The sequence below is a fragment of the Lethenteron reissneri genome, chromosome 69, assembly GCF_015708825.2.
Source record: "Lethenteron reissneri isolate LAM-NWPU_2019-01 chromosome 69, ASM1570882v1, whole genome shotgun sequence".
NCBI lineage: Eukaryota > Metazoa > Chordata > Hyperoartia > Petromyzontiformes > Petromyzontidae > Lethenteron > Lethenteron reissneri.
In genome coordinates this window covers 6369035-6493613 of record NC_083847.1, presented here as the reverse complement: position 1 = coordinate 6493613, position 124579 = coordinate 6369035, and the positions used below count along the sequence as shown (strand labels likewise).

General features: G+C 53.5%; 7 protein-coding genes across 17 annotated transcripts; 1 reads left to right on the top strand and 6 right to left on the bottom strand.

Moving 5' to 3' along the window:
- Positions 1-8532: 8532 nt before the first annotated feature.
- Positions 8533-15196, bottom strand: LOC133360548 (uncharacterized). The gene is made up of 3 exons (XM_061579338.1): positions 15021-15196; positions 13044-13144; positions 8533-11001 (listed from the first exon to the last, which is right to left on the bottom strand). Exons 1-3 carry the CDS (start codon positions 15181-15183, stop codon positions 10261-10263), a joined length of 1005 nt encoding a protein of 334 aa, XP_061435322.1. The 5' UTR covers positions 15184-15196; the 3' UTR covers positions 8533-10260.
- Positions 15197-26456: 11260 nt separating this feature from the next.
- LOC133360518 (zinc finger protein 497-like) lies at positions 26457-37744 on the bottom strand. The gene is made up of 4 exons (XM_061579299.1): positions 37565-37744; positions 33024-33196; positions 32029-32145; positions 26457-28970 (listed from the first exon to the last, which is right to left on the bottom strand). The coding sequence occupies exons 2-4, from the start codon at positions 33154-33156 to the stop codon at positions 27892-27894; spliced, it is 1329 nt and encodes a 442-aa protein (XP_061435283.1). The 5' UTR covers positions 33157-33196; positions 37565-37744; the 3' UTR covers positions 26457-27891.
- A 4059-nt stretch (positions 37745-41803) lies between these two features.
- On the top strand, positions 41804-55804 carry LOC133360473 (uncharacterized). Of its 2 annotated transcripts, none has more exons than XM_061579216.1 (6): positions 41804-41876; positions 45573-46208; positions 48942-49082; positions 49756-50169; positions 51406-51897; positions 52657-55803. In XM_061579216.1, the coding sequence occupies exons 2-6, from the start codon at positions 45692-45694 to the stop codon at positions 53154-53156; spliced, it is 2064 nt and encodes a 687-aa protein (XP_061435200.1). In that variant the 5' UTR covers positions 41804-41876; positions 45573-45691; the 3' UTR covers positions 53157-55803. The 2 variants fall into 2 exon arrangements, with proteins under 2 accessions (XP_061435200.1, XP_061435201.1); XM_061579217.1 differs by having other exon boundaries at positions 41812-41876; positions 45580-46208; positions 52657-55804.
- An 11185-nt stretch (positions 55805-66989) lies between these two features.
- On the bottom strand, positions 66990-70327 carry LOC133360662 (zinc finger protein 91-like). The gene is made up of 3 exons (XM_061579456.1): positions 69797-70327; positions 67797-69764; positions 66990-67436 (listed from the first exon to the last, which is right to left on the bottom strand). Exons 1-3 carry the CDS (start codon positions 70325-70327, stop codon positions 66990-66992), a joined length of 2946 nt encoding a protein of 981 aa, XP_061435440.1.
- A 597-nt stretch (positions 70328-70924) lies between these two features.
- LOC133360498 (protein qua-1-like) lies at positions 70925-75602 on the bottom strand. 2 transcript variants are annotated; one of them, XM_061579262.1, is made up of 7 exons: positions 75397-75602; positions 74666-75166; positions 74314-74448; positions 73286-73507; positions 72389-72517; positions 72131-72262; positions 70925-71525 (listed from the first exon to the last, which is right to left on the bottom strand). In XM_061579262.1, the coding sequence occupies exons 1-7, from the start codon at positions 75458-75460 to the stop codon at positions 71185-71187; spliced, it is 1524 nt and encodes a 507-aa protein (XP_061435246.1). In that variant the 5' UTR covers positions 75461-75602; the 3' UTR covers positions 70925-71184. The 2 variants fall into 2 exon arrangements, with proteins under 2 accessions (XP_061435246.1, XP_061435247.1); XM_061579263.1 differs by having other exon boundaries at positions 73286-73504.
- A 14439-nt stretch (positions 75603-90041) lies between these two features.
- LOC133360469 (zinc finger protein 497-like) lies at positions 90042-106637 on the bottom strand. Of its 5 annotated transcripts, none has more exons than XM_061579201.1 (9): positions 105707-106637; positions 103482-103686; positions 101924-102090; positions 100796-100933; positions 99386-99607; positions 97376-97468; positions 95600-95884; positions 93324-93494; positions 90042-91271 (listed from the first exon to the last, which is right to left on the bottom strand). In XM_061579201.1, the coding sequence occupies exons 2-9, from the start codon at positions 103607-103609 to the stop codon at positions 90082-90084; spliced, it is 2394 nt and encodes a 797-aa protein (XP_061435185.1). In that variant the 5' UTR covers positions 103610-103686; positions 105707-106637; the 3' UTR covers positions 90042-90081. The 5 variants fall into 5 exon arrangements, with proteins under 5 accessions (XP_061435185.1, XP_061435187.1, XP_061435188.1 ...); XM_061579203.1 differs by having other exon boundaries at positions 93360-93494; XM_061579204.1 differs by having other exon boundaries at positions 100832-100933.
- A 5586-nt stretch (positions 106638-112223) lies between these two features.
- LOC133360459 (zinc finger protein 721-like) lies at positions 112224-120670 on the bottom strand. 5 transcript variants are annotated; one of them, XM_061579181.1, is made up of 5 exons: positions 120615-120670; positions 120321-120533; positions 117869-118073; positions 117323-117475; positions 112224-117038 (listed from the first exon to the last, which is right to left on the bottom strand). In XM_061579181.1, the coding sequence occupies exons 3-5, from the start codon at positions 118029-118031 to the stop codon at positions 113083-113085; spliced, it is 4272 nt and encodes a 1423-aa protein (XP_061435165.1). In that variant the 5' UTR covers positions 118032-118073; positions 120321-120533; positions 120615-120670; the 3' UTR covers positions 112224-113082. The 5 variants fall into 5 exon arrangements, with proteins under 5 accessions (XP_061435165.1, XP_061435164.1, XP_061435163.1 ...); XM_061579180.1 differs by adding an exon at positions 119825-119936 and having other exon boundaries at positions 120321-120664; XM_061579179.1 differs by having other exon boundaries at positions 120321-120664.
- Positions 120671-124579: the final 3909 nt, after the last annotated feature.

Sequence of the window (124579 nt, the reverse complement as noted above, 5' to 3'; positions counted from 1 at the left end):
GATTTTGTCCTGCATTGCGTTCGTCATCTAGAAACGTTGGGTGCTGCGTTCCCCCGGTACGCGCCTCGCTGGCGTGATTTTTAACTAGTGCTGCGCAGTAGGTTGTCCTTCAATTGTTTGTAATGTAGAGGCATTAATCGGCACTCCCCATGCTGTTAGCGGGTAGCTTCCCCTTCGCGTCACCAGGGAACGGAAGTGCGATTACGCTAATGTAAAGGACTATGGCCAAAGGGGCCAACGGTAATCCCTGGGATAATGGATCCTGGGACACAATCCCCAAACCCCGGGAGGGGGGACTGGGGGATGATGTCACCTTCCAGAAGGTTCTGGAAGGGAGGCGTGGCTAGGGCGGAGCAAGCCACGGACCTGTATATAAGCCGGACCTCTGAAGGGTCCGGCTCGGTCATCTCCAAGCCGAAGACCGAAAACGGGGCTGAAGATAGGACCCTGGACCCCAAGCTCCATTGTCCTTCTAAGGGCCGGAGCTGAGTGAGGCCAGTGGTCAGGACCCGGAGACCTTGGCACGGTCGGGTCAGCGTAGCCTCCCCTAGGACTCTAGCCGGAGGGCTAAGAATTAGAGTGGTCCCAGTGTTAGTCGGCAGTGTAGCCCGGAGGCATACCCCTCCTCAGGTATCGGGTGAATGGCGCCGTTACCCCTTTGTGTTAGGGACCCTGTATTCAGAGCAGTTAAATAAATATTGTGTTGCCTCACAGAAGTTTTCCTCTGATTATTGACCCACTACAACTGGTGTCAGAAGTGGCCAAGCATGGAAACCAGGAGGAAAGATCGTACCCGGAGCCCGGGCGAAGACGTGGACGATACGGCTGCATGGACAGCGAGCCCTGCTGATGACGGCGATAAATTTGGATTCAGATTAATTCCACTTGCTAGAATGTTTATTCCGGCGAATGATACAGCGAGACTGACGTGACATGTTGCTTGCGAAGGAATGTTGGCGCATTTTAAGTTGCGGCCAAATGTCTCTCTGTCTCTCTCTCGGCCATGGGTGCTCCACGACACCGCCACGCCGGGCGTGTAGGCTGCACCAGCATCGAGCTGTGATGTTTAGCGCGGCACGAGGGGTAGTTTTTGGACGACCCCCGCCAACCACAAGGGCGTTGCTCTGTCCACTGTAGTTTGAATCGTTGCATCCCTTTTAAACAAATCGGACACCGCCGGGTTCCCTTCGCCGAGCGCTGTGACCTACGAACCAACTAAAGACCATGTGACTTTACCGAAAAAACCTAAGAGTATAAAGACCATGGGCCTGTCTTGAGGTGAAGCAGAGAAAGCTGCTAAAGACTGCCTGGCGACGCACAGTTCGAGACCAACTAAAGACCATGGGCCCCGTCTTGGGGTGAAGCAGAGACAGCTGCTAAAGACCGTCCGGCATGGCGTGGACTTGTGTTGCCGACTTACGCTCCACAGGCAGCGAAGAGGAGTAAGTAAGTGACCCATGAACGGCTTTCGTTCCCATCGGCTTGAGTCGTGTTACCAGGGGGACCGCTGTGACAGCTACAGGCTGAGAGCGGCTTTGAAGCGTGTTATTAAGTAATACGTCTTACAACTGCCATTACCTTATAGAGAAAACGTGCTAATTAACCGATTACTAATCTATTATATGATTACAATACCCCCCCCTCCTCCACCTCTGATCTCTGCATCTGATGGGTTCAGTGATGACGTCATCTTGCTCTATCTAGGACCGGAAGCAGGTGGATTGCTTCACTATTCTGGCAAAACGCCTCATGATGCTGGTTGATGTAATTGTAATGTGAGGATATATCCGGCTCACTGACATATCACAACTCGTCATGATGATTGGCTCTGCCGGTCCTGGTTTATAGCCAATGGGGGGAAGCCTAGGGGCGTGGCCCTGACGTAATGGAAAGGTGACAGCTGTAAGTAGAGGATTGGTTCTGCTGGCTTTGGCTACAGCCAATGCGGAGATGAGTCAGGGGCGTGGTCCTGGGAGTCTACGAGGGAGCCTGGAATATTCCATGGAGGCTAACCAGGATTGGTGGAAACGTACCACGTGACCCGGGTATTAAATAGGGGTGGAGACGAACGACACGTGGTCAGAACGGGAACGAATGGAGGAAGGGGGCCACGCGTGAGCGGAGCTCCGGATTGCCACGTGGTGGCGTCTCTCTATCTATCCCTCTCACGCTGCCTGTCAGCAGCGTGAAGGAAAGCTGTAATGCAAGTTGAATTAAAGACCGGATTCCAGAAGTCGCCTCAACGACCTTTATTACATAATTACCAGCGAATCGTTGTATTATTCAAATAAAAAATGTTGTGGAATTACTCCGACACAACGGTGGGCTGAAGTAGTAATGAATTGGCGCGTTGTTTACGTGACAAACCTTACTGGCTGTGTCGGGTGGTGGAGGGTTACGACAACATGTATAATTACAGCGATCTAACCCAAACACCTTTATTACGACTAATATTGGTCGCGCAAACTGCCTAATACGTGTTAAACGTACACCATTTAGCCCGTCATTGCTACCACTCGGGTGAAATTCTGCGGTCTCGTGGTTTAAGTGTTCTCCTTCACACTGCTGAGCTGCAGATTTAGCTTCAGACTCTGACCCGATAACCGCGGTGCCGTTTCTTCCCGTGCGATCACCGGATGCACCGTAGCCCTCTTCGATTGAATTTGTGATGAGATGGAGATTGTTGGTCTCTTCGCCGCATCAAGCGCGTACATTGTATGGTTCTAGAACAGGGGTGGGGAACGTCCGGCCCACGGGCCGTATAAGGCCCGCGAAATCATTTGGTGTGTGGCCCTGCCAAAGCAACCGCAGGCTGGGACTCGAAATTCAATAAATCTAGGAGCAAACCTGGAAAAGCAGTTTGCGAGTAGCAGCAACATCGTCAACACCAGCTAACAACATCACACGCCTCGCCAAAGAGAAGCAGTTCCAGCCATCGCATTCGGGGCGGGTTAATTAAATGTTTGACCAAATATAACGGGCTAATTTTTAAGTTGATCATTTTGTATGGCCCCGCGAATGATGTTATATAAATATCCAAATGGCCCTTGGCAGACAAAAGTGTAACCATAGAGGAGGGTGGAGGGGGGGGGACTGTTATTCGATCTTCCTCCCGAGGTTAGCAACTTGGGCGTTATGTTAGACCCCGTTTAACATGTTGGAGGCTCGTTTAGTTTTATTTTTTTTCTCCTCCGCTTGTTCAATGCGGCTTGGCCGAGACCTGTACCGCTATCCCACCACCGAGAGGGCGATTTTCATTTCATCGTGTTGATTGGGTCACTGCAAAAATGAATCGAACGACTGGAGTGTGGTTTTTGTAAACGATCTACAATTCGAGGAGGGCTGTAAATGGGGGTTGGGGGGGAATCAGCTGGTGGCTGGGTGGAGGCAGTGGCCATGCGGATCGGCTCTGTCGTCATGGCGTGGCTAGCGGTGATCTACCTGCGGTGCTCTTGCGCGTTCTCTCCGGGTGTTCTGTGGTCTGTTGTTGTTGCTGCCTCACAAACGCCTTAGACTGGTGTCTACTTCCCCAGCAGGAGTTTACCTTAAGTCCATTTTGAAGATTGAAGACTGAAGAGGCTTTCCCGGGTACGTAGCCAACCGTGCTAATCTGTGGGTGTCTTTTTGGGTGTCTGTAGGTGTCTGGGTCGGTGTGTGTTGAACTTCCTTCGCGCCGTACGTAGTCAACCGTGCATTGCAGGAGGTCGTGGGATCGATCCCAACCCTGACGCCTGCTACTGTATATTTGGAGCCTGTTTCTCTCTCTCTCATCATCACGGTGGCTAGGTAGATGTTAACTACCTCTCGCCATATCTGGCGGGGGTGGGGTTCAAAGGTGACGTTCCCCCAACGGTGAAATATTAAAAACTAGCTGATATACCCGGCGTTGCCCGGGCCAAAAAATATATAAAAAACTACTCTTAAAAATCTAACAGCAGTGCGTACTGACTGGTAGTACCTGCTATGATTACAGCAGTGCATACTGGTGATACCTATGATTACAGCAGTGCATACTGTGGTACCTGCTATTACAGCAGTGCATACCGACTGTGGTGGTACCTACTATCACTACAGTAGTACATGCTGACTCTATAGCAGTATGTATCGACTCTATAGCACAAAGTACTCACCTGACAGAGTGGCGTGGTGAGGCCTAGTCCCGTGCAGAGCCTCCGGTCTCGCCTAGATTGTCCAGCCGGCCGAGGTGGCACCTTGGCAGGCTGGGGCTGGGCTGCTATCCCCCCCCCTCCCCCCCGCAGCCATGATCTCCCCGGCCGCTCTGCAGTAATATCTATGGCCTATAGTGGTAGCATCTATCGACTGTATAGTAGTAACTGCACGCATCGGGGTGGGGGGGACATCACACAGTGAAGAATTTACCTGAGCATTTAGTGTACAGTAAAACCTTGGATTGTGAGCATAATTCGTTCCGGAAACGTGTTTGTAATCCAAAGCACTCGTATATCAGTTGTGATCACGTGACACTCGGCAGACAAAGCGTATGCACGTACTACTCGTATTGCAAGACCTCGCTCGTTTATCAAATTCATATTTATTTTATAAATGTGCTCGTCTTGCAAAACACTCGCAGACCAAGTTACTCACAATCCAAGGTTTTACTGTATTTTTTATAGCATTTTTAACGTGAAAGAAAATGTCCCCCTCACTCCCACCAAAGGTGCGCGAGTTGGTATGGCCGTGCACGTGTCATAAATAAATAATCGTTAATTAAACGAATTAAAAGTTGACGGAGATGAAAAAGGAAATAGCGCTTGCTCACGGCGGGGCTTACGGAGTGGTACCTGGCTATTTTTATTTAACCTAAACCCCACCGTTGGAGAGGCAACTCCTTCGTAAGCGTGCGAACACACAAACCCACAAACCCCGCCACAAACCCACACGCAAACAACTTTAGACTTTTTTATATATATAGAAGAAAGAAGATAGAAGAAGAAGATAGAAAGATTGATTCTACCGATCGACACAAGAGCACTCCGTTTGAACAAAAGAACAACCGTTGGTTTCGTCAACTCGGTCGATGGGCGTCGATCAGAGGTCGCAACCGGGTACCCGATACCCGTACCCTACCCAATTCCCGGCTACCCGTACCCGGCTGGGTTTGTGACCCTGGTGCGGCCGGGTACGGGTACGGGTAGACCGTGAGTCACTGGTGAGTAACCATTTGTCACTCATTTCCCAACGTCTTGTCTCTTCTCACAATTCAAGTTCCTAGAATCAACCCACCTGCGCCTGCAACATGGCTTCATCCCAGAGGTCGCAATCAGGTACCTGATACCCGTACCCTACCCAATACCCGGCCGGGTACGGGTAGGGTACGGGTACGGCCGGGTACGGGTACCCGTTTGCGACCCTGGTGCGGCCGGGTACGGCCGGGTACGGGTAAGGAATCAAAACCCTGTTTGCGACCTCTGGCGTCGATCGACTACCACAAGCTTTGTAGTTGTTGCAGCGGGCTGCCCTCATTGACGCGTAGCAGTCGGTCTTTCGCGACCAAATATTATTCATTTGGGGTTGCATGCCCGTGTCAACCCACACGGTTTAACTCGTATTCTTGTACAGGTGAAATTGAGTTTTCAGGTCCATATGGCATGAAGCCGTTTCAATATGCGCAAACACAATTAATGTGTCCTGTGTGTTTGTGTTTCTCTCCTTGTGATGGAACTTCGTAGGATGAACGTTGAGATTTGTAAGGGACATGGGGTGACCAACAAGGTCTGAATTGGTTTGTAATAAGGTAGGGTGCTGGTAAGGGGTTGACAGGCATGATATAGACAGAGACCCACAGAGAAAGAGAGACCCGCAGAGATACATAGACCCGCAGAAATACATAGAGATACACAGAGACCCATAGAGATACACAGAGACCCATAGAGATACAGAGATACCCACAGAGATACCCACAGAGATACAGAGATACCCACAGAGATACACAGAGACCCACAGAGATACACAGAGACCCACAGAGATACATAGAGACCCACAGAGATAGAGATACCCACAGAGATACATAGAGATCCACATGGATGCATAGATATAGCAAACCTGTTAACCCAAATGGTTTCCTCCGTATTCTTGTGCAGGGAAATTTCGTTTTGAGGTCCATACGGTGTCCAGCCGTTTAAATTCTGGCAAAATTAAAAAAATGTTGCGTTTCTCTCCTTGTGATGGGACTGTAGGATGAAAGTTGAGATTTGTAAGGGACACGGGGTGATCAATACGTTCTGAATTGGTCTGTAATAAGGTGGTGAGGCACTGATAAGGGGTTGACAGCGGTGGTGGTTGCATTGCAGAATCGCCCAGATGACGCTGGCTGATATAATCGCCAGCGGAAGGTCACTTATATATATTCTAAATTACGCTAATTAGGAAGGTGTAGTTGTATTTAGTTATGCGAGTGTATGTAATTATTTACAACCGTGTGATGTATATATTCGGTCTTGAAAAGTGAAAAATTAGCATTTTCCCGAAATTATGCTAATTAAGCGTTATGCTAATTAGGAAGGTGTACTCGTTTTAAGTTATGTAAGTGTATGTAGACAACGAAGCCGAGCCTAATTATCATAATAAATTATCATAATTACACACACTTACATAACTTAAACATTTTTTCAAGACCGAAGATATACAACGTCACACGCCACTCGAGTTTAAAATGTTCCAGCGGTTTTTTGCTCTCCAACACACAACCGGTTAGTGCTGAACTCGTAACAAATTTTAGAACTTTCGTGACTGCAGTAAATGATTATTTGGTTCTTTCGGTTAAGTCACGTCTAAAGATAAAATAATAAATTAAATTAAATAATAGCATACGACGTTTCGATTGCAACACAAGCAATCATCATCAGGTATAATGAAATAGCGACATAAAATCTAACCAGAAAACTATAGACAGACATATTAGCAGACAGATATCACCAAGATACATAGAGGGAGCAACACAGGAACCAGAGAGGGGTGATCATCTCTGTGGGGTGGCCTTAAATAGACAGAGGGGGGAGGAGGCAGAGAGAGGGAGGGGGTTGGAGAAAACATTTGCATATCAATGAGTGGTCCAAAAAACAAGGTTCTGCAAGTGCGATGACACGGCAAGCAAGTCTGAAAATCAGAAGGACAAACTAAAATTCAATAACCTAGCAAAATATCGAAATGTAATGTAATACAACACAGAGGGTCGGTCAACACACAATTAACGCATAGCCTGGTTGATTACGTATTTCAAAGATTGCTAAGTTAGAATTTAAGTGTGAATGTTCAAAGATTGCTAAGTTAGAATTTAAGTGTGAATGTTCACACTTAAATTCTAACTTAGCAATCTTTGAAATACGTAATCAACCAGGCTATGCGTTAATTGTGTGTTGACCGACCCTCTGTGTTGTATTACATTACATTTCGATATTTTGCTAGGTTATTGAATTTTAGTTTGTCCTTCTGATTTTCAGACTTGCTTGCCGTGTCATCGCACTTGCAGAACCTTGTTTTTTGGACCACTCATTGATATGCAAATGTTTTCTCCAACCCCCTCCCTCTCTCTGCCTCCTCCCCCCTCTGTCTATTTAAGGCCACCCCACAGAGATGATCACCCCTCTCTGGTTCCTGTGTTGCTCCCTCTATGTATCTTGGTGATATCTGTCTGCTAATATGTCTGTCTATAGTTTTCTGGTTAGATTTTATGTCGCTATTTCATTATAAAGATTGCTTGTGTTGCAATCGAAACGTCGTATGCTATTATTTAATTTAATTTATTATTTTATCTTTAGACGTGACTTAACCGAAAGAACCAAATAATCGTAACGAATTGGCCACGTTTTGAGTAAAAACAGGTGGTGTTCAGATGTTCAAGCACCAAACAGAAACCTTTTGCAAGGAATCTGCATTAACCACGCACCGTATTTGCTGTGAACATGCAAACAAAAGTCGTGTTTAAGACAACTCCTGTTTTATTATGCCCTGAAAGGCTAAAACCTATTCTTATTTTTCCACACTTCAGATACCGACAAAAAAATAGGGCCCCACGTCTTTGCGTGGCACAAACCCACACCGAGTGGGCTCTGGCGGGTTTAACCGACAGGTTTGTACTTCACGCGGATTCTAACCCTCGAACAAGAACATATTTAAAATGGACAACTTTTTGTTGTTGAGATACCATCACGTTTGGGGCCGTCCATAAATGACGTCACGCGATTTTGGACGATTTTTAACCCCCCCCCCCTCTCGTCACACGGCGTCACAAAAAGTCAGACCCCCCCCCCTCAAATATGACGTCACAAAGCTCTGCCCCCCTCCCCCCCCCAAAATGCTTCAAATCGCTTTAAACTATTGTCATTGTTGTGCGTATTTATTGTGGCGCTGCACTCTGATGTTGCAGGAGAAAACATTAGAAAGTCAATTTAATTAAGTAGAACGTGTTGTCTATATTTATTTAAAATTGCGCATTTTGATATGACGTCACATTTCTCAAACCCCCCCCCCCCCCCCCCGTCGTCACACATCGTCACAAATGTCTGACCCCCCCCAGGTGCGTGACGTCATTTATAAACGGCCCCTTACTCAGGCCCCTGTAAAAACAAAATGGCGGCCGCCCCTACGCACCACCCAACCCCTCCCAACCAGACAAGCCACGACGCGGCTGATGATGGCGATGCTGGTCGCGAAGCCCCGGCCATCACCTCCCTTCCAGAGGCACACACACGAGAGAGAACAGCGGCGAGCCCATGCCAACGATCATCGCGCTCCTCCCACATTCGGTCGGGCAATTGAAGCGATGGTCGGTCGAGTGAACGGTTTCGTACGCACTCTACTTCTTTCGCACCACCGTATGTGGCACAAACGCGCTAACCTGTGGGTCTCTGTGGGTCTCTGTGGGTCTCTGTGGGTCTGGGTGTCTATGGGTCTCTGTCTGAGTGGACTTGACGATGACCGGTACCAGCGGTGTCAAGATCGGCCTCTGTGGAGGAAGCTCGTGAAGGACGCTACTGGGCAGTTGGAGGCAGTCGGCCTCCAACAACAACGGAGGGTGGAGGAGCGACGCTCACAACAATGAGCGGAGCGCCGTGTGGCTAAAGCACAGCAAGTTGGCACAGTAGGCGGCACAGGTGGTGCATCAGCCAGTCATCTCGGTCATCTCAGTCAGTCGACCCGTGGCACCTGCTGGGTCTGCCCCGTGACCTCCTGCCAGCGGGCGTTCGACACTTCACGTGGCCTCAAGGTGCACATAGCCTGGCACAAGCGTCGTGGTGACGTCAACGCCACTTAGTGGCAAATGGCGGTTGTTTGTTGAACTTCTTTCGCACTGCCTTACGTGTGCCAACCGCTCTAATCTGTGCCTCTCTGTGGGTCTCTATGGGTTTGGGTGTCTGGGTATCTGTATGTACGTTGAAATTCTTTGGAACTGTATGTAGACAACCGTGCTAATCTGTGGGTCTCTATGGGTCTCTATAGATGTCTCTGTGGGTGTCTGTGGGTCTGTGGATATATGTTTCTGTGGGTCTCTGTGTATGTTGTATGTTGTGGGGAGCGGTAGCGTAGCGGTTAGCGCTACGCTGCGCTACGAACCTGGCGACCCGGGTTCGATTCCAGCTCACAGCAAACACCAGTGGCGATTATCTGAACCGGTCCTGGGCCTCCCCTAGATCGACTCAGCCTCAAATTAGTACCTGGTGCGCTGTGTAAACATCGCCACTAGGGAGTCAAAGGCGGCCAGACGTGGTGTTGGCCACCCCCTCGTGTGCCGTGCCGGCCTTCATAGGTGTCTGTGGGTCTCTGTGTGTGTATGTGCGTTGATCTTCTTGCACACTGTACGTAGCCAACCGTGCTAACCTGTGGGTCTCTGTGGGTCTCTGTGGGTTTCTATGGGTCTGGGTGTCTGTGGGTCTCTGTGTGTGTCTGTATGTTGAACTTCTTTTGCACACTGTACGTAGCCAACCGTGCTAACCTGTGGGTCTCTATGGGTCTGGGTGTCTGTGGGTCTCTGTGTATGTATGTGCGTTGAACTTCTTTCGCACCGTACGTAACCGACCATGCTCATCGGAGGTGCGCGGGGGGGGGGGAGGAAAGGTGGACAACAAACCAAACGCAAAAAAAATCATTTCTAAAGAAACGAGTTTGTCAACTTAGACGACAATGCCGACGACGACGACGTCAAAGTGCATCGCAGCTCCCGGAGCGGGAGAGAGCGTTCCGGACGGCCGCGCCGGACGCAGCTCGCCGTGGTGACGGCGCCGCGACGATCCGCGGGGAGCGTCAGGGCCGCTGCTCCCTCGGCTGACTCTTGAAACCGGCGGCGGCAGTCTCAGCCGCGGCCCGGAAGCGAAGAATTTCGGCGAGGGCTCGCGGACGGCCCTTGCGTAGGCCCCGGCGGTCGCGTGGCAGCGGCGACGTCACCGCGGTCGCCGCCGCCGCCGCCGTCACCGCCGCCGTCACCGCCGCCGCCGTCGCCGCCGCCGCCGCGGGCGCCTCTCCCCTCGCCACCATCTTCTTCTTCTTGGACACGAGCACGTCGATGCGGCCGCGCGATATCCCGTAGATGCTCGCGAACGCCTTCTTGCACACCTGCACGTCGCCTCCTCCTCCGCCCCCCCCTCCGCCCGCCGGCGTGGCGACGTGGTAGGCGACGCTGCACGAGCGCTTGTCCCGGGCGCTCTTGGAATAGCGCCGCTTCACGTCCTGCACCAGGATCCTGCCGAAGAGGTACGCCGTCTGTGCGTCGTAGCCGCCGCGGCCCAGCTCCCGCCAGAAGTGGGAGCAGATCTCCCGGCGGTAGTCCTCGTCCACCTTGGCGAAGCACTCGCGCTTGCAGCCGCAGTCAGGCCCCACGGCCACCACGGAGGGACGCGTCTCGCGCCGCGCCGCCCCGCCGCCGGGCCGGGCCGGGCAGGCGCCCGCCGCCATCCGGCGCACCGCCGCCTCGATCGTCTTCTTCTCCCTGGGCCTCCTGCGCTTGCGGGGGGCCGCCACGTCTCGGGGGGCGGCCGCGGCGTCGGCCTGGCGGGGTTCGAGGCGAGAATGTGGCAAGGTCAGGGTTCACATCCCGAGCCTGACGACGCCTGCTGCTGTAGATTTGAAGTCTGTGTCTCTCTCTCTCTCATCGTCATCACGGTGGCTAGGAGATGTTAACTACCTCGCCTGGTGTGCAGGATGTCGTGGGTTCTATCCCAACCCTGACGACGTCTGCTGCTGTAGATTTGGAGTTTGCGTCTCTCATCATCATCATCATCACGGTGGCTAGGAGATGTTGACTACCTCGCCTAGTACGCAGGAGGTTGTGGGTTCTATCTCGACCCTGACGATGCCTGCTGCTGTAGATTTGGAGTCTGCGTGTCTCTCATCACCACGGTGGCTAGGAGATGTTGACTACCTCGCCTGGTACGCAGGAGGTCGTGGGTTCGATCCCGACCCTGACGATGCCTGCTGCTGTAGATTTGGAGTCTGCGTGTCTCTCATCACCACGGTGGCTAGGAGATGTTGACTACCTCGCCTGGTACGCAGGAGGTCGTGGGTTCGATCTCGACCCTGACGACGCCTGCTGCTGTAGATTTGGAGTCTGCGTGTCTCTCATCACCACGGTGGCTAGGAGATGTTGACTACCTCGCCTGGTACGCAGGAGGTCGTGGGTTCGATCCCGACCCTGACGATGCCTGCTGCTGTAGATTTGGAGTCTGCGTGTCTCTCATCACCACGGTGGCTAGGAGATGTTGACTACCTCGCCTGGTACGCAGGAGGTCGTGGGTTCGATCTCGACCCTGACGACGCCTGCTGCTGTAGATTTGGAGTCTGCGTCTCTCTCTCTCTGTGGTCGCGTGGGAGGTTTTTCTCCAGAGTCCCAGAGTTTTTCCCTCCACATTTAGGATCGTCGTGCGTTCAGACTCTATTATTTAGGGTATTTGGCCGCGGCTATGAATTTCCACACGATGATGATGATGACGATGAGCTACTTTGTTGAGTGATAATTTGTAATAGGAAGAGTCGCTTCTGGAAAATATGCTAATAGCTCAGTGGACTTTAACCTGGTAACATTAACAAAAAATGTTTAGTTTTATTTGCATCTATTTTTAAGTGATCCGTTTACCTTTCCTACACTTTGAACTCCGATCGTGCGTTTGCATCGTTTGTTGTTGTTAACGGTCTGACCCCGTGTCACCTAACTGGACATCTGTGAGCAAAGAGCTGTAGTCGCGTAGAAGGGAAATAATAAAAATATTAAACAATAAAATTCTCACGACGTTTCGATTGCAACCCATGACGATTGCTTGTGTTGCAATCGAAACGTCGTGAGAATTTTATTATGTAAAATTTTTATTCTTTTATTATTTCCCTTCTACGTGACTTTACCGAAAGAACTAAGAATATAGCTTTAGCGCACTTTAAAATAAAACCGTTGTTTTTTTAAAAGTTTTCTTAACTTTTTTTTTTACTTTTTTCAAGGAGTTTAATCTGAAGTGACCCTGGCCTTCACTTAATGATCGCAGCTCAACCGCGTGGCTTACCATCCACCATCACGTGGGAATGCGCAGCAGCAGCATGATCCAATTCATCTGAATGCGAGGTTACCGAGCCTGTGGTTAAGTTGGCTCAAGACGCTCAACAGCTGTTGAAAGTTTGACAGATCAGGGGAATGCCATGATGAGCCTCAGAGAAACCGGCTGTGATCAGAGGTCGCAACCGGGTACCCGATACCCGGCTACCTGTACCCGGCCGGGTACGGGTACCCGTTTGCGACCCTGGTACGGGTACGGGTAGGCCGTGAGTCACTGGTGAGTCACCGTTTGTCACTCATTTCCCAACGTCTCGTCTCTTCTCACAATTCAAGTTCCTAGAATTAACCCACCCGCGCCTGCAACATGGCTTCATCCCAGAGGTCGCAATCGGGTACCCGTACCCGGACCCTACCCGTACCCAGCCGGGTATGGGTAGCCTGGTATCGGGTAGGGTACGGGTACCCATTTGAGACCCTGGTGCGGCCGGGTACGGGTAAGGAATCAAAACCCGTTTGCGACCTCTGGCTGTGATGCAATGAGGAGACTCACTTCAATCGATGAAAAGTCCCTCAGCCCCTCATCCGGATTCTCCGTGTGGCCGCGAGCCCAGCCTCCTCCATCGCCGTCATCGCCATCAACATCGTCGCCACCTTCACCGTCACCACGTTCATCGACGCCATCGTCGCCACAGCACCATCATCATCATCGCCGCCATCGTCACCACCACCACCATCATCATCATCGCCATCATCAACATCGTCGCCACCTTCACCGTCACCACGTTCATCGACGCCATCGTCGCCACCACCACCATGATTATCGGCATCATCATCATCATCGCCACCTTTACCGTCACCACAATCATCGTTGCCACCACCACCATCATCATCATCATCGCTGTCATCATCATTGCCACCTTCACCATCACCACCGCCACCATCATCACCGCCACCATCATCATCGCCACCATCACCATCGCCACCGCCACCACCATCATCGCCATCTTTCACCCCCCCCCCCCCACACACTCATTTATTTGAGCCTACGCACCTGGACCCACGTTCAGCACACAAAGACAAAGATCCCCCGTGTAGCCTCAACAGACTGTAGGGGCAAGTGCTGTTAGCGAGCACCTATGAAGGCCGGCACGGCACACGAGGGGGTGGGTGGCCAGCACCACGCCCGACCGCCTTTGTCTCCCCAGTGGCGATGTTCACTACACACTGCACCAGGTACTCATTTGAGGCTGAGTCGTCCTAGGGGAGGCCCAGGACCGGTTCAGATCATCGTCACTGGGTGGTGCTGGTGGCCCTGAGCTGGAATCGAATTCGGGTCGCTGGGTTCGTCGTGCAGCGTAGCGCTAACCGCTGCACCACCGCTCCCCACACTCACAGAGACCCACAGATTATACACGGTTGGCTATGTATGGTGCAAAAGAAGTTCAACGTACATACATACAGAGACCCACAGACACCCAAACTCAGAGACCCGCAGATTATGACGGTTGCCTATGTATGGTGTGTTTCAATATGCACACATAGGCAGAGACACACAGACACCCAGACCCACAGAGACACCCACAGAGACCCACAGATGATTACGGTTTGCTACGTATGGTGCGAAAGAAGTTCAAGATACACACGTACACAGAGATCCACAGACACCCAGACCAATAGAGACACCCACAGAGACTCACAGAGACACCCACAGAGGCCCGCAGAGACTCACAGAGACCCACAGAGACCCGCACAGACACCCAGACCCATAGAGACACCAATAGAGACACCCACAGAGACCCGCAGATCATCACAGTTGGCTACGTACGCCGCGGTTCAACACGCACACACGTACACAGAGACACCTATAGAGACCCACAGAGACCCACAGAGACCCACACAGTCACCCAGACCCACAGAGACACCTATAGAGGCTCACAGAGACCCACAGAGACCCACAGAGACCCACAGAGACCCGCACAGACACCCAGACCCACAGAGACAACTATAGAGACTCACAGAGACTCACAGAGACCCACAGAGACCCACAGAGGCTCACAGAGACCCACAGAGACCCACAGAGACCCGCACAGACACCCAGACCCACAGAGACACCTATAGAGACACCCACAGAGACCCACGGAGACACCCACAGAGACCCGCACAGACACCCAGACCCACAGAGACACCTATAGAGACTCGCAGAGACACCCACAGAGGCCCGCAGAGACTCACAGAGACCCACAGAGCCCCACAGAGACCCACAGAGACCCGCACAGACACCCAGACCCACAGAGACACCTATAGAGGCTCACAGAGACCCACAGAGACCCACAGAGACCCGCACAGACACCTGTAGAGGCTCACAGAGACCCGCTGAGACCCACGGAGACACCCGCGGAGACCCACAGAGACACCCACGGAGACACCCACAGAGACCCGCAGAGACCCGCTGAGACCCGCTGAGACACCAACGGACCACCACGGACGCGGCTCCGTCCTCACGGCAGCGAGAGAGCGCCTCTCTCACCTTCACGCTTCACGACGAGGCCCGGCCAGGCGCCGCCGCCATCACCGCATGGCGGCGGTGGCGGCGACGATGGCGGTGGCGGTGACGATGGCCCCTCCTCGTCCTCGCGCTCCTGCTTGATCAGCAGCCTCCCGCCGGGCATGAGGGCAGCAGCAGAGGCCATCGGTGGGGGCCGCCGCCCCCCCCCCCCAACCCCCCTCAACACCCCCCCCCCGACCCCCCCCCACCTCCTCCTCCTCGTGACCGACCGACTGCCACAGAGGCGAGCGGAGCGGCCGCCCCCCGCCGCCCCGCGCACGGCAACGGGAAAGGTGCCCGGCAAGGCCCGGCAAGGCCCGGTGGTTGGGACGCGCCGATTGTTTCCCCGCGGCTTTGGCGGTGCCGTCGCTTGGTTCTCTTTCGCGGTTGCCGCCGGACGGCGCTGCACCGCGTGGCTGCTGGGGGGGGGAGGAGAGGGGGAGAAGGGGGGGGGGGACAGCAAATGAGACGAGTTGTGGAGTTGCGCTTGTCAGTAGCGGAGAAGAGAAACGTCCGGGGGCGATCGTGAAGATTGTCTGCATCCCACAATCGCGGATGCCCAGAGCCACAGAGACCCACAGACACCCACATCGTCAGGGTCGGGATGGAACCCACGACCTCCTTTGTACCAGGCGAGGTAGTCAACATCTCCTAGCCACCGTGATGATGATGATGAGAGAGAGACGCAGACTCCAAATCTACAGCAGCAGCAGGCGTCATCAGGGTCGGGATGGAACCCACGACCTCCTGTAGACCAGGCGAGGTAGTCAACATCTCATAGCCACCGTGATGATGATGAGAGAGATACAAACTCCAAATCTACAGCAGCAGGCGTAGTCAGGGTTGGGATGGAACCCACGACCTCCTGCGTACCAGGCGAGGTAGTCAACATCTCCTAGCCACCGTGATGATGATGAGAGAGATACAAACTCCAAATCTACAGCAGCAGGCGTAGTCAGGGTCGGGATGGAACCCACGACCTCCTGCGTACCAGGCGAGGTAGTCAACATCTCCTAGCCACCGTGATGATGATGAGAGAGATACAAACTCCAAATCTACAGCAGCAGGCGTAGTCAGGGTCGGGATGGAACCCACGACCTCCTGCGTACCAGGCGAGGTAGTTAACATCTCCTAGCCACTGTGATGATGATGATGATGAGAGAGAGACGCAGACTCCAAATCTACAGCAGCAGCAGGTGTCGTCAGGGTCGGGATGGAACCCACGACCTCCTGCGTACCAGGCGAGGTAGTCACGGCTGCCTGGGTTTGGGGGGCTGTCACGTGGTGGTTAAATGAATGACGTCACTCGCTAGAGACGTCTAAGCCACGCGCTCACGAACAACGTGGACGTAACGGGCCGGCCTATACAACATCAACATCAACAACATCAACACCAACACCACCACTCCACCACCACCACTCCACCACCACCACTCCACCACCACCACTCCACCAACAACAACATCAACACCACCACCACTCCACCAACAACATCAAAAACACAACCACCACCACTCCACCAACAACAACACCACCACTCCACCAACAACAACATCAACAACCAACAACATCAACACCACCAACAACAATATTAACAACACCACCACTCCACCAACAACAACACCATCACCACTCCACCAACATCAACAACACCAACACCACCACTCCACCACCACCACCACTCCACCACTCCAGCAACAACATCAACAACAACACCATCACCACTCCACCACCACCAACAACAACACTACCACCACTCCACCACCACCACCACTCCACCCCCAACACACCACCACCACTCCAGCAACAACACCACCACCAACACCATCACTCCACCACCAACACCACTCCACCAACAACAACAGCACCACCACCACTCCACCACCAACAACACCACCACCAACACCACCACCACTTCAGCAACAACATCAACAACACCACCACCACCACTCCACCAACACCACCACTACCACCACTTCACCACCACCACCACTCCACCACCACCACCACTCCACCACCACTCCACCACCACCACCAACACCACTCCACCAACACCACCAACACCACCACCAACACCACCACTCCACCAACAACATCAACAACAACACCACCACTCCACCAACACCACCAACAACACCACCACCACCACTCCACATACAACACCACCACCACCACCACTCCACCACCACTCACACCACCACCACCACTCACTCCACTAACTCCACCACCACTCACACCACCAACAACATCACCACCACCACCACTACCACTCCACCACCACCACTCCACAACCACCACTAACAACACCACCACCACTCCACCACCACCAACACCACCACCACCACTCCACCACCACCACCACTCCACTACCACCACTCCACCACTACCAACACCACCACCACTCCACCACCACCACTCCACCACCACCAACACCACCACTCCACTACCACCACTCCACCACCACCAACACCACCACTCCACCACCACCACTCCACCACCACCAACACCACCACTCCACTACCACCACTCCACCACCACCAACACCACCACTCCACCACCACCAACACCACCACTCCACCACCACCACCACGACGCATCACGAGTACAGAGTGGTTGTGATTAGTCGCCAGCGCTATCTCACGCGTGGTGGAGTCAGCGTGCTGGCAGCACCTTCACGGCGATGTCGCTGCCACAGGAGCCACGGGGAGTCGCGCGGAGCCACCAGGAGCCACTAGGAGCAACAGAGAGCTACCAGGAGCCACAGGGAGCCACCAGGAGCCACAGGGAGCCACCAGGAGCCACTAGGAGCCACAGAGAGCTACCAGGAGCCACAGGGAGCCACCAGGAGTCGCAGGGAGCCGCGTGGAGCCACCAGGAGCCACAGGGAGCCACCAGGAGCCACAGAGACACAGAGAGCCGCGTGGAGCCACCAGGAGCCGCGTGGAGCCACCAGGAGCCACCAGGAGCCACAGGGAGCCACCAGGAGCCACAGAGACACAGAGAGCCGCGTGGAGCCACCAGGAGTCGCGTGGAGCCACCAGGAGCCGCGTGGAGCCACCAGGAGCCACCAGGAACCGCGTGGAGCCACCAGGAGCCGCAGGGAGCCGCAGAGAGCTACCAGGAGCAGCAGGGAGCCACTAGGAGCCACCAGGAGTCGCGTGGAGCCACAGGGAGCCACAGAGAGCCACCAGGAGCCACGGGGAGCCACCAGGAGCCGGAGGGAGTCTCTACGGGGCTCCCCGTCCAAAGCGAGGCGACCTCGCGGTGACGTCACCTGCCCTACGTCACAGCCGCCATCATCTGGCGCGTCATCGGTGTCGTCACAGCCGCGGCGGGCTGTGAGTGGTTGGTGCGTCTTGTGGGGGGGGGGGTGGGGCCCTGAACGTGAATGGGGGGGGGGGGGCGGCTGTGTGCTGGCCAAGGCGACTCACTTGCAGTGAGAAGAGTCACGCGAGAGGGGGGGGGGGGGGCCCTGAACATGAATGTGGGAGGGCTGTGTGTGGGCCAAGGCGACTCACCTACAACGCGGGGAGCTACGAGAGGGAGGTGGGGGCCCTGAACGTGAATGTGTGTGGGGGGGGGGGCTGTGTGTGGGCCAAGACGACTCACTTGCAGTGAGGGGAGTCACGAGGGGGGGGCCCTGAACGTGAATGTGTGTGGGGGGGGGCTGTGTGCTGGCCAAGGCGACTCACTTGCAGTGTGCGGAGTCACGAGGGGGGGGGCCCTGAACGTGAATGTGGGGGGCGGCTGTGTGCTGGCCAAGGCGACTCACTTGCAGTGAGGAGAGTCACGAGGGGGGGGGGGGGGGTGGCAACGCAGCTGCATCAAAATCGGGGCCCTTTAAATCGTTGATTTGAAGCTTTCGTGACTGCAGGAATCCACTCTCTTTGGTTCTTTCGGTAAAGTCCGCGTAGTTCGACGTTTCGATCGCAGTCCTCATCAGGTGGAACACCCGCAGATGGTGTTGCGATCGAAACGTCGCGATTTGTTTGAACACATTTCTCCTGCTGCGGAGGGGAGGGAGCTGGTGTAGGAACACGTTGTTGGGTTGCTCGGTCAATGGCCTGCAGGGTCAACGGCGGCGTGGTGTATTCCGCAAATATGCCCGACTGTGAGGGCGGGCACAAGCCGGCGTGAGTAGGTTAAACGTTGAGTTTTATAAGGGCACCACGGGGTGACCAGCCCCTCCACACCCCTCCCCACCCAGCCCCACCCCTCCCACCCAGCCCCACCCCTCCCTACCCCTCCCCACCCAGCCCCACCCCCCACCCTCCCCACCCCACCCAGCCCCACCCCTCCCCACCCCACCCAGCCCCACCCCTCCCCACCCCACCCCTCCCCACCCAGCCCCACCCCTCCCCACCCAGCCCCACCCCGCCCCTCCCAGCCCCACCCCTCCCCACCCAGCCCCACCCCTCTCCACCCCTCCCCACCCAGCCCCACCCCTCCCCACCCAGCCCCACCCCTCCCCACCCAGCCCCACCCCTCTCCACCCCTCCCCACCCAGCCCCACCCCTCCCCACCCAGCCCCACCCCTCCCCACCCAGCCCCACCCCTCCCGTTACGCAACCGATGAAAAGATAATGCCGCTCGACTGATTCGGAGTGAGACCTCTGCTGTTAAACTGGAGCTGGTCATGAGCACACTGCCCAGGTATGGGAAACTCTCCACTCTCTCCACAACTGCCCCATCACCCATTGGGAGTTGTGGGGGTGGAGTGTCCGATGGTACAAAATACCCAGGCAGGTGCTTAGTTTTGGTGGGGCTGATGGTAAGGCCCCACCTCTTAGTGGCACACTCCAGTCTCAGCAGCAGCGTCTCCAACTCCTCCTCTGAATGAGCAGCTATTACCAAATCATCGGCATACATAACGTGGTTGACCAATAGGGAGCCATCCCTTGACAATCGGCACCACATCCAAGGCACCCACTCATGTGGCTCGGGGCATCGTTGCTGTTGTTGTTCTGGTGGAGCCAGCAGACCCACATGGCACCGTAATTCTAGTTTTGAAGTTTTCGTGACTGCAAGGATTCTTACGTGGGTAACCTACGTGACTTCACCGAAAGAACTAAGAGTACACATGGCACCGGTGTAGGATCGCGTGGCGTGGCACGGCTCGGCATCTAGTGTGCTGATCTTAAAGGTGCATCGAAAAATGTTGATACTCCGACTGATGCTCCTGCTGTTGTGGAGTAGGCCTCGGCAAGGTAAGGTAAAAGTGTAAAAACAACGAGCCTACCTTTACCCTACCTTTTACCTTACACAATACAATCACTCTACCCTACCTTGTACCCTTTAGCAGGTAAGGTAAAAGGTAAAAATTAATCCGTAAAAACAAAGTTTTTCACTATAAATCCTTTATATGCGTGGCGGCTAGAGTCCTCTCGTCCTCTGGCTTGAGATGGCTGCCACCTATGGGTCAGATGATTGCCTGGCACCATTAAGCAATTGGTAATTAAATATAAAAAAAAAATCCTAAATAGTGTAAAGTTATGGAAAAAATTTACGAAAATTAATTGTCACGCACAACGAGTCTGTGTGCAAAATGTCAGCTCGATTGGATCACGGGAAGTGGGTTAAAACACGACCGAAAGATTTGCACGGTCGTAAGCGCGCAAGCAAGCAAGCAAGTGAACTTAATAAAGGATTTAATAAGTATAACCCGTAAAAACAAAGTTTTTCACTCTAAATCCTTTATATGCGTGGCGGCTAGAGTCCTCTCGTCCTCTGGCTTGAGATGGCTGCCACCTATGGGTCAGATGATTGTCTGCAGTATTAAGCAATTGGTAATTAAATATTTAATTTGTTTTCCCTAAACAGTGTAAAATTTTGGAATTATTTTTTTTCACGAACATTAATTGTCACACACAACGAGTCAGTGTGCAAAATGTCAGCTCGATTGGATCACGGGAAGTGGGTTAAAAAACGACCGAAAGGTTTGCACGGTCGTAAGCAAGCAAGCAAGCACGCAAGCAAGCGAACTTAATATAAAGGATTTAAAAAGCAACGAGCCTACCCTTTACCCTTACCCCGGTAAAAAGGGTACAATTACCTTACCTTGCGGAGGCCTATCAGTGGAGTGACTCATGCAGCCAGCTATGGCTGCAGAGTTTGGTGGTAGTACATGTTATGTCGTTTATTGTGAAAATTCGGTCACAGTTCCTATGATCACTGTTTCGTTGCTTTTATGGCTTTATTTTCGTAAATTAAAAAAAGTTTTTTTGGTTTGGCCATGTTTGTTTGTTGTAGTACAGAGTTAGACTGATGGCCTTAATCTAAGTTGTCTTGTTGTTGTTGTTTTACTTGCATCCCACTGGGATTTTTGCACACAGCGTTGGTGTACGGTGCTTTTCCTGCAATATTTTATTGGATTTTCTGTTTGCACTCAGTCACATAGTCACGTTTTCTTGTTCATGTTTTTTCTTTCTGTTTGTTGCGGTTGCACCCGATTCAAGAGCCGAATGGCTCACAGGGCTACACCTAATACATGAATCTTCTTGGTTCTTTCGGTAAAGTCACGTAGAAGGGAAGTAATAAAATAATAAAACATAATAAAACAATTCTCACGACGTTTCGGCCACAACGCAAGCAGCCGTCCTCAGGTGTGCCGTTTCATTCAGACGCTGTCGCCTCGATAGACCTGGTTTCACCTGAGGACGGCTGCTTGCGTTGTGGCCGAAACATCGTGAGAATTGTATTTTATTATGTTTTATTTTTATTATTTTATTACTTCCCTTCTACGTGATGACTTTACCGAAAGAACCAAGAAGATGAATCCCTGCTGCAGTCACGAAAGCTTTACATCGAAATCTAATAAATGAACTTGAAATTAACTTGAACGGCTCCGAGGTTGTTTTTTGTGTCGGCACACAAGGAGGAGGAGGAACGCGTTTCGACAAAGGCCGAGAATTGCCGCACGGACAGAGTTCCGAGGGCTCCACAGGCCTCGTCGTGTTTACAAAATAGCCGGGGCAGGTTTTTAGTTTTGTTAGACAACACCCACCCCCACCCCACCCAGTTCCGTGACCAACCACCAGAGGTCGCAAACGGGTTTTGATTCCTTACCCGTACCCGGCCGCACTAGGGTCGCAAACGGGTACCCGTACCCGGCCGGGTACGGGTAGCCGGGTGTCGGGTAGGGTACGGGTATCGGGTACCCCGGTTGCGACCTCTGCCAACCACCGATTTGTTAAAAGAACATTTTTTTAACCAAAAACGCCCCCAAACAAAACACGAAAAACACCGATCGGGAGTTGTGGTTGCTGTTTGTTTCCCTGTCAAAAGATCAATTTTTATTGGTGACTTCGAGTTTTAACAGGAGGAGGAGGAGGAGGTTTTTGGGGGGGCCGTGCGGCACCACAAGCTGTGGTACCACCGTCAGTTCGTCTCGTGATATTCACACCGCGACGAAGCGACTAACACTGGTCAACAAAAAAAAACGTGTTTTTCTGGCCTGGACTTTTGCAGCTGTTCTAGACTCATTTCAGGGTGCCGATTCCAAATCTGATCTCAGATTTGTTCTATCGCATCTCATTTTTATGCTATCGGCATACCCCGTTTTCATTGATTTTACCCGATAATTAACTCTGTCACTTATGATTGCAAGTTGTTGCGAGTCGGTGATTGCTTTAGTGTTAAAATATGGTGCTGGTATTTTTAGGATAGTGTGTTTACAATATTATTTCATGTAGATATCCATATTTATTTAATATTTTTCTTCTGCAGTTTTTTATTCAAAATGCAATATTTTATATCTCAAAAACCTGATATGATAGACAAAAACTGATGCCAGATTTTGAATCAGCACCCCAAAATTACCTTTAAAACGTTGGAAAACTTTATGCCAAAAAAAGTGTGTTGACCAGTGTTATTCACGTTTTCCCGTATCGCGCAGGCGATGCCATTTGTTTTGTCGCTGGAAAACGAATTCGTTTGCAAATGTCCCGCGGTCGACACCCACCACCCCACTACCCCCCCACTACCACCTCACTACCACATCACCACCACATTACCCCATCACCACCCCAAAATCTTTCCCGCGGATATTCGCCACGACATTGAGAGGAGAAATCCTGAATGGAATTGCAAAGCACCACCACCAACAACAACACCAACAACAACAAAATGACCAAAAAACACCACCACCACCGCCCCCCCTAAACCTGACTTTTAACAACGCATCGAATCACATGGGGGGGGGAGGGGGTAAGAAGGCTGGGCGACAATCGTTCGTGACGCGCCAAACTTCTTCACGCCACTGGATCAAAAGTGGCTCCCTGGTGGAACGAGCCCAAAAACCAGCAAAACAAAAAAAGACAAAACCGACAACGTCCCACGAAAACCCCGGCCGTGTGGCCCACGCCGCTGGTTCGTGCACGAGCAGAGGCCTCCAGACAGAGGCCTCCAGACAGAGGCCTCCAGACAGAGGCCTCCAGACAGAGGCCTCCAGACAGAGGCCTCCAGACAGAGGCCTCCAGACAGAGGCCTCCAGACAGAGGCCTCCAGACAGAGGCCTCCAGACAGAGGCCTCCAGACAGAGGCCTCCAGACAGAGGCCTCCAGACAGAGGCCTCCAGACAGAGGCCTCCAGACAGAGGCCTCCAGACAGAGGCCTCCAGACAGAGGCCTCCAGACGGAGGCGTCCAGACGGAGGCGTCCAGACGGAGGCGTCCAGACGGAGGCCTCCAGACGGAGGCCTCCAGTCGTAGGCCTCCAGGCGGAGGCCTCCAGGCGGAGGCCTCCAGGCGGAGGCGTCCAGGCGGAGGCGTCCAGGCGGAGGCGTCCAGGCGGAGGCCTCCAGGCGGAGGCCTCCAGGCGGAGGCCTCCAGGCAGAGGCCTCCAGGCAGAGGCCTCCAGGCAGAGGCCTCCAGGCAGAGGCCTCCAGGCAGAGGCCTCCAGACAGAGGCCTCCAGACAGAGGCGTCCAGACAGAGGCGTCCAGACAGAGGCGTCCAGACAGAGGCGTCCAGACAGAGGCGTCCAGACAGAGGCGTCCAGACAGAGGCCTCCAGACAGAGGCGTCCAGACAGAGGCCTCCAGACAGAGGCCTCCAGACAGAGGCCTCCAGACAGAAGCCTCCAGACAGAAGCCTCCAGACAGAGGCGTCCAGACAGAGGCCTCCAGACAGAGGCGTCCAGACAGAGGCGTCCAGGCAGAGGCGTCCAGGCAGAGGCCTCCAGGCAGAGGCGTCCAGACAGAGGCCTCCAGACAGAGGCCTCCAGACAGAGGCCTCCAGACAGAGGCCTCCAGACAGAGGCCTCCAGACAGAGGCCTCCAGACAGAAGCCTCCAGACAGAGGCCTCCAGACAGAGGAGTCCAGACAGAGACCTCCAGACAGAGGCCTCCAGACAGAGGCCTCCAGACAGAGGCCTCCAGACAGAAGCCTCCAGACAGAAGCCTCCAGACAGAAGCCTCCAGACAGAAGCCTCCAGACAGAGGCCTCCAGACAGAGGCGTCCAGACAGAGGCGTCCAGACAGAGGCGTCCAGACAGAGGCCTCCAGGCAGAGGCATCCAGACAGAGGCCTCCAGACAGAGGCCTCCAGACCAACGCAGAGGTCGCAAACGGGTTTTGATTCCCGTACCCGGCCGCACCAGGGTCGCAAACGGGTACCCGTACCCGGCCGTACCCGTACCCTACCCGTACCCGGCCGGGTACGGGTATCGGGTACCCGGTTGCGACCTCTGGACCAACGCCTTTGGGTCACGGCGAACGGCAGCGGAGGTCGCAACATTTCGGAGCCGCAAAAAAAAACGTTGCGGGTAGCGGGCGGCACCACCACCACCGTCGTCGGCAGGGTCGGGCCGGGTCGATCGGGCGTCGAACTTCTCCCGCCACCGTGCGGAAGCCACCAGCCGGGAACAAATCGCGAGTCTCGCTCGATAAAACCACCCCATCGGCAAATTGAAACTGGGGTGGTCGGAGAACAACCGGCCGCTTGCGAGGAGAGACGAGAAATCCTCCCCCCCCCCCCCCCACCGCCCCCCCCCAAACTGGGAGAGCACTTGGAAAGACCGTGGACGTAATGCGATCTTCTTCTTCTTCCATATTTCCGACAAATCCGACGTCCCACCACCATTAAATTACTCTACAATCGGACACACACACATCGCCGCCGCCGCCGCCAGATACAGCAGATATGCCACCAGACACAGACAAAGGTCGCCTCCATCGTCCCACCCGCCCGTGTAGCCTCAACAGGCTGTTGGGGCAAGTGCTGCTAGCGAGTAGCACCTACGAAGGCCGGCACGGCCGCACGAGTGGGACGGGCGGCCAACGCACCAGGTACGCACAGAGCCTCTGTCTCACCTCGTGGCGATGTTTACACAGCGCACCGCACACGCACAGAGCCGGGCGCATCGCACGCGCACAGCAGCTAATGCTATTTATACAAAAAATAAAGGCAACAGCGAAGCCGCAAAACGAAACTTGCCCTTAAATCTCCCACGTTCAGATTCCCCGACGACAAGTTGACGAGAACGACAGCCCAACACAGTCCACGGACACCCGGTTCGTGGATTAGAAAGCCGGAGAGGGCGGAATGCCGATATCACTTGTATCCTCTCGGTTTGCACCGTCAGCCTCGGAGGAACATTTCCGTCAAGGCGAATCGAAGTGTCGATCCCCCACACAAAAACAAAGATCACCCCCCCCTCCCGTGTAGCCTCTAACAGACTGTTGGGGCAAGTGCTGTTAGCGAGCACCTCCGAAGGCCGCCGCTGCGGCACACGAGGGGGGTGAGTGGCCATCACCGCACCGGGTACTCATTTTGAGGCCGAGTCGACCTAGGGGAGGCCCGGGACCGGTTCAGATAACCGTCACCGGTGGCGTTGGCCGTGAGCGGGAATCGAACCCGGGTCGCCGGGTTCGTAGCGCGGCGTGGCGCTAACCGTTATGCCACCGCTCCCCACGCACCGCACGCACCACACCGCACGCACCACACGCACAAGCGCACAAGCGCACGCGCGATTTTAACCGCATAAACCCCGCGAGTCAAACGACCGCCTGTTAATCTAAGAGTCGATTCGCGAGGCGCCCGCCCCCACCGGCGGACTCGAGAGGCCGGGAGCCAGAGGTCGCAACCGGGTACCCCATACCCGTACCCTACCCTATACCCGTACCCTACCCGATACCCGTACCCTACCCGATACCCGTACCCTACCCGATACCCGTACCCTACCCGATACCCGTACCCTACCCCATACCCGTACCCTACCCCATACCCGTACCCTACCCCATACCCGGCTACCCGTACCCGATACCCGTACCCTACCCGATACCCGGCTACCCGTACCCGTACCCTACCCCATACCCGTACCCTACCCGATACCCGTACCCTACCCCATACCCGGCTACCCGTACCCGATACCCGTACCCTACCCCATACCCGTACCCGTACCCGATACCCGTACCCTACCCCATACCCGTACCCTACCCCATACCCGTACCCTACCCCATACCCCATACCCGTCTGTGTCGTTTTATTGTTGTCTTGCCCCAGGGCACACGTGGCCCGCCCACTTCCTTCTGACACCGAGACGTTTTGTGGCACGGCATGTTCAGTGCTTCATATTGGTGCTCTCTGACCCCAGGGCAGAGGTCGCAACCGGGTACCCGATACCCGTACCCTACCCGTTTGCGACCCTGGTGTGGCCGGGTACGGGTACGGGTAGGCCGTGAGTCACTGGTGAGTAACCGTGATTGTCACTCATTTCGGGTAGGGTACGGGTAGGGAACGGGTACCCGTAACCCGGCCGGGTGCGGGTACAGGTACCCATTTGCGACCCTGGTGCAGCCGGGTACGGGTAAGGAATCAAAACCCGTTTGCGACCTCTGCCAGGAGCACAAATCATCACGAGGGTAGCCGGGGAGGGGGGGAGGGGGGGAGGGGGGGGGCGGGGGGGGCTACTCGGCGCTGGCCGCGTGTTCGCGAAGACGAGCGTGGCGTTGACGGGGTGGAGGGTCCGGGGCGAGGTACTCGGGTGGGAATGTGGCCACGCGGCGGTCCGGTTCACGATGAAACTAAAACAACGACGACGACAACGACGACGTCGCCGCGGGGAAAATAAAGACAAAGATCCCCTCCCCCGCCGCTACCTCCCGCCCGTGTAGCCTGTCACAGACTGTAATGGCAAGTTCTGTTAGCGCGCAGCAGCAGCAGCTGTGAAAGACGGTTCGGATAATCGTCACCGGTGTTGGCCTTGAGAGCAGGAATCGAACCTGGGTAGCCGGGTTCATAGCGCGGCGTGCTAACCGCTACACCACCGCTCCCCTACACACTACACACACACGTACCACATACAGACACACACTACACGTACACACACCACACATACTACACGCACACTACACACACACACACACACACACACTACACACTCCACACACACGTACACACACCACACACACACACACGACGCACACGAAACACCCCACAATGCCACCGAATTAACCAGATCGCAAACTCAGCGGCGTGCGAGGTGACGGCGGCGGTGGGGGGGGGCGGGTTCACAGCGAGCCCGAGTCCGATCCCCGTTCCTCGGGGTGACGTCGGCAGAAGGCGACGATGCCCTCGGCGCAGTCCTTTCGGGATCGATTCCCTCCCCTGCGTCAACGGCAATCCGCGGGGTGCGGAGCGGCCGACGCTTTTCACGACGGGGAAATAAAAAAAAGGAAACGCAGCCGCGCAAACGTAGCACGAGACGCCGTCGACGGCCTTGCCCGCGAGCCCACGGACACAACGGGCGGTCCGTGCGCGCGGGGGGGGCCCGCAGACCGAACCGTTTCAACACGAGTAAAAGTTAAGACGAAAAGGAAAAAAGACGCTAAAGTATAAACCTCCCCCCACGCCGCCCGCTCAATTCTCCGTCTCCTTCATTTCGTGCTCCTCTTTCTGGTGCCTCTTCATGAAGTAGCGGTTCTGGAAGGCGGTGCCGCACACTTTGCACGCGTACGGCTTCTCCCCGCGGTGCGTGCCCCTGTGCAGCTTGAGGTCGTGCACTCGCGAAAACCCCTTGCCGCACTCCTTGCACACGTGCGGGCGCTCCCCGGTGTGCACGCGCTGGTGGATCTTGAGGTCGGTGACGCTGGCGAACATCTTCTCGCACGCCGTGCACACGTACGGCCTCTCGCCCGTGTGCGTCATGCGGTGCTTCTTGAGGTTGGTGACCCGCGAGAAACCCTTGCCGCACTCGTCGCACACGTGCGACCACTCGCCCGTGTGCATCTCCAGGTGCTCGCGCAGAGTCGACGTCTGCGAGAAGCGCTTGCCGCACTCGCCGCACGCGTGCGGACGCTCCCCCGTGTGGGTGCGACGGTGCTTCTTGAGGTTGGAGACGCTGGAGAAGCCCTTGCCGCAGTCGTCGCAGGAGTGGGGCCTCTCCCCCGTGTGCGTCCGCCTGTGCTCCTTGAGCGTCGACGCCTGCGAGAACGCCCGCCCGCACTCGTCGCAGGCGTGCGGGCGCTCCCCCGAGTGAGTGCGCCGGTGCGTCTTGAGGCTCGAAACGCTCGCGAAGCCTCGCCCGCACTCGTCGCACGCGTGCGGTCGCTCGCCGGCGTGCGTGCCCACGTGCCGCTTGAGGCTCGACAGCTGCGCGAAGCCCTTGCCGCAGTGGGGGCACGCGTGCGGACGCTCGCCCGTGTGGGTCATGCGGTGCTTGCGGAGCTTCTGGACGCGCGCGAAGCCCTTGCCGCACTCGTCGCACACGTGCGGCCACTCGCCAGTGTGCGTCGCCTGGTGGTCGCGCAGCGTCGACAGCAGCGGGAAGCTCTTGCCGCAGTCGCCGCACGCGTACGGCCGCTCGCCCGAGTGCGTGCGGCGGTGGCGCTGCAGCGTGCGCTCGTTGGCGAACAGCTTGCCGCATTCGGGGCACTCGGGCTGCTGCTGCTGCTGCTGCTGGTGCTGCTGGTGCAGCTGATCGTGATCGTCGAGAAGGTCTGCAGGGCGGACAAGGAAGACGTCACGGACACTGAACCGCGGCGAGCCACCCCAGCGGGTTCGACCGCGACGTTTAAACGCGCGCGCGAGGGGGCAGCAGCAGCAGCAGCGGCAACAGCAAATGTTTTGCTAGAAAGCAGCTGGGCTAGGGGAAATTGGCGTGTTTTTTTTTGATCGGCCGCGTAATTTTTTTTTATTTATCAAGCCGACGAGAGCGATTTGCTCACCTGACCTGCGCTTTGCACCGCTATCGTGCCGCTGTGCTGTTTGGTGTGTCCACGTTCTGACCCCCGTGCCCCCCTAACCGGCTGTGCGTTGGAGAGCAAGGCCACAACATTTACAATCCGGGCGCAACGTTTCGCCAGTGACTACAACCAGCTTCATCAGGCGACGGGCAGATTGGGCTGTGCGAGTTACGAATTGGCCACGTTCTGTTTAGCTGACAAAGCTTTACTATAATAATAATAAGGTTTTTTTTTCCTTTTTTTCTGGCAACATAACTGAAACTGACCTCTCACCCCGTCTCTAAGAGACCCAAACTGCCCGTGACCTCTCCCCAGTCTCTAAGAAACCCAAACTCCCACCGTGACCTCTCACCCCGTCTCAAAGAGACCCAAACTGCCCGTGACCTCTCCCCAGTCTCTAAGAGACCCAAACTCCCACCGTGACCTCTCACCCCGTCTCTAAGAGACCCAAACTCCCCGTGACCTCTCCCTCGTCTCTAAGAGACCTCAAACTCCCCGTGACCTCTCCCCCGTCTCTAAGAGACACAAACTCCCACCGTGACCTCTACCCCGTCTCTAAGAGAACCAAACTCCCACCGTGACCTCTACCCCGTCTCTAAGAGACCCAAACTCTCACCGTGACCTCTCACCCCGTCTCTAAGAGACCCAAATTCTCACCGTGACCTCTACCCCCGTCTCTAAGAGACCCAAACTCCCCGTGACCTCTCCCTCGTCTCTAAGAGACCCAAACTCCCCGTGACCTCTCACCCGTCTCTAAGAGACCCAAACTCCCCGTGATCTCTCCCTCGTCTCTAAGAGACCCAAACTCCCCGTGACCTCTCACCCGTCTCTAAGAGACCCAGACTCCCACCGTGACCTCTCCCTCGTCTCTAAGAGACCCAAACTCTCACCGTGACCTCTCCCTCGTCTCTAAGAGACTCAAACTCCCACCGTGACCTCTCCCCCGTCTCTAAGAGACCCAAACTCCCACCGTGACCTCTCCCTCGTCTCTAAGAGACCCAAACTCTCCCCGTGACCTCTCCCCCGTCTCTAAGAGACCCAAACTCCCACCGTGACCTCTCCCCCGTCTCTAAGAGACCCAAACTCCCACCGTGACCTCTCACCCCGTCTCTAAGAGACCCAAACTCTCACCGTGACCTCTCACCCCGTCTCTAAGAGACCCAAACTCTCACCGTGACCTCTCACCCCGTCTCTAAGAGACCCAAACTCTCACCGTGACCTCTCCCTCGTCTCTAAGAGACCCAAACTCCCACCGTGACCTCTCACCCCGTCTCTAAGAGACCCAAACTCTCACCGTGACCTCTCACCCCGTCTCTAAGAGACCCAAACTCTCACCGTGACCTCTCCCTCGTCTCTAAGAGACCCAAACTCTCACCGTGACCTCTCACCCCGTCTCTAAGAGACCCAAACGCTCACCGTGACCTCTCACCCCGTCTCTAAGAGACCCAAACTCTCACCCGTGACCTCTCCCCCGTCTCTAAGAGACCCAAACTCCCACCGTGACCTCTCCCCCGTCTATAAGAGACCCAAACTCCCCGTGACCTCTCCCCTGTCTCTAAGAGACCCAAACTCCCACCGTGACCTTTCACCCCGTCTCTAAGAGACCCAAACTCTCACCGTGACCTCTCACCCGTCTCTAAGAGACCCAAACTCTCACCGTGACCTCTCACCCCGTCTCTAAGAGACTCAAACTCCCACCGTGACCTCTCACCCGTCTCTAAGAGACCCAAACTCTCAACGTGACCTCTCACCCCGTCTCTAAGAGACCCAAACTCCCACCGTGACCTCTCACCCCGTCTCTAAGAGACCCAAACTCTCCGTGACCTCTCCCTCGTCTCTAAGAGACCCAAACTCCCACCGTCACCTCTCCCTTGTCTCTAAGAGACCCAAACTCCCCGTGACCTCTCACTCATCTCTAAGAGACCCAAACTCCCACCGTGACCTCTCACCCCGTCTCTAAGAGACCCAAACTGCCCGTGACCTCTCCCTCGTCTCTAAGAGACCCAAACTCTCACCGTGACCTCTCACCCATCTATAAGAGACCCAAACTCCCCGTGACCAATCAAGATTGCAGGTGATCCCACCCACCCATCTCACAGCCTCTTCAGTCTGCTGCCGTCAGGGAGGAGACTGCGGAGTCTTCCAGCCAGGACCAGCAGGCTCAAAGACAGTTTCTTTCACCAGGCTGTCAGGAGACTCAACTCCCTCCCTGCTCTACCATCACTCCCCCCCTCTGCCCACCCACCCCCCTTTGCCCCCTGACCCCATCCCCCACACACACATTCACTCGTACATCCTGATCTCTGGACTGCACATTGCACTACATCACACTACCACACTGGTTTAAATATCTTATTTCTTTAAATACTTTATTTAAATAATATTTTACATTTTAAAAATTCTTGACTGTTGTTTATTTTAAGTTTATTACATTTTTGATTATTTATCTTGTGTTGATCGCCGATTGTTTATTGTTTATTTATGTCTGTTAATTGTGATTAATTTTTTAATTGCTTGGTTGCACCGTGGGACCAAGAGAGAGGACTGTAATTTCATCTGTGTTGTATGTCATGCATGTAACACACTTGACAATAAAGTGACTTTAAGACTTTTTTAAGACCTCTCACCCGTCTCTAAGAGACCCAAACTCCCACCGTGACCTCTCACCCCGTCTCTAAGAGACCCAAACTCTCACCGTGACCTCTCACCCGTCTCTAAGAGACCCAAACTCCCACCGTGACCTCTCACCCCGTCTCTAAGAGACCCAAACTCTCACCGTGACCTCTCCCCCGTCTCCCTCCGAGCTACTCACCGTCACCGTCACCGCTCTCCTCCACCTCCGCCGGGCTCCACGAGGAGTCCGTGGCCTCGTCCCTCGGCGAGTCTCCTCCAGACTTGGGCTTCGTGTCATACTCGTCGACTCCGATGACTGAAAAATGTCACATTCAGGCGAGGACGTTTTGGCTTTTTTTGTTTTAATAATATAATAATAATAGTTCAATTTGTAACGCGCGCAAATTTGCAGACGTAGTGGCCGCAACTCGGAGGCGCGGAGCCAAGCTCAGAGTCGCTCGAAAGCACGTGGTTGTAGAGGTGAGTGTTTAAGTCTCTCTTGAAGGAGGCGATTGAGGTGATGCTACGAATGTGCAGAGGGATATCGTTCCAGACTGTTGGGGCTGCCACCGAGAAGCGGCGCATAACGACGTTTCGATTGAAACACAAGCAATCATCATCGGGTATAAAAGAAATAGCAACACAAATCTAACCAGAAAACTATAGACGGACATATAAGCAGACAGACATCATAAAGATACACAGAGAGAGAGAACACGTATTGGCACAAAGAACCAAAGGGTATCTCCTATATTCTTAGGTTTTTTCGGTAAAGTCACGTAGGTAAAACATTAAAATTAATAAAAATAAAATAAAAATCACGACGTTTCGGAGGCAACACAAGCTTCCGTCTTCAGGTGGAACCGTCACAGCCACGACAGCCGTATCAAGTATCTCCTAAATTTCGATTTAAAGCTTTCGTGACTGCAGGGATTCATCTTCTTGGTTCTTTCGGTAAAGTCACGTAGTAGGGAAGTAATAAAATAATAAAAATAAAACATAATAAAATCATATAATAAAATAATATAATAATATTTTACTATGTTTTATTTTTATTATTTTATTACTTCCCGACTACGTGACTTTACCGAAAGAACCAAGAAGATGTATCTCCTAGCCACCACGACGCCCCCCCCGCCACCGTCACCTTCGCCCAGCGCACCGGCTCGGCAAATTGGCAACGCCATCCCTCACCCGTGGGTTCTTCCTCGCCGGCGCCGACCGGCGCCAGCGGAGCTCCGTGCGGCTCCCGCCACAGCGCGGGGCCCCTGGCGCCGGCCGGGCCGTGCGGGGCCGCCCGGCCCCGAGACATCCCGGCGGCGTCCATGCGAGCGGGGCCGTCCCCCCCACCTCAGCCGCTTCACAATCTGTCAGGTGGGAGACAGGGGGGGGGGGAGTGGGGGGGGGAGGGGGGGAGTGGGGGGAGGGGAGCGGGGGGGGGAGCAGGGGGGTGGGAGTGGGGGGAGGGGGGGGAGCAGGGGGGTGGGAGCGGGGGGGGGGAGCAGGGGGGAGGGGGGGGGAGTGGGGGGGAGCAGGGGGGAGGGGAGCGGAGGGAGGTTAGGTGGAGGTCCAGCAAAGCCATCATGGGCTCACAGTGAAGACTGAAACAGGAGAGAGGATTCATCTTCTTGGTTCTTTCGGTAAAGTCACATAGAAGGGAAGTAATAAAATAATAAAAATAAAATATTATTAAATAATTCTCACGACGTTTCGGCCACAACGCAAGCAGCCGTCCTCAGGTGGAGAACAGGTCTACCTACGTGACTTTACCGCACACAGACCTGTTCTTCACCTGAAGACGGCTGCTTGCGTTGTGGCCGAAACGTCGTGAGAATTATTTAATGTTTTATTTTTATTATTTTATTACTTCCCTTCTACGTGACTTTACCGAAAGAACCAAGAAGATGAATCCCTGCAGTCACGAAAGCTTTAAATCGAAAAGGAGAGAGGATGACATGGAGAGAGAGAGAGGGGGGGGGCGGGCGACTTGGAAAGAGAGATTGGACGACTCGGAGGAGGAACCACAGTCGAGCGAGAAGGCAGCAGCAGCAGCAGCAGCAGCAACCACGTGGTGAGTAGCCGGTGGTGAGTGTACTGGCAGTCGATAATGTCGACTTCTTCTTGGTTCTTTCAGGAATAAAAAATTACAATACTTTGCAAGCCCACTGGCTATCAACAAAGATTTGTTCGTCTTCTTGGTTCTTTCGGTAAAGTCACGTAGAAGGGAAATAATAAAAATAAAACATAATAAAATAATTCTCAGAGAATTAAAATAAAACATAATAAAATAATTGTCAGATAATTATTGTATTATGTTTTATTTTTATTATTTTATTATTTCCCTTCTACGCGACTTTACAGAAAGAACCAAGAAGATGTATCCCTGCAGTCACGAAAGCTTTAAATCGAAATGTTTGTCGCTCATTTCCCAACGTCTTGTCTCTTCTCACAATTCAAGTTCCTAGAATCAACCCACCCGCGCCTGCAACATGGCTTCATCCCAGAGGTCGCAATCAGGTACCCGATACCCGTACCCTTCCCGTACCCGGCTGGGTACGGGTAGGGTACGGCCGGGTACGGGTACCCGTTTGCGACCCTGGTGCGGCCGGGTACGGGTAAGGAATCAAAACCCGTTTGCGACCTCTGACCCCAGGGCAGACATGCCCCTCCCACTTCGTTGCGCCCGCAGAGGCTTTTTCTCTTGTGCCACACCAATTTTTGAGACCTTGAAAAAATTAACCCGTAAAAACAAAGTTTTTCACTATAAATCCTTTATATGCGTGGCATCGGTTTTATTTTATTATTCATTTCTGTTTTTCTTCAGTAAGAGTTTCATTTTTATCACATTGGTATTTTAAATTAAATATGAATTTTTTTTTTCCTAAAAAGTGGAACATTTTGGAAAAAAATTTTCACGAAAAGAAATTGTCACGCACAACGAGTCTGTGTGCAAAATGTCAGCTCGATTGGATTACGGGAAGTGGGTTAAAAAACGACCGAAAGATTTGCACGGTCGTAAGCGCGCAAGCAAGTGAACTTAATATAAAGGATTTAATAAGTATAACCCGTAAAAACCAAGTTTTTCACTATAAATCATTTATATGCGTGGCGGCTAGAGTCCTCTCGTCCTCTGGCTTGAGATGGCTGCCACCTATAGGTCAGATGATTGCATTGCACCATTAAGCAATTGGTAATTAAATATAATATTTTTGTCCTAAAAAGTGTAAAATTTTGGAAAAAAATTTTCACGAACATTAATTGTCACGCACAACGAGTCTGTGTGCAAAATGTCAGCTCGATTGGATCACGGGAAGTGGGTTAAAAAACGACCAAAAGATTTGCACGGTCCTAAGCAAGCAAGTGAACTTAATATAAAGGATTTAAAAATGGTTGCCTTAGGTGTCCGTCTCCCTCTTTCCTCCTGAAGACGCTCGCTTGTGTTGTGGTCGAAACGTCGTGGTTTTTGTTTTAAAATGTAGTATTTATTTTATTATTATTTTTATTATATCTTGTATTACTGAAAGAACCAAGAACAAGTAAACCCGTAAAAACAAAGTTTTTCAATCTAAATCCTTTATATGCGTGGCGGCTAGAGAGTTCTCGTCCTCTGGCTTGCGATGGCTGCCACCTATGGGTCAGATGATTGTCTGCCAGTATTAAGCAATTGGTAATTAAATATGTAATTTGTTTTCCCTAAAAAGTGTAAAATTTTGGGATTTTTTTTCACGAAAATTAATTGTCACGCACAACGAGTCTGTGTGGAAAATGTCAGCTCGATTGGATCACGGGAAGTGGGTTAAAAAACGACCGAAAGATTTGCACGGTCGTAAGCAAGCAAGCACGCAAGCAAGCGAACTTAATATAAAGGATTTAATAAGTCTACATTATAGACTGTCAGTACACTCACTCAGATTAAGAACCAGGCTACAGTCTACATTATAGGCTGCCAATACGCTCACCAAACTTAATACCCAGGCTACAGTCTACATTATAGACTGCCAGTACACTCGCTCCGATTAAGAACCAGGCTACAGTCTTTATTATAGACTAGCAGTACGGTCACTGTTTAATAACCATTGCTACAGTCTACATTAAAGACTGCCAATACACTCACTCCGATTAACAACCAGGCTACAGTCTATACCAATGTTTTTTTGCTATTTTGTATTTTATTGTCATCATTTTTTTATTAACTAATTTTTTTTTTCTATCTACGTGACTTTACCGAAAGAACCAAAAAATATGAATTCCTGCAGTCACGAAAGTTAAGTAAAAGTGTAGTAGCTCTGTTTCAGAATCGACCTGGTTATCACAAATGATAGGTCAATCAAGTGATGACTTATCATCATCATATCATGGAAATATACAGCAGCCAAATACTGTGAACGCGTGACGTTGATTTAAATGTGGAGGGAAAAAAATTAACCCCTAAAAACAAAGTTTTTCACTATAAATCCTTTATATGCGTGGCGGCTAGAGTCCTCTCGTCCTCTGGCTTGAGATGGCTGCCACCTATGGGTCAGATGATTGCCTGCCACCATTAAGCAATTGGTAATTAAATATAATTAATGTTTTCCTAAAAAGTGTAAAATGTAGGAAAAAATTTTTCACGAAAATAAATTGTCACGCACAACGAGTTTGTGTGCAAAATGTCAGCTCGATTGGATCACGGGAAGTGGGTTAAAAACGACCGAAAGATTTGCACGGTCGTAAGCGCGCAAGCAAGCAAGTGAACTTAATATAAAGTATTTAAAAACCGGAGGACTCGGAGAAAAATCCAAGCGACCACATGCAGAGAGAGAGATAAGCAAACTCCAAATTTCCAGATCTATGGGACCTTTTTCCAGCAGAAAAATGATGAAAAATCAAATAGAGGTCTTTACCGTGCCTTGCAAAAGGCATCCATTTGGTGCGTGAACATCTCAACACCTATTTTATTGCCAGAAAGGATTAAACTTATTCTCATGTTTTCCAAATCTACAGCAGCAGGCATCGTCAGGGTCGGGATCGAACCCACGACGACCTCCTGCACACCAGGCGAGGTAGTCAACATCTCCTAGTCACCGTGGCGCCCCCTGGGTGGGTGATTGGGTGGGTGGGTGGCTGGGTGACTGACTGGGTGACTGGGTGGGTGGGTGACTGACTGGGTGACTGGGTGGGTGGGTGACTGACTGGGTGACTGGGTGGGTGGGTGGGTGACTGACTGGGTGACTGGGTGGGTGGGTGGCTGGCTGACTGGCTGGGTGAGTGGCTGGGTGAGTGGGTGGGTGGCTGACTGGGTGGCTGGCTGGGTGGGTGGGTGGCTGAGTGGCTAGGTGGGTGGGGTGGCTGGGTGAGTGGGTGAGTGGGTGGGTGGCTGGGTGACTGGGTGGGTGGGTGACTGGGTGGGTGGCTGGGTGAGTGGGTGGGTGGCTGGGTGAGTGGGTGGGTGGCTGGGTGAGTGAGTGGGTGGCTGACTGGGTGGCTGACTGGGTGGCTGGCTGGGTGGGTGGCTGAGTGGCTGAGTGGCTGACTGGGTGGCTGGCTGGCTGGGTGGCTGACTGGGTGACTGGGTGGCTGGCTGGGTGGCTGACTGGGTGGGTGGCTGGGTGGCTGACTGGGTGGGTGACTGGGTAAATGAGTGACTGGCTGTCTGAGTGGCTGTCTGTCTGGGTGGCTTTGTGTGTGTCCCTCCCCTACCCATCGACTCGTATGGGAGACACCCGAGGGCTGCCTCCGGGTGGTGAACTCCTCACCTCGACCAGACGACTGCTTTGTGCAACGAAGTGGGAGAAGCCACCCCAAGTGACGGCGACGGTGGCGACGGTGGCGACGACGAGAGGAAGAAGAGGAGGAGGAGGAAGAGGAGGAGGAAGAGGAGGAGAAGGAGGGGGAACGAGCGGGGGGAGACGGCGAGCAGTGGGACTCAGGCGAGCAGCAGGAGGCGGGCAGCAGCAGCAGGAGGAGCAGGCCTCGTGACGTCACGAGTGGGGGGGGGGCAGGGGGGCGGGGCGGGCGGCTCGATGCGGCGCGAGACGCCTCACTTGACCCCCCCCTCCTCCCCCCTCTAAAGACAAAGGTCCCCCGGGTAGCCTCTAACAGACTGCAGGGGCAAGTGCTGTTAGCGAGCAGCACCTGTGAAGGCCGGCAAGGCACACGGGTGGCCAGCACCACGCAGGCCCGGCCGCCTTTGTCTCCCCAGTGGCGATGTTTACTGCGCACCGGGTACTCATTTTGAGGCTGAGTCGACCTAGGGGAGGCCCAGGGACCGGTTGCAGATAATCGTCACTGGTGGTGTTGGCCGTGAGCGGGAATCGAACTCGGGTCGCCGGGTTTGTAGCGCAGCGTGGCGGCCTTATAAGGAATATATATAATTACTTAATAGCACAACGTTTCGGACAATGGACCTTCTTCGTGGCCAGGTAGAGATGTTGACGACCTCGCCTGGTGTGCAGGAGGTCGTGGGTTCGATCCCGATCCTGACAATTCCTGCTGCTGTAGATTTGGAGTTTGTGTCTCTCTCATCATCATCACGGTGGCTAGGAGATGTTGACTACTTCGCCTGGTGTGCAGGAGGTCATGGGTTCCATCCCGACCCTGATGATGCCTGCTGCTGCAGATTTGGAGTTTGCGTCTCTCTCTCTCATCATCATCACGGTGGCTAGGAGATGTTGACTACCTCGCCTGGTGTGCAGGAGGTCGTGGGTTCGATCCTGAGACCCTGACGATGCCTGCTGCTGTAGATTTGGAGTTTGCGTCTTCTCTCATCATCATCATCACGGTGGCTAGGAGATGTTGAGTACCTCGCCTGGTGCGCAGGAGGTCGTGGGTTCGATCTTGACCCTGATGACGCCTGCTGCTGCTGTAGATTTGGAGTCTGCGTCTCTCTCATCATCATCATCACGGTGGCTAGGAGATGTTGACTACCTCGCCTGGTACGCAGGAGGTCGTGGGTTCGATCTCGACCCTGACGATGCCTGCTGCTGTAGATTTGGAATTTGCGTCTCTCTCTCATCATCACGGTGGCTAAGAGATGTTGACTACCTCGCCTGGTGTGCAGGAGGTCGTGGGTTCGATCCCGACCCTGACGATGCCTGCTGCTGTAGATTTGGAGTTTGCGTCTCTCTCTCATCATTATCATCATCACGGTGGCTAAGAGATTACTATTAATGATGTGGAGTGACGTCACCCGCCGCTCATAATTATTAATGAGGAGGGGTGGGGGTGTCAATTTGGATGACGTCACCTACTCATGAATATTAATTAGGGGGGCTGGTCAATGTGGAGTGACATCACGAATGTTAAGGACATTCTGATGGCCAATTTTGAAGCTTTCGTGACTGCAAGGATTCATATTCTTAGGTTTTTAAAAAAATCCTTTATATTAAGTTCGCTTGCTTGCTTGCTTGCGTGCTTGCTTAGGACCGTGAAAATCTTTTGGTCGTTTTTTAACCCACTTCCCGTGATCCAATCGAGCTGACATTTTCCACACAGACTCGTTGTGCGAGACAATTTATGTTCGTGAAAAAAAAATCCCAAAATTTTACACTTTTTAGGCAAAAAAAAAAATATTTTACATATATTCAAATAGAACTCATTCTTGGCTTTGGCTGAACGTCATAGTGTAGGAGCCCAGAGCGTAACCCCTCCACAGGCCGTGGCGGAGTAGCGCAGTTGGTAGCGCCCTCGCATCCCATGCCAAAGGTCGCGGGATTGATCCCGGCGTCCTCCACAGGCGAATATATTTTTAAATCCTTTATATATATTAAGTTCGCTTGCTTGCTTAGGACCGTGCAAATCTTTCGCTCGTTTTTAAATCCTTTATATATATTAAGTTCGCTTGCTTGCGTGCTTGCTTGCTTGCTTAGGACCGTGCAAATATTTCGGTCGTTTTTAACCCACTTCCCGTGATCCAATCGAGCTGACATTTTGCACACAGACTCGTTGTGCGAGACAATTATTGTTCGTGAAATTTTTTTTCCAAAATTTTACACTTTTTATGGAAAATAAATAAATATTTAATTGCCAATTGCTTAATACTGGCAGACAATCATCTGACCCATAGGTGGCAGCCATCTCAAGCCAGAGGACGAGAGGACTCTAGCCGCCACGCATATGAAGGATTTAGAGTGAAAAACTTTGTTTTTACGGGTTATACTTGTTTTCGGTAAAGTCACGTGGGTGAAAAGGCTCAGTCCCTTTTACACGCACCTTTACATCAGCCGCACCTAGTCTACACAACAAAGGGCTCATTGCTAACAGCGTGTTTCAGCCGCACCGAACCTCAAAATAAGTATAACCCATAAAAACAAAGTTTTTCACTATAAATCCTTATATGCGTGGCAGCGAACTTAATATAAAGGATTTAAAAATATATCCGCCTGTGGAGGACGCGGGGATCGACCCCGCGACCTTTGGCATGGGAAGCGAGGGCGCTACCAACTGCGCTGCTCCGCCACGGCCTGTGGAGGGGTTACGCTCTGGGCTCCTACACTGTGACGTTCAGCCAAAGCGATGAATGAGTTCTATTTGAATATATGTAAAATAATTTTTTTTTGCCTAAAAAGTGTAAAATTTTGGGATTTTTTTTTCACGAACAATAATTGTCTGGCACAACGAGTCTGTGTGCAAAATGTCAGCTCGATTGGATCACGGGAAGTGGGTTAAAAAACGAGCGAAAGATTTGCACGGTCCTAAGCAAGCAAGCGAACTTAATATAAAGGATTTAAAAATAATAATATTCGGGGACTACCTTGGCTCCTCCCACCCTCAACCAGTATATATACAAATACGGTGTTCTTGGAATTTCTCTCACTTGATACAGCCATCGTGCTGTTATTCTTCCACCTGAAGACGGAAGCTTGTGTTGCCTCCGAAACGTCGTGATTTTTATTTTATTTTTATGTAACTTCTATTATTTTTTTTTCACCTACACGGTGACTCTACCGAAAAAACCGAAGAATATTCTGATGGCCAGTCTCACTCTCAGACAAATACCCCTCCGCCAATCACCACGCACCATCCCAACACGCCCCGCCCCCTCCACTAACGCCCCGCCCCCTCCCTTCAGGCCACGCCCCCTCCCCTCACACCACGCCCCGCCCCCTCCCCCACGCCCCGCCCCTCCCTCCAGACCACGCCCCCTCCACTAACGCCCCGCCCCCTCCCTTCAGGCCACGCCCCCTCCCTCCAGACCACGCCCCCTCCCCCACGCCCCGCCCCCTCCCTCCAGACCACGCCCCGCCCCCTCCCCCACGCCCCGCCCCCTCCCAACACGCCCCGCCCCCTCCACTAACGCCCCGCCCCCTCCCCCAGACCACGCCCCCTCCCCCCATGCCCCGCCCCCTCCCCCACGCCCCGCCCCCTCCCCCCAGACCACGCCCCCTCCCCCCCTCCCCCCCACGCCCCGCCCCCTCCCAACACGCCCCGCCCCCTCCACTAACGCCCCGCCCCCTCCCCCCCAGACCACGCCCCCTACCCCCACGCCCCGCCCCCTCCCCCCACTGCCCCGCCCCCTCCCAACACGCCCCGCCCCCTCCACTAACGCCCCGCCCCCTCCCCCAGACCACGCCCCCTCCCCCCCATGCCCCGCCCCTCCCCCACGCCCCGCCCCCTCCCCCCAGACCACGCCCCCTCCCCCCCCACGCCCCCGCCCCCCTCCCCCCACGCCCCGCCCCCTCCCAACACGCCCGCCCCCTCCACTAACGCCCCGCCCCCTCCCCCCCAGACCACGCCCCCTACCCCCACGCCCCGCCCCCCCACGCCCCGCCCCCTCCCAACACGCCCCGCCCCCTCCACTAACTGCCCCGTCCCCTCCCCCCAGACCACGCCCCTCCCCCCCACGCCCCGCCCCCTCCCCCCACGCCCCGCCCCCTCCCAACACGCCCCGCCCCCTCCACTAACGCCCCGCCCCTCCCCTCACGCCCCCACGCCCCGCCCCCTTCCTCACGCCCCGCCCCCTCCCCCCACGTGTCTCATGCACGTGCCGGGGCCCCCCCCCCTCCCCCCACCCTCCACTCTGCTCCCTTCTCGACCATCTTCGGACTTGGAGCGCTGCTCTGCTGCCGGGTAAACGCCAAATCCTCCTCCTCCTCCTTCTCGCACGAGAGTCCGAGGGGTCTCAGGCAAAGGTGGCCACCCTTTGCCTGAAGCCTCTGAGGCCTCTGAGGCGTCTGAGACTTGCCGCGCGCTCGCGGCCGCCGTTTCGTTTCGAGCCTCGACAAGGCCCGAGGCGGTTTCTTAGGTTTCGGCTGCAACTGCGTGCCCCGCTCCTCGCTGAGCCAGACTCCGAGGCTCACTGAGCCAGACTAAGACAGTCGTGGGCTCACTGAGCCAGACTCCGAGGCTCACTGAGCCAGACTAAGACAGTCGTGGGCTCACTGAGCCAGACTCCGAGGCTCATTGAGCCAGACTAAGGCAGCCGTGGGCTCAATGAGCCAGACTCCGAGGCTCACTGAGTCAGACTAAGGCAGTCGTGGGCTCACTGAGCCAGACTGAGGCAGTCGTGGGCTCACTGAGCCAGACTAAGACAGTCGTGGGCTCACTGAGCCAGACTAAGGCAGTCGTGGGCTCACTGAGCCAGACTAAGACAGTCGTGGGTTCACTGAGCCAGACTAAGACAGTCGTGGGTTCACTGAGCCAGACTAAGACAGTCGTGGGCTCACTGAGCCAGACCAAGGCAGTCGTGGGCTCACTGAGCCAGACTAAGGCAGCCGTGGGCTCACTGAGCCAGACTAAGGCAGTCGTGGGCTCACTGAGCCAGACTGAGGCAGTCGTGGGCTCACTGAGCCAGACTAAGACAGTCGTGGGCTCACTGAGCCAGACTAAGACAGTCGTGGGTTCACTGAGCCAGACTAAGACAGTCGTGGGCTCACTGAGCCAGACCAAGGCAGTCGTGGGCTCACTGAGCCAGACTAAGGCAGCCGTGGGCTCACTGAGCCAGACTAAGGCAGTCGTGGGCTCACTGAGCCAGACTGAGGCAGTCGTGGGCTCACTGAGCCAGACTAAGACAGTCGTGGGCTCACTGAGCCAGACTAAGGCAGTCGTGGGCTCACTGAGCCAGACTAAGGCAGTCGTGGGCTCACTGAGCCAGACTAAGGCAGTCGTGGGCTCACTGAGCCAGACTAAGGCAGTCGTGGGCTCACTGAGCCAGACTAAGGCAGTCGTGGGCTCACTGAGCCAGACTAAGGCAGCCGTGGGCTCACTGAGCCAGACTAAGGCAGTCGTGGGCTCACTGAGCCAGACTAAGGCAGTCGTGGGCTCACTGAGCCAGACTAAGGCAGCCGTGGGCTCACTGAGCCAGACTAAGGCAGTCGTGGGCTCACTGAGCCAGACTAAGGCAGCCGTGGGCTCACTGAGCCAGACTAAGGCAGCCGTGGGCTCACTGAGCCAGACTAAGACAGTCGTGGGCTCACTGAGCCAGACTAAGACAGTCGTGGGCTCACTGAGCCAGACTAAGGCAGTCGTGGGCTCACTGAGCCAGACTAAGGCAGTCGTGGGCTCACTGAGCCAGACTAAGACAGTCGTGGGCTCACTGAGCCAGACTAAGGCAGTCGTGGGCTCACTGAGCCAGACTAAGGCAGTCGTGGGCTCACTGAGCCAGACTGAGACAGTCGTGGGCTCACTGAGCCAGACTAAGACAGTCGTGGGCTCACTGAGCCAGACTAAGGCAGTCGTGGGCTCACTGAGCCAGACTAAGGCAGTCGTGGGCTCACTGAGCCAGACTAAGGCAGTCGTGGGCTCAATGAGCCAGACTAAGGCAGTCGTGGGCTCACTGAGCCAGACTCCGAGGCAGCCGTGGGCTCAGAGCCAGACTAAGGCAGTCGTGGGCTCACTGAGCCAGACTAAGGCAGTCGTGGGCTCACTGAGCCAGACTAAGACAGTCGTGGGCTCACTGAGTCAGACTAAGGTAGCCGTGGGCTCACTGAGCCAGACTAAGGCAGCTGTAATATCTGGGGGCTCACAGAGCCAGACTAAGTCAGCTGTAATATCTGGGGGCTCACTGAGCCAGACCAAGGCAGCTGTAATATCTGGGGGCTCACAGAGCCAGACTAAGTCAGCTGTAATATCTGGGGGCTCACTGAGCCAGACCAAGGCAGCTGTAATATCTGGGGGCTCACTGAGCCAGACTAAGACAGCTGTGACACCTGGGGGCTCACAGAGCCAGACTAAGGCAGCTGTGACACCTGGGGGCTCACAGAGCCAGACTAAGACGGCTGTGACACCTGGGGGCTCACAGAGCCAGACTAAGACAGCTGTGACACCTGGTGGCTCACAGAGCCAGACTAAGGCAGCTGTGACACCTGGGGGCTCACAGAGCCAGACTAAGACAGCTGTGACACCTGGGGGCTCACAGAGCCAGACTAAGTCAGCTGTGACACCTGGTGGCTCACAGAGCCAGACTAAGACAGCTGTAACACCTGGGGGCTCACAGAGCCAGACTAAGTCAGCTGTGACACCAGGGGGCTCACAGAGCCAGACTAAGTCAGCTGTGACACCTGGGGGCTCACAGAGCCAGACTAAGTCAGCTGTAACACCTGGGGGCTCACAGAGCCAGACTAAGACAGTTGTGACACCAGGGGGCTCACAGAGCCAGACTAAGACAGCTGTGACACCTGGGGGCTCACAGAGCCAGACTAAGTCAGCTGTGACACCTGGGGGCTCACAGAGCCAGACTAAGTCAGCTGTGACACCTGGGGGCTCACAGAGCCAGACTAAGTCAGCTGTGACACCTGGGGGCTCACAGAGCCAGACTAAGTCAGCTGTGACACCTGGGGGCTCACAGAGCCAGACTAAGACAGCTGTGACACCTGGGGGCTCACAGAGCCAGACTAAGTCAGCTGTGACACCTGGTGGCCCACCGTGGTTGTGAGATGTTAACTCCCTTGCCTGGTATGCAGGAGATTGTGGGTTTGATCCCGACCCTGACGCTGTATATTTGGAGTTTGCGCCTCCCCCCCCCACCCCCTCCATGGTTGCGTGGATTTTTCTCCCCTAACCGTTCCCTACCCGTACCCTACCCGAAATGAGTGACAAACGGTTACTCACCGGTGACTCACGGCCTACCCGTACCCGTACCCGGCCGCACCAGGGTCGCAAACGGCTACCCGTACCCGGCCGGGTACGGGTAGCCGGGTATCGGGTAGGGTACGGGTATCGGGTACCCGGTTGCGACCTCTGCCCTACCTCAGAATTCTGCGTGATGTGCGGCACCGACAATAACGCAAAGGTGTTGTAAGCACCATTGGCACAAGAGCATAACATATCAGAGCTTGTCACATCCGTTGGACAGGGGGGGGGGGGCAGGAGGGGATGGAACATGTCGGCATGAGGTAGAGGTCGCAAACGGGTTTTGATTCCTTACCCGTACCCGGCCGCACCAGGGTCGCAAACGGGTACCCGTACCCGGCCGGGTACGGGTAGCCGGGTATTGGGTAGGGTACGGGTATCGGGTACCCGGTTGCGACCTCTGGCATGAGGTGAGGAGGCAAAGGAAAGTGATTTAGTTGAGAGGAGGGGCGAGGGAAAGTTGGAGGGGGCACGAGATGGCGGCCGAGACTGGGTGCTGCACGTGGCAAGAGAGAGAGAGAGACACACATTCCCCGTGCATTGAGCCTTAGAATAATAAGAATGTATTGCAGAGCATCGTTCGTGCAAAACTGCATCTCGCAAACCCCGCGCGGATAACCCTCGTTCCTTTCCACCTCTCCCCCCCGCCCTCCTCTGCCCTCCCCGGTATCTCCCGACGCTGCTTGTTGCTCTCAGTGATCAGCGTCGGACTTGGGGACGCCGAGCCCTGAGGGCGGGTGGCCGACAGCACGTGCCGTTGCCGCCGTAGCTTCACCCCAGCGATCGCAACTCGACGGACCCAACCCGAGACGAGAATGGCTGACGTTGCCGAGCATCAGCAGCAGCAGGAGCAGCAGCTGCTGCAGGTGCATCAGGAGCTGGAGGAGCTGCAGGAGGAGCTGCAGCAGGAGCAGCAGCAGGAGCAGCAGCCGCAGCAGCAGCAACAGCAGCAGGCCGACCTCACGCCCGCGTCCTGCCGTCCCGGATCGTGGTCAGAGACTGAGACCAACGCTCTGCTGGACGCTTGGGCCGACCGCGACATCCAGGACTCGCTGGCGCTCGCTCCGCACGAGCAGGCGTGCGTGTACGAGCGCGTGCGCGACCGCCTCGTCGCGGCGCTGCCCGGCTCTCAGCGCTCGTCGCAGGACTGCCGCCTGCGTATCCGCAAGCTCAAGATGGTGTACGCCAAGTCGCGCAAGGCGGTGGCGCAGGCGCAGGAGCAGGGCACGGTGCGTCTGTCGCGCTCGCCGTACTACGAGAAGCTGGACAAGGTGCTGGGGCACATGCCCATCGCGGCAGGGGTGGTTCGCGGCGGTCGAGGAAGCAAAGGAGGTTGGTGACTTGCTCGGGTTTCGCAGACGCACGCACGCACGCGGAGGTGTAGGTGGCTTGCAACATTGAAGAAGAAAAAGTTGTTGAGCCTAGAAAATTGGCTCTGAGCACATTGCCGTACCAGTGGTGCATGGGATGTGGAGGCACTCATCCGTCAGTGGCCTGACAACAGGGCTCCGCTATGTAGACACGCACGCAGAGAGGAGAGAACATGGAGTGGGAAGAGAGGTGGGGGCAGAGAGGGGGGGGGCAGAGAGGGGGGTAGAGAGAGAAGGGAAGGGGTAAGGAGAGCAGAGCGAGAAATCTTTTGTTAAATCTTTCATTTAAAAAGGGGGGGGGGGGGGTTTACATAAAGCAAAGCATAAAAAAAACCACAACAAAACTGAAACCTTTTTACGAGGATTAATATCTGCATTAACCACAATACTTGCAGTCAAAATGCAAACAAAACACACACTCTGATAATATATGCTTTGTCCTTGACGCCAAAAGCCTTTTTTGGCTTCCTCTGGTTGAGCACCGATTGGGTCGAGGCTCAAAAGAAAGCCGTCTCTTGGAGTGGACCAATCAGTTTAAAGGACAATGAATATATTACACTGGTCAACAACAAAAAATAATTTTCTGGCCTCGACTTTTGCAGCCGTTTAAGACTAATTTCAGGGTGCTGATTCCAAATCTGATCTCAGATTTGCTCTATCACAGCTCATTTTTATGCTATCGGCATACCCCGTTTTCATTGATTTTATCCGAAATTAACTCTGTCACTTATGATTGCAGGTTGTTGCGAGTCAGTGACTGCTTTAGTGTTAAAATACGGTGCTGTGTTTTTAGGATAGTGTGTTTATAATATCATTTTATGTAGATATCCACATGTATTTAATATTTTTCTTCTGCAGTTTTTATTGAAAATGCGATATTTTATATCTCAAAAACCTGATGTGAAAGACAAAAATTGATGCCAGATTTGGAATCAGCACCCCAAAATTACATTAAAACCGTTGGAAATACCTCATCTTGAATTTGGAGCTTTCGTGACTGCAGGAATTACTCTATGGTTCTTTCGGTAAAGTCACATCTAAAGATAAAATAATAAATTAAATAATAACATACGACGTTTCGATTGCAACGCAAGCAATCGTCATCGGGTATAAATGAAATAGCAACAAAAATTACATTAAAAACCCGTTGGAATATTCTTAGGTTTTTTCGGTAAAGTCACGTAGGTAAAAAACATTAAAAAGTAAAATAAAATAAAAAATAAAAATCAGGACGTTTCGGAGGCAACACAAGCTTCCGTCTTCAGGTGGTACCGTCACAGCCACGACAGCCGTATCAAGTAAATGAGAGATTTCAGTAGCTACCACTCCGTTTATATAATGGTTGGAGAAGATTGTGGGGCAAGGGGCGCATACTTATTATTAATATGGTAAGGTGAGGCTTAAGACTAAGAATAGACTGCATAACAAAGGCTGAGCCTTTGTTATGGAGAGGTGCGGTTTGTGACTCAACCTGTGGCCACTCTGGTGTCTCGTGTTCTCGTAGCCGGAGCCTAACCCTGTCGTCGCTCGAAGCCTCCCTCTGACCCTAGATTTGAAGCTTTCGTCACTGCAAGGATTCATACTCTTAGTTTTTTCGCTAAAGTCACCATGTAGGTAAAAAAATGAAATTGAAATTAATAGAAATAAAATAATAATAAATTAACCCGTAAAAACAAAGTTTTTCACTCTAAAATCCTTTATATGCGTGGCGGCTAGAGTCCGCTCGTCCTCTGGCTTGAGATGGCTGCCACCTATGGGTCAGATGATTGTCTGCCAGTATTAAGCAATTGGTAATTAAATATTTAATTTGTTTTCCCTAAACAGTGTACAATTTTGGAACATTTTTTTCACGAACATTAATTGTCTCGCACAACGAGTCTGTGTGCAAAATTTCAGCTCGATTGGATCACGGGAAGTGGGTTAAAAAACGACCGAAAATTTGCACGGTCGTAAGCAAGCAAGCACGCAAGCAAGCAAGCGAACTTAATATAAAGGGTTTAAAAATCACGACGTTTGAGGCAACACAAGTCTCCGTCATCAGGTGGGACCGTCACAGCCAGATTTGCTGTATCAAGTGAGGCAGGGATTCCAAGATGCAAGTTCTTAAATACAAGTTTACTTGTCTTCTTGGTTCAATTCGGTAAAATCACGTAGAATGGAAATAATAAAATAATACAAATAAAACATAAAATAATTGTCACGACGTTTCGGCCACAACGCAAGCAGCCGTCCCCAGGTGGAGAACAGGTCTGTCCACGTGACTTTACCGCACACAGACCTGTTCTTCACCTGAGGACGGCTGCTTGCGTTGTGGCCGAAACGTCGTGAGAATTATTTTATTGTTTTATTTTTATTATTTTATTATTTCCATTCTACGTAACTTTACCGAAAGAACCAAGATGATGAATCCCTGCAGTCGCGAAAGCTTTAAATCGAAGTTAACTTGTATTTAAGAACTTGCATCTTGAATCTCTGCCTCACTTGATGCAGCAAATCTGGCTGTGACGGTCCCACCTGATGACGGAGACTTGTGTTGCCTCCGAAACGTCGTGATTTTTTCAATTTTATTTTTATTAATTTAAATATTTTTTTTTTACCTACATGGTGACTTTACCGAAAGAACTAAGAGTATCTCCCTCTGACCGCCGGCTGTCCTCCCTCTCCTCCTCCTCCTCCCCGTCGTCGTCCCCGCCAGCGGAGAGCTCGTACGAGGAACTGGACGAGTTCGACGTGGAGTTTGGCAAAGTCGGCATCGACCGCTTCCACGAGGACTCCCACGTCGACTTCTCGTCCGGCGACGGCATCAGCAGCTTCCTGCAGGACGCCGTGGCCAAGCGTGAGTGGGGGGGGGTGATGGTGAATGTGGGGGGGGGGCGATGGTGAATGCGGTGGGAGGGGGGCGATGGTGAATGCGGTGGGGGGGGGGGTGATGGTGATTGTGGGGGGGGGGCGATGGTGAATGCTGTGGGGGGGGGCGATGGTGAACGTGGTGGGGGGGGCGATGGTGAACGTGGTGGGGGGGTGATGGTGAACGTGGTGGGGGGGGGGGGCGATGGTGAACGTGGTGGGGGGGGGGCGATGGTGAACATGGTGGGGGGGCGATGGTGAACGTGGTGGGGGGGCGATGGTGAACGTGGTGGGGGGGGGGCGATGGTGAACGTGGTGGGGGGGGGTGATGGTGAACGTGGTGGAGGGGGGGGGCGATGGTGAACGTGGTGGGGGGGGGCGATGGTGAACGTGGTGGGGGGGGGCGATGGTGAACGTGGTGGAGGGGGGGGGCGATGGTGAACGTGGTGGAGGGGGGGGGTGATGGTGAACACTGTGGGGGGTGGGTGATGGTGAACGCTGTGGGGGGGGGGAGGGGGCGATGGTGAACGTGGTGGGAGGGGGTGATGGTGACGTTCGCGCGACCCCCGCCGCGCCGTGACCCCGCTGCGCTCGCTCGTCTCGCTCACCACCGCCCCCCCCCCACTCACCCTCTTCACCCCCTCCCCTCTCCGGCCCGGTAGCCGGCGGCTCCCTGTGGAAGCCGTGGGACGTGCGCGAGACGAGCGCCCTGCTGGACGTGTGGCTGGCGCCCGACATGCAGGCGGCGCTGGTGGCGGAGCCGCGCGGCGGCGCCACCACCAGCGTGTACGGGCGCGTGCGCGACGGCCTCGTGGCGGCGCTGCCCGACTGCCGGCGGACGCCGCACGAGTGCCGGGCGCGCATCAAGAAGCTCAAGATGATGTACGCCAAGGCGCGGCGGGTCGCGGCCGGTCAGGCGCCCAAGCACGGAGCCGACCGGTTCACTCACTCGCAGCTCTTCGACAAGATGGACCGGGTGCTGGGACGCGGGCAGCAGCAGCAGCAGGGCGGCGGCGGCGGCGGCGGGGAGGCCGAGACACTCGCTGTAGACGACGCTGACGACGACGAGGCGATGGGTGAGGAGCAGAGGTCGCAGACGCGTTGTGATTCCTTACCCCCCGTACCCCGTACCCGGCCGCACCAGGGTCGCAAACGGGTACCCGTACCCGGCCGGGTACGGGTAGCCGGGTATCGGGTAGGGTACGGGTATCGGGTACCCGGTCAGTTTTGTTGCCAGATAAAAGGGTAAAAAAACCAATTATCATATTTTGCTACTGGCAAAGGAGGTTCCAATAGTAAAAGTTTGTCACATAAACAGAACGTGGCCAATTCGTTACTGGTGCAGCACTAACCGCTTGTGTGTTGGAGAGCAAATCCACAACATTTACAGTCTTGAGTACGACGTTTCGCCAGTAGTTACAACCGGCATCATCAGGCGACAGCCAGATTTGTGGATAAATCCTCCTCCTGTTTCTTGACTTAAATAGAGCGGTAGATGTGTTCAGGAACGAAACAGGAGGAGGATTTCTACACAAATCTGGCTGTCGCCTGATGCCGGTTGTAATTACTGGCGAAACGTTGTACTCAAGATTGTAGATGTTGTGGATTTGCTCTCCAACCAGAGGTCGCAACCGGGTACCCGATACCCGTACCTTACCCGATACCCGGCTACCCGTACCCGGCCGGGTACGGGTAGCCGTTTGCGACCCTGGTGCGGCCGGGTACGGGTACGGGTAGACCGTGAGTCACCGGTGAGTAACTGTCACTCATTTCCCAATGTCTTGTCTCTTCTCACAATTCAAGTTCCTAGAATCAACCCACCCGCGCCTGCAACGTGGCTTCATCCCAGAGGTCGCAATCAGGTACCCGATACCCGTACCCTACCCGTACCCGGCTGGGTACCCGGCTGGGTACGGGTAGGGTACGGGTACCCGTTTGCGACCCTGGTGCGGTTAGTGCTGTACTAGTAACGAATTAGACCCCGTTCTGTTCACGTGACAAACTTTTACTCGCTGGCCGTGTCGGTGCGGTGGAGGGCTCAACGACACATTTCAATTGACGAGATCAAAATCAACGACAAAGCCTCCGCCCGTGGATGACGACATCGGTCGGGCGAAAGCCCCCCACCCCCCCGCTCTCCTCCCCCCCCCCCCTCCTGTCTCAAACATTATGGAGTTCTGCGATCCGTAAGCTCGCGTCTAAATCTTTGAGGGTTTCATCGCCGCGGGGGGGCAACCGGCGACGTGTTACTAACGCTCCCGGCGCGACCCCTCCACCTCCGGCGCTGTCCCTCTTCTTGTCGTCCCCCGCAGCCTCCGAGGGCTTCCTCGACTCCCCGATGCACCAGACCCGTTCCGTGCCGCAATCCCCGGCGACCCGCGGCGGCGCCGGCAGCAGCGGCGGCGGCGCTTGCTGGTCGGTGTCTGAGACCAACGCCCTGCTGGACGTGTGGGCCGAGGACGACATCCAGGCGATGCTGGCGTCTCCGACGGCGCGCAACAACGCGTGCGTCTACGACCTGGTGCGCGACCGCCTCGCCGCCGCCTCCCCGCCGCCGTCGCCCGACGTGCCGCCCCGCTCGTCGCAGGACTGCCGCCTGCGCATCAAGAAACTGAAGACGGTGTACGCCAAGTCGCGCAAGGGCGTGGCGCAGGCGCAGGAGCAGGGCACCGCGCGCGCCTCCAAGTCGCCCTACTACGAAAAGCTGGACAGGGTGCTGGGCCACCTGCCCGTCAGGGAGGCCAACGGCACCGCGGCGGCGCGCGTGAAGCGGGAGGCGTCGGCGGCAGACGTCGGGGAAGCCGGTAAGGCAACGGCACGTTCGGCTTTGTCGTCGTCGGTGGGATTGTCTCCGGGTCCTCGTCCCGGTTTGTTTTTGTAAATAAACAAGTATAACCCGTAAAAACAAAGTTTTTCACTATAAATCCTTTGTATGCGTGGCGGCTACAGTCCTCTCGTCCTCTGGCTTGAGATGGCTGCCACCTATGGGTCAGATGATTGCATTGCACCATTAAGCAATTGGTAATTAAATATAATATTTTTGTCCTAAAAAGTGTAACATTTTGGAAAAAAATGTTCACGAACATTAATTGTCACGCACAACGAGTCTGTGTGGAAAATGTCAGCTCGATTGGATCACGGGAAGTGGGTTACAAAACGACCGAAAGATTTGCACGATCCTAAGCAAGCAAGCGAACTTAATATAAAGGATTTAAAAAAAAGAAAAAATTCAAAATTCCCTCCGAATTTTAGATTCGGCGTCGCGCGTTTCCAGCTGTTTGGCTTGCGGCTGTGAATTTCCATTCGTCCGTGTAACACGTGGCAGCGCCTTCGCGATCAATGTCATCCATGGTGTAGGTTTTGTTAGGTTTGGAACCTATCACTATTAGTTTAGTAGGTTTCAGTGCCACGGACTTTGCGACCTCTAAACCCCACCACATCCCCCTACCCCCCGCCCCTTGATCGGCAGCGTCAATTAGCTTAGTAGGTTTCAGTGCCACGGACTTTGTGACCTCTAACCCCCACCACATCCCCTCCCCCCTCCCCCACCCCTTGATCGGCAGCGTCGATGCCGGCCGCCTCGCCCGCCGCGTCGGAGCGGAGGGGTGTCAAGCGCCACGGCTCTCCGGGCGACGAGAGCGAAGCGCCGGGCAAGGCGGCGGCGGCGTCCGCTTCGGCGTCGTCGTCGTCAGCCGCCGGCGTTGAGGAGCTGGTAAGCACCTTCCTGCGGCTGGAGGAGCGCCGCGAGCGTCGCGAGCGCGAGCTGGAGGCTCGCCTCACGCGCCTCTACATGCAGTGGGAGGAACGGCGGCGGCGGGAGGACCGCGCCTTCCTCGCCGCGCTCGCCGCCATGCAGGCGCAGATGCAGGACAAGATCGTCGGGCTCATCGTGCCGGGCGCCGCCACGGTGGCGTCTCCTCCTCCTACGTCGGCGTCGGCGGCCGCGTCGGCCCATCCGACCGCGATCGCCGCCGTGGTGACCCCCGCCGAGGTGACCCCCGCCGCGGTGACCCCCGCCACGGTGAACCCCGCCGAGGTGACCCCCGCCGAGGTGACCCCGTAGTGACTGGCGGCCTCTTTGGGAGGTTTTTGGCGAGGATTCCCTGCGGAGGCCGACTCCTTCGAGGCCTCCGTGGAGGAAATGGAGACGCCAGTGCGGCCCTGACGCGGCCGTGGCGCAGTTCCTTGGCCCCGGGTAGTTTAGTTTTTTAGTTTGTGTTGTCACGTAAGTCATGATTACTGGGCAAATCTGGATGAATTTCGGCCCGCCCACCCCACCAATCCCACCTCCCCCTCCCCCCCTCCTAGTGGTCAATTGGGATGGCGTTGTCCAATCGGAACGGATTTAACACGTAGCAGGCTTTCGCGAACAATTTCATCCGCAATAGAGGTTTTGTTTGGGGTTAGATCGTGTAAATATAATGTGTCGTCGATCAGTAAGGGGTTTGTCACGTGAACAGAACGTGGCCAATTCCTTACTAGTACAGCACTAACCGGTTGTGTGTTGGAGAGCCAATCCACAACATTTACAATGCGAGTACCACGTTTCGCCAGTAATTATAACCAGCATCATCAGGCTGACAGCCAGGACAAATCTCCAACGCTGGTTAGTGCTGTACTAGTAACTAATTGGCACGTTCTGTTTACGTGACGAACCCCTTACTAATTGGCTGTGTCGGGTGGTGGCGGGTTTGACGACACATTTATACTTGGGCGATCTAACCCAACGAAACCTCTATGATCTGTGGAGGCCGGCGGGTGATTCGTGAAACCGTGAATTGAACAAACGCCGTCTTTCTTTTTTCGGTTCGTCAGTTGCCGACGACGATTTGCTGCGCCAATTCTCCCCCCCCCCATCGTGGCCAAATCTGGTTAGCCGAGCCCCTCGATTGATGCAGCACGTTTGTTTATTTTCTTTCGCACCACCGTATTTAGCCGACCGCGCCAATCGGAGGTGAGAGGGGAGGTTAGGACAACCAACGAAACAACAACAAGCCGTTGTAATGAAACGAGTTTATCAATGTAGATGATGATGATGATGATTTAAAAGTGCATTGTAGCTACCGGTGGCTTCCTAATATTGGAAGGAAGAGCCGTTTCCAGATGGACGCAGAAGCGCGCGTCTGACGGAGCCGCGCTGATGATACGGTGGCCACCGACTTTATTTTGCGGTTAGCCAGAAGCCGCCGCCGCCGCTGCTGCGAGGATGACGACCCAAATTTGCGTGACGCGGGATTTTGACGTTGACTGTCACCATTTTCTCCACCCCCCCGATCCCCCCTCTCGATTCTGGGTTCGCGATCTGGATTCAAGAATCAAATATTTGTTGTCGTCGTCGTCGTCGGTGAACATTTTTCACCTCCCAGCAGCGGCGAGATTTTGCACGAAAGCTAAATTTGCTTTCGGCGAATATGGCACGAAAATCAAAAGGGGGGGTCGGTTCCGTTCCAATGCCGATGTCCCCAACGCCCGTAGCACGAGCATCGAAGCGTCGTCTTGCCTTAGGTGAATCTGACCCCTGAGCGTTGCGCGAGGGATTAACTTGTTGGTGAGATCGGCGAAAGTAGCGCGCCGGTTTCTCATTCCGGTTAACTCCACCGTCAAAAGGAGCCTTGGAAAAATTATTTGACGGCGACGCTGCGGCCGCCGCCGCGTTGACGGTGGCGACGTGCACAAGCACGACACAGGAACACGCTCTCTGTGTCTCGCGGATCCGTCAGTTAACGCTGCGTCCATGCGGCCTTGAAAGGAAAAATCTATCATCGGTGTGACGTACCAGGCGATTTCCCCCCCCCCGCCGCCAGAGGTCGCAACCGGGTTACCCTATACCCGTACCCTACCCGATACCCGGCTACCCGTTTGCGACCCTGGTGCGGCCGGGTACGGGTAGGCCGTGAGTCACTGGTGAGTAACCGTGATTGTCACTCATTTCCCAACGTCTTGTCTCTTCTCACAATTCAAGTTCCTAGAATCAACCCACCCGCGCCTGCAACGTGGCTTCATCCCAGAGGTCGCAATCGGGTACCCGATACCCGCACCCTACCCGTACCCGGCCGGGTACTCGTTTGCGACCCTGGTGCGGCCGGGTACGGGTAAGGAATCAAAACCCGTTTGCGACCTCTGCCCGCCGCCCTTTTTTCGTAGCACGATTAATTCCACCCGTGCTCTGTGATGAAGGACCCCGTTGCTGGGCACGTCACCGATGGTTGACTTTTCCTTGGGAGGCTAGCTCGGGCGAAACGCCCTTTGTTCGTTATCGACAAACGTGTTGAGTTGTTATTTTTTGTTAGTATTTTAAACGTTTTTGGTAATCGTAACGTGAGTTCCCTTCGCTCTAGCCGAGTCTCCCCCTCCTCCCTCCAACCCCCCACCCCTGTCGCCATCCATAGGCTACTGTTGCGATGAACTGTACCGTTGATGCAAGGACTAATAAGACGTGGACTTGAGACTCCAGCTTCGGACAGAATGGTGTCGGGTTGTTCTTTTTTATCGTCTCGGTATCTTGTCGTTTGAAAAATATCGCCGGCGGTTTCTCCCCCCCCCCCTTCCCCGCGTTCACCGTTCTTAGTTTACAATTGAAGATTCAAATTGTAGTTCCTCGTAAAAAAATTATCTGCTCGTGTCCCTGTCGCCGGAGTGCCGTTCGGATTGAACGGCGAACGTTACGTAATTATAAGAATTGGTTTTACCCGTTCTGGCAATAAAACAGTTGATGTTAAGATGTTCAAACGCCAAACAGAAACCTTTTGCGAGGAATCATCTTTGCATTAACCACACACACAAGGTACTTGTGGTCAACATGCAAACAAAATAACACGCTCCGGTAGTATATGATGCATTGGCTTTGAAACTGATTGGTCCACACCAGAGACAGCTTTCTTTAGAGCCTAGTCTCAAGCGGTGTGTAACAATGAACCCTTTGCGATGACGTCCACGACTACGTCATCGGTTATTCTCCCGGTTCCGTTCCGATGACGCTACGCGCACACACGCGGTGCACCGAGGCTCCCCCACAAGGCCGTGCGGGAGGGAGAGAGAGGGCGTCAATGCGGCACGGTTTTACTGGTAGGAACCTCCTGGTTACACCAGCCCACAGGGGATTATTGTGTCCGTCCGTCGTGCATCAAAAAATGGGAGGGTTGGGGCTGGATGAGGCTGGGTGGGGAGGGGCTGGGTGGGGAGGGTGGGGCTGGGTGGAGAGGGGAGGTTGGGGAGGGGCTGGGTGGGGAGGGTGGGGAGGGCCTGGGTGAGGAGAAGGTGGGGAGGGGCTGGGTGGGAAGGGGAGGGTGGAGAGGGGGTGGGGAGGGTGGGGCTGGGTGGGGAGGGGCTGGTCACCCCGTGGTGCCCTTATAAAACTCAACGTTTAACCTACTCACGCCGGCTTGTGCCCGCCCTCACAGTCGGCCATATTTGCGGAATACACCACGCCGCCGTTGACCCTGCAGGCCATTGACCGAGCAGCCCAACGTTCCTACCAGCTCCCTCCGCAGGACAATGTGTTTTGGTGCCCGGCTATCGTAAAGAGTGGCGGTCGTGCTGCTGCGGTTCTCTGCGGTGAGTACCGACGTCTTGATAACAACGACGACGTTGCTGCTGCTGCCACTCCCAGGTTGTGGAGGTGGAGTGTGATGCCACAAAATAACCAGGCAGGTGCTTCGTTTTGGTGGGGCTGATGGTAAGTCCTCACATCTAAGTGACACGCTCCAGGTTCAGCAGAATCGCCTCCAACTCTTCCTCTGAGTGAGCAGCAATCGCCAGATCATCGGCATACAGCACATGAATTTTATATTATGAATACAGGACATGGTTGACCAATAGGGAGCCATCCCTCGACCGCACCCGGGCATTGATCAGCCTCCCATTGTATCTGTACCAGATGGAAATTCCTCCAGTACAGCCATCGAAGGCTTCACGAACTACTGTGGTCGAAATAGATGTTAAATAATGTGGGAGCCAGAGGACATCCCTGTCGCACCCCAAGGTGAACAAGGAATGGCTCCGACTCCCGGCCACGTAGTTTTACCCGGGCCCGCTCACCATCATGAAGGTCCTTAATGATCGTGAGCAGAGGGTCAGGGACTCCGAAAGCACGAAGAACAACCCAGAGCCCAGTCCTACTGATGGTATCATAGGCCTTGACCAGGTCAATAAAGCAGAGATGTAGGTCTTGTTGGAATTCCCAACACCTCTGCTCGAGCAGACGGACAGAAAATATGGCATGTGCAGGACCGCCCTTTCCTGAAATCACATTGGGGCTCCGCAAGGCGATGTTGAATAATTTTTGCCAAGACCTTTCCCGGCACACTGAGGAGGGAGATGCCCCTGTAGTTGTTACAGTCTGTGCACCAGGGCATCCTTCCAGTCCTGCGGAACCCGTCCAGTGGTCCAGACTGTTATGATGTCATGTAGGGCAGTCTGTGCACAAAGGCCACCCTCCCTCAGCATTTCGCTTGGGAGATCATCTCTGCCCGGCACCTTACCTGGTCTCAGACTCCCCCCTAGGTAGACTCGGCATCAAATGAGCACCTGGTGCGGTGTGCAGTAAACATCGCCACCGGGGAGACAAAGGCGGCCGGGCGTGGCGCTACCCACCCACCCCCTGGTGTGCCACAGTGCCGGTAGCCTTCATAGACGCTGCTGCTACTCGCTAGCAGCACTTGCCCCAGCAGCCTGACACAGGCTACACGGGGGACTTTTGTCTTTGTGTGTTCATGGGTGCTGCTACTCGCTAGCAGCACTTGCCCCAGCAGCCTGTCACAGGCTACACGGGGGGTGTTTGTCTTTGTAAGTGCTACGTGCTAACAGCACTTGCCCAACAGGTCTGTGGAGGCTATAGAGGAGGTCTTTGTCTTTGCATCTCTAAGTGAGCAGACTGCGCGCCTTCGCCACGGCATCTTGCCGCCGCACTCGCCCCCACCCCCTCACCCCCACCCCCTCACCCCCTTCAGCCCCACCCCCTCACCCCCTTCACCCCCCACCCCACCCCCTTCACCCCCCCCCCCCCTTATACTGGTAGGAACCTGGTTACACCAGCCCACAGGGGATTATTGTGTCCATCGTGCAGGGAGGGGCTGGGTGGGGAGGCTGGGGGCTGGGTGGGGAGGGGCTGGTCACCCCGTGGTGCCCTTATAAAACTCAACGTTTAACCTACTCACGCCGGCTTGTGCCCGCCCTCAGTCGGCCATATTTGCGGAATACACCACGCCGCCGTTGACCCTGCAGGCCATTGACCGAGCAACCCAACGTTCCTACCAGCTCCCTCCGCAGGAATGTTACTACTACACTATTATATACGACTAAACTACATTATACACTACATATACTACTACACTACTACACACCAATACAGGGACACCTCGACTTATGAATGAGTTAGGTTCCAGAGGTCTGTTGACAGTCGATTTGTTCGCTAGTCAAACACCTGTCGATCTAAACATGTTGTACGGCGTCTACACTAAACACAGGTAATTGTTTTAAGAGTTGTAACACATTGTCCTGCGGAGGGAGCTGGTAGGAACGTTGGGTTGCTCGGTCAATGGCCAGGGTCAACGGCGGCGTGGTGTATTCCGCAAATATGCCCGACTGTGAGGACGGGCACAAGCCGGCGTGAGTAGGTTAAACGTTGAGTTTTATAAGGGCACCACGGGGTGACCAGCCCCTCCCCACCCAGCCCCACCCCTCCCACCCAGCTCCACCCCTCCCACCCAGCCCCACCCAGCCCCACCCCTCCCACCCCGCCCCACCCCTCCCACCCTGCCCCACCCCTCCTATTTTTGGATGCACGACGGACGGACACAATAATCCCCTGTGGGCTGGTGGAACCAGGTGGTTCCTACCAGTATAACCTCCTGTAGATGTAGATGCCACTTACGACTTTCAGTCCAAACAGCCAACTGGACATACGGGACGGGGTTTGTGCGTATCTCTGAAAGTTCGTAAGTAGAATGTTCGTAAGTAGGAGTCCCTGCACCGTAGAATGCAGATGATACTCAAAAGATTCGTTCTTTTCTTGCTGTTCTGGAGATGGCGGGATCCACGAACTCAGTATCTGAGCGATGCCCACCCACCAATGTTTGTAGATTCTCTAATTACGCCCTACGAAAGGCAGAGTTGCTTTTAGTGGGCTCCCCAGAAGAAATGTCAACAGAAACATGCACGAACATTCAATGAGGCTCTGGCTATTGCAAGTCCCCCTTGAGCAAATCTTTATTTACGATTTCACACTGGGTAACATTTTGAAAGAATATAAAAACAAACCAATCAGCAACAATACAAGAAACAAAACCGACGATATTACGCTTACACCTGAAATAACTCAAAGTGTACAATGACCTTTTAAACGAAATGCTGTCATTTCCCCCCCCCCCCCTCCAACCTCAAACTTAGAAAGAAGATATAGAGTTCTTTAGCTTCAGCTTACCAACTCGGCCTGGGAGAGTTTGCTTTATTTACAAACTATTTAATGGTTACTCGAAAAAAAATATTACTCGTTCTACGTCTTCAGCGCGAGGTGCCTCTGACCACGATGGGCCTCGAGTTTTGTTTAAACCACGAAAAATAAGTGTTTCCTTTGCATTGTGAGACAACCACGAAACACAAATCTTTCCATAACTTATGACGATCACATGCAAATGCTGGAGGACATTTAGCTTGAACCACACCCTCACCACTTCCCCACGTTCCCAGTCCGTCCGTCACCTTCGTTCAAATCTGCACCAATTTACAATCTCCACCCTCCTCCTGAAACACCGAGTTGCCAAAAGAGCCACTGCTCACTTGGCAGTGTGGATGCAGGCCATGCCTGCAACCCTCTCGCAAGCCGCACACTCACAAACAAAATCTCGGAGCGTCTCGCAGGACATCCAGCTTCCCCCCACCAGTTTCATCCGTTCCTTTAAACGAATTCGTTGCTGCATTTCGGTGGCTTGCAGCAAAACAAAACGGCATCCTCTCGCGCAAAGCCCACCATACTTCCCGTTTGCAAAAACGCGGTCCGAGCCCTGACCGGTGGCGTTCAATCTTCTCTTCGTCTCGTCATGCGGTCCCCTCAACTACCCCTGCGCCCCACGTCTCGTAGGCCTCCAAGAATCTTCGTCAAGTGGCCTCGGCCGTGCCGAGCTCACCTCGTCTCTCCCTGTTGAACGTCGCAGGCTCTCCGCACAGGATTAGCCCTTTTTCTGTCAGAATCTTGAGACTCTTCCATTGATCAAACTCTCCCGCACCTCTGAAGCTTAGTCGGTGTTCGCGAACTGCGAACGCCGACAAACGCGGATCCGTCCTCGGGTGTCAAGAAAGTTATCGGCCTCCAGAGAGATTTCCAACGCCCAAGAGGCTCACGGATCCGGCCCTGCCATAGCTCGATGCCAGCGATCAGAGAAATGAGGTAAATGGTGTCACCCCGCTGTTGTCAGTTCACGACAAAACGGATCTCATTCTGCACGTACAAATAATGCGTCAGCTGTTGACGGCGATTTCCTCTACAAATGTCACGTATCCTGCAACATGTCATATATCCCCACCCCGAGCAGCTTCACAGTGAACCATACTTTTGTGTAAATAAACATATATGTTAACCGGGGCATGCGGTGTGACTGTTGTAGTATACAGCATAACAAGTCATAGTCCAAATGTATATAAATATTGACAAACCAGTCCCTCTTATTTTTTTATACTTCAGAATGGCACGTAATGCATTCGAGTCCTCGTTCTCTCAACAAGATCACTCTCAATATTTCGACCAGATAAAATGTATCTCGGCTGCGGTCTCTCCTGCACCAACAACATTGAGGTTTCGTACTTTCTCGTTTCTCTGCTCCATGCCGCCATCCGTCCCCGGTCACCTGGCTACCCTCGACAACCAGCAACAGGAGTGAAGAATGGTGGCGACCAGGAGGCAGAGGTCGCAACCGGGTACCCGATACCCGTACCCTACCCGATACCCGGCTACCCGTACCCGGCCGGGTACGGGTACCCATTTGTGACCCTGGTGCGGCCGGATATGGGTACGGGTAAGGAATCAAAACCCGTTTGCGACCTCTGCCAGGAGGAGGGGTCAGGCCACATCCCTGGACGAGGCCTGCTCACGCCGAGATCAAAATAGGGAGCCCAGGCCCGCAGTGCCTTGCAAACGTGGCGCGGCCATCTGCACAGTCGCCGGGCCTGCAGGTGACACCCAACGGCAACATCGGACGCCCAAGCCCGCGATGCTAACGTCCGAGTGGAATGGGCTCTCAGACTCTCAGGGGAGGGGGAGTGGAACAACGCCCGATGCCTTCTTACCTTTAGGCCAACGCGTAACAACGCCCAATGCGTTCTTTTAGCCGTACGGAAATCTGCACCTCTGTGGCCGTGTTACCCTTGACGGTGTTTTTCCAACCACTGCCGTGATCGTCACCCGCTCATTGTCCTTTGTAGGTAAAAATCTTAGAGCTCTCAGCCACGCCCGACCCGTGGAGAGCACTCCCGTCTGTCCGATGCAAAAGGAGTCGGACACTAAGTTGGCAAAAGTAGCTCCTGCTGTGGATGAAAAGTTAACCCCCCTACCACCCTGGGCAGACACTGAGGTTGAGATCCTCAGGAAACCTTGTCAGCCTGGCAATCCACAACGGGGGGCACGGAGTGAATACAGCCTGTAACTCACCTAGCCTTTTGGCAGAGGCAAAGGCCGCTCGGAAAGCAGCCTCCGACGTCAGTAGCCGTCCAGACGCTGCGGCCACGGGCTTGAAGAGCGGAAGCATAACGCACGTCCAACACAAGTCTCGGGATCCCAAGGGACCATCGAAGCTGGCCCGTCTAGGCTTCTCCAGAGCGACGTGGTCTAGGCAGCACTGCCGCAGAACCTACTGGGATACTGTGCACGTATATTCATGCGAGGGAGAAATCACCGACAGCCGCACCTCTTAAACATTGTCCCCCTGCTGTCCACCAAAGGAGGGCTCCTGACAGGCCCGCTCGGTGGAGATTGACCCCACTGCCTGAGGCTGCCGGAAGCTGCATGAGCGGGTCTCAATCACGGAATCTGGCCCAGGGTACCATTTCTGTAGTTGAGGCCACGTGACTCAAGTAGAATCAAAACGTCTCTCTTGCCCAGGTTACTGGCCTGTCATGCGGGGCTCAGGCCTGTTTGGCTGACGGTGAAGGCCCTTCTTGTCGTGGCAAGCGTGTCAGACCCCTGATCCGTCCGGACGTCGCCACTGAGGTAGTGAAGGCGCTGTTGGCTGTAGGACGCACACTTCACTGGGTTCACCACCAGTCCGTGGTGGTGAACCGGTTATCGAGGTAAATGTGGATCCCCCTTTCCCTGATTCTGCCACCAAGGTCACCAAGATTTACGTGAATACCCTTGGGGCCAAATGCAGCCCTGCAAGGCAATGCTCGGTATTTGTGTTGTCCTTCCAGGGTGGAAGAACCTTACGTTACTGAAAGCAGTGAGGATTCATTGGCACGAGGAGGTAAGCACACTGTAGACCCGCCGACGTCATCCAGCATCATCATTGTTGCACGTTCCTGATGGGCACGCAACGACTCCGTTTTCAAACGTTCCTTTGTTGATGAAAACGATGAGCTTTCTCAGATCTAATATTGCCCTGAAAAGCCCTGCCATGTTTTTCTTCTTCCCATGAAAGTTCTGGAGTTAAACCCCTCGGCCTTATTGTTGATAAACCGCTACCAAATGCATGGCCTGAATGTCGAACGGCCGCAAATCCTCCTGCTTAAGAAGCCTGGGCAAGCTCCGGGTCCTCCGCTTGGAGGCGACTGTCGATATCCGCTGAAGCGAGGTGTAGTTCCCGGAAGTCCAACCGGTAACAGCCACGAATCCTCACGCCTGACAGGCCTTGGTAAGTTCCGGGTCCTCCGCTTGGAGGAGACTGTCGATATCTGCCGAAGCGAGGTGTAGTTCCTGGAAGTTTAACCGGTAACAGCAACGAATCCTCCCGCCTGAGAGGCCTTGGTAAGCTCCGGGTTCTCCGCTTGGAGGAGACTATCGATATCCGCCGAAGCGAGGTGTAGTTCCCGGAAGTCCAACTGATAACAGCCACGAATCCTCCCGCCTGAGAGGCCTTGGTAAGTTCCGGGTCCTCCGCTTGGAGGTGACGGTCGATATCTGCTGAAGCGAGGTGTAGCTCCCGGAAGTCCAACCGGTAACAGCAACGAATCCTCCCGCCTGAGAGGCCTTGGTAAGTTCCGGGTCCTCCGCTTGGAGATGACGGTCGATATCCGCTGAAGCGAGGTGTAGTTCCCGGAAGTCCACCGGTAACAGCAACGAATCCTCCCGCCTGAGAGGCCTTGATAAGTTCCGGATCCTCCGCTTGGAGTCGACGGTCGATATCCGCTGAAGTGAGGTGTAGCTCCCGGAAGTCCAACCGGTAACAGCAACGAATCCTCCCGCCTGAGAGGCCTTGGTAAGTTCCGGTTCCTCCGCTTGGAGGTGACGGTCGATATCCGCTGAAGCGAGGTGTAGTTCCCGGAAGTCCAACTGGCAACACCGCCCCCACGACGGCGCGCATGCACGTCCTACGTTGTCGTACGTGCCCACGCCCTACGGTGTCGTACGTGCCCACTCCTGCGCACGTAGGAGACGGGAGCGGCTGCGTCGGGGCTGCCGCTGGGGCCACTTTGGCTTGACCTTGCCTCTGGCAAAGTGCCAGTGGTAGGTCAGTCTAACGGTAGATTTAATGCTGCTGGGTCTAGCGTCCAGGGGTGCGAAACGAGCATAAAGTGCCGAGGTGGCTCTGCTCTCGTGGCATAGTCGACCCCTGTTGAGGTGCTCTGGGTGGGGTCCCTTTGCTGAAAAGGATCTGGCCTTCGACAGGGAGGGCACTCAGAGCTGCCTAAGAGTTTGACGTCACTTTGGTTCCTTTTTTTTTGCCAAATCAATCTGTGGCCCACTCCCGCCGCCGGCTGCTAATGCTGCAGCCTGCGAGGCGATCGCCAGTTGATCCCAACCCCATGTTCACGGTAGACTTGGGCCCAAATCCAGGATGTCGGTGTAAGCCTGGCTGGAACTCTTTTGTACGTGGAACTTCTTTGCCTGCCCTGAACGCCGATGTCGGGCACGCAAAGGTCGTCCGCTCCAACCCTGCTGCGGGAGCGTACCGAGATGCGACGACGTCTCATTCTTTGTACCGTACCAACTCGTGCTTTGCCACACCGCGGTTATCTTGCACAGGTGACCGAACCGTAGCGCGCGCGGGCGCGATGCAAATCGTTGCCGGCAACGCAGCAAAGTCGCGAGCTTGTAAGTGCCCACAACCAAAATGCCCTCTCTCCTGTCAAGTGGCTCTCAACGGAGAATTTGCTGTTAAGATTCAAACAAAGTGAGCCACACATCACCGCTGGGCTTGCACAAGGCCTAGAAAACTAACTGCATCATTCTCACTCTCCTTCCATTGGGCATGCAGGCTTCCAAAAGGCTCCAAAACCCTGCCCATTTGAAGTGCTTACCAGACACGAGTTTGCCTCGAAGTCTTCTCCCAACGTGTGGCTCTAGTTCATTTGCAAACAAGGCCTTGAGGATGGTCCCATAGCCAGGTAATGTGCTACGGTGGCCATTTTTGTTGGCGATGGTGACAAAAAGTGCCCACCACCTCTTCGCAAGAGAACCGCTCCCACAGCTAGTCGTTATTACACACCGATGGGCACTCGTAGGGAAACGCGTCTCGTCGCATGTCTTTACAGCTAGTTTCCCCAAATGCTTACTAAATACTCTAATTGGGAACAATTACAGTAAATGCTTTGAGGCTGTGATGACGAACAAAGACGAAGCTACTAAGGTTATAAGCGAACCAAGAATGCCATCGCTTAGTGCGCGGTCACTTAAACGAACACCACTTCCGGATGAGCATTCAGTGAAACGCTTCATTACATTTCACTGGAACACGCCGACCCCCTATTCTCCAACCTTTGCCTGCGCCCAGCCAATCATTTCCTCCACCTCAAAGGGTGTGTCTCAGATAACACTCTACCACCACACTGCCAGCCTCTGGACTTCCCCCAAAATCTTCTCAATCCCCCGTTCGGTGGCCGCTCGCTGCCTCCGCGTCTGCCACGTGCTTCTTCTGGTGCAACTGCAGGCCTTGCTCATTCGGAAACACGATGCCGCACTTTTTGCACGCGTACAGCATCGCCACCGGGTTGGCGGCGTGCAAGCTGAGCGGTGCACCGCTCTGCAAGCGATGCTGCGTGATGGGGCCATGTGCGTGGTTGTAACGATGCATCTGCAGGTCTCGAACGGTGTCAAATTCCTTCCCGCACTCTTTGCGGTCGCTCATCCGTGCGTCGTCTTGCGCATTCGCCTGCCAGCTTTCAAAGTGTTCGGCGAGCGTCCGCTGATGGAGATGCCTCTGCACCTCTTTCGCATGCTTGCTTCGATGTATTTGCAAGCCCAGATAGTTACCGAATTCCTTCCCGCACTCTTCGCACCTGTGCTGGCTCTCCTGATCGACGACCTCCATTACTTCGGGCTGCGTGGCGGCCTTGTGGCGTTTTGACATCGGACTCCTCGTTGAGCTGGTCCTCCGCTTCTCTGATGTGCTTAAAGTAATGCACTTGAAGGCCCCTGTAGCTGTCAAACGCCTTCCCGCACTCTTCGCATCCGTGCTGGATCTTCTCCAGGCTATTCTGCGCCAGGGGCAGCGAGTCTTCTGCGCCAGCGGCCGCTTGCTTCTGTGAAGGCGGTTCTGTGCCTCCATACTGTGACTACTAAAATGTATACTGAGCCCACGAAAGGTGCCGAACTCTTTCCCACACTCTCCGCACTGGTGCCGGTTCTGTTCTGGGTTCTTTTGCGCGTTGGATGGCGAAGGTTCTGGGCGACTTGAAATTGCAACTCAACACGATGGCCCTGTGCATCTTTGGTGTGTTTCAACTGATGCACCTCATGGCCTTTTCTGGTACCAAATTCCTTCCCGCACTCTTCACACCGGTACAGGCGCTTCTCAGGAACTTGTTGAACTTCCGACAGAGATCTTTGCGAGTCCTTCGAAATCGGCTTCTCGCTAAGGTTGCGATATGCCTCTCTCTCATGCTTATATTGGCTTTGAATATTATCAAATTCCTGTGCGTACTCCACGTACTGGCTCCCCTGCTCGCTCTTCTGCTCTTCAGGTTCTGAGGAACTCTCGAGGTGAATAAATATCGGCTGCTGAACGAGTTGACCCTCTCCCTCTCTCGTGTGCTTGAAACGATGTACCTGCAGCCCACGACTCGAGTTGAACCCTTTGCCGCACTTTTCACACCTGTACTGGCTCAGCTCCGGACGCTCTTGCGATTCTGGCTGTGGTACGTTTTGGTAGTTCGCCGTCGGTTCCTGTACGAGCTGCTTCTGCGAATCCCTCGTGTGCTTGAAGCGGTGGATATTCATCGCGCGGCTGGTGGCAAATCCCTTGCCACACTCTTCGCACTCGTGCAGCGTCTTCTCATCGACGTCCCCTTCTCGCGGTTGGAGCTGCGGAACGTCCCGGTGATTTGCCGGCGGCTGCTCGGCTAGCTGGCTCTGCGCCTCCCGCTTGTGCTTGAAGCGGTGGATGTTCTTGGCAGTGACTGGTGGCAAACCCCTTGCCGCACTCTTCGCAGTGGTGCAGGCTCGTCTCAGCGGTTTCTTGCACATCAGACGGTGACCTTTTTGAACCCTTCGAAATCGGCCTTTCGCCCAGCTTGTGATATGCCTCTCTTTCCTGCTTATACAAATGCACTCCCGGACCTTGAATCATGTTAAGTTCCTGTCCGCTACTCCATGTACTGGCTTCCCTGCTCGCTCATCTGCTCTTCAGGTTCTGATGAGCTCTCGAGGTGAATAAATATCGGTTGCTGAACGAGTTGGCCCTCTCCCTCTCTCGTGTGCTTGAAACGATGTACCTGCAGCCCACGACTCGAGTTGAACCCCTTGCCGCACTCCTCACACCTGTACTGGCCCATCTCCAGGACGCTCTTGCGATTCGTGCTGTGGTACGTTTTGGAAGTTCGACGTTGGTTCCTGTACGAGCTGCTTCTGCGAATCCCTCGTGTGCATGAAGCGGTGGATATTCATCGCGCGGCTGGTGGCAAATCCCTTGCCGCACTCTTCGCACTCGTGCAGCGTCTTCTCATCCAAGTCCCCTTCTCGCGGTTGGAGCCGAGGAACGTCCCGGTGATTTGCCGGCGGCTGCTCGGCTAGTTGGCTCTGAGCCTCTCGCTTGTGCTTGAAGCGGTGGATGTTCTTGGCGTGACTGGTCGCAAACCCCTTGCCGCACTCTTCGCACCGGTGCAGGCCCTCCTGCTGCCCATGCAGCGAGCTCTTTGCCGCTTTAGACGGAGCGCCGTCGATGGTAACAAATGCTGGATTCTGGGGAGGTTGATACTCCGCCTCTCCCATGCGTTTGGTAAAATGTGCACTCGGCCCACGATTGGTGTTAAGCTCTTCCCCATGCTCCTCACGGTTGTACTGGGTCTTCCCCGAGCTTTGTTGAACTTCAGACACTGCCCTTTCGACGTGTTTTGAGATTGGCCTCTCATTAAGTAGGATCTGCCTCTCCCTTGCATGCTTATAAATGTGTACTTGCAGGTCTCGCACGAAGTCAAACTCCTCGCCGCACTCTTTGCAAACGTGTTGGCTTTCGTGCCAACTCTGCTGCGTGTCAGGCCGTGACGAGCTGCCTGGACGATTCGAAATGTGCCCGTCAGCAACCCGCTTCTGCGCCTCTTTTGCGTGACTGTAACGATGCACCTGCAGGTCCCGAACGCCATCAAATTCCTTTCCACACTCGTCGCATCTGTGCCGGCTCTCCTCCTGCAGATTCTCCAGTGCTTTAGGCTGCGAGATTTCCGAGTGATTAGACGACAACCGTTCAGCGAGCTGGCTCTCCGCCTCCCGCCTGTGCTTGAAGCGGTGGACGTTCTTCGCGTGACTGGTGGCAAACCCCTTGCCGCACTCCTCACACCTGAACTGGCCCGTCTCCGGACGCTCTTGCGATTCGGGCTGTGGTACGTTTCGGTAATCCGCCGTTGGTTCCTGTACGAGCTGCTTCTGCGAATCCCTCGTGTGCATGAAGCGGTGGATATTCCTCGCGCGGCTGGTGGCAAATCCCTTGCCGCACTCTTCGCACTCGTGCAGCGTCTTCTCATCCAAGTCCCCTTCTCGCGGTTGGAGCCGTGGAACGTCCCGGTGATTTGCCGGCGGCTGCTCGGCTAGCTGGCTCTGCGCCTCCCGCTTGTGCTTGAAGCGGTGGATGTTCTTCGCGTGACTGGTGGCAAAGCCCTTGCCGCACTCTTCGCAGCGATGCAGGCTCGTCTCCGGAAGCTCTTGCTGCGACTCACGCGGTGAGCTTTTTGGGCAACCCACCGTGGGTTCTTGAACGAGCCGCCTCTCCGAATCCCTCGTGTGCTTGAAGCGGTGCACGTTGAGCGCGCGGCTCGACTCGAACTCCTTGCCGCACACGTCACACCTGCACTGACTCCCACGGTGGTTCTCAAGTAACTCGGCCTTTGGGGGGGTCTGCGCGCAGCCGGACACCGGCTCCTCACTGAGCTGACCTTGCGCCTCCCTGGCGTGTTTGTAACGGTGGACTTGCAGCCCGTGACGCCCGTCAAACCCTCTGCCGCACTCCTCGCACCGGTACTGGATCCTCTCGACGTTCCCTCGGGGTTCGCGCCGCGAAGCGTCGAGGTGGCTTGATTGCGCTTGTTCAGCGTTCTGGCTCTGCGCCTCCCTCTTGTGCTTGAAGCGGTGGATGTTCTTGGCGTGGCTCGAGCCGAACCCCTTGCCGCACTCTTCGCACGTGTGCAACGTCTTCCCGACGCTCTCTCGAGGTTCGGGCTGCGGCGAAGTGTCGAGGCGGTTCGACGGTGGTTTTTCCACGTTCTGGCTCTGCGCCTCCCGCTTGTGCTTGAAGCGGTGGATGTTCTTCGCGTGGCTCGAGCCGAACCCTTTGCCGCACTCTTCGCACGCGTGCTGGCCTCCTCCCCCCCGATGGCCGCTCTGCAGCTCGGGCTGCGGCGTGCCTTTGAGGCATTTCGCCGTCGGTTCCTCGACGGGCCGACCCTCCGCCCCCGTGAAGTGTTTGTGACGATGCACCTGCCGGCCTTTTTCGGTGTCGAATTCGTGGCCGCACTCTCCGCACCCGTACTGGCCCTTCGCTGGGTTCGCCTGCACGTTCGGGAGGCCGCTGCCCATGGCGACAGCGCCCGCCGTGTCCTGCGGAAGCTGGCTCTGCGCCTCTCTCGAGTGTTTGCTAAGATGCACGTGCAGCCCGTGAATGGTGTCAAAATCCTTCCCGCACTCGTCGCATTCGTACTGGCTCCCCTCCCGTGCCTGCGGCACCCCTTGGTGGCTCGCCGACGGTTCCGGAGCGAGCCGCCTCTCCGAGTCCCTCGTGTGCTTGAAGCGGTGCACGTTGAGCGCGCGGCTTGAATCGAACTCCTTGCCGCACTCGTCACACCTGCACTGGCTCCCCCGGTGGTTCTCCCGTAACTCGGCCTTCGGGGGGGTCTGCGCGCGGCCGGACACCGGCTCCTCACCGAGCTGACTTTGCGCGTCCCTGGCGTGTTTGTAACGGTGAACTTGAAGCCCGTGACGCCCGTTGAACCCTCTGCCGCACTCCTCGCACCGAAACCGTCGCACGTTCGACGGTGCGCGGCTCGGCTCGGACTCCTTGCCGGACTCGTCGCAGTCCCGCCGGACACCCCGCGGGTTCTCCTGCGAGCCGGGCCGGCTCCGTGGCGCCTCACCCTCGCCTCCGTAGCGACGCGCGTCCGCCGCGCGTCCGCCGTCGGGCCCGTCGCCCCGGCCTTCGAGCTCGCGTTCCTCATCCTCCCCAGGACTCTCGCCGGCGACCGGCACTTCCGTGCGTTCTCGCTGGCTCGTCTCCGCCCCACAGTCCGCCCACAGTCCGCCCCACCCCCGCTCTCCGCGGCCTTCCTGGCGTGCGTTTTGCGATGCGACTGCAGGCCCGCTTTGTTGGAGCAGCTCTTCCCACACTCCTCGCACCCGTGCCGGCCGATCCAGAGATCCAAGTCGCCCACGGGCCGCAGGTTCAGCAGGGGGCTCGGCAGCGAGTGCGCCGAGCGGTAGCTCCACGCCTCCTCCCTCAGGTGCTTGCTGTAATGGATGCTCAGCCCTCGCCCGTTCACGCACTCCGCGCCGCACCGGTCGCACGTGTACCTGGCCCCCTGCTCCTCCTGCCCCCGCCGGCTCTCCCGACCCGAGCCGCCCTCGTCGCTCGGCTGCTCGCAGCGGTGGCACCCGCAGGCTCTCGTCATCGCCGAGCTCCTCCCCGCACTCCTTGCAGATGCGCTGCCCGTCCGCGTGGGGCGCGACGGGGGGTCGCCGGACTTGCCGACCCGGCGCCTTCCACCGGCGGTTGGTCCGAAACGCCGGCGGCCCCGCGCGGTCGAAAACCCAGCGGCTGCTCTGGCTCGTCCCCGTCCCGTCCCGCGCGTCGGGCCGCGGGCCGTCAGGGTAGACCGTCGGACGCCCGCTGCCGGCCTCGCGCCCCTGCCGAAGGCTCCCCGGGGCCTCGCTCCTCTCCAGCTCCCCACGCGAGCGCCGTCTCCCCCGCGCCCGGCCGAGGCCGCGGCCACCTCTTCAGCCGGGCGTCGTGCATCTGCGCGAGCCGCGCGTGCCTCTTACGGTGGATCCGAAAGCCCCTCTCGCTCGCGAACGCCTTGCCGCACGCGCCGCACTCGTACCGCCAATCCCGCGCGACGCGGGTCCCGACGGTCGACGCAGAGGGCGCCCCCGTCGGCCGCCCCCCCCCCTTCCCCCGGTCGCCGACCCCTTCCTCCCGGCGCCCGGCCGCCGTCGGAGCGCGCGGCCCGCCGCCCGGCCCCGCGGGGCCGGCCCGCCGCTTCCGCCGGTCTCGCGCGTGCATCTTGCGGTGCATCTGCAGGCCCGCGTTGTTCACGAACATCTTGCGGCACGTGTCGCACCCGAGGCGCTTCGCCCGCGGTTCCGGCAGTCGTCGTCGTCGCCGCCGCGGAGGGTGAGGATCGCGGCTCCGGCGCTCCCGGGAGGCCCCGCACCGCGGTCGTGCGTTTCTCTAAGAGCCCCCACAGCTCCCGGCCGCCGCCGCCGGACGAGCCCTCGGCACGCTCGGAGCGGCGCAGGCTCGGCCGCTTCAGGGGGACTCGGCGCCTCGCTGAGGGTCGCCGGTAAAGTTTCTCGGCACCGCCTCGTTCCCGCGTCGTCTGGGGAAGTCTCGGCGTGCCGCCCATCGCCCGTGTCGCGTCCCCCGGGCAGCCCGCCGGCCGCGGCGGATCCTTCCCCCCTTCCCGCGCCCGCTCGTCCGCAGGCCCGCAAGCCGGCCCCGGCGGCGGCGAGCGGCCCGTCCCGGCCCACCCCGGCGTGGCGACTGGTCGCCTGTGTGGCCCGACGGCTCCGCTTCGCCATCGTCGCCGCTCTCCGTGCCATCGTTGGGCTCGTCGGGCACCGCCGCCCGCGTGCCGCCTGCCAGGCACTCTGGAGTGGGGTGTGGGCAGAGAGGGAGGGGGGAGAAAGTAACCGGTTCCAATTATTGCCACGGAGGGAAACCCGCAGGGCACTGCGCTGTGCTCGGGATATGTCGGTGGCAAGAAGGCGTGCGTGCGTATGTTCGCGATTAAAAGCGCGCTATCACAAGCGTTAACGTGATTTGACGGGCAACGCAGGGTTACCGGACTACTGCTTTCCGTGTGTTTGGTTTGTCGTCCTTCCCCCCCCGCACCTCCGATTGGTCGGCTACGTACGGTGCCAAGGAAGTTCAACAAACAAAAACAAAGATCCCCCGTATAGCTTGCGCAGGCTGTAGGGGCAAGTGCTATTAGCGAGCACTATCAAGGCCGGCACGGCACACGAGGGGGTGGGTGGCCAACACCACGCCCGGCCGCCTTTGCCTCCCAAGTGGCGATGTTTACTACACACCGCACCAGGTACTCGTTTCAGGCCGAGGGGAGGCCCAGGACCGGTTCAGATAATCGTCACCGGTGTTGGCCGTGAGCGGGAATCGAACCCGGGTCGCCAAGTTCGTAGCGCAGCATAGCGCTAACCGCTACACTCCCGCTACCCACACACACACACATCCTCACCTTCATCAGGGTAATCCAGCCACACCTCCACCTCCATGAACATTGGCAAGTTTTCACCCTCCCCCTCCTCCCCGTCGCAGTCTCGGCGCCCCGCTGAGCGACCGGCGTGCTCGGACGGCTCTCTCCCCGGGCCTGTGGGACGGTTGGCTGCGTCACGGTGCGGGAAGTCCTACGTGCGTACGTACGTACGTACTTAACTGTTTCTTAACGGGGCATTTCTTTCGCGAGATGCGATGGAAGCGACGTCACTTTATTTACCTTCACCAGAGGTGACTTCCAGCTGTGACCCCCTCCCACTGTCGGAGTCTCGCACCTCCTCTGCCTCCTCCTCCTCAACCACGGGTTCTTGTTTGATGAACAGCAAATGGGAATCGCGACGCGACAGATCTGAAAGCGACAGCGAGGTTGGCATCGGTGTCAGTGGCTCTGATGGACTTGGATGGCCAACAGATGGAAGATGGACAAGCGGCCACTGGTGGCTAGGAGATGTTGACTACCTCGCCTGGTACACAGGAGCTCGTGGGTTCCATCCCGACCCTGACGATGCCTGCTGCTGTATATTTGGAGTCTGCGTCTCTCATCATCATCACGGTGGCTAAGAGATGTTAACTACCTCGCCTGGTATTCAGGAGGTCGTGAGTTTGATCCCGACCCTGACGATGTCTGCTGCTGTATATTTGGAGTCTGCGTCTCTCATCATCATCACGGTGGCTAGGAGATGTTGACTACCTCGCCTGGTGTGCAGGAGGTCACGACGTTTCGAAGAACAGGTCTGTCGGGAAGACAGCGTCTGAATGAAGACGCTGTCTTCCCGACAAACCTGTTCTTCACCTGAGGACGGCTGCTTGTGTTGTGGCCGAAACGTCGTGAGTATTATTTTATTATTTCCCTTCTACGTGACTTTACCGAAAGAACCAAGAAGATGAATCCCTGCAGTCACGAAAGCTTTAAATCGAAATATATTGTTGCAATATATAGACATATTAAAATAAAATGCTACAATACATGAAAAATGTATATTAGCAAAAAAAATGTCATTGCCAATAATACTTCAATAGTACAGCAATAATAAAAAATTATATAAAATAATAATTAGCAAAAATAAAAAAAATAATCACGCGGATGTAATTAAAAACGCGATCTCCCAGTCCTCACCGGCGTCGTCGTCGTCGTCCTCCTGCTTCATGGCGGCCCCGGCGAGTGGCGCCTCCTCATATTCATCCTCACGCCGTTCCTCCTTGACGTCGACAATGGTGACGACAGTGGAGGAGGTGGTGACGACAGTGGAGGAGGTGGAGGAGGTGGAGGAGGTGGAGGAGGTAGAAGTGGTGGTGACGACGACGAGCCCAGCGGCATCCTCCTCCTCCACGATCGCTGCTGGGGATTGACGCAGCTCAGATTAGCGAGGTCGGTTACGTACGGTGCATAAAAAGTTTAATATTTGTACACAGACCCACAGACCACAAGACAGACACCCGCAGAGACCCACAGATTAGCGCGATTGCCTACGTACTGGTGGTGTCAAAGTAGTTCAACGTACACACACGTAGAGACACACAGACACCCATAGAGACACCCACAGAGACCCACAGACACCCAGACCCATAGAGACACCCACAGAGACCCACATATTAGCGTGATTGCCTACGTACTGGTGGTGTCAAAGTAGTTCAACGTACACACACGTAGAGACCCAAAGACACCCATAGAGACACCCACAGAGACCCACATATTAGCGTGATTGCCTGGTGGTGGTGTCAAAGGACCACGCCTGGCCACCTTTGCCTCCCCCAGTGGCGATGTTCACTACACACCGCACCAGGTGTCATTTGAGGCTGAGTCAACCAAGGGGAGGCCCAGGGACCGGTACAGAGAATCGTCACCGGCGTTGGCTGTGAGCGGGAATCGAACTCGGGTCGCCGGGTTCGTAGCGCTAACCGCCGCACCGCCGCTCCCCACATCAGGACAAGACAAAGATCCCCCGTATAGCCTGCAAACACTGCCGAGGCAAGTGCTGTTAGCGAGCATCCACGAAGGCCGGCACACTGTGGCACACACAGACGCCCTGACACAGGCGCGGGCGATTCGTGCGACGCTGACGGCGACTCTATTCGAAACCTGACGACGTCGATGGAATGACGGCGTCGGAGTCGTGGGAGGGGTGGGGGGGGGGAGACACTCACCGGCGCCGGTGCCACCGGTGCTGCTGGCGGAGTTGCCGCGGCAAACCCCGCGGGTGCCGTCCATTCCGTCGTCGCCGTTCTCCGTCTTGATTCCCAGCGGCCGGAAGCGAACCGCGGGCAGCGCGGAACTCGCGGCTGTGACAACGACGACGACGGGTGGTGGAGGGTTACGACACATTTATAAATAACGCGATCTAAACCCAAAAACCTATATTATGAATATGTGTGTGATGTTGAACTTCGTTTGCACCGTACGTAGCCAACCGTGCTCATCTGTGGGTCTCCGTGGGTCTGGGTGTCTGTGGGTCTGGGTGGAACAAAACGATTCCACAGAGAGCGGTCAGCTCCTCACCGTCACGAGCAGCCCCAGGCTCCTCGCCAGCGCCGTCCACCCCAGCGCCGTCCACCCATTGGGCCTCTTGCAAATGGGGCAGCCACTGCAGCGTCACGCGGGAGCCCCCCACCCAGAGGCCGCCCCCACCCTCACTGCCATCACCACCACCCCCACCGCCACCACCACCACCACCGGCTTTCTGTCTCCCTTCGATGTTCCCATCACGCTGCTCGTCGTCACCGTCATCGTCGTCATCGTCGTCCTCCCGCGTGGGGTGGGGCTGGCGCCCCGAGGCATCGACGGCAGCGCCGGCGCCCGGCTCGCGGAGACGTAGCGGCTCCCCGTTCCCCTCCGTCGCGTCGCTCGCATCCGGCTCCCCCTGGCGGTGCCCGTCCCCACCGACGGTGCCGCCGCCGTCCCCGCCGTCCCCGCCGCCGGCTGGAGATGGCGCCCCGCCGCTCCGGATGGGGTTACCGCTGCCGCCGTGGGTCGGTGCCCCCGTGGGTTTGCCGGCTTCTCCTTAGGAGGGGACAGGGTGGTGTTGCGGAGTGACGTGCGAAACGGTCAAGAGGCCTCTAGTGCGGCCCACTGAGGTGCAATGTCCAATCAGGTTCAATATCCAAACAGGTTCAATGTCTAAACAGGTGCAATGTCCAATCAGTAACAATATCCAATCAGTTCACATTTACGCGAATCGAACCCAAAACAAACAAACAAAAAATCCTTTCTGAAAATATATCAGGACTCACCCAATGTCGGCTCCCACCAATCCGCGACTCTGGAGCGCTTGGCGAGGCCGGAGAGCCCCTCCATCGGTGACGACTTGCGCTTGACGATGGCGGAGGAGGCGGAGGAAGTGGAGGAGGTGGAGGAGGAGGAGCTACCCAAGGGCGCCTCCGGCTCTGCACATCGGCCGCCCGCCACCACCCCGTGCCGTGTCGCTGTCAACGGCGGCCTCTTCCGCCGGTCCGTCGACGGCGGCTGCGGCGAGGTCAACGGCAGTCCGGGGCAAGTCCCTTTCGGCGCCGGGGTCTCCCTTCAACTCGCGACCCGAGTCCCTCCCGGGCCGCCCTCTTTCAGCGGAGGAGTCGTCGCCGCCGCCGCCATAACCGCCCCAGGAACAATCGACCTCGGCCGCCTCGCGACTCTCCGCGTCGCCGCGGGCGGCGCCCTCGGCTTGGGGGGCGGGCCGGGCCGTCGGACTCGCGGCCCCTGCCACCCAGCGGCCTCCTCCGCCGTTCCCGACGACGTCGGCGGAGGAGGCCGCCGCGTTCGCCGCCGAGGGCCCGTCGCCGGTCTCGACGCTCGGCCCCTTGTGTCGGGAGGGGGCCTCGCACTCGCGAAGTTTCCCGCCGGCCTCGTCGTCGTCGTCGCCCTCCTCCTCCTCCGCGCGAGGGTTGACCGCGGCCGCAGGCGGCCTTGCCACACCGCCGGAGTTCCCCGCCGCCCGAGCGTGCGACGAGTCGGCCCGGCTCTGACGCTGCCCGGCGGTGGCGCCGATGCCAGCGTCACCGCCAGCCTCCTCCGCTCCTCCTCCTCCTCCCCGTTCCTCCTCGCGAAACTCACGACTCTCCCCGTCGTCGTCGTCGCCGTCGACGGCACCGCGGCGTCGGTGGTCGCTGATCACTCGGCCCTCCGAGCCGAGCGGGCGACGGGACCTCTCCTCCTCCTCCTCCGCCACTACGCGACGGGCCGCTCCGAGCTCCGCCATGCCCCGAGGCCGCGCCGGAGAGTCGCCGCCGTTGCCCAAATCCGCCCGCGGGCCGCTCCAGACGTCCTCGGCGTGGTCGGCCGACCGCGGCCGGGCATCGTCCATTCACGAGCGTTCGACGGTAGGGCGGGGGTGGTGTAGTGGGGGGGAGAGTGGGCTCCCCTAAGGCTCGGGATCCATCGCTGTCGCACCTCCGCTGAGCTTTGCACGCCGCCCACCTGACTGATCGCGCAACACGAGGCCCCACAAACGCCAAGCTGCTGAACGGTAAACTCACCGACTAGTTCCTTTCGTTTCAACAGGCGTAAGAGCTGCTACGTAGATATTTTTTCAGAAGCGACCCTGGCCGTCACAGACGGCAGCTCGACCAAGCGGCTTCTCGTCGTCGTCGTCGTCGAGTGGAAATTTACAGCAGCGGCCAAATACTCCACAAGCGCCGTGGCGTCGATTCCAAATGCGGAGTGAAAAACCGGAGGGCCCGGAGAGAAATCCACGCGACCACACGCCGAGATAGCGAGACTCCAAATCTACAGCAGCAGCAGGCGTCGTCACTCGCGTCAGCGTAACTCCGCGGGACCGTCACGTCGCTCGCGATTCGCGCTCCGTTTGCGTGCGGATATCGATTTCACCCGGGAAGTCCGAGTGTCGAGATATTGCATTTGACGGCTCGCAATCGCGCCTTCTGCAATCGAAATTCGTCCGGCTCTGTAAATCATTTCCACCGAGGTATTGCCCCGGTCCAGCCACCTTGCCATCGTTCGTAAAATCTACGAGAGCCGTGTCGTATATTTAACGGTGTAACATGATTGCAGTTTTACCCCGTAAAAAATATATATAGATATATACACATCTAAACGTCCACATTTAAGAGATACAATTAATTAAGGGTTTAACACATAGGCTTCCGAGGCCTGTGTTATGGATATATTCTCTAACCTATAAATGTCATTATCTGTCTGTGTGTGCGGCCCAAACAGAAATAAAGACTTACGTCTTTTTTTTACGATCAACCAATAAAATTTCGATTTAAAGCTTCTTTCGTGACTGCAGGGATTCATCTTCTTGGTTCTTTCGGTAAAGTCACGTAGAAGGGAAATAATAAAATAATAAAAATAAAACATAATAAAATCATTCTCACTGACGTTTCGGCCACAACGCAAGCAGCCGTCCTCAGGTGGAGAACAGGTCTGTCAAGTAGACAGAGTCTGAGGACGGCTGCTTGCGTTGTGACCGAAACGTCGTGAGAATTATTTAATTATGTTTTATTTTATTATTTTATTACTTCCCTTCTACGTGACTTTACCGAAAGAACCAAGAAGATCAACCAATTAGTTATGACTCGTAACATTCAATACAAGACCAAGGCGTTATCATACAAGTGAAGTATAACCTTTAGTGCGCCAATCCTCAAAGGTGCATTCACAATTGTTTGCATTTTCCCTCTTCCTTGGTTCTCTCCTTAACATGACGTACATAGAAAACTAATCTTTAAAAACTGAGTTAGTAAATAGAAAAGTTCAAATGTGTGTGTGTAAGTCGATGTGTGTGTGTGTATTAGTCGATGTGTGTGTGTGTAAGTCCATGTGTGCGTGTAGGTCCATGTGCGTGTGTGAGTCCATGTGTGTGTGGGTCGATGTCTGTGTGCGTAAGTCGATGTGTGTGTGTGTAAGTCGATGTCTGTGCGTGCGTGTAGGTCCATGTGCGTGTGTGTGTGTGGGTCGATGTCTGTGTGCGTAAGTCGATGTGTGTGTGTAAGTCCATGTGTGTAAGTGCATATGTGCGTGTAGGTCCATGTGTGTGTGAGTCTATGTATGTGTGTGTGAGTCCATGTGTGTGTGGGTCGATGTCTGTGTGTGTGTGTAAGTCGATGTCTGTGTGTGGGTCGATGTTGTGTGTGTAAGTCGATGTGTGTGTGTGTAAGTCGATGTGTGTGTGTGTGGGTCGATGTCTGTGTGTGTAAGTCGATGTCTGTGTGTGCGTGTGGGTCGATGTCTGTGTGTGTAAGTCGATGTCTGTGTGTGCGTGTGGGTCGATGTCTGTGTGTGTATAAGTCGATGTATATGTGTAAGTCGATGTGTGTGTTTTTTTCGCCCTGGCAACGCCGGGTACTCCCCGCTAGTTATGGATACATTCATGTTGTACGCTCGCCAATGAAGGAACACGGTGCGAGGGACTTGGTCGTGCGTGCGGCTGATTGCTTAGACGATTTCTGGAGGAGACAATCGCCCAAGTAATGACTGCAGACATCAAGTACTGCAGTCACCATGCAGAGTACTTGCAGCTAAACATGCAAACATGGCTCTGATGATAATGATGATACTGATGATGATGATAAAGATGATAAAGATGATGATAACAATACAACACCATCAGACGTCAATGATGATAACATACAGTGAGGGAAAAAAGTATTTGATCCCCTGCTGATTTTGTACATTTGCCCACTGACAAAGAAATGATCAGTCTATAATTTTAATGGTAGGTTTATTTGAACAGTGAGAGACAGAATAACAACAACAAAATCCAGAAAAACGCATGTCAAAAATGTTATAAATTGATTTGCATTTTAATGAGGGAAATAAGTATTTGACCCCTCTGCAAAACATGACTTAGTACTTGGTGGCAAAACTCTTGTTGGCAATCAGAGGTCAGACGTTGCTTGTAGTTGGCTACCAGGTTTTCACACATCTCAGGAGGGATTTTGTCCCACTCCTCTTTGCAGATCTTCTCCAAGTCATTAAGGGTTCGAGGCTGACGTTTGGCAACTCGAACCTTCAGCTCCCTCCACATATTTTCTATGGGATTAAGGTCTGGAGACTGGCTAGGCCACTCCAGGACCTTCATGTGCTTCTTCTTGAGCCACTCCTTTGTTGCCTTGGCCGTGTGTTTTGGGTCATCGTCATGCTGGAATACCCATCCACGACCCATTTTCAATGCCCTGGCTGAGGGAAGGAGGTTCTCACCCAAGATTTGACGGTACATGGCCCCATACATCGTCCCTTTGATGCGGTGAAGTTGTCCTGTCCCCTTAGCAGAAAAACACCCCCAAAGCATAATGTTTCCACCTCCATGTTTGACGGTGGGGATGGTGTCCTTGGGGTCATAGGCAGCATTCCTCCTCCTCCAAACACGGCGAGTTGGGTTGATGCCAAAGAGCTCCATATTGGTCTCATCTGATCACAACACTTTCACCCAGTTGTCCTCTGAATCATTCAGATGTTCATTGGCAAACTTCAGACGGGCATGTATATGTGCTTTCTTGAGCATGGGGCCCTTGCGGGCACTGCAGGATTTCAGTCCTTCACGGCGTAGTGCGTCACCAACTGTTTTCTTGGTGACTATGGTCCCAGCTGCCTTGAGATCATTGACAAGACCCTCCCGTGTAGTTCTGGGCTGATTCCTCACCGTTCTCATGATCATTGCAACTCCACGAGGTGAGATCTTGCATGGAGCCCCATGCCGAGGGAGATTGACAGTTCCTTTGTGTTTCTTCCATTTGCGAATAATCGCACCAACTGTTGTCACCTTCTCACCAAGCTGCTTGGCGATGGTCTTGTAGCCCATCCCAGCCTTGTGTAGGTCTACAATCTTGTCCCTGACATCCTTGGAGAGCTCTTTGGTCTTGGCCATGGTGGAGAGTTTGGAATCTGATTGATTTATTCTGTGAACAGGTGTCTTTATACAGGTAATAAGCTGAGATTAGGAGCACTCCCTTTAAGAGTGTGCTCCTAATCTCAGCTCGTTACCTGTATAAAAGACACCGGGGAGCCAGAAATCTTTCTGATTGAGAGGGGGTCAAATACTTATTTCCCTCATTAAAATGCAAATCAATTTATAACATTTTTGACATGCGTTTTTCTGGATTTTGTTGTTGTTATTCTGTCTCTCACTGTTCAAATAAACCTACCATTAAAATTATAGACTGATCATTTCTTTGTCAGTGGGCAAACGTACAAAATCAGCAGGGGATCAAATACTTTTTTCCCTCACTGTAACACTTGCACCAGACGTTGATGATGATGATGACAGCAGCCACAACAACATCAGACGTTGATGATGATAACATCACCACCAGACCTTGATGATCACAACATAACAACACCACCATCAGACGTTGATTATGATGATAACAACACAACATAACAACACCATCAGACGTTGATGATGATGATAACAACACAACACCAGACCATGATCATAATATAACAACACCACCATCAGACGTTGATGATGACAGCAGCCACAACAACACAACAACACCAGACGATGATGATAACATCACCACCAAACATTGATGATTACAACAACATAACACCACCATCAGACGTTGATGATGATAACAACACCACCATCAGGACGTTGATGATGACAGCAACCACAACAACAACACAACAACAACACAACAACAACAACGACCGTGCACAGGCTGTGTGTGCGGACAGCCCAGCACCTCCATGGAAGGCGATGTTTGTGGTCTCCTCTCACTCCTCCTCCTCCTCTCCCTGCTGACGATGTCTCGATGAAGACGTCGCTGAGGACGAAGACGCTAACGATGGTGGTGATGGTGTTGGTGGTGTTGGTGTTGGTGATGGTGGTGGTGATGGTGGTGGTGGTGATGATGGTGTTGGTGTTGATGATGGTGGTGTTGGTGTTGATGATGGTGATGGTGGTGTTGATGGTGATGAGGGTGGTGATGGTGTTGGTGATGGTGTTGGTGATGGTGGTGGTGTTGATGGTGATGAGGGTGGTGATGGTGTTGGTGATGGTGTTGGTGATGGTGTTGGTGATGGTGGTGGTGGTGTTGATGGTGATGAGGGTGGTGATGGTGTTGGTGATGGTGTTGATGGTGCTGGTGGTGGTGATAATGGTGGTGTTGATGGTGGTGTTGATGGTGGTGGTGATGGTGTTGATGGTGGTGGTGATGGTGGTGGTGGTGGTGATGGTGGTGATGATGGTGGTGATGGTGGTGGTGATGGTGTTGGTGTTGATGATGGTGTTGATGGTGGTGGTGTTGGTGGTGGTGTTGATAATGGTGGTGTTGATAATGGTGGTGGTGGTGTTGATGGTGATGTTCACGATGAAGATGCGAGCGATGCTGTTGAAGTCGTGGACGATGCCGACGATGCGAACGAAGATGTTGACGCTGAAGGGTCTAAGAGGAAGATGATGTTGATGTTGAAGATGTTGATGTTGACGATGCTTGATGTTGAAGATGTTGTTGTTTAAGAAAATGTTGATGTTTTTGATGTTGAAGAAAATGTTGATGTTGTTGAAGATGATGAAGATGTTGATGATGTTAAAGATGTTGCTGCTGAAGATGAAGATGGTGTTGTTGAAGCTGTTGTTGAAAATGTTGTTGAAGATGTTGTTGTTGAAAATGTTGTTGAAGAAAATGTTGATGTTTTTGATGTTGAATAAAATGTTGATGTTGTTGAAGATGATGAAGATGTTGATGATGTTAAAGATGTTGCTGTTGAAGATGAAGAAGATGTTGTTGTTGAAACTGCTGCTGTTGTTGAAAATGTTGTTGATGTTGAAGATGTTGAAGATGATGAGGCGGCCGAGCTGAGTCGGCCACCACCACCACCCAGCAAGACGACAAGATGCGGGTCACAACGCGTCACTTGAACCACGGGGGGGGGGGGGGGGGGGGCGACAAGATGCGGGTCACAACGCGTCACTTAAACCACGGGGGTGGGGGTGGGAGCGACAAGATGCGGGTCACAACGTGTCACTTGAACCACGGGGGGGGGGGGGCGACAAGATGCGGGTCACAACGTATCACTTGAACCACGGGGGGGGGGGGGCGACAAGATGCGGGTCACAACGAGTCACTTGAACCACGGGGGGGGCGCGACAAGATGCGGGTCACAACGCGTCACTTGAACCACGGGGGGGGGGGGGGAGTGAGAGCGACGAGATGCGGGGTCAAATCACGTTCGGTTTTTTCGTGCCAACTTTTTTCAGAAGTTTTCACATGCGGGGTCTCACTTCCCTGCAGACACAAACTCCAAATCTACAGCAGTAGCAGGAGTCGTCAGGGTCGGGATAGAACCCACGACCCCCTGTGTACCAAGCGAGGTAGTCAACATCTCCAAGCCACCGTGATGATGATGATGAGAGAGAGACGCAGACTCCAAATCTACAGCAGCAGGCATCGTCAGGGTCGGGATCGAACCCACGACTTCCTGTAGCCGAGTCCTTGACCTATACCACCGGTCCTTGTGTCCCAGGCTTTTTGTCTTATCGCAGCTCCTTAGAACCAGCACACAAGCCTCCCCCTGCTCCTCTCTCCAGCATCTGGGGCGCCGCGGTGGCTAGGAGATGTTAACTACCTCGCCTGGTCTACAGGAGGTCGTGGGTTCTATCTCGACCCTGACGATGCCTGCTGCTGTAGATTTGGAGTCTGCGTCTCTCTCATCATCATCATCATCACGGTGGCTAGGAGATGTTGACTACCTCGCCTGGTCTACAGGAGGTCGTGGGTTCTATCTCGACCCTGACGATGCCTGCTGCTGTAGATTTGGAGTCTGCGTCTCTCTCATCATCATCATCATCACGGTGGCTAGGAGATGTTAACTACCTCGCCTGGTCTACAGGAGGTCGTGGGTTCTATCCCGACCCTGACGATGCCTGCTGCTGCTGTAGATTTGGAGTCTGCGTCTCTCTCTCATCATCATCACGGTGGCGAGGAGATGTTGACTACCTCGCCTGGTCTACAGGAGGTCGTGGGTTCTATCCCGACCCTGACGATGCCTGCTGCTGTAGATTTGGAGTTTGCGTCTCTCTCATCACCATCACGGTGGCGAGGAGATGTTGACTACCTCGCCTGGTCTACAGGAGGTCGTGGGTTCTATCCCGACCTTGACGATGCCTGTTGCTATAGATTTGGAGTCTACGTCTCTCTCTCATCATCATCACGGTGGCGAGGAGATGCTAACTACCTCGCCTGGTATAAAGGAGGTCGTGGGTTATATCCCGACCATGACGACGCCTGCTGCTGCTGTATATGTGGAGTCTGCGTCTCTCTCATCATCATCATCACGGTGGCTAGGAGATGTTAACTACCTCGCCTGGTCTACAGGAGGTCGTGGGTTCTATCCCGACCCTGACGACGCCTGCTGCTGTAGATTTGAAGTCTGCGTCTCTCTCATCATCATCACGGTGGCTAGGAGATGTTAACTACCTCGTCTGAGATGCAGGAGGTTGTGGGTTTTTGTAGCTTGCATTTTCTCCAAATGGTCACGTGGATTTCTCTGCGGGTCCACCGGTTTTACCCTCCACATTTAGACTCAACGTCACCACGCTTTCGAGTATTTAGCTCCTGATATAAATTTGCACATGATCATGATAAGCCCACTTCGTTGTCAATTATAACAGCCAGGTCGCTCATGAAGAAGAGCTCAGTTAGGGCCTTGGTAAAAAAAAATCCACGCGACCACGGGGAGAAAAGAATAAAAAATTAACCCGTAAAAACTAAGTTTTTCGCTATAAATCCTTTATATGCGTGTTCAATGGGCCACAACCCAGCCCACATTGGTCTTTGAAACGGGCGGCTAGAGTCCTCTCGTCCTCTGGCTTGAGATGGCTGCCACCTATGGGTCAGATGATTGCCTGACACCATTAAGCAATTGGTAATTAAATATAATTGTTTTTTTCCTAAAAAGTGTAAAATTTTGGAAATTTTTTTTTCACGAAAATACATTGTCACGCACAACGAGCCTGTGTGCAAAATGTCAGCTCGATTGGATCACGGGAAGTGGGTTAAAAAACGACCGAAAGATGTGCACGGTCGTAAGCGCGCAAGCAAGCAAGTGAACTTAATATAAAGGATTTAAAAATAGTTGATCTTAGATTCAACATCACCCATTTAAAGTATTTGGCCACGATCAATGTCCACGTGATGATGATCGGCCACTTGGTTGAGTTGTCATTTGTGATTGCCAGGGCCGCTTCTGACAACATTATCTACACAGCCGCTCAGTGAAGCCTTACCTGGTAGAAGAAAACGTCCAGATGAGATTCAACTTCACGCATTTAGAGTAATCGGCCACTATCAATGTTGAGTATTTTCCTCTCGGGAGAAACGCTCGCGACTCAATGCCTAGTAATATGTTTTTACCCTTTCATCTGGTACAAAAACTGACCACCTTTATACAAGGGATCATGTTTGCAATAACCACAACACAATACGCTGATAGTGCGCTGTTTTTGAGTTGTACGCCTTTTGGCGTCATCTGGTCCAACACCAATGGAGACTAGGCTCTAAGAAAAGCTGTCTCGGGTGTGGACCAATGAATTTCAAGGACAGTGCATACATCATCAGAGTTGTGTTTCTTGATTGCATTCCGACCGTAGGTATTGTGGTCAATACAAACATGACTCCTTGTAAAAAAAAAAGGTGTCAGTTTTGTTGCCAGATAAACGGGTAAAAACCCAATTATCATATTTTGCTACTGGCAAAGGAGGTTCCAATGGTGTAAATGCTTACCCCGAGCTCTCAATACTCTGATAGTGCGCTGTGTTTGAGTTGTACGCCTTTTGGCGTCTTCTGGTCCAACACCAATGGAGACTAGGCTCTTAAGAAAAGCTGTCTCGGGTGTGGACCAATCAACTTCAAGGACAGTGCATATCATTATCAGTTGTTTCTTTGTGTTTGCATTTTGACTGCTTGTGTTGTGGCTATTGCAAACGTGATCCCTTGTATAAAGGTGTCAGTTTTTTTACCAGATAAAAGGGTAAACCCCTATTACTATATTTTGCTACTGGTAAAGGAGGTCTCAGTGTAAACTCAATGCCTATTTCGGTGTTTGTGGTCGACTTATTGTTTTATTATTTTGAACGTCTGAATAAAGTTTACAAAAGACCAAGTCCCTCGAGACGAGGACCATGCTGCCTTTGTATCTCCCACCTCTCCCGCCCGCAGAGTCAACGCGACGCACGGAGGAGCCGTTCTCAAGACGCTGTAGTGACGCACAAACATTGGCCCCCTGTGTGAAGTGCGCTGTGCGGTACAAAAGCCGACAACCTCCACCACCTCCACCACCCCCCAAAGCATTCACTCAACTCTGCACCTCAGTTCATAATCGAGGCGTGTTGGGTTTGATCGCCGAAGTAGAAAATGTTGCGTCATAACCCTCCACCACCCGGCACAGCCAATGAGTAAGGGGTTTGTCATGTAAACAACAAAGCCGCCAATTATCTACCAGTATAGTGTAGTGTATAGTTGTGTAGTGTATAGTGTAATATAGTGTATAGTGCAGTGTGTAGTTTAGTGTATAGTGTAGTGTATAGTGTAGTGTATAGTGCATGTTGTAGTGTATAGTGTAATATAGTGTAGTGTATGGTGTAGTGTACAGTGTAGTGTATAGTTGTGTAGTGTATAGTGTAGTGTATAGTTGTGTAGTGTATAGTGTAATATAGTGTATAGTGCAGTGTGTAGTTTAGTGTATAGTTCAGTGTATATTGTAGTGTATAGTGTAGTGTATAGTGTAATATAGTGTAGTGTATAGTGTAGTGTACAGTGTAGTGTATAGTGTAATATAGTGTAGTGAATAGTGTAGTGTGTAGTGTAATATAGTGTAGTGTAATATAGTGTAGTGTATAGTGTAATATAGTGTAGTGTGTAGTGTATAGTGTAATATAGTGTAGTGTGTAGTGTAATATAGTGTAGTGTATACTGTAATATAGTGTAGTGTGTAGTGTATAGTGTAATATAGTGTAGTGTATAGTGTAGTCTAAAACTTCAGCCCACCGGTGTGTTGGAGAGTAAATCCACAACATTTACCATTTGAGTAGTGTGACGTTTCGCTGGTAACTAAAACCAGCATCATCGGGCGAAATTCCAGAATAGTGAAGCAATCCACCTACTTCCGGTCTTAAATAGACCAGGACGTTGATCCTATTCATCATTGATCCTATTCACGGGGGGTTGGTGGTGATCCTATTCCCGCACGGTACATTCTCGAACTGCCCCTCACCGAATTCCTTGCATTTTCTCAATGACGGTTTCGACCCGAAAGAATTCTCACCTCGTCTAAAAATAAAATAAAAACAGCCTCCATCTCTCGCCCGATATCGAGCTCTTAACTTCATCTTGTGCAGCAGCAACAACAACAACCTTTGACCAGACACGGGGGGCATGATCCGGCTACAGGGGAAAACCTTGGATGTGGCTCGGATACTATCGGCCGACCCGGAGCTCACCTCTCAACAGGATACCCAACGTATTATCCTACAAATAATGACAATCATTGTATCGATGAGAACCCATTCAAGTTTCGATTGTGACGTTAACCAAGTTATCTCGAAACGAAGACTCGCCAACATTCCGTATCGCAACAGATTTCGGGAATAGCCTCATAATCCAACGGCAGGCACCCGCAGTAACTTTTTAATGTCATTTCAGCAGGCATCTCATACAGCGCCTGACGATGCAAACTTAAATGTATAAATACAAATAGGCTTTTGTTTGACCCACAGTGTGGCTGGGCTAAAGCCAGAAACCCTGCTGTACAATAGTGACATGGCTTAACAATAAATAATCAAGGGGCAAATCTCTGCTCTTGACGCAGTACCTTTTGTAAAACACTCACGCCCAGGGCTTGAGCCCAAACCACTTAAAACCAGAGACAGATCCAGGCCAAAGATGATTCCTAGAGGGCATTCAGGGTGATGCGCGATTGTGACTCGTGTCAAATAGGTTTCTTGTCTCGGTTGGGCAGTTGTAAAACCTGTCCGCCCCCCCCCCCCTCACAACACGCAAAGAGGTTGAAACCGGTACTGCAGCAAGAAGTCCCTCCCATTTACGTCGCGTTCCCGCTTTGCGTTGTTTCGCTGGGACGACGACGACGACGCTGACGCTGACGATGGTGACATCGTTTCGCTGGAATGTCGGCAAGCGGTGGTGGCGACGTTCCGGCAAAACGACGCAAAGCGGGAGAGCGACGTTAAACGGTTTCCGAACGAGGTTGAAACCGGTACGAAGCCGACGACGACGCAGTTTCGCTGGGACGTCGTCAGCGTCGACGCCGACGACGATGCCGACGATGACGTTGATGCCGAAGACGAATCGGGGAACGTAATTCGATTTTGTAAAACAACAAAAAATGCATCGACTTGCCTACGACGTTGCTTTTGAACAACAGAAAGAGAAGTGTGGGCAGTGTAGCGACGCCTACACCCCCCCCTAGCGGGCGCTCAAGCCCTCGGTTGTTTACAACATGGCCACACTGTAGACTGACAGCACACTGTACAACATCGCCATACTGTGCACCGCACATTGCCACACTGTACGCGACGCATTGCTACGCGGCACACTGTACAGCATCGCCATGCCCAACATCGTGTCACTGTCCACTGTACATCGTCACACCGTGCACTGTACATCGCCATATTGTGCACTGTACAGCGCCATACTGTGCACTGTACAATGCCACGCTGCACAACAGCGCCATACTGTGCACTGTACAGCGCCATACTGTGCACTGTACAGCACCACGCTGTAAAGTTCCATGCCAAGTCACTCCACACCAGGCCTCTTACATGCAACATCTTTTCGGGTATCTTTTCTTCTCTTTTTGTCGTTGTTTGGTCACTTCATCGTCCCCTGCAAACTTTCACCAGCAGACGACCCCGCAGGAACGCATCCTAAATTGACGCCGTTAAGCCAACGGTAAAAATAAAAACTTGGTTTCGATTGTCCGCCGTTTCGTCGAACGTCGCGATTTTCAATGGACGCATCCCCGACGTGAACGGAGGGACTTTCCGTACGGACGTCCCTCGCTGCCGTCGGGGAAAGTATAACCCTGGCCAACGGCGTTTTACACTTTTAGAAAACGAGTCCGCGTGCGTTCGTTCTACGCGTGCAATGTGGTGACGGCAACATCACGTGACGCGCGGGGCATTGTGGGAGGAAGCAAGCGAATGATCGCAGTCACGCCTCGTGCCCTCTTACAAACCACATTTCGCGCGTTTTTTTTACTCTTCCCTCGTTTCCAGCCGGCACAAACTCGTCCGTCCGTTGAGGAATCTTTCTCGTCGTTTTCCAAAAGAAGGGTTTGAAATCGTTTTTTTTTTGTCGACGGACCCACGACTTGAACCCCGTGTGTTCTCTGTAAAAGGTTACGACTCAGTAAATCTGACACGAACACCGTGAGCCAGTTGGAATAAACAGAGGAAAATATACGGACCCCGGGATTGAACCTGTGAGCTTCGAGGTCCTGGCTCAAGTGTCTATGAAATGGACAATTACGGTGGCTAGGAGATGTTAACTACCTCGCCTGGTAAACAGGTCGTGGGTTTGATCCTGATCCTGATCCTGACGCCTGCTGTATATTTGGAGTTTGCGGTATTTCTCTCCACGTGGCCGTGTGGATTTTTCTCCGGGTCCTCTGGTTTTCCCCTCCACGTTTAGAATCAACGTCACCACGCCTTTTGAGTATTTGGCTGCCGCTATACATTTCCACACAACGACGACGATGATGATGACCAGCCACTTCGTTGAGCTTGCACTTGTGATGACCAAGTCACTTCTGAAACACAGCTACTCATTGGGCCTTACCTCGTAAAATTAAAATAGTTGAGCTTTTAGTTTCAAAATCCTCCGAAGGGACATGCCCAACCACAGGACTTGACGCCGCACTCTAAACCTCTGCGACGGATCTACGGTCCTAGGGGTGCCGTTGAGAATCCTCTGAAATGCACCCAGCCGGCACCCGGCTTCGAATCCAGCGGTCTCGGCGTCCCGACTCGATGTTCGGACGCCAGAGGTCGCAACTGGGTACCCAATACCTGTACCCTACCCGACACCCGGCTACCCGTACCCGGCCGGGTACGGGTACGGGTACCCATTTGCGACCCTGGTGCGGCCGGGTACGGGTAAGGAATCAAAACCCATTTGCGACCTCTGTCGGACACGGCCATCGGCACCCACCGGGGCTCGGATCCGGCGGCGCCAGCGGATGCCGGAGAAATCGGCGGAGTAGCCGAGAGAGACGAGAGAGAGTTTAATACGTAGGCTTCCGCGGCCAATATCCACAATGTAGGTTTTTTGGGTTAGATCGCGTATATAAATGTGACGCTAAACCCGCCACCACCCGACACAGCCAATTAGTGATCTGGCTGTTGCCTGCTGATGCCGGTTGCAATTACGGGCGAAACGTCGCATTCAGATTGTTGATGTCGTGGCTTTGCTCTCCAACACACAACCGGTTCGTGCTGTTCCAGTAACGAATTGGCCACGTTCTGTTTACGTGACAAACCTTAGCGACACATTTATATATTTACACGATCTAACCCAACAAAACCTGCATTGTGGATGAACGCGAGTTTCTAAGACTTAAATTTCGATTTAAAGCTTTCGTGACTGCAGGGATTCATCTTCTTGGTTCTTTCGGTAAAGTCACGTAGAAGGGAAATAATAAAATAACAAAAATAAAACATAATAAAATAATTCTCATCTGAGAATTATTTTATTATGTTTTATTAACAAAATAATAAAAATAAAATAATTCTCATCTGAGAATTATTTTATTATGTTTTATTAACAAAATAATAAAAATAAAACATAAAATAATTTTTATTAATAAAATAAAAAAAAACACAATAAAATATTTCTCACCTGAGAAATAATTCTCACCTGAGAATTATTTTATCATGTTTTATTTCTATCATTCTATTATTTCCCTTCTACGTGACTCTACCGAAAGAACCAAGAAGATTTCTAGGACTTGGCAGTGTCGTGCGAGTGGCAGTGCTTCTTGTAGCTGGCCAGTAGCGAGAAACTTCGGCCGCACTCCTGGCACACGTGGGGCCGGGCGCGAGCGTGCGTGTGCGTCATCTCGTGCCGGCGCAAGTCCTCGATGTCCGCAAAGCCCTCGGCGCATTCCTGGCAACCCAGCGCTCCCCCCCGCGCCGCCGCCGCCGTCCCTCCGCTCGCCCGGTGCACCGTCTTCTGGTGCTTCCGCAGCGCTGCGACGTTCGGAAACTTGCGGCGGCACTCGCGGCAACCATGCGACCGCTGACCGGCGTGCGTGCGCCGGTGCTTGCGGAGGCTACAGGTGCGCGGGAACGTGCGGCCGCACTCCCCGCACGCGTACGGCCGCTCGCCCGAGTGCGTCAGCCGGTGCCGCCGCACCGCCTTGGCGTCGGCGAACACCTTGCCGCACTCGGCGCAAGCGTGCACCGTCGCCGCGGCGGCGGCCGTGGCCGCGACCTCGTGCGCCCGCAGATGCGCCTCGAGCGCCGACGCCGTCGCGAAGTGGCGGCCGCACTCGGGGCAAGCGTGGGGCAGACGCCTGTGGGCGCCGCCGCTCGCCGCGTTCTCCCCGTCCCCCTCGACGGCGTCGCTGGCGCCGGCGGCGCCGGTGACGCCTTGCCCAGCGGCGGCGGCGGCGGCGTGCGTCTTGGCGTGCTCCCGCAGGTTGCACGGCTGCACGAAGCGTCGGCCGCAGTCGGGGCAGACGTGCGGCCGCTCTCCCGTGTGAGTCATTAGGTGCTGGCGCAGCTGCGACGTCCACAGGAAGGACTTGCCGCAGTGGGCGCAGGCATGGGTCAGGGCGCCGGCGTGCGTGCGCTCGTGCTTCCACAGGTTCGAGCGGTTGGAGAAGGTGGCGCCGCAGTCCGCGCAAGCGTTGGAGCGGGCGCCTGTGTGCGTGTCCTCGTGCTTGCGCAGGTCCGAGCGGCTCATGAAGCGCTTGCCGCAGTCCGCGCACGCGTGCGGGCGCTCGCCGGCGTGCGACTTGCGGTGCTTGTTGAGGTTGGAGACGTTGGAGAAGCCTTTGCCGCACTCGTCGCACGTGGTGCTGCGCTCGCGCGTCCGACGCTTGCGGTAGGCACGCTTGGGACGCTCTCCGACGAAATAGGCCCCCACCCCCGGCAGGTCCGGCGGCCTCTCCGCGGGTCTGGCGGTGACTGCGGGCACGGCAGCGGCGGCGGCAGAAAAGTGTTAACATCACGGGGTGCCACGGTGGCGAGATGTTAACTGCGTCGCCTGGTATACGGGAGCCATGGGTTCAGCCTCAAAGTGTGTAGTGTAGTGTATAGTGTAGTGTATAGTAGTGTAGTGTATAGTGTAGTGTATAGTAGTGTAGTGTATAGTGTAGTGTATAGTGTAGTGTATAGTGTAGTGTGTAGTGTAGTAGTGTAGTGTATAGTGTAGTGTATAGTGTAGTGTACAGTGTAGTGTATAGTGTAGTAGTGTAGTGTATAGTAGTGTAGTGTATAGTGTAGTGTATAGTAGTGTAGTGTATAGTGTAGTGTACAGTGTAGTGTATAGTGTAGTGTATAGTGCAGTGTATAGTGTAGTGTATAGTGTAGTGTATAGTGTAGTGTATAGTGTAGTGTATAGTGCAGTGTATAGTGTAGTGTATAGTGTAGTGTATAGTGTAGTGTATAGTGTAGTCTATACAGCATCGACGGCCAAAACACTTAAGATTTTATTTCGATTTAAAGCTTTCGTGACTGCAGGGATTCATCTTCTTGGTTCTTTCGGTAAAAGTCACGTAGAAGGGAAGTAATAAAATAATAAAAATAAAACATAATAAAACAATTCTCACGACGTTTCGGCCACAACGCAAGCAGCCGTCCTCAGGTGAAAACCAGGTCCGTCGAGGCGACAGAGTCTGTCGAGGCGACAGAGTCTGTCGCCTCGACGGACCTGGTTTTCACCTGAGGACGGCTGCTTGCGTTGTGGCCGAAACGTCGTGAGAATTGTTTTATTATGTTTTATTTGTATTATTTTATTACTTCCCTTCTACGTGACTTTACCGAAAGAACCAAGAAGACTTAAGATTTTCCCAAGCTTCTATTGCCCATTCGCTCAACATACCCCCCCGGTTCGTAAATACGAAACGTCTCTCGTTCCGCCGTTGTTCACAGCGACATTGCCCACCACAAGATTACACGACCAATTTATACGGCCGGGCGGGGAGAGGCGGCTGCGGGAAGACTGCCACGCCGGGAGATCAAACCTCTGCATCGCCACTCCGGCGTGCGAACCATGACCACCGCAGCAGCGCCCAGGTATATAAATATGCCAATCTGTACCCAAGTAAAAAAAAAACCCCTAAAAATCCACTTCACGATTAATTGTACGAATGTTCAGCCACACCTGGAAGACTCTGGCTGCCCGCCTCATGATGCTGGTTGTTGTAATTGCCGGCGAAACGTCACGGCTACTCGAACTGTAACCGTTGCTGTGGGTTTACTCTCCAACGCACAACCGGTTAGCGCTGTACTAGTAACAAATTGGCCACGTTCTGTTTACGTGACAAACCCCTTACCCATTGGCCGCGTCGGGCGGTGGAGGCGGGTTGAACGACACACTGACATTTACGCGATCGAACCCAACGAAGCCTCTACTGTGGATCTGCAAAGCGTCCATAATATACGAATTGACCAAAAAGCTCCCCCTAAAAAACCCCATTCTGTTGGGCGCGCTGCGCCACGCTAGATTTACAATCAACGTCAAGCATTTAGAATTATTTGGCTGCTATAAATGTCCAAGTGACGTTGAGCAATCATTGGTGATAGGCCAGGTTGCTTCTGAAAAGCTACATGGCAGCACAGTGGCGCCTTCCGTGGTACAATAAGAAAAAATTAACCCGTAAAAACAAAGTTTTTCACTATAAATCCTTTATATGCGTGGCATCGGTTTTATTTTATTATTCATTTCTGTTTTTCTTGAGTAAGAGTTTCATTTTTATCACATTGGTATTTTAAATTAAATATGACATTTTTTTTTTCCTAAAAAGTGGAACATTTTGGAATTTTTTTTTCACGAACATAAATTGTCACGCACAACGAGTCTGTGTGCAAAATGTCAGCTCGATTGGATCACGGGAAATGGGTTAAAAAACGACCGAAAGATTTGCACGGTTGTAAGCGCGCAAGCAAGCAAGCAAGTGAACGTAATATAAAGGATTTAAAAATATCTTAGTTTAGTGTAAACCCTATCCAGCTGACCGTGCCGCGCCACGCTAGCGGAGATGAGTTCCTCACGGTCGCTGGCGTCCGCGGGGGCCATCTCCTCCGTCTCCGCGCTCCAAGCCGCGTCCAGCAGCTCCTCGCCCTGCGACTCCTGGGTGCCCTCGGGACTCACGGCTCCCCTGGGCGCCGGCGTCTGCTCTGCCACGGCTGCAAGGGAGCCACGGGGTCACACGGAAGGGAGTGGGGTTCGGCCGAAATGACCCCTCCGGTCAAAGTACGCACAATGTGTGTGTATGTCGAACGTCTTTCACACCGTACGAAGCCAACCGTGATATTCAGAGGTGCGGGAAAGGGGATAGAGACTTCTTCTTAGGGTTTATAAATCATCACGGTGGCTAGATGTTGACTACCTCGCCTGGTGTGCAGGATGGTTGTGGGTTCGATCCCGACCCTGACGATGCCTGATGCTGTCTATTTGGAGTCTGCGTCTCTCTCTCTCATCATCATCATCACGGTGGCTAGGAGATGTTGACTACCTCGCCTGGTATGCAGGATGGTCGTGGGTTTGATCACGACCCTGACGATGCCTGCTGCTGTCTATTTGGAGTCTGCGTCTCTCTCTCTCATCATCATCATCACGGTGGCTAGGAGATGTTAACTACCTCGCCTGGTGTGCAGGATGGTTGTGGGTTCGATCCCGACCCTGACGACGCCTGCTGCTGTCTATTTGGAGTCTGCGTGTCTCTCTCTCATCATCATCATCACGGTGGCTAGGAGATGTTAACTACCTCGCCTGGTGTGCAGGATGGTTGTGGGTTCGATCCCGACCCTGACGATGCCTGCTGCTGTCTATTTGGAGTCTGCGTCTCTCTCTCATCATCATCATCACGGTGGCTAGGAGATGTTGACTACCTCGCCTGGTATGCAGGATGGTCGTGGGTTTGATCACGACCCTGACGCCTGCTGCTCTATATTTGGAGTCTGCGTGTCTCTCTCCCCGTGGTTGTGTGGTTTTTCTCCGGGTCCTCCAGTTTTTCTCCTCCTCCACATTTAGAATCGACGTCACGCGTTTAGACTATTCAGCTCGTCTGGCTGCAATACATCTCACATGTTCAGAGCACAGCAGAACCTCGGAGATGGAACGCACGAGAACTCGAACAAATCGGTGTTTCGAACGATATTTCCGAACATTATTTGCCCCGGAAACCGAACGAAATTCGGAGGTCGAAGGGGCAATCCCGACTTGAAAGAAGCTGTATACCCAGTTACTTAATGTTAATAGCTCAGCTTATTGGAGAATATATTGAGTACATTGATTATATTGATGTAGTTTATATTTAGTTCTTTCACATCGGTTTATTGTATGATAGTGGATGGTTGCAGTTCTTTAGTGTCAATATACTAAATGCCTCTATTGATATGTAAACTCTGACTTTAACATAGCCACTTCCGTGACCAGTTACATGCTAATTCCTCACATTAACATCATGCTAATCTCCCAGTTACATGCTAATTTCTGACTTGAACATCCTGCTAATTCTCTCACATTAACGCAGCTTATTCAATGTTAAATTATTCTGTTGATATGTAAACTCCTTTGTCAAGGCGCTCTTCTCCTCCCACCCAGCTTAAAATACGCTGCCAAGCTGAGCAGTGTTCATTGGAGCTCTGTCTTCACCTGAGGACGGCTGCTTGTGTTGTGGCCGAAACGTCGTGAGAATTTTATAATGTTTTATTTTTATTATTTTATTATTTCCCTTCTACGTGACTTTACCAAGAGAACCAAGAAGAGTTTATATACATTTTTTTTAGTTTTAGTTGGTCGTGGCGGAGTGGCTTCCGCGCCTTCCAACGATCCCGAGTGAGCGAAGCCGTCTAGAGCCTCGCGCTCCTGCCTGGGGGGGGGGTCACCGCCCGTCGGCGGCAAGGGAGAAAACTTAACCCGTAAAAACAAAGTTTTTCACTATAAATCCTTTATATGCGTGGCATCGGTTTTATTTTATTATTCATTTCTGTTTTTCTTGAGTAAGAGTTTCATTTTTATCACATTGGTATTTTAAATTAAATATGAATTTTTTTTTTTTACTAAAAAGTCGAAAATTTTGGAAAAATGTTTTCAAGAAAATAAATTGTCACGCACAACGAGTCTGTGTGCAAAACGTCAGCTCGATTGGATCACGGGAAGTGGGTTAAAAAACGACCGAAAGATTTGCACGGTCGTAAGCGCGCAAGCAAGCAAGCAAGTGAACTTAATGTAAAGGATTTAAAAAAGAGGGGGGGGGGGGGGAGGAGGAGGGGGCTTCGGTCCTCACCGTCACGTTCACAGGCGTCGCGATCGTCGCGGTCGTCGTGGTTGTCGTGGCCGTTGTCGCCGTTGTCGCCGTCTCCGTAGCGGACGGGCGGCGCAGCGCGGCGGCGCGCGTGCGACTTGCGGTGCTTGTTGAGGTTGGACACGTTGGAGAACTCCTTGCCGCACTCCTCGCAGGTGGTGCTTCGCTCGCGGGCCGTCCGCCGCCTGCGGTAGGCCCGCCCGGGCTTCCCCCTGCCGGCGCGGCCTGCCGGTGGGTCCGGCGGGCTGTCCGCAGGCCTGGCGGCGACTGCGGTCGTGACAGTGGCGACAGCAGCGACAGCGTGGGCCGCGTCACACAGAGCGGCGCGGCGTGTTGCTTCTCTACGCGGTACGATGCACTTGGTCCATCCATCATCCATCATCATCGACATCAACAAGCCTTTAGGGGCGCCGTGGTGGCGAGACGTTTACTGCCTCGCCTGGTACATGGGGGCCTGGTACACGGGGGGCCTGGCGGTGACTGTGGGTGCAGCAGCATCGTCACACAATGCAACGGGGTGCCGCGGTGCATAGACAACGTTGGGCGATTCCAAGCACCGTTCAAATTCATGGAACTGGGCCACGTCACACAGAGCGACGCGGCGTCACGGCGTGTTGCTTCTCTACGCGGTCCCGCACCCCCTCGTGGTTCGATGCACTTGGTCCATCCATCATCATCGACATCAACAAGCCTTTGGGGGCGCCGTGGGGGCGAGACGTTAACTCCCTCGCCTGGTACACGGGTCGTGTGTTCCGTGGCTTTGATCCCGACTCTGACGCCTGCTGCTGCTGCTGTATATTTGGAGTTTGCGCATCTCTCTCCCCGTGATCGCGTGGATTTGTCTCCGGGTCTTCCGTGTTTTTTTCCCCCCTCCAGATTTAGAATCAACATCACCACGCGTTTAGAGTATTTGCCTGCTGCTGCTATACCTTTCCACGTAAGCCACTTTGTTGAGCCATCAATTAGCTTTAGCCAGCGTCGCTTCTGAAAAAGAACTACAAAGCAGTTCGGCGGGGCCTTATCTGGTCAAATAAAACAATCGTTTATAGTTTCGTGCAAACCAGAGGTCGCAACCGGGTACCCGATACCCGTACCCTACCCGATACCCGGCTACCCGTATCCGGCCAGGTACGGGTAGCCGTTTGCGACCCTGGTGCGGCCGGGTACGGGTAGGCCGTGAGTCACTAGTGAGTAACCGTTTGTCACTCATTTCGGGTAGAGTACGGGTAGGGAACGGCTACCCGTACCTGGCCGGGTACGGGTAGCCGTTTGCGACCCTGGTGCGGCCGGGTACGGGTACGGGTAAGCCGTAAGTCACTAGTGAGTAACCGTTTGTTACTCATTTCTGGTAGGGTACGGGTAGCGTACGGGTACCTGTACCCGGCCGGGTATGGGTAGCCGTTTGCGACCCTGGTGCGGCCGGGTACGGGTACGGGTAAGGAATCAAAACCCAGATTTGAAGCTTTCGTGACTGCAAGGATTCATATTCTTAGGTTTTTTTCGGTAAAGTCACGTAGGTAAAACATTTACTTGATACGGCTGTCGTGGCTGTGACGGTTCCACCTGAAGACGGAAGCTTGTGTTGCCTCCGAAACGTCGTGATTTTTATTTTATTTTTATTAATTTTAATGTTTTACCTACATGGTGACTTTACCGAAAAAACCTAAGAATATGAATCAAAACCCGTTTGCGACCTCTGGTGCAAACCCCGTACGGTTGGACCGCGCCGCCCCACGCCAGCGGGGATGAGTTCCTTACGGTCGCTGGCGTCCGCGGGCGCCAACTCCTCCGTCTCCGCGCCCCAAGTGACGTCCAGCAGCTCCCCGTCCGCCGGCGTCTGCTCTGCCACGGCTGCAAGGAAGCCGGTTTTTAACGACGCAGCAAAGTTCGGCCGAAATGACCCCAACGGTCAATGGGGGAGTAGAGACTCACCCCGCCGTTCCCCCTTACCCAATGTACGTATATGCTGAACTGCTTTGGCACCGTATAACGATGAAATTGCGCTTCGAATGCACCGCCCCCCCCCCCCCCCCCCCCCCCCCCCCCCGTTCGTCTAACAAACACGATTTCTCCTTTCGATTTAAAGCTTTCGTGACTGCAGGGATTCGTCTTCTTGGTTCTTTCGGTAAAGTCACCACGTAGAAGGGAAATAATAAAATAATAAAAATAAAACGTAATAAAATAATTCTCACAACGTTTCGGCCACAACGCAAGCAGCCGTCCTCAGGTGAACAATGAAACACCACCAAGCTTGGAGCATATATTTAAGCTGGGTTGGAATTTAGCTAAATTCCTCTTGATATGCAAATTCCTTTGTCAAGGCGCTCTTTTCCCACCAACCCAGCTTAAATATACGCTCCAAGCTTGGTGGTGTTTCATTCTTCACCTGAAGACGGCTGCTTGCGTTGTGGCCGAAACGTCGTGAGAATAATTTTATTATGTTTTATTTTTATTATTTTATTACTTCCCTTCTACGTGACTTTACCGAAAGAACCAAGAAGACGATTTCTCCTCCCCATGAGGATTTTTCAAGAAGGCGTCCGTCGATGCCGATCGGGGACTTAGCTGTGTGTCGAATCCATCATCGAGTCCCGTTCAAAAGGGGAAATGACCCTGAGGTTGTCACCGAAGTTTCCTGCCTTGACGTGCCCTCAAGTTTGAATCAGGCACAAAGCATGCATTTGTATGTACGTTGAACTTCTATCGCTCCGTACGTAGCCAACCGTGCCGATCTGTGGGTCTCTGTGGGTGTCTCAATGGATCTGAGTGTCTGTGGGTCTTTGTGTGTCTCTGAGTCTGGGTGTCTGTGGGTGTCTGTGTGTTCCTATGGGTGTCACTATGGGTCTGGGTGTCCGTGGGTCTCTGTGTGTCCCTATGGGTGTCTCTATGAGTCTGGGTGTCTGTGGGTCTTTGTGTGTATGTATGTTGAATTTCTATCGCACAGTACATAGCCAACCGTGCTGATCTGTGGGTCTCTGTGCGTGTCTCTATGGGTCTGGGTGTCTGTGGGTCTCTGTGTGTCCCTATGGGTGTCTCTATGGATCTGAGTGTCTGTGGGTCTCTGTGTGTCCCTATGGGTGTCTCAGAGTCTGGGTGTCTGTGGGTCTCTGTGGGTCTCTGTGGGTGCCTGTGGGTGTCTCTGAGTCTGGGTGTCTGTGGGTCTGGGTGTCTGTGGGTCTCTGTGTGTGTCCCTATGGGTGTCTTTATGGATCTGGGTGTCTCTATGTGTCTGGGTGTGTCCCTATGTCTTTATGGATATGGGTGTCTCTATGTGTCTGGGTGTCTGTGGGTCTTTGTGTGTGTATGTATGTTGAACTTCTATCGCTCCGTACGTAGCCAACCGTACTAATCTGTGGGTTTCTGTGGGTGTCTCTATGGGTCTGGGTGTCTGTGGGTCTCCGTGTGTGTATGTATATTGAACTTCTTTTGCACCGTACGGAGCCCACCGCGCTCATCGGAGATGCGGGGGAAGGACAAGAAACTAAACACAACGACAACAACAACAACTTTCAAATCATCATCTAGATTGACAAACTCATTTCTTTGGAACTGCCTCTTGTTGTTGTTGTTGTGTCCAGTTTGTTGTCCTTCCACCTGCACCTCCGATTAGCGCGGTTGGCTCCGTACGGTGCGAAAGCAATTCAACGTACGTATGAATCTCCGCGCGATCCGTACACCCCGCCCCACCCACCCCCACCCCGGCCTTCAAATCACGCCGGACTCACGACGGGGGCGCGCGTGCGCCACCGCTGCCAGGTCCGTCCTCACCGTCGCCGTCTCCGGAGCGGACGGGCGGCGCGGCGCGGCGGCGCGCGTGCGACTTGCGGTGCTTGTTGAGGTTGGACACGTTGGAGAACTCCTTGCCGCACTCCTCGCACGTGGTGCTTCGCTCGCGCGCCGTCCGCCGCCTGCGGTAGGCCCGCGCGGGCCTCCCCCTGCCGGCGCGGCCTGCCGGCGGGTCCGGCGGGCTCTCGGCGGGCCTGGCGGTGACTGCGGTGGTGACAGCGGCGACAGCGTGGGCCGCGTCACACAGAGCGACGCGGCGTGTTGCTTCTCTACGCGGTACGATGCACTTGGTCCATCATCATCATCGACATCAACAAGCCTTTAGGGGCGCCGTGGTGGCGAGACGTTTACTGCCTCGCCTGGTACACGGGGGGCCTTGCGGTGACTGTGGGTGCAGCAGCAGCGGCGGCAGCAGCATCGTCACGCAATGCAACGGGGCGGCGCGGTGCAAAGACAGCGTTGGGCGATTCCAAGCACCGTTCAAACTCATGGAACTGCCCTCGACGCCACGGTGGCTGGGAGATGTTAACTACCTCGCCTGGTACGCGGGAGGTCGTGGGTTCGATCCCGACCCTGACACCCGCTGCTGTATATTTGGAGTTTGCGTGTTCACTCTCCCCGCGGTTGCGTGCATTTGTATCCGGATCCTCCGGTGTTCTACCTTCAGATTTACAATCAACGTCAAGCGTTTAGAATAAAATTTCGATTTAAAGCTTTCGTGACTGTAGGGATTCATCTTCTTGGTTCTTTCGGTAAAGTCACGGAGAAGGGAAGGAGGACGGCTGCTTGCGTTGTGGCCGAAACGTCGTGAAAATTATTTAATTATGTTGTATTTTTATTATTTTATTATTTCCCTTCTACGTGACTTTACCGAAAGAACCAAGAAGACGTTTAGAATTATTTGGCTGCTATAAATGTCCAAGTGATGTTGAGCAATCGTTGGTGATAGGCCAGGTTGCTTCTGAAAAGCTACATGCCAGCTCAGTGGCGCCTTCCCTGGTACAATAAGTAAAAAATTATCCCGTAAAAACAAAGTTTTTCACTATAAATCCTTTATATGCGTGGCGGCAAGAGTCCTCTCGTCCTCTGGCTTGAGATGGCTGCCACCTATGGGTCAGATTATTGCCTGCCACCATTAAGCAATTGGTAATGAAATATAATAAAAAAAAATCCAAAAAAGAGTAAAATTTAGGAAAAAAATTTTCACGAAAATAAATTGTCACGCACAACGAGTCTGTGTGCAAAATGTCAGCTCGATTGGATCACGGGAAGTGGGTTAAAAAACGACCGAAAGATTTGCACGGTCGTAAGCAAGCAAGCAAGCACGCAAGTGAACTTAATATAAAGGATTTAAAAAATATCTTAGTTTAGTGCAAACCCTATCCAGCTGACCGTGCCGCCCTACGCTAGCGGAGATGAGTTCCTCACGGTCGCTGGCGTCTGCGGGGGCCATCTCCTCCGTCTCCGCGCTCCAAGCCGCGTTCAGCGGCTCCTGGGCTCCCCCGGGCGCCGACGTCTGCTCTGCCACGGCTGCAAGGGAGCCCCGGTGTACACGCATCACCCCCGTGCTGTTAGTATATTCCTTGACTTCAGTACTTTGCTTCCTATGGGAAGATCAACTCTTCAACTATTTGGTTTGACACGTAGGCTTTCGCGGCCAATGTCATCCATAATAATGGAGGCTTTTCTGGGTTTGGATCGCGTAAATGTGTCAATGTGTCGTTAAACACGCCAACACCCGACACAGCCATGATTAGTAACGGGGTTTGTTACGTGAACAGAACGTGGCCAATTCGTTACTAGTACAGCACTAACCCGTGTTAATTCTAGATTTGAAGCTTTCGTGACTGCAAGGATTCATACTCTTAGGTTGTTTCGGTAAAGTCACGTAGGTAAAAAATAGATAAATAATCATTGCAGTCACGAAAGCTTCAAATCTAGAATTAACACCCTCTACGGAGAGGAATTTCGCCTATCTGTTAGAGTTTTTAACAGACGACGAGACAAGAAGTCACAGCTTCTCGAGACGCTGGCCTTCCTCAAGAGATGCCGCGATAACAATAAACTTGTATTTAAGAGCTTGTATCTTGGAATCTCTGCCTCACTTGATACAGTAAATCTGGCTGTGACGGTCCCACCTGATGACGGAGACTTGTGTTGCCTCCGAAACGTCGTGATTTATTATTTTATTTTTATTTCAATTATATTTCTATTATTTATTTTTTTACCTACGTGACTTTACCGAAAAAACCTAAGAGCACTAACCCGTGTGTTGGAAAGCCAAGCCACAACATTTACAATCATCCAGTCTCACTTGATACAGCAAATCTGGCTGTGACGGTCCCACCTGATGACGGAAACTTGTGTTGCCTCCAAAACGTCGTGATTTATTATTTTATTTCTATTATTATTAAAATTAAATTTTTATTATTTACTTTTTTACCTACGTGACTTTACCTAAGAGTACTAACCCGTGTGTTGGAGAGCCAAGCCACAACATTTACAATCATCCAGTCTCACCGTCACGGTGGCCGGTGTCAACGTCGTCGCTGCTGCTGTCGTGCCCACCGCGGTCTTCGTAGTCAACTGGTGCTTCGGGTTTCTCCGCCATGTGATGCCAAAAGTCGGAGCCGGGATCCACTCCGTGCGGTCCCCCCGAGGGAACGGAACGGCTTCCCATCGCTCTCCTCGAGTCCAGAGGGAAAGAGACGCCACCAAACGATGTCAGTTTACGCAGCATCTTAACGTGCACAACATCGTAACAACTGCCTGATTACTAATCTAGTATATAATTACAATAACTCCCCCCCCTCAAATCGTTGCACCTGATGAGTTAATGATGACGTCACCCTGCTGCTGCTCTATATAAGAACGGGAGACAGAGCAGAGCCTCACAATTCTGGCGAATTGCCCGATGATGCTGGATGCAATAACCAGCGAAACGTCGTACTCAAAAATTTTAAATGTTGTGGTTTCACGCTTCAACACACCGGTGGGCTAAAGCAGTGAACTATTTGTCTTTTGTCAACGTGACACTTTTTTACTGATTGGCCGTGTCGGGTGGTGGAGGGTTACGACACATTTATAAATAACGCGATCTAAACCCAAACACGTTGATTATGAACAACAAAGCGGTTTGTGAGAATTTTTTGAGGTTTAAAAAAATTCCCCCCCCACCACCACCACCCCCAATTAGTGAGGTTTAGTCACGTACACAAAACGTGCAAATTCGTTACCACTTCAGCACACCGGCTGTGTGTTGGAGAGTAAACCCACAACATTTATAATTTGAGTATCGTGGCGTTTCGCTGGTGATGACAACAACCAGCTTCATTATGCAATTTTCCACGGTGGCTACTACCTCGCCTGCACAACTGTCAACCCCTTATCAGCGCCCCTACCTTATTACAGACCAATTGAGAGCTTACTGATCGCCCCGTGCCATTATAAATCTCAACGTTCATCCCACAAAGTCCCATCACAAAGGAGAAACACAATCAAATAGACAAAAAGTGCTTTTGCCCGTATTGAAACGGCTATACGCCGTATGGACCTGAAAACTCAATTTCCCTGTACAAGAATACGGGTAAACCGAGTGGGTTGGCAGGTGCACCTGGTATACAGGAGGTCGTGGGATCGATCCTGACCCTGGCGCCTGCTGTACATTTGGAGTTTGCTTCTCTTTCTCTCTCCCCGTGGCCACGTTGATTTTTCTCCGTGTCCCCCGGTTTTTCACCTCAACATTCACAATCAACGCGACGCACTGAAGAGTATTTGGCTGCAATACATTTCCGGAAGTGATAAGCCCACTTCTTTGAGCTATCATTTGTGATAGCCAGGTCACTTCTGACAGAGAGCTAAATAGCAGCTCCAGTGGTCAAATAAAGCATTGTTTGTCGTTCAGTTCATAGAATGTGGCCGTGGTCAAGAGGTAGCCGAGACCGATGCAAGCACACAGAATGAGAATATTTATACCGGAGGAGAAATCCAATGAGCTATAAACCTCTTTTTTTAAATCACAGATGTTCTCGTAGGGTCACGCGGGGGTCAGAACGTTTCAATATTCCAACCAACACACCTTGCCTTGGCTTTCCTCCTGCTGATAGGTCCCACCACCACCGCCGTTGTTGTTGTTGTTGTCGTGGCGGTTGTTGCAGTAGTAAGGTCGACAACACCCAACCTCACCCTAAAATCGTCCAAAGTCATTAACTCTACTGCGGCAAACGTTGACTTTATGAACGGCTAAACTGTCAATGTCCTTTATACCACTCACCGCCCGTTATCTGTGCGCAAAAAAAAAGAGAATACATAGATTTACGACGTGCAAATTATTTTCCGTCGCCAAGCAGAGATGTGGACTTCTTTGGTTTCGCTGAGAAAGAAATGTGTTGGGTCACTTTTATATAAAAAATCCCCTACGCCGGAACGTGCGGAACCCATTTCCCTTTAAAACAAGGGGGGTGATGTAGCGTAATAATTCCATAGGAATGGCGTAGGTTTATTAGGTAGCTGGTAACAATCTCAATAAACTTTCGGCCCAGAACTGCCACTCCACTGCAGGATGATTTTTGCCCCCCTATTGAAACGGCTGTACGTCGCCTGACCTCAAAAATGAATTTCCCTTGCACAAGAATGAGGGCTTCACCCGTGCGGGTTTGCAGGGTCATTGCGATAACTTATGATGATGATGAAGTAGCAGGCGAGAAGACGATATCGTGAGATGACCACGTGTCCAATTGTGTCACGTGGCCCAGATTTCAAGTGTCACGTGGCCCAGATTTCAAGTGTCACGTGGTCCAGGTTTCAAGTGTCACGTGGCCCAGACTTCAAGTGCCACGTGGTCCAGGTTTCAAGTGTCACGTGGCCCAGATTTTAAGTGTCACGTGGCCCAGATTTTAAGTGTCACGTGGCCCAGATTTCAAGTGTCACGTGGTCCAGGTTTCAAGTGTCACGTGGCCCAGACTTCAAGTGCCACGTGGTCCAGGTTTCAAGTGTGACGTGGCCCAGATTTTAAGTGTCACGTGGCCCAGATTTTAAGTGTCACGTGGCCCAGATTTCAAGTGTCACGTGGCCCAGATTTTAAGTGTCACGTGGCCCAGATTTTAAGTGTCACGTGGCCCAGATTTCAAGTGTCACGTGACCCAGATTTCAAGTGTAACGTGGTCCAGATTTTAAGTGTCACGTGGCCCAGGTTTCAAGTGTCACGTGGCCCAGATTTCAAGTGTCACGTGGCCCAGGTTTCAAGTGTCACGTGGCCCAGGTTTCAAGTGTCACGTGGCCCAGATTTCAAGTGTCACGTGGCCCAGGTTTCAAGTGTCACGTGGTCCAGGTTTCAAGTGTCACGTGGTCCAGATTTCAAGTGTCACGTGGCCCAGGTTTCAAGTGTCACGTGGCCCAGGTTTCAAGTGTCACGTGGTCCAGGTGGTCTCCAAATATTTTACAACGGGGTTTTAATTCGGCTGTTGTTGTGTTTGTTGTTGTTGTGTTTGTTGTTGTTGTGTTTGGTGTTGTTGTGTTTGTTGTTGTGTTTGTTGTTGTGTTTGTTGTTGTTGTATTTGTTGTTGTTGTATTTGTTGTTGTGTTTGTTGTAGTTGTGTTTGTTGTGTTTGTTGTTGTGTTTGTTGTTGTGTTTGTTGTTGTGTTTGTTGTTGTTGTATTTGTTGTGTTTGTTGTTGTTGTATTTGTTGTTGTGTTTGTTGTTGTTGTGTTTGTTGTGTTTGGTGTTGTTGTGTTTGTTGTTGTGTTTGTTGTTGTTGTATTTGTTGTTTGTTGTTGATTTGTTGTTGTGTTTGTTGTAGTTGTGTTTGTTGTTGTGTTTGTTGTTGTGTTTGTTGTCGTTGGGTTTGTTGTCGTTGTTTGTTGTTGTTGTGTTTGTTGTCGTTGTGTTTGTTGTCGTTGTGTTTGTTGTTGCTGTGTTTGTTGTTGTTGTGTTTGTTGTTGCGGTGTTTGTTGTTGTTGTGTTTGTTGTTGTGTTTGTTGTAAGTTGTGTGTTGTTGTTGCGTTTGTTGTTGTGTTTGTTGTTGTTTGTTGTGTTTGGTGTTGTTGTTTGTTGTTGTTGTGTTTGTTGTCGTTGTGTTTGTTGTTGTGTTTGTTGTTGTATTTTTTGTTGTGTTTGTCGTTGTGTTTGTTGTTGTTTGTTGGTGTTGTGGTTGTTGTGTTTGTTGTTGTTGGCAAAGTCCCGTGAAACCAACTTAAGTGGGATAGCAATCAATGAACGTTCTCGAACGAAGCGAATGCTGCGTTTGTGTGTTTATGCAAACAACAAACCCTGTCCAACAATAACGAACAATAGTTTAAATGTACCTGGCACTTTGTCGCTGCTGTCCTTATGTTAGCTGTGTAGTTGTTGTTGTTGTTGCTGCTGTTGTTGTTGCTGTTGTTGTTGCTGTTGTTGTTGCTGCTGTTGTTGTTGCTTTAATTGTGACAAGCGTGAGCGTTCGAAGGACAAGGAAGCGCCGATGGCCCCTTGCCGGGGATAGTCAGCAGCATGGAGCCGCTGCCGTGACCACCACCACAATGATGTCTCTGTGTGGTGGTGGTGGTGGTAGTGGTGCAGTGGTGGTGGTAGTGGTGCAGTGGTGGTGGTAGTGGTGCAGTGGTGGTGGTAGTAGTGGTGGTGATGCAGTGGTGGTGGTAGTGGTGCAGTGGTGGTGGTGTAGTGGTGGTGATGTAGTGGTGGTGGTAGTGGTGCAGTGGTGGTGGTAGTAGTGGTGGTGGTAGTGGTAGTAGTGGTGGTGGTAGTAGTGGCAGTGGTGGTGTAGTAGTGGTATTGGTGGTGTAGTGGTATTGGTGATGTAGTGGTGGTAGTAGTAGTGGTGGTTGTGCAGTGATGGTGTAGTGGTGGTTGTGGTGGTGTAGTGGTAGTAGTGGTGGTGGTGTAGTGCTGGTGGTGTAGTGCTGGTGGTAGTGGTGGTGATGGTAGTGGTGGTGATGGTAGTGGTTGTGGTGTAGTAGTGGTAGTGGTGTAGTGGTGATGGTGTAGTGGTGGTGGTGTAGTAGTAGCAGCGGTGGTGTAGTAGCAGTAGTAGTGGTGGTAGTGTAGTAGTAGTGGTGGTGTAGTAGTAGCAGCGGTGGTGTAGTAGCAGTAGTAGTAGTGGTGGTGTAGTGGTTGTGGTGATGGTAGTAGTGGTGGTGGTGTAGTGGTGGTAGTAGTAGTGGTGGTGGTGTAGTGGTGGTGTAGTAGTAGTGGTGGTAGTGTAGTAGTGGTTGTGGTGATGGTAGTAGTGGTGTAGTGGTGGTGTAGTGGTGGTGGTGTAGTGGTGGTGTAGTAGTGGTGGTGGTGTAGTGGTGGTGGTGTAGTGGTGGTGTAGTAGTGGTGGTGGTGTAGTGGTGGTGGTGTAGTAGTGGTGGTAGTGTAGTGGTGGTAGTGTAGTGGTTGTGATAGTGTAGTAGTAGTGGTGGTAGTAGTAGTGGTGTAGTGGTGGTGTAGTAGTAGTGTAGTAGTGGTGGTAGTGTAGTGGTGGTAGTGTAGTGGTGGTAGTGTAGTGGTGCTGTAGTAGTGGTTGTGTAGTAGTGGTAGTAGTAGTGGTGTTAGTGTTGTGATGGTAGTAGTGGTTGTGTAGTGCTGGTAGTGTAGTTGTGGTGGTGATGGTAGTGGTTGTGTTGGTAGTGGTTGTGTAGTGTAGTAGTGGTGGTGATGGTAGTAGTGTAGTTGTGATGGTAGTGGTGGTGGTAGTGTAGTTGTGGTGGTGATGGTAGTGGTTGTGTAGTGGTGGTAGTGTAGTTGTGGTGGTGATGGTAGTGGTTGTGTTGGTAGTGGTTGTGTAGTGTAGTAGTGGTGGTGATGGTAGTAGTGTAGTTGTGATGGTAGTGGTGTAGTGGTGGTGGTAGTGTAGTTGTGGTGGTGATGGTAGTGGTTGTGTAGTGGTGGTAGTGTAGTTGTGGTGGTGATGGTAGTGGTTGTGTTGGTAGTGGTTGTGTAGTGTAGTAGTGGTGGTGATGGTAGTAGTGTAGTTGTGATGGTAGTGGTGTAGTGGTGGTGGTAGTGTAGTTGTGGTGGTGATGGTAGTGGTTGTGTAGTGGTGGTAGTGTAGTTGTGGTGGTGATGGTAGTGGTGGTAGTGTAGTGGTGATGGTAGTGGTGTAGTGATGGTAGTAGTGGTGGTAGTAGTGTAGTGGTAGTGGTGGTGTTGGAGTTTAAACGCGAGCGGTCGACCTGCCTTGGCGGTGCTGGTGACGGTAGTGATGGTGACGTCACCCGCAGGAAGAGGGGGCGGGGCTAAGAAAGGAAGAGGAGGGGCTACAGGGATCAAGGGGAGGGGTTAAGCGGGGGAGGAGAGGGGAGGGGCTGAGGGGGAGAAGAGGGGAGGGGTTAGGCGGGTGCTTAGGCGAGAGGAAGAGGGAGGGGCTAAGGGGTGGAGCTAAGCGGGGGAAGGGGGAGGAGCTACGGGGGAAAGGGGAGGGGCTAACGGGGGGGAGGTGCTAATGAGAAGATGTGGGGTGGGGCTAAGTGGGGGATAAGGGGAGGAGCTACGGAGGAAAGGGGAGGGGCTAACGGGGGGAGGTGCTAATGGAGATGTGGGGTTAAGGGGTGGGGGCTATTAAGGGGCGGGGGGTGAGTTAATGTGGAAAGGGGTGGGGCTAGAGTGGCCCCGGAACGCGCGTCGACGAGCGCTCAGCCAATCAGCAGGCGGCTGCGCCTGTGACGTCGGTGGCGGCAGCTGCTCGATGCGGACCAAACGGCTTCGCTCGCTGCTCAATTTCTTGACAGCAGCAGCAGCAGCCTTGTTGTTGTGGTGGTTGTTGTTGTTGTGGTTGCAATTGTTGTGTTGGTTGTTGTGGTTGTTGTTGTGGTTGCTGTTGTGGTTGTTGTGGTGGTTGTTGTGGCTGTGGTTGTTGTTGTTGTGGTTGTGAGAATTGTATTTTATGTTTTATATTTATTATTTTATTTTTTCCCTTCTACGTGACTTTACCGAAAAAACCAAGAAGAGGAATCCTTGCAGTTATACTTTGTGAGAATTGTATTGTATAATAATATTTTGCTGTCTTTTCTTGGATTTTCTGTTTGCACTCAGTCACATATTCACTTTAAGATGTTTTTGTTCATTTTTTTGTTTCTTGTTTGTTGCGGTTGCACCCGATTCAAGAGCTGAATGGCTCACAGGGCTACACCTGATAAATAAACTTGAAATGAACTTGATTTCTGTTCGGCTGTTCAAGAACTCATCCTGGTCGTGAACCGGGGTATGGCCTGTACGGTCACGTAGTGAAAACTGCGCAGTCTGATGGTGTGAAACCAGTCTCAGGACTCTAGCGAACTCCTCTTCACTGAAGCGTACAGGGCAGGCTGACCAGGTTGGTGCTTTAGGTCCAAGGTTACCAGGGACAACGTTTCAGTGTTGTACATTCATTTATTCCAAACTCCCCCTCCCCCCAAATCTCCAATACTATCTCCTAATGGACCACTTTTACTTTGCCGTGTCCTTAGCAAATATTCGGTCTCCCGAAAATGATGGTAATTCATGACCACGGCAGGTCTGTCTTGGTGCGAGGATGAGTGTGTCTCCGGTATTTTTTATTGTGCCTTTAAAAAAAAGCAATTGACAGCCATGCCATTAAGTAAAACACACGTGTTTTATATTCCAGTTAAACAACACCAACAAAAATTTATCGATTATTTTATGAGGTCAGTTGCGTAGCGTCTGATAATGGGAAACTACAGTGGAAATCAATCAGTACTCCAAATGTCTCTTACAAGGCACGAGCAATGCTTACAAAGCGACTTTACAGTATTTGCTTTGACAACACCGTAGTTGACAAATAATGGTTAAGCACTATTCTTAGGTTTTTTCGGTAAAGTCACGTAGGTAAAACATCAAAATTAATAAAAATAAAATAAAAATCACGACGTTTCGGAGGCAACACAAGTCTCCGTCATCAGGTGGGACCGTCACAGCCGGATTAGCTGCATCAAGTGAGGCAATGATTCAAGATGTAATCCCTTAAAAGCAAGTTGAGGGGGGAGGAGAGGGGGGGGGGGCTCATCAGAATGTGGTAGCCAATGAATGGAACGTATCGGGAGGGAGGGGGGCGGGGCTCAAAGACGGCACGGAGTGCCACGTACAACGCATCGGGAGGGGGAGGGGGCGGGGCCAAAAGGATGGACGACGGCTTGGACGCGGTTGCTGCTGCACACGCCAACGCATTGGACAGAGAGGGGGAGGGGGGGCCTGATACACATGATAGAAAAAGAACGCAAATGCCCATGTTTATACCAATGCTGGCTGAACAATGAAGACAGTACTGTTAAACACTGGGGATGTTAACACTCGGTAAAGTGAAGTAAAATAGTGCCTGTCAGATAAGATGGTCCAAAAAAAGTGTAATTAAGTCTTTTTTGCGTGGTTGATAACATCTTTCCAATGATTACTAAGTTTGTACCCATCATCACGGTTGAAATTATGTCTGTGTTTGTATATTTGTATGGCTTCGTGTACAAACCTTTGATGGTAGCCGGGAGGTTTGCAGAGAACCTTGGTCTCGGAAAAGACAATTTCATGAGAGCCCACCGAGTTGTAGCAATGATCGGCAACGACACTCTCAGGCTGTACACATATTACGTCACGTAGGTAAAAAATTAAAATTTATAAAAATAAAATAAAAATCACGACGTTTCAGAGGCAACACAAGCTTCCGTCTTCAAGTGGAACCGTCACAGCACGATAGCTGTATCACTTGATACATCTATCGTGCTGAAGACGGAAGCTTGTATTGCCTCCGAAACGTCGTGATTTTTATTATTTTTATTTTACTTTTATTAATTTTAATTTTTCACCTACGTGACTTTACCGAAAAAACCTAAGAATATGAATCCTTGCAGTCACGAAAGCTTCAAATTAGTTTTGCCTAACCCATTGTCCTTTACATCCCGTGGGACATTCTGTAAATGATCACAAAAGCCAATTTATACTCCATACGTCACATTCTTTTGGCTAAATATTCAAACGTAATACCTTCTGACACAATTTCTTAGGGGTGATTTGCTGTTTTTAATTGGAGGCAAGGTAGGGTTTCACCCCTGTTACATTAAATATTCCTTTCCTCACCCAGTCTGATGAATTGTCACCATTCAGGACCACAATTTAAATCAAGAATCTTTTATGTAAATTTCGATTTAAAGCTTTCGTGACTGCAGGGATTCATCTTCTTGGTTCTTTCGGTAAAGTCACGTAGAAGGGAAATAATAAAATAATAAAAATAAAACATTATAAAATTTCGATTTAAAGCTTTCGTGACTGCAGGGATTCATCTTCTTGGTTCTTTCGGTAAAGTCACATAGAAGGGAAATAATAAAATAATAATTAAACATAATAAAATAATTCTCACGACGTTTCGGCCACAACGCAAGCAGCCGTCCTCAGGTGAAGAACAGGTCTGTCGGAAAGACAGCGTTTCATGTACTTTTTTTTACCATCATTTGTTTGCATTCTAATTCCCCCCTCCCCATTTCAAAGTTTTGTTCACTCGGTCCCCCCCCCCGCACCTCAGATTAGCGCAGTTGCCTATGCACGGTGCGAAATAAGTTCAACATGCATACATGCACGCATTTAAAATGCTACTTTATACACACATCGTGCACCTTAGAAACCAAAATTGTTCAAGAAACTATTTTTTCCTGTGGTTACGCCAATTCGTAGCCCCCGTGGAGGCGTGGTGGGATGTCGGTGATATTGCCCACGAATCGCCTGTGCGGGGGGGGGGGGGGGGGGGGCAGTGCTAGGCCACGTGACCCACTCTGCGAGTCAGTTTCGTGGGGGGGGGGTAGCGCTGGGTCATGTGATCCACTCTGAGTCAATGGTGTGGGGGGCTGCAGTGTTGGGTCACATGACCCACGCTCTCTCTCTCGGGTGACTGCAGCGATATTGTCCACTGTTTGTTTTTAAACAGTCTTCTATCAACTCAAGGTGACCGAATCTTGCCACGAATATCGATGAACTGACGGCATCGTTACATTATTGAAATTTGGCGGCTGCCTTTTCCATTATTTGAGAGCTACTCCCACGCTTTTGCAACCGTTCCCAAGTCGTCCGCTTGCCGAGACCACCTGAAGTTTCTTCCGCCCCTGCATTCTGAAAAACGGCTTTTGTACTCGCGTCAGAAATGTATTATAACTTGTTTTGTTGTATTTCGATTTAAAGCTTTCGTGACTGCAGGGATTCATCTTCTTGGTTCTTTCGGTAAAGTCACGTAGAATGGAAATATGTTTTATTTTTATTATTTTCATTCTACGTGACTTTACCGAAAGAACCAAGAAGTTGTTTTGTTGTAGCCTGCAAATCCGTCGCATGTTTTCGAATGGGCTTACACCCGCGCGTGCTGCCAGCGCAATTCGGCCGTGGAGCAATTTTGAAATTGTTGGTCAGCCTCGTTGCGACTTCCCAATGCTTTCTGGGTAAGGGTCCCCTTGCTGTGCGCACGTACGTTGAACTTCTTTCGCGCTGTACGTACGTAGCCAACCGCTCGAAGCGGAGGTGCGATTAGCGCGGTTTGGAGGACGGCCCGGTGATGGTGGTGATGTGTGAACTTTTATCTTCTTGGTTCTTTCGGTAAAGTCACGTAGAATGGAAATAATACAATGAAAATTAATAAAAAGAAAACATAATATTTTAATTATAATTTTATTCTTTTTTATTTTATTATTTCCATTCTGCAGGGATTCATCTTCTTGGTTCTTTCGGTAAAGTCACGTAGAATGGAAATAATAAAATAAAAATTAAAAAAATTTATAACAATACATTTTTTATTATTTTATTATTTCCATTCTACGTGACTTTACCGAAAGAACCAAGAAGATGAATCCCTGCAGTCACGAAAGCTTTAAATCGAAAAGTGAACTTTTATGTCGGGTACCCTTCTTCCTCTGCGTGCAAGGAAACACAACTGCCTCCTCCTGGCACCACATTCATTCCCCGGCGTGTACGTGTCCGAAGTGCATAGCACGACGCAGCAGTATTTCATCAATGAAGTGTGCGTCCATAAATACGAACGGTTTTCGGCACAGCACGGGAGACGTTTGTTACTCTTCTTGGTTCTTTCGGTAAAGTCATGTAGAATAGAAATAATAAAATCATAAAAATAAAACATAATAAAATAATATATTATATTATTAGATTCCAAGAACACAGGATGAGATGTTACTATCCTTTGTGCAAGCATTTCCAAGAGTTCATGAACAGTGAGCCTGGTGAAATTTGGGGAGCGCATCGTCAGTAGTGAACCTTCGGTTCCTAGGGTGTTTCGGCCTTTCACACGATACACCCTCCCCAAAGGCGGCCAGCGACAGGGTGATCAATCCTACGCTTGCGTCCCCCAATTAGTCTTAGGAGTTGCATTATATTATTTAATATTATATTAGTTTATAATATTATTTTATTATATTATTTTATATTATATTATTTTATTATGTTTTATTTTTATGATTTTATTATTTCCATTCTACGTGACTTTACCGAAAGAACCAAGAAGATGAATCCCTGCAGTCACGAAAGCTTTAAGTCGACGTTTCTTACTCTTTGCTGCCGTGACAGCGCGTCTCTATGTTACGCCCGCCCCTTCGATGGAGCCACCCATGGTGGATTAAAGAGCTGCGTGTGGTGGATTAAGGAGCCGCGCGCGGCTCCCAACCTTCACACAGTTGAACGGCGACTCTGGACATGTCCGGATTTGAGACATTCTCTGCGATTACTGGCAAGTCCCGAGCTCCATCCCCGCCTCCGCTATCGGTGCCGCCGCATCTCCACGCTGCTGTTGCTGCTGCGCGGGAGCCTTGGGCGCGGGCCGATGAGTCGCCCGGTGCCTCTTGAGGTTCGCCGACTGCGAGAAGCGGCGTCCGCACTCCTCGCACGCGTACGGCCGGTCGCCCGTGTGCGTGCGCAGGTGCGTCTTGAGGTTGGAGGGCTCGGCGAAGCGCACTCCGCACTCCTCGCAAACGTACGGCTTCTCGCGGCTGTGCACGCGCTTGTGCACGCGCAGCGACGAGTGCCACGTGAAGCCCTTGCCGCACTCGTCGCAGAGGTACAGCTTGGCGGCGTGGATCTTCTGGTGCTTCTTGAGGCGGTAGACCAGCGTGAAGCCCTTTCCGCACTCCTGGCACACGTGCGGCCGCTCGCCCGTGTGCTTCATCTGGTGGCGCTTGAGCGCCGACAGCCAGAAGAAGGCCTCGCCACACTCCTTGCACACGTGCGGGCGCACCCCCGAGTGCAGCTTCAGGTGGCAGCCTAGGCCGTGCGGCTGGGCGAAACGCTTGCCGCACACGGCGCACGGGTAGGGCCGCTCCCCGCTGTGGATCTCCCGGTGCGTCCTGAGGCGCGAGCCGCTGACGAAGCCCTTGCCGCACACCTCGCACGCGTAGGGACGCTCGCTCGAGTGCGTCCTGGCGTGCTTCTTCAGGTCGGAGAGACGCAGGAAGTCGCGGCCGCACTCCTCGCATGCGTGCCGTCGCTCCGTGCCGCCGTGCGCGCCCCGCCGGTGCCGGGCCAGCAGCGAGCGGAACGGGAAGCCTTGCCCGCAGTCGTCGCACGCGTGAGCGTGCTGCCGCTGCTTCTCTGCGTCCGCCGCCGACGCCGGCAGCTCTGCTGCCGCCACCGCCGCGCCACCCCCGTGCGGAGCCTCGTCCGGCCGCGCTGCCGGCGCCGCCGAAGACTGCGGCGAGCTCCGGCTCTCCGCGAACGCGGGACGCGGGTCCTCCCCGGCGTGCACGCGCCGGTGCCTTTTGAGCTCTGAGGCGCGCGCGAAGGCCTTGGAGCAATCGCCGCACGCGTGCGCCTTCTGGCCGCCGTGGGCCCACCGGTGCTTCCTGAGGTGGGAGGCGCACGGGAAGCCCTCGCCGCACTCGTCGCACACGTGCGGGTACTCCCCCGAGTGGACCTTGCGGTGGCGCGACAGCCGGTAGAACGTCTCGAAGCCCCTGCCGCACAGCTCGCACGGCGGCGGCTTGTCGCGCGCGTGGATCTTGGCGTGCTTCCTCAGGTTGTCGGCGAAGGCGAAAGCCTTGCCGCACTCCGGGCAGACGTGCGGCCGCTCGCCGGCGTGCACGCCCCGGTGCGCCGCCAGCTTCTCCGGCGTCGCGAAGCCGCGGCCGCACCGCCCGCAGACGTGCGGCCTCGCCGTGCCGTGAGTCCGCCGGTGCTTCGTCAGGTCCGAGGGCTGGTAGAAGGCTTTGCCGCACTCGCTGCACACGTTCAGACGCTCGCCCGTGTGCGTGCGCCTGTGGCGCTTCAGGTAGGAGAGCCACCGGAACTCTTGGCCGCAGTCGTCGCACACGTGCGCCCGGCTTTCCACGTGCGACGTCGGACGCCTCTCCGGTTCCCCGTTTGCTGGCGACGCTTCGATGGAATCCCCGCGCGCTCGGGCGGGTCCTTCGGCGGAGGGGAGCGCGCGCAGACGCTCGACCACCTCCCCCGATGCGCTCTCCCCACGTGAGCAAGAGCGCTCGCCGACCTGCGTCGCCGCCTGGCTCTCGCCGACGAACCCCGGAGGCTGTACGGCCGGCTCCCCTCGCTTGTCGCCAGCGCACCATCTTCCACGGGAGGGGTCCTCGCTTTGGCGTGCGATGGACGCCTTTGGGGGCTCCTCGCGTTCAAGGGGACTATCTCCGCTCCGCTCCTCGCCGTGCCCCTCCACACATTCTCCGCTCGCGAACGCTCCTCCCGCTCCTCCTCCCACCCCGGGCTCCTCGTTGCGGTGCGCGTCGACGACCCCTCCCCGCGTAGCCGGCTCCCTCGGCCGCCTCGTGCGCGCGTTCGGCCTCCCCGCGCCGTGCACCTTCTGGTGCCTCCTGAGATCGGACGCCTGCAGGAAGGCTCGGTCGCACTCGGCGCACGCGTGCGGGCGCACGCCTAGGTGCGCCCTGCGGTGCCGGTTGAGCGAGGAGGCGCAGGCGAACGCCTGCCCGCACTCTGTGCACACCAGCTCCCTGGAGGCGTCGCGCCGCCGGTCGTCACCGTCCGGCGTCGCCGCCGCCGCCGGCGGTGGTGGCGCCTCGCTCTCCTCCAGAACGGCCGGCCGAGAAACCGCTCCTTCCGACGACGCCGCCGACGCCGGCGCCGCGCCCGGTCGCTCGGTCGCATGCAGCCTCCGGTGCCTCCTGAGGTCCGAGGGCTGGGAAAATCCCTTGCCGCACTCGGCGCACGCGTGCGGCCTGTCGCCCGTGTGCGTCCGCCGGTGCCGCGTCAGGTAGGAGAGCCACCGGAAGCCCTGGCCGCACTCGGTGCACACGTGCGCTCCGCCGCCCCCGCCGCCGCCGCTCTCGCTGCCGGGCCCGGGTGCCTCGCGCCCCTCGGCGCCCGTTGGCGAGACGCCCTCGCGACCGTCGCCCGCGGGAAGCTCGTCCGGCGCGGGCAGAGCTGCCGCGCGCCGCTTGGATTCGTGGCGTGGGGGCACCTCGTCCGCCTCCCTGTCGAGGGGCTCATCCGGCCGCGGCGAGCCCAGCGTCTTTACGTCGGGGCGTCCGTCCCGTTGGGCGGCGAGCTCCGCGGCTCGAGCAGAGCCCCTCCCGCGCTCCTCGCCGCACACGTCCCCCCGAGCGCCCTGGTGCGACGAACGGGGTGGGGCCTCCTCCCCGCTTTCCTCCCAGGGCGGTGGCCCCCGGCCGTTGGGCGCCTCGGGGTCCGGTCTCTCCCTGTCGTGAATCCCCAGGTGCTTCTTGAGGTTCGACGACTGGTAGAATCCCTTGCCGCACCGCCCGCACATGTGCGGCCGCTCGCCCGTGTGCGTCCTGCCGTGCCTCTTCAGGTACGACGGCCACCGGAAGCCGCGCCCGCACTCCCCGCACACGTGCGCCCCGCCGGCGCCGTCGTCGCGCCGCCTGCCATCCCCCGCCGCGTCCGTCGGCTCCGCCGCCCCCGGCGCGTCGGGGCGAGCGTTCGGCCGCCGCCCGCGGTGCCTGCGGAGGCCCGAGGGCCGGCGGAACGCGCGGCCGCGCTCGCCGCGGTCGCTCGCCCTCTCGCCCGCGCGCCGGTGCCTCCTCGGGTGCGGCCGGCACAGCTTGCCCGAGCGGATCTTGCGGCGGCGCGACAGCTTGCTCGGCGAGGGGAGCGCGCTCCCACGCTCGCCGCCGTCGTGAGACGCCCGGTGCTCGATAAGTTCCCCGTGCGACGGGAACGCCCGGTCGCAGGCGTCGCACAGAAAGAGAGTCGTCGCCGGCGTCCCTTCGGCCGCGGCCGCCCCCCCCCCTCCGGCTCCCTCCCCCGGCTGCGCCGACGCCGACTGGCCCAGCGGCCCGCGCGCGTGTCCCTGGCGGTGCCGGGCCAGCTCGCGTTGCCCCGAAAACACCTCCCCGCACTCGGCGCACACCGCGCGGCGGCGATGGCCGGAGAGCACGTGCCGCCGCTCGTGGCTCCGGAGGTAGCAGAGCCAGGGGAAGCCTCTGCCGCAGACCCCGCACAAGTGGCGCCGGCCCTCGGCGCTCGCCCGCCCGGGACAAGCGCGGCCACCGTCGGCCGTCGGCGACTTCGGGCGACGCGGCTGGCGGTGCGATTGGCAGCGCGTCCGCCGATCGCGGTCCGAGGTCAAGATCTGGCCGCGCTCCCGGCACGGACGCTTAATGCCGTGCAGCTGCGCGTGCCTGCGCAGGCCACCGATGCTGACGAAAGTCTTGCCACAGTCGAGGCACGGGTGTTGCTGCCTCTTGCTGCGTCCTGCCAGTGATGGGGGGGAACGAAAGAAATGACGATTCTTCACGCCAGTGGTTCTCGACCGGGGGGGTGGAGTATGCGGACCCCCGGGGGGGGGTACACGTGGCAACAATGTCCTAGGGGGTACAGTGAGGCGATTTATAAATGTGTGTAATTATACCGTACGTGAGGGTCGTTGGCGAATAATCATGTGTGCGAATCTGCCGATATAAAATGGTCTAGCTATAATTTGTGGGCAGGTCGCTTCTGAAAAGCAGTTACACGTGGCTCAATTCTGTAGCACTCACCACCACCAACGCCGCCACCACCGTCATCACCGTCGCTGTCCTCCAACTCCACCTCCACCTCGGCCCAGCCCTGGGAGGAGGCGTCTCGCTCTCCCCGCGAGTCCCCACTCACCTCCACCGCATTCCCCGCGTCAACTCCTCCCACCTCCGAGCCTTGAAAGGGGCCGAGGGTTGGAGGGGACCACAGTCAGAATATTGATTTATACTTTTTCGCGGATGTCCAGTTGTGGCGGGTAAGAATGTTACAACAACAAACAACACAAAGAGACGATAGGAGTGCAGAAGCGCATCTGAAAGCGCGCGATGATGCGGTGACCGACTTTGTTTGATGGCTAGCCAAAAAGCCGCCGCCGCTGCGAGGATGACCGGAGTTCGCGTGACGATGGTTTATGCTTCCTTGACAAAATCAGCAAAGGTATTGGGGTTCTTTTGTGGAAAGCACTTTGTGCGGTGTAATGAGCACAATCTTATCACATTGAATGATTGTCGGTATCAGAGTTCGAGGGAGGGGAGGGAAGCAAGCGCTCTGTGTGTCCCCTCTCTCACCTACGGACTCCTCTTGCTCCTCGCACTTCACGATGACGGCCGCCTGCACCTCGGGGCGCGACTCCTCTTCCCGCTCCTCCTTGATGAGCAGCGACGCTTCTTCCTCTCGCCCAGGGTCACGTGCAGCAGCAGCAGCAGCGCCAGCAGCCGTAGCTATGTCCATGGCACCGCGAGACGTGGGGGGGCTACAGCCGAGGTTGGCAACCTTTCGAACAAGAGACATTTTTTGTTGTTTTTGTCTTTGACCAAAATAGTTTGAGAGCTGCATCACACGCAGAGTTACCTGTGCACGCAAACATCGCGCACTGCAGAGCAACCTGTATATGCGTCAGAGGTCGCAAACGGGTTTTAATTCCTTACCCGTACCCGGCCGCACCAGGGTCACAAATGGGTACCCGTACCCGGCGGGTACGGGTACCCGTTCCTTACCCGTACCCGTACCCTACCCGAAATGAGTGACAAACGGTTACTCACCAGTGACTCACGGCCTACCCGTACCCAGGCCGCACCAGGGTCGCAAACGGATACCCGTACCCGTACCCGGCCAGGTACGGGTAGCCGGGTATCGAGTAGGGTACGGGTATCGGGTACCCGGTTGCGACCTCTGATATGCGTACCTAACTCGTTCGTAAGTAGAGGAGTTCCTGTATACTCTGTACATACATCGCTCCCGATTGCGACCACAGGACCGTCTGGAAAACGTTGTCTTCGGACTTTAGCGAGGGGATTTCTGGGTAATCACGCGGAATATCATCGCCACCGCTGTTCAGTTCAAATGATCCGATGCTGCCGCTGATACGCTTTGAGTGGTGCACAAACACATGAACAGAAACTCAACCCATTCGTTTCAATAATCACAGTGTGTGTGTGGCTTTGTACAGGAACAATAATCGAGGTTTCGGGCAAGCACCCTTATTCATAGCATATACGCATTGGTTAAATTTCGATTTAAAGCTTTCGTGACTGCAGGGATTCATTTTCTTGGTTCTTTCGGTAAGGTCACGTAGAAGGGAAATAATAAAATAATAAAAAGAAAACATAATAAAATAATGTAACATAATATAATTATATAAGAAAACAATAATATAATATCATCATATAAAAAAAATGGATAATAAACCATTTTTTTTATTTTACCAGGTAAGGTCCCACTATGCTACGTAGCAGCTCTTTTTAAATCCTTTATATTAAGTTCACTTGCTTGTTTGCTTGCTTACGACCGTGCAAATCTTCCGGTCGTTTTTAACCCACTTCCCGTGATCCAATCGAGCTGACATTTTCCACACAAACTCGTTGCGCGTTACAATTAATGTTCGTGAAAAAAAATTCCAACATTTTACACTTTTTAGGACAAAAATATTATATTTAATTACCAATTGCTTAATGGTGCCATGCAATCATCTGACCCATAGGTGGCAGCCATCTCAAGCCAGAGGACGAGAGGACTCTAGCCGCCAAACTTTGTTTTTACGGGTTATACTTGTTCAGAAGCAAACCGGCTATCACAGATGATAGCCGCTCAACAAAGTGGCGGCTTTTCATCATCACCACGTGAACATTTATAGCAGCAACCAAATCATATAAACGCGTGACGTTGATTCTAAATGCGGAGGGGAAAATCCGGAGAAAATCCACGCGACCACGGGGAGAGAGACACGCACTCTAAATATACAGGGGAAATCGTCAGGGTCGGGATCGAACCCACGACCTCCTGCACACCAGGCGAGGTAGTTAACATCTCCTAGCCACCGTGATGATGATGAGAGAGACGCAAACTCAAATAGACAACAGCAGGTGTCTGTCAGGGTCGGGATCGAACCCACGACCTCCTGCATACCAGGCGAGGTAGTCAACATCTCCTAGCCACCGTGATGATGATGAGAGAAAGACGCAAACTCAAATCTACAGCAGCGGGCATCGTCAGGGTCGGGATCGAACACACGACCTCCTACATACCAGGCGAGGTAGTTTACATCTCCGAACCACCGTGATGATGATGAGAGAGAGACGCAGACTCCAATTATACAGCAGCAGGCATCGTCAGGGTCGGGATCGAACCCATGACCTCCTGCACACCAGGCGAGGTAGTCAACATCTCCTAGCCACCGTGATGATGATGAGAGAGAGAGACGCAGACTCCAAATCTACAGCAGCAGGCATCGTCCGGGTCGGGATCGAACCCACGACCTCCTGCACATCAGGCGAGGTAGTCAACATCTCATAGCCACCGTGATGATGAGAGAGAGAGACGCAGACTCCAATTATACAGCAGCAGGCGTCGTCAGGGCCGGGATCGAACCCACGACCTCCTGCGTACCAGGCGAGGTAGTCAACATCTCTTAGCGAACGCGACCAGGTAACATAATTGCATGGATTTTTCTGCACTGCTCTGCACCGCCTGCAAACGTGTGACAATCGCCAACATCGGCAATCAAACAAAGTCATCACTCACGAGAGCGAAAGAGCGGTCGGGTGATGTAAATCAGTGACGGACCCGAGCTCCGAGGGTGCCCGGCGTCTGGTTCCCCCCCCCCCCGGGTAGGTGGACGAAACTTGGGCAGCGAATCCAGGCGAGGCCGAGGCTCGAGGCCCAACCACGGCGCGGTGTCTCGGGCTGCTTTGCTCAGCGGCGAACAGAAGCGAAACGATGTGGCAGCTTCAAGCTCTGCAAGAGGTGGGGGGGACTTTAGTTAATGCGAGGGTAGCTGTGGTGTGTGTGTGTTTCGTTAGTTCGGGGCTAACATACTTCGCCATAAATAACCAGACGCCAGCAGCTTCCAGCCTGTCGCTTGTTGCTAGGCCATGCCCGGTTGACCACGCCTACAGCCAACCACGTGGTCCGTCTGGGGGTATGGGGCCGCCCATAAATGACGTCACGCGATTGAGAAGATTTTTTTGACCCCCCCCTCCATGGTTGACAGTGTTAGTCTATGGGCAGTGTGAGCCTATGAATGTTAGTCTATGGGCAGTGTGAGTCTATGGGCAGTGGGAGTCTATGAATGTTAGTCTATGGGCAGTGTTAGTCTACGAGAAGTGTTAGTCTACGAGAAGTGTTAGTCTATGAATGTTAGTCTATGGGCAGTGTTAGTCTACGGGCAGTGTTAGTCTGTGGGCAGTGTGAGTCTATGAGCAGTGTTAGTCTATGAGCAGTGTTAGTCTATGGGCGGTGTGAGTCTATGGGCAGTGTTAGTCTATGGGCAGTGTTAGTCTATGGGCAGTGTGAGTCTATGGGCAGTGTTAGTCTATGGGCAGTGTGAGTCTATGAGCAGTGTTAGTCTATGGGCAGTGTTAGTCTATGGGCAGTGTTAGTCTGAGCAATTTTCTTGTCGTCGTCCGGCGAGATTCAGAGTAACAGCTCCAATCTCACATTCAGGTGGTAAAGCCACAGACCTCAGCGTCATCAGCAACAGTAGCGGAGTAGTGAATCATCATCATCGTCGCTGTGATGATGTCTCTTCCTTCGTATTTGTGTATCGAGGGCATTGCCTCATTACGCGGTGTGTACGGTCTCTGGTCTGGATGACCACAGTCATGGCACCGCTACTACAACTGGAGAGAGTTTGTCATTTTCCATTTGTGCATCAGCCATCATCCGCTGCTGTATGATTTGTGCAGTGGCTGATGCGATTTATGGTGGACCATGGAGCAGCTTCGTGGAAGATCAAACCCCAGGGGATCTTCTGCGTTGGCTCTTTCACTATTGAATGAAGATGATAACTCATAACAATGTAAGAAAAACAAACCAATAACAAATATCTATAGTTAACAAAAATTTATTGAACATTTGAATACAAATACTACTTCTGGCCACTTAGCCATTACCAAGAAAATGAGGTTACAGATATTTCATCATAAGCAATTAAAACCAACACGATTGTATATTTGTTTTTTTTTTACAAATAAGAACACGTCAACAAACATGTCAAATACTACCCAAGCTGGTCACGAGCATTTCAGCCCATCGCCGGGCAGCTGACTTTCTCACAGTTGTACATCAACCGTTCAAGCAAACGCGGCCATTTTTCTTTTTACAAACAACAAACATGATGGCGGCCCTCTGCAAGTTAACGATCGTCAATATCGTTCTACCGGCGGCTATGACGATGGCCGCACTGTGGTCGCGTCGATTTGGCCAAAAAGAAAATGTACAGGAAGACGGAAAACTCTCGCAAAGCGAATCTCTTGCAGGTAAGAGCTGCGGACGAGCTAAAACAAATCAGAGGCCCATTGCGGTGAGGCGAAATCTTCGAGAGGCGAATTGCATCACGGGATGACGGAGCCGTATACAGGCGAAAAAGAAGTGGGGACATTAATTGCACACGCAATTGGGGCCCTAGAAAATATACAACAAAAGATAACGTGTGTAAAATGGTAAGTCTTCGAAAGTAAAGTCAATCACGACATTGCAACATGTGTCTGTGGTTGTTTTTTGTACATCCCCTTGTGTGCTTTTTCCCCGGACATCACGTCTGTTTTTTTTTCTCTCGAAATCGAAAGTTTTCCAACTAAGGTTGAAAGCTTTAACGCACCATAACTGAGTCCATCGATCCGTAAAAAGATTATCCAATACGAGCCAAACTGTAGCATCAAGCCGTGGTGCTAATTTGGACCTATAGAAAACTGACCAAAATCGATCAAAACAGATTCCCAAAAGTTGGAGATAACCCAGAGCAAACAGGAATATCTGAAAATGCAGCACTCCACATGAGGTTTTTGGGTTCTATCGCGTACATATAAATGTGGCGTTAAACCCGTAAACAAAATGTGGCCAATTCGTTACTAGAACAGCACTAACCGCTTGTGTGTTGGGGAATAAACCCACTACAACACTACTCTTTGGTTATTTTGGTAAAGTCACGGTAGAAAGTGAAAATAAATGAAATAATAGCATACGACGTTTCGATTGCAACACAAGCAGTGATAAATGAAAGAGAAAACAAAACCTAGTAAACTTAGAAATATAATGGAACACAACACAGATAGTCGGCTAACATAACAGTCAACACTCTACCTGGTTGATTACATTCTTCCAAAGAGAGATATTTTTTTAATATCTCTCTAAAATTTAGCAATCTTTGTTGACTTATGTTAGCCGACTCTCTGTGTTGTATTACATTATAATTCTAAGTTTACTAGGCTTTGTTTTCTCTTTCATTTGTACCTGACGATGATTGCTTGTGTTGCAATCGAAACGTCGTATGCTATTATTTAATTAGTTATTTTCTCTTTCTACCGTGACTTTACCAAAAGAACCAGAGAGTAATTCCTGCAGTTACGAAAGCGCCAAATCAAGTTTTTTTCCCCACTACAACATTTACAAATACTCTCCAACATTTTCACCATTGGAACCTCATTTGCCAGGAGCAAAATATGATAATAGTTTTTTTTACCCATTTATCTGGCAACAAAACGGACACTTTTTTTTTTACAAGGAGTCATGTTTGCATTGACCACAATACCTGCAGTCGGAATGCAAAAAAAAACATAACTCTGATAATGTATGCACTGTCCTTGAAATTGATTGGTCCACACCCGAGACAGCTTTCTTTAGAGCCTAGTCTCACATGGTGTCAGTTTTGTTGCCAGATAAAAGGGTAAAAAAACAATTATCATACTCTCCAAAACACTACCGTTGTGCTGAAGTAGTAACGAATTGGCATGTTCTGTTTACGTGACAAACCTTACTAATTGGCTGTGTCGGTGGTGGCGGTTTTAACGACACATTTATATTTACACGATCTAACCCAAAAACCTCTTATGGATAATATTGATGGCGAAAACCAAATTACAGACACTCCTCTATGTACGAACACTCGACTTATAAACTTTCAGAGATACGAACAAACCCGCCTGTATGTCCAGTTGCCTGTTCAGACCAAGAGTCTTAAGTTCAACCGCTGCGCAATAGATGGCAGTGGTGGCATCTACATCTGCAGAATGTGAAGAACCAATGGCATCTACATCTGCAGAATATGAAGAACCGGTGGCATCGACATCTGCAGAAATATGAAGAACCAGTGGCATTTACATCTGCAGAAGGTGAAAAACCAGTGGCATCTACATCTACAGGACATGAAGAACCAGTGGCATCTACATCTGTAGAACGTGAAGAACCAGTGGTATCTACATCTACATGACATGAAGAACCAGTGGAATCTACATCTGCAGAACGTGAAGAACCAGTGAAATCTACATGTGCAGAACGTGAAGAACCAGTGCCATCTACATCTACAGAATATGGAGAACCAGTGGCATCTACATCTGTAGAACGTGAAGAACCAGTGGTATCTACATGACATGAAGAACCAGTGGCATCTACATCTGCAGAATGTGAATAACCAGTGAAATCTACATTTGCAGAACGTGAAGAACCAGTGCCATCTACATCTACAGAACATGAAGAACCAGCGGCGTCTACATCTACAAGATATTACGCAACTTTTAAAGCCATTCCCCGTGTTTAGTGTACATGATGTACAACACGTTTGGAATCGACAGTAGTAAAGTTGGACTCGCGATCAAATCGACCTACGAACCACAGACCTCTGGAACTTCATTCGTAAGTAGAGAGATCCCTGTATACCAGTTTGTTTTCCTTCCAGACAGCTACACATTGGCCCCCGTACTGTGAATTAAAAACTTCTGAAAACGAACGCATGTTGGAAAGCTTTCCAATAGGCCATGCATACGCACGGTTTTTCCTAACTCGCA

Coding starts and splice junctions, on each gene's coding strand:
- LOC133360473 (XM_061579217.1), top strand. CDS start 45,692: ATGGCTGACGTTGCCGAGCATCAGCAGCAGCAGGAGCAGCAGCTGCTG. Junction 46,209..48,941: donor CGGTCGAGGAAGCAAAGGAG/GTTGGTGACTTG, acceptor CGTCCCCGCCAG/CGGAGAGCTCGTACGAGGAA. Junction 51,898..52,656: donor GGCAGACGTCGGGGAAGCCG/GTAAGGCAACGG, acceptor CTTGATCGGCAG/CGTCGATGCCGGCCGCCTCG.
- LOC133360459 (XM_061579181.1), bottom strand. CDS start 118,031: ATGGACATAGCTACGGCTGCTGGCGCTGCTGCTGCTGCTGCACGTGAC. Junction 117,476..117,868: donor GGAGCAAGAGGAGTCCGTAG/GTGAGAGAGGGG, acceptor GCCCCTTTCAAG/GCTCGGAGGTGGGAGGAGTT. Junction 117,039..117,322: donor TGGTGGCGGCGTTGGTGGTG/GTGAGTGCTACA, acceptor CATCACTGGCAG/GACGCAGCAAGAGGCAGCAA.
- LOC133360469 (XM_061579201.1), bottom strand. CDS start 103,609: ATGACTTTGGACGATTTTAGGGTGAGGTTGGGTGTTGTCGACCTTACT. Junction 99,608..100,795: donor CGCTAGCGTAGGGCGGCACG/GTCAGCTGGATA, acceptor TCACCACCGCAG/TCACCGCCAGGCCCGCCGAG. Junction 95,885..97,375: donor GCCCGCGGACGCCAGCGACC/GTAAGGAACTCA, acceptor TCACGACCGCAG/TCGCCGCCAGGCCTGCGGAC.
- LOC133360498 (XM_061579262.1), bottom strand. CDS start 75,460: ATGGAGGGGCTCTCCGGCCTCGCCAAGCGCTCCAGAGTCGCGGATTGG. Junction 74,449..74,665: donor GCCTGGGGCTGCTCGTGACG/GTGAGGAGCTGA, acceptor TCGTTGTCACAG/CCGCGAGTTCCGCGCTGCCC. Junction 72,518..73,285: donor GGACGACGACGACGACGCCG/GTGAGGACTGGG, acceptor TGTCGCTTTCAG/ATCTGTCGCGTCGCGATTCC.
- LOC133360548 (XM_061579338.1), bottom strand. CDS start 15,183: ATGGCCTCTGCTGCTGCCCTCATGCCCGGCGGGAGGCTGCTGATCAAG. Junction 13,145..15,020: donor CCTCGTCGTGAAGCGTGAAG/GTGAGAGAGGCG, acceptor GTGACGGTGAAG/GTGGCGACGATGTTGATGGC. Junction 11,002..13,043: donor GGGACTTTTCATCGATTGAA/GTGAGTCTCCTC, acceptor GAACCCCGCCAG/GCCGACGCCGCGGCCGCCCC.
- LOC133360518 (XM_061579299.1), bottom strand. CDS start 33,156: ATGGACGCCGCCGGGATGTCTCGGGGCCGGGCGGCCCCGCACGGCCCG. Junction 32,146..33,023: donor CGGCGAGGAAGAACCCACGG/GTGAGGGATGGC, acceptor GACATTTTTCAG/TCATCGGAGTCGACGAGTAT. Junction 28,971..32,028: donor GGAGAGCGGTGACGGTGACG/GTGAGTAGCTCG, acceptor TCCGCCCTGCAG/ACCTTCTCGACGATCACGAT.
- LOC133360662 (XM_061579456.1), bottom strand. CDS start 70,327: ATGACGAGAGCCTGCGGGTGCCACCGCTGCGAGCAGCCGAGCGACGAG. Junction 69,765..69,796: donor GCGTCGCTACGGAGGCGAGG/GTGAGGCGCCAC, acceptor CCCGGCTCGCAG/GAGAACCCGCGGGGTGTCCG. Junction 67,437..67,796: donor ATGGCGTTCGGGACCTGCAG/GTGCATCGTTAC, acceptor CGCATGGGAGAG/GCGGAGTATCAACCTCCCCA.